We start from the raw sequence: 144179 nt of genomic DNA on the forward strand, positions 1-144179 counted from the left end.
ACCTACCTACCTATCTGCCTAACAGCTGTCTCTGTTGTTATTATCAGTACAAACAATGGTGTTAGAAACTTCTTTATTCACACTTTTTTGTGTGAGTTTCTGTGGTCTAGACTACAAAACGTACAATTACTGGGACAGAGACAGGTGCATTTAAAATTTTGAAAACTATTGTGTTCTGGTATTTTGGAGCCCCAAACTGCATGATTGAGAGTCCTTGTTTCACTTGTCCTTTCCAGCTTTACATATTATTAAAGCAATTCCCTAATTCTGGTGGCAAGACATGGTCTCTTACTATTGTTTTACTTTGCATTGCTTTGCTTCCTAAGTTAGGTTGAACATGTTTACAGCTTTGCTGGGCAATTCCTTTCAGTTGCTTGCTAACTGTCTGTGTGCATCCTTACTCATTTATCTATTGCAAGAGGCCATCTAATTTTAGCCACGGCTGGGTTAGATAACTAATTAGATAACATTTATAACTACAGTTTACTGAGTATTTTTGTGCCAGACACTGTGCTAAGCCCTTTGCATAAAATGTTTTTCATTTAATCGACCTAATGAAGAAAATGTAATTAATTCCACTTTAAAGATAAGGAATTGAAGCTCACGGAACTCAACCTGCTCCACATCACTCACCTGGTAAGTGAAGGAGCCACAATTTGAGCCCAGCACTGTGTGCCCAGCGTTCTAACCACTGAGCTGTTTTGTCGCCAGGGTCTCTTGCAACTTTAATACTTTGTGATTCATTGACCGACTCATTCATTTGACAAGGGGACAGACAAGGGGGCAAACACACATCTACCTGGTATCCAGGCACCGGTGAGGTTGCCAGGCGCTACCTCTAAGGGCAACACCCGTAGTGCTGAGTGAAGGCTGTGCTGTAGGCTGATAAGAGACATGGGAAAGGGCTGTTATGGGAACCTGGATGAGTAGCTGAATGGAACAGGCTACATGACAGGAGCTATGGCCTTTGGTAGAAGAATATCATTAACCTTCTGTGACCCAGCAGGAGTAGAACCAAGAATCAATAACCCGACCTCACGATCCTTCCTCCCGCCCATCTCCTGCCAGTGTTTCCAGTTGGAAGCCAAAGGACAAGGATGCTCTCTGAGGCAGTCTATGTGGGTCAGCCTCTCAGGGCACAAAGTTGGGGGGAAATATGAAAAAAGTGTATCCAAAGAGGCAAACAGAAAATATATTTTTTAAAAAATGGAAAATATCCAGCATCCTGTCTTCTGCATATCAGTAGTGGGTTCCCAGCAATGGCTGGGCATCCATTTGTCTTGCTCACTGAATAGGATACACCTTAGAAGTGGCCAGGAGTGGGGTCTGTTGGTCCAGGGCCCAGCCAAGGCAGGTCACTGATGCATGAGAGGAAACAGGTTCTGATGAGTGTCTGAGGGGTTACTGAGAGTTGTTGGGTTGTTGTTGTTGTTTTTTTTTTTTTTTTTTTTTACAGCAATTGGCTTTTTAATTTATTTATTTATTTTTGCTGTGTTGGGTCTTCGTTTCTGTGTGAGGGCTTTCTCCAGTTGTGGCAAGCGGGGGCCACTCTTCATCGCGGTGCGCGGGCCTCTCACTATCGCGGCCTCTCTTGCTGCAGAGCACAGGCTCCAGACGCGCAGGCTCAGTAGTTGTGGCTCACGGGTCTAGTTGCTCCGCGGCATGTGGGATCCTCCCAGACCAGGGCTCGAACCCGTGTCTCCTGCATTAGCAGGCAGATTCTCAACCACTGCGCCACCAGGGAAGCCCTGGGTTGTTGTTTTTTTTTAATTATTTTAGAATAGTTTTTAGATTTACAGAAAAGTTACGACGATAGTACAGAGCATCCAGTTTCCCCTACTATCAACTATTACTTATGGTACATTTGTCACAATTAACGAACCAATACTGATACATTATTATTAACTGAAGTCATACTTTATTGAGATTTCCTTAGTTTTCACTTAATGTCGTTTATTTGTTACAAGATCCCACCCAGGATAGCACATTGCATTTAGTTGTCATGTGTCCTTCTGCTCTTCTAGACAGTTACGCAGACTAAGATAGGCTAAAAGAAGTAAAATTCTGAAAATACAAATGAGAGGAGCCTAGGGCAGAAGAAACAAAGCCAACATGGAAATCAAACAGTGTGGGGCCTCCATACGGAAGAGACACAGCTCAGAGGTAAATTCACCATCATAAAGGCTTCTGTACAAGAGAGATAATAAGAAAACAGGCACTTTATGATTTTAGGGGAAAGGGAAGTGTCCTATAAAACTATTAGGAAAAAAGTAATTAAGTATTTAAATTAATTAGAAGTTATAAAAAAGAGAATTGATAAATAAGATGGTACATTTTTAGGGCTTCCCTGGTGGTGCAGTGGTTGAGAGTCCGCCTGCCGATGCAGGGGACACGGGTTTGTGCTCCGGTCCGGGAAGATCCCACATGCCGCACAGCGGCTGGGCCCGTGAGCCATGGCCGCTGGGCCTGCGCGTCCAGAGCCTGTGCTCCGCGGAGGGAGAGGCCACGACAGTGAGAGGCCCACACACCGCAGGAAAAAAAAAAAAAGATGGTACATTTTTAAAGTGATGATGAAAAAATGATAATCCTCTGAACTTTAGTCAAGAAGTGGGAGTCATTACAATTAAGAGTGAAGAAAAGGGATCTACAGATAGGTTTAAGATAGTTCTATGTCTAGAGAATGAATGCCTAGCTTGGCCATCCTAATGTTGTTAGGATGCCCTGCCTGGGTGAGGCCTATAGCAGATCCCCTGAGCGGCTTCATGGGGTGGCATTCCCTACCCTCGTGTAGTTACCTCAGGCCCTCAGCCTTGCATCTCAGAACACTGATTTTGTCATCAGATTCATTTCTCATAGAGGGACTCGCATTAGCCAAGTTTGTAAGACTGATACATAAATCCAAGCATCAATTTGCAAATTGAAAAATGAGAAATATAACTGAGGCTAGAAAACAGCCCAATCATATTAACTCCTAACAAAGGAAGTCAGAAATGGAGCACTTAATAATCAAAATAGCCTTGTAGAGAATGGAAACTGGATAAACACATCACCTTACAAGGATGGTCTTGCTAGCTAGACCAGCATATATGAAATCCAGCCGCTGAAACTATGCCCTGGACAGTGCTGAGATGGGCACTGCCAACGATTGCATCTCTGCCTCTCCTTTGTCTCTGCTTCTATGGTGACCGACTCTCCCCCACTTATAATTGACACATGCTTGTTTCAGATAGGTTAGTGCATTGGAAAAGGCTACATTAACAATGGAAGGCCTGGGGCCACTCTCTCTTTAGCTATGAAGTCCATGGACATAGGTCCATGGTCCATAGATAGTTCCTGTAGGAACTCCCTAAAATAATTTTCCTTATACCTAGTTTGCACAGTTTTCTAAGGAGAGAATCCATAGCCTTTATCAGACCCTCAAAGAGGTCCACACACTAAAAACTATGACTACAACCTTTTAACATTTCTACTATAGTCCTAATGAGTTGGGTTTGCAGTTCAATTCTCAGCAGACAATTTTACATCCTAGTGCTTGGAGGCAACCCACACGAGCCCTGGAGTACTCACAGTACAAGCATATACTGGCAAACTTGAAAATCTCAATGAAGTAAACCATTTTCTATAAAAATATATATTGTCAAAATTGCTAAAACGTGGAGTGAAAAACCTGACTCTATCAGTAAGTCAAGCAGAGACTGAGAAGGTTATCGAGAATAATACTGGAGGGCTTCCCTGGAGGCGCAGTGGTTGGGAGTCCGCCTGCCAATGCAGGGGACACAGGTTCGAGCGCTGCTCCGAGAAGATCCCGCATGCCGCAGAGCACCTAGGTCCATGCGCCACAACTACTGAGCCTGTGCTCTAGAGCCCACGAGCCACAACTAATGAGCCTGCGTGCCGCAACTACTGAAGCCCACGCACCTAGAGCCCATGCTCCGCAACAAGAGAAGCCACCACAATGAGAAGCCCGCGCACCACAACGAAGAGTAGCCCCTGCTCGCTGCAACTAGGGAAAGCCCGCACGCGGCAACGAAGACCCAATGCAGCCAATAAATAAATAAATAAATTTATATATTAAAAAACCCCTAACTTTTGGAATTGTCTCTGGGCCCATGGGGCAAGGCAATGGGTATTCCTGCATCTGATCATCTTCACGCAGGTGGAACTTGGGACCTGGAGAGGAGAGGGGAAGGATTCGGTTCAGGGGTAGACTTAAGTCCTCCCAGCTTCCTTGCTGCTGGTAGTAGGCGAGTGTCTGAATACCAGCCCTACCACTGGGCAGAGGAACCACTGCTGGAGAAGAAAGCAAACATGGATAGGACTGCCAGGACGCTGACAGCTGGAGCAACGCAACCAACAGCAAAATGAATAGCAGAGACTCTTCTGCCGATTTGGCTGATGTTCTGGTTTTCTTTCTTTGATGGTAAGTATCCTTTGGCCTGAGTAAGTCCCCTGGAATTATCATGGAAGGGAGGGTAAGGGAGAGGAAACTTTGCCATAGGTAAATTGGGAGTTTAGAATCATTTAATGTAAGCTCATTTGATACTACTGATGAATTGGGCTATATCAAGTAGATATAGATAAAGAAACCTAAAATAGAATAGTAGCAGATGTAATTAAACCACATAATGAAATAAAAACTCACCATAGCTACATGAAGTAATGCAAAAAAAATCCAATATAAGTAAATCTACTAATATACTACTTTACAACTGTGGATCAAATCTGAAAATGATCTCAGAAATGATCTTCAAAGATAGGGAAAAGTCAGTCATACAACTTATAGCCATTTCTAATAAAAACTAAATATAAAAATAGAAGTTACTTACTTAACATCATTTTTTAAAAGGTGTTTATTCCAAATAATTCAGCATTTGTCAGAAACTAGCTCAGAGTGTCACATATTGTCAATATTATTTAATTTCCTTGGAAAATTCTGGCTACAGCAATAAGACATGGAATGTAATAAGTATAAAAACTGGAAAAGAGAGAGAAAATACTATTTCACTAATGACAAAAACAACGAAAAAATTAAAAACTATTTTAAAAGATCAATTAAATGGTCAGGTATAAAAGAAATATACAGAATTAAATAGCATTATAATATTATCAATGACCAGTTTGAAAATATAAAAAATAAATAAAATTTCATCCACAGTATCGACAAAGCATAATAGAAGTGAGTTATTAATGACAAATACTATGATCACGTGCATTTCTCCAGACAATGCCAAGTGTCCCCCGGGGACAAAATCATCCCTAGTTTAGAACCATTGTTCTAGATCAAACTATTCTGAGAATAAGAATCACCTGGAGGCTTACTAAAAATAGATTCCCAGGCTCCTTCCCTAGAGATTCTGATTTATTGTGCCCAGATTATGGACTTGCAATCTGAATTTTTTAAATGTTCCAGGATTTCTTATTGGAGGAGTTTGAGAACTGCTCCATTAGGAATGTTGGCCCAACAGAGGTTTCGTTAAGGGAAACACTGACTGAAACCGCCCACCCTGGCCAGGCACCACAAGAACCATTTGCATGAGTTCTCTTAAACAGAAGCTCCTGGCAAGGAACACGGAACTAGCAAGCCACCACCAACTGGAAGAATTCAGGAAGGGTCAAAAGGAGACACCAGTCTGTATGTCCTCCCAACCTCAGAGAATCTTCCTCGCTGGAATCCATCTTGGCTGAGCGATGTGGGCTCCACCAGGAAGGACCCTGAGTCAGAACGATTGGCCAGAGACGACCCGGAAACTAACCCCATCACCATAAAACCCGAGACTGCGAGCCACGTGGCAGAGCAGTTCTCCTGGGCTCCCTTACCCCACGGCTCTCCGCCTGGGCGCCCCTTCCCCATAAAGTCTCCTGCTTTGTCAGCACGTGTGTCTCCTCGGACAATTCATTTCCAAGTGTTCGACAAGAGCCCGCTCTCGGGCCCTGAAAGGGGTCCCCCTTCCTGCAACAGTTTGACCTGCTCACTTTGTGTTTCAGGAAGATCCTTCTGGAGGCGGCTGGAGGATCAACTGGGTGGGCTGTGGAGGATGTAGAGAAGAGAATAGGAGTTGGAGGCTATTGCTTCCATTCAGGTGAGAAATAATACGGGGGGTGTATGCGGCAGTGGGGGTGGGGTACATTTCAGAGATATCTCTAAGGCAGAATCAGTGAAATTTGTGACTAATTAGATGTTGGGGAGGGGAGGACTTAAGAAAAGGGTGAGTCAACATTTAAAACTTTTAAATTTTGATACCATTAAGCAAGCGAAAGGGCAACACACAAATGGGAGACTATATTTCCAAATTATGTATCTGATAAGGGGCTTGTATTCAGAATATGTAAAGAACACTTACAACCAACAATGAAAAGATAAATAACTCAATTTAAAAATGGGCAAAGGATCTGAGGAGACATTTTTTCAAAGACAATATACAAATGGCCAGCAAGCACATAAGAAGATGCTCAACATCATTAGCCACTAAGAAATGCAAATCAAAACCACAAGATACCACTTCATACTCATAGGGTGGTTATAATCAAGAAGACAGATCAATAATGTGTTGTCAAGGATGTGGAGAAAGTGAAACTCACTCATTGCTGATGGGAGTGTACAATGGTATAGACCCTCTGAAAAACAGTCTAGTACTTTTTCAAATGGTTAAACATAGAGTTACCATAATTCCACTCTTAGGTATATACTCAAGAGAAATGAAAACATACGTCTCCAGAAAAACTCGTATACAAACGCTCAGAGTAGCACTATTCATAGGAGGCAAAAAGTGGAAACAACTCAAATATCCATGAAGTGACGGATAAATAAACGTGGTATATCCATGTAATAAAATATTACTCAGCAACAAAAAGAAATAAAGTATTGACACAACATGGATGAACCACGAAAACATTATGCTAAGTGAAAGATGCCAGTCACAAAAGACCATGTATTGTATGACTCCATATTTATGAAGTGTCTAAAACAGGCAAATCTGTAGAGACACAAAATAAGATTAGTGGTTGCCTAGGGTTGGGTGGAGGGATTGGGGGAAAAAGGGAGTGACTACTAATGGGTAGAGGGTTTCTTTTGGGGTGATAAAATGTTCTAAAAGTGATTATGGGGATATTGGCACAACTGTGAATATGCTAAAAACTACTGAATTGTACCCTTTTTAAAAACTGAATTATAGTTGATTTACAATGTTGTGTTAAGTTCAGGTGTACAGCAAAGTGATTCAGTTATATATATATTTAAAACTTTTCCATTATATGTTATTACAAGATATTGAATAAAGTTCCCTGTGCTATACAGTAAATCTTTGTTGCTTATCTATTTTATACATAGTCATGTTATCTGTTGATCCCATACTCCTAATTTATCCGTCCCGCTGCTTCCCTTTTGGTAACCGTAAATTTGTTTTCTATATCTGAGAGTCTGTTTCTGTTTTGTAAATAAGTTCATTTGTATTATTTTTTAGATTCCGCATCTAAGTGATATCATGTAATATTTGTCTTTCTCTGAATTGTATCCTTTGAATGGGTGAATTCTATGGTATATGTACTAAATCTCAACAAAGTAGTTTTAAAAAAATTTTTTTAAAGAAAGGAAAAGGATGAGGTTCTAGCTCTGATAACTGGAAATGAGGTATCACCATTGGCCAAAATTGGGACCACAGGAGGCAAGAATGTGTTTGGGGGAAGAAAATGAACCTTGGATATATTGAATGCCTCTGAGAACAGACACTGGATACCGTGGTCTGGAGCACAGAAAAGAGGAAGGGCTGGAGATAATAATGCAGATTATCATTTATTGAGCATCTATTAGGTAGGTACCTGTGCTGTAAATGTATTATTTATGTATACACTGCCAGTGAGAAGTGTTATATTAATTTAAACCCGTCAATGAGAGGGGGCCCTTTAGCTCTCTTACTTCCTGCTGTATCCTGGTTGTTACCAACACAGGCTGGCAGAAAGTCAGCATGCAATGTTCGCTGGATGAGTACAAATGTAGTATCTTTTAACCCACATAACAACCGTCTGAGGTAGGTTTTTGTCCCATTTTACAGGATTTGCTTAAGACCACAAAGCTAATTAGTAGCAGCGGTCTGTCTGAATTCCAAATCACTATGCAATACTGTCATCTCTCAGTACAGACTTGGAACTAAAGGGAGCAAAAGAGGCCATGTAAACCTAGTTTCTGCAAATTCATAACAAATATACGTGAATACTCAACTGTGTTAGGTGCCAAGGTTAATACAATGATAAACTGAGCAAGAATCTGAATGAAAAGAAATTTAAGATAAAATCCCTAGGAACTTGCTTATATCCTTGCCAGTTCACAAAGCTCTTTCACACATATTATTGCATTAACAGCCCCCCACCAAATTCCTAATAAGTGAAATACTACTGCCACTCCCATCAGGCTTTTACCCTCCACCTAAACTATATTCTCCAAGGTGATTTCCATGTTGCTAAATGCAACAGTCAATTCTCAGTCCTCTTCACACTTGAACTATCAGCAGCTTTTGATACTTCCTCCTTAACCCATTTTTTCACTTGGCTTCTAGGACACCAAACTCTTTCTGTTTTCCTCCAGCCTCTGTTTCCTCCTTCTTGGTCTCCCCTGTGAATTCCTACACTTCTCCGTGAACTCTCAATGTCAGAACCCCCAGGGCTCAGTCCTTGGTCTTCTTTGTACTCACTTCCTGCTCAGTCTCAAGGCTTTAAGTACCATTTATATGATGGTGACAACCAAACCGATATCTTCCCCTCACCTGAGCCCCAGCTCCAGCGATATACATCCAACTGCCCACCTGACATCTCCACTCGGACGTGTAAACATAATCTTGAATGCAACGTGTGCCAGAAGAATCTCCTGATCTCCATCCTGTTCCCTATTTCAGTTGCACAAGCCAAAAACCTGAATGTTACCTTTGACTCTTCACTGTCCCCCACTACGTCCCATCTATCAGGAAATTCTGTTGGCTCTACTGGTCCAAGTCACCGCTCTCTCTCACGTGGATGCAGACACTATCCTCCTAAAAGTTCCTGCTTCTACCCTGTTTGCCCTGTTAGTCCACTCTCAACATGACGGGAAGAATGATCCTTTAAAATATAAGTCAGATCATGTTACTTTTCTGCTCAAAACCATGCACTGGGGCTTCCCTGGTGGCGCAGTGGTTGACAGTCCACCTGCTGATGCAGGGGACACGGGTTTGTGCCCCGGTCCGGGAAGATCCCGCGTGCCGCAGAACGGCTGGGCCCGTGAGCCATGGCCGCTGAGCCTGGGTGTCCGGAGCCTGTGCTCCGCAACGGGAGAGGCTACAACAGTGAGCCGCGTGCCACAAACAAAACAAAACAAAACAAACCATGCACTGGCTCTACAGTAAAAGCCAATGGCCCCCCCAGGCCCTACGTGAGCAGGTCCCCCCTACCTCCCTAACTTCCTCTCCTATTCTCCCCAGCTCACCTGGCTCTAGGAACACCAATTTCCTGGCTGTTCCTGCCTTGGGGCCCATGTTCTAACAGTTCTCTCAGTCTGGAGTGCTCTTCTCCCAGGTATTCAGGACTACACCCTCATCTCTTACAATTCTATTCAAACCTCACTTTCTCAGTGAAGCCTACCTTGACTGCTCTGTTTAACACTGCAACCCACCCTCCCACATCCTCTACCCTGCTCTACTTTTTCTTCAGTCTATACCACTAACCATCTTCTAACTCACAACCTAAATACTTATTATGTTTTTTGTGTCTCCCCCATTAGAATGAAAAATCTATAAAGGTAAGTGATCTTTGTTTTGTTTGCTAATGTTTCCCAGACTCATAAAAAATTGAGACCCAGAGAGGTTGAGTATTGCTCAATGTCTCTAAGTAACACGTTTGATTAGGGATCTGAACCCTGGCCAAAATCCTAAATTCTTTTCATATAGTTCTTCTACCCAGTGACAAGAGGGCAGTGAACAGCTGAAAGTACCCCAGGTGGCCCAGGCTGCAAAATTATTCCTAGTACCAGAAGAATCCACCAAACTTTTATAGTTCACCGTTTCCTCTCCTTATACTTCTTGTCCTATAATGGCTTCCCATTCCCCACTAAGTAAAGTCAACTACTCAATTTGGCTTCGAGGATCTGTAAAATAATTGACCCTAACACTATCTCTAGTCTCCATTATAACCTAATCTCCAGTCCCCATTATCAGGGATGATGTCCTTGGGCAAAATCCTCTTTTGCTGCATTAGTCCATTGTTTGTAGGTATGTTTTTAAAATGAAACTTGAATGCATTTTACAACCACATTTTGAATACCTTTAGGCCCTGGGCAAGACCCTCCAGTTGACTACTGTCCCCCTTCTTTGGCTTACACTAGGTGTAACTTCACAGGACACTCCTTACCTTGCTCCTGAAGCATCTGTTTGACACCGCATAACATTTCACATTCTGTTCTTCAAACCCCCACACTGCATCTTCCAGCCTCTTTAGGAGAGCAGGAAAATGCTTCTTTTGGTTCCCAGCAGGCTGGGCCGTATGCACTCTTCAGTGCCAAAAACCAATGCCACCTTCTCCTTGAAAACTTCTTTCTGGCCCCTATCTCTCCTCTATAATTAACTGCTTCTTATCCCAAAGCCCTATTTCAAAACACCTTACCTTTACAGTCAGTCACCTCAAAATCTCTCTCCCCCCAGCGACACCCGACTAGGGTGAGGATAGCGAGATACTTCAAGCTTAAAATTTAAAGGGGCACCAAAAAGCTCAGTAATCAAGATAAATAATATTTTAATTACTATATATTTTTTAAATTAAATTCATTCACTTTTTTGGCGGGGCATGTGGGATCTTAGCTCCCCAACCAGGAATCGAACCCTCGCCCCCTGCATTGGAAGCGTGGAATCTTCACCACTGGACCACCAGGGAAGTCCCTAATACTATATATATATTTTTACTATGTTTTTTTAAACATCAAAATTAGTTCCAAAAAAAAAAAGATTCATGAACAAAAACATCAAATATAAAATTAGAGGATCCTCAGGACTCGGTCCGCCTCCTACCTGCCGGCCCCATCCGAACCCCTCTTTCACGGTAGGATTGAATATCCTCGAACTCCGTTCTTGTACTTCTTGAACTGCATGTGAGCCGGAAGGCCGAGAAACTGCGGGGGAGCCATTCTCATCACCCCACGCCCCAGCGCAGTAGCGCGGCCTGCTCCACTCAGCCGGGAAGCGGACACGCGCTTTTGGAAACGCTGGGAGCCGGGTGCCTGTGGGGGCGTGTGTGTCGGTGCATATATATGTGTGTATGTGGCACACGTGTGCACGCGCGCTTCTCTTCTTCCTTCTGTTTCCAAGCCATGGCTCAGGGCGGGGCAGAGTACTGCCTTCGAGTACGCACCCGGACCCTGGACTTTGCGCTTGCAAAGATGGAGTGGGGGGCACGAGGTTGCACGTGGGGAGAGCTCGGAATTCCTCTTGCACAACTGGCAGGTGGAGCGCAACTCTTTCTGGCGCCTCAACCCGGGACAGGAACATGGGACTCCCTTCGAGGTAGCAGAGGGACCTGAACCTACTGCCCCCGACCCATCACATCCCCGCAAAACCCCTCGAAACGTCCTCCCGCCGCCGGGAAGAGGAACCCAAGGAGAGCGGAGGAAAGGACAGTGGAGGCGGAGAGGGCGGAGGAGTGTCTCCCCTCGCTCCGCCCCGCCTCTTCTCTGGGCCCTAGCCAATCGCTGCGCGCTCCGAGCCCTGGCCCCACCCCTCACCACCGGCTCCGGCCTGCGGCTCCGCCCCGGCCGGTGATAATTAGGCTGCGGGCGGGGGGTGCCGCGTCAGCGGTAGGAGCCGGCCAATCCCGGAGCTCTCCCCCGCGGCCGCGTCACAGACTGAACAACCAAACAGAAAAGTTTAATAAACAGCAGGCGGAGGGGCTGGTGGCGGCGGCCGGGCCGGGGTGAGCAGGGCTTCTGTGGCCTCACCTGTCCCCATTCACCGGCGGCGACCGGCGGCGGCGGGCAGCGCGTCAGGCGGAGAGAGCCGCCGCCAGGTGAGGACCGCGGCCCACAGGGCCCTGGCGGCCCGGCGCCACCCCTCCCCCTCTCACTCCCTTCCCCCACTCGGCTGAGGCTGAGGCGAGGCCCTCCCCCGGCTCTTCCCGGCCCGGGGGAGCCGGAAGCAGAGGGCGGCCGGCGGGCGCAGCAGGTGGTAGGCCGGCCGCTCGCTCGCGGGCCCGGGCCGGGCGTTTGCTGAGGCGCGAGGGGATTCCCGGCCCCGGGGGCAGGGGCCGGGGCGCAACGGGCCCCCTCGGGCGCGCGCCCGGCGCTCGCGGTCCGGGGCTTCCCGCCGGGGGCGGGGGCTGGCGCGCAGAGGTCGGATTCCTACTCCGTGCGGGCCTCGGGGGCCGCTGCGCTCGCCGCTCGCACCCGGTGCCAAGCAGTTGGCGGGTGAGGGGTCGGAGGGACCCCGGGCACCCTCGGGCGCGTCCCTGTCACCAACCCCGGTCAAGTTCCCCGCCCCGCGGCTCCGAGCCTGAGTCCTTTTTGGAATGTTTTTCACCTGCCGTGTTTTCAAAAGCCGGCGAGGGGGAAAGTATAGCAAGTCGGACTAGAAAAGGGGATTGGGGTCGGTCTCTTTTTGCTCTGTTTCTCTTTGGTGGACTCAGGATTTCTGAATTTTCCTCTCAAGTAGTATTTTCAAGTTGCCGTCTAGCTACGTAAACAAGTACAGCAGAATATTGTGTTTGAAATAATTTTAACTTTACGTTGAAAGCTTGTGCTAAACCACACGATTAAGGTGCTCTGATGATTTATCTTCACAGCTAGAAGGTCGTTCAACATTGTGAAGAAGTTAAGGGCTTAGGGTTACACACGGACCATTTATGTTGAAAGTTGTTTGGCGGTAAAAACTGGTTAGTTTTTAATGGTTTAATGCTCCGAGAAAGAGTAGTCCTCTTGCAGATCAAATTCGGAATGTGACTTTCTAATGTAAAATCCCGTACACTTTTAAGGTTAGTTATGTAATATTTATATTGCCAATTTTAGGACACTTGCCAAGTTTCCCTTAGTCTAGGGCTTCAGGGGAAAATGTTCTCTTTCTGCAAAATTCCCAAACAGGTTGTCTCTTGACTTTTTTTTTCTTTAACGTATTAAAACACATTTAATGAGACAGGGATCGCAAAGGTGTACAGGAGGAGTATTTAGGGGTTGTTGGATTATTATCTTGATTGTAGTGATAATTTCCTGTGAAATTATCGCAACAGATCACATTTTACACTTTAAAGTATGTGCAGTTTATTGTATGTCATACCTCCATAAAGCCCTTTTTTGAAAAGCCAAGTATTCAAAGTATATTTGATACCACAAAAGTATGAATACACACAATGCGGTATAAAGAGATAAAATATATTAAAACTCCACGATTTGCACCCCCAAACCAATAACTGGAACATTACCAAAACTTGCATATGTTTATGAGTTTCTTACCTGTGTTATACCTCTGCCTCTCCTTACTGAGGTAATCATTTCAGTCTAGTGGATTTTGTTTACCATTCTGTTTCATTTTTTAGAAAGTTTCATCACATAACGTTTGTGTGCTCAGTGTGTTTAGTTTGCTTTTCTTTTGAGCTTTAGAAAAGTGGTATGCGACTGTAGTTCAGTCCTTTCATTGCTGTACGATATTGTGTTAATCTTCTGTAACTCATGGGCCTTCAGATTATGTTTTTGATTTTGTTTTGCTGTCAACAGCTGTGCTTCATGAACATTTCTTGTTTCCTGGCTCCTGGTGCACAAGTGCCAGAGTTTCTTTAGAGTGAATGTAGATTTCATTGGGAAGTTTTAGGTTGTCAGGAGTAGAAGAGATTGAAATACTAGAAATAAAACAAATGAAAAACTTTAGGATTCTCTTTTATGTTTTAATGGAAGATTCATATCCGTAGTGGTTGGTTCATAGTTTTTGAACATTTGCATGAGAAACCAGGATTCCTGTTAGTCTGTATACAATGAATCTTTTCCTTGGAAATCCCGTGGTAAGAAGTCTGGCACTATTTGATACCTCCTTTTTCAGTGCAAAATGTAAACGTAGTAGGAAAAACACTTGATTGGGTATAAAATAAATCACTCTGTGTTCCTCCTTTCCCCTTTGTAGTCTCTGGCAAGTTACTTAAAACTTCTCTTGTGCCTTAGTATACTCATGTAAAAGAAACCTGTCCTAAGTTTATCCTTTCAGTTATGCAGACTTTAGTTAAGGGGAGCACATATGGAATGGCAGAGCCTTTAAGGAAAAGGATTAGGGCCAAAGTGTTATTCTCTGGAATTACATTGAGTGTGTCCTTGGGAACATTTTTGGAAAAGGGTGTGTGGTGAGTATTTACCAGGATATGTTAACCACACATTTAAGTACTTTTTATTTCCTTTGCCTCAGATTTGGGAGTGCTTTTATTTATCATGCAAACAGCAATGCAAAGACAAATTAGGGAGCAGTATTAACTTCCTGATAACGGTGTGTGTGTAAGTAATATGAGCTTATGTATATCTTTGAATAAGCTGTTTTTTATTTAAAGGCATGTGAGATGGGGTGTGTGTGTGTTTTAAACAGTGTATGCAGCCTGCAGACAAATGTCAGGATGCTTTGTTTTGATAGGGCTATTTTATCGTGTTAAAAAAAAACAACTCACTTTTGTATTTGATTATAAGGGCATTTTTTTTCAAACTTTCAGAAAAGTTACAAAAAATAAATAATCATTAACATTTTGGCAGATATACCCCCCGTCTTTCTGTTTTTGTGTATTCTTCATATCCTAAACAACTAAATGTTGAATTGTAAACAATACTAGACTGCTTCTATCTTCAAACTTATCCCAAATAAGATCCGTCTCAACATCTTTGTTGTACAAAAGATGGTGGTAGTAGTCACCTAACTGGTACCTTTGCTTCAACATTCTCTCCCCTACCGTCTACTTGCTTTTCCTGTGCAGAACAATCACTAAAATGTATAAATTAGATTATGTTATTCCCAGACTCAAAACCCTCCACAACTTTTCAGTACACAAAATAAATTCAAACTTTTTTATACCCTGGACCAGCAATGTCCAATGGAAATATAGTAGGAGTTACAAATGCAAGTCACATAAGAAACTTAAAATTTTCTGATAGCCACATTTATAAGAAAAAGGGAGAGAAACAGGTGAAATATTTTTTAACCGAAAAATATTATGATTCAACAAGTAATCAGTATAAGAAATTATTAATGGGGTATTTTACTTACCTTTTTTCAGACTGTCTTCGCAATTCGTTGTGTCTTTTCCACTTCAGGTACTTTTTAGGCTGGCCTTGCTTGTGGCTACAAATTGGACGGTGCTGCTCCAGACTATCAGGCCTGCCAGCTTCATACACTTATCTCCTGCCACTCTCCCCGACTCATGTACCCCCAGTAATACTGGTCTTTTGGGGGGCTCATGAGCATGCCAAGCTTAGTTCTCTTAAAATTGTTGTTCCTTCTGCCTGGAACGCTCAGTCGTGTTTTGCTCAAAAGTCACTCCTTTTCAGATGCCTTCTCAGACCACTTTCCCTGATGACTCTGTTACCCTTCTTCGTTTCCTTTTAGAACCTGATATCTGAAATGATTTATTTGGTTATTGTCTGTATCCCCTGCTTGACTGTAAACTGCTGGGGGGCACAGGATTTCCTCATGTTTATCATTAGGTCCCCATATATTAAAAATATAATTTTTAAAAGGTGCATACCATTTCATCTTATGAAAGTACTGTAATTTAACTAGTCACCTGTTGTGTATAGCGTGTTACTTTATCCCATTTTCACTATTATAATGTGGTGAAGAACATCTTAAGAGCTAAATCTTACTATATATTTCTCATTCCTTTAGGATTCAGCCTGTCTTAAAATTGCTTAAAAGATATGAACATTTTTTATCTTTTCATAAATACTGACAAATCTTGTCTTAAAAGTTTGACTAACAGTATAGTTGACCAAACCTGTGTAAAGTTTGACTGAAAATATGAGAGAATACACATTTCCTCCATATCTTTACCAAGAAATAGTATTTTCTTTCCTTCTTTTCCTTTCCATAAGATTTATTATTTATTTCTTAGAAATTATGATAATGAGTAGAGATATAGGTGTTGGACATCTAGTTTGTCTTTGGCTCATTTGGGGTGGTGTTTTATGTTTGCGATACCCTTTTTAGCCTTTTATATATTTAGGATAGCCACCCTTTGACACGTACTACAAACATTTTCCCTGGCTCTTCATTAGCCTTTCATTTGCTTACGATATATTTTTTTTAATAATGTAGAAGAGTTTTTACCTTTTAGGAAGTTTAGGTTAATACTTTCTTTTTATATTTAGCTTCTACTTTCATATTTAAAGAATTCTCCTACCCAGATAACTGTTTTCTTCTAGTTCTTTTGTGGTTTCATTTTTCACATCCGTCTGTTTTCTGTTCATCCAGGATTTATTTTGACATAACATGTGAAGTGAAATAATTGTCCTTATTTTTCCTTAATAGTCAATCAGTTATTTCAGCCCCATTAAAGAAAACTTTTTTTTTGTCTTCAAATAAAGCTGCTTTTGTCATATACTAAATACATATATGTTTGGTTCTTTTTACCTTTTATTCTTTTTAGCTTTTATTCAATATAAATCAGTGCACATGGTTTTAGTAACTGGGAGTAATAATGTGTTTTTATTTTGTTGTTGTTAAGTCTTACCATCCCCCTTTTCCCCCCAAATTTTTGGTTGTTGCTTTGTTAGTCCTCGAGTTTTTTAGTTGATTCTTTAGGGTCTCTTTAGTTGATTCTTTAGGTTTTTGGATTTGAATTTTTAAATTAAAAAAATACTGTGTTATTTCTACACTTAATGTTTTATGTTGTATAATGAAAAAAAATTTAATGCCATTAAGTTTTCCTTTGAACCTAGTTATAGTTCTGTTCCTTAAAATTTGACAAGTAATATTTTTATTAAAATCCCTGCAGTTGCAGTTTTCATTCATTAAACCATTGCTCCATGCTAGTTGGACGTTGTGCTAAGTGCTGAGGACACAATGATGAAAATGATACAGGGTCTTTGCTCTCATGGAGTTAACAGTCTGTTGGAAAAGCTAGGCTATTAACAAACCAATGAGTAAACAGTTTTCAGATTTTTACAAGTGCTGGGAAGGAAAGAAATAGGGTGTGCTGATAGAGATTAGAAGGTGCTAGTTGGATGTCCTGAGAATATAATGTTTAAAGTTAGTGGTGATACTAAAGTGTGTTTGAGGAGTTTTCTTAGCTTCCCCAGTCTGTCAGAACATTAAAAAAATAATGACACACTGAACTTTTTCTGTAAAAATTTTTTGTAAAAATTGCCTTGCAGACAGCTTCAAACCCCACCCTACCCCCTCCACCCCGTATCTTCCAGTTGGATTACTGCCTTAGCGCTTGTCCTGTATAGAAAATTTGGAACTGTGATTCTGAGTTCTAAGATCAGGAAAATGCTGGGGGAAGTTTCCCAAGTAAAGGGAACTGCTAGCACAAAGGGGACGAAAAGTACCTGGCTTGATTTAGGATTTGACCGAGGTTGGAATGACTGGAGTTTACTGAGTGAAGAGAGTGGGACAGACTTTATTGCAAGACTTATTATTGCCAAGTGGTAAGGCTGCTTCCACTTCGCCGCCACCTTCCTATCCTATTTATATTCCATGATCCAAATCAGTTGCCTCCAAGTAACTTTGTTCTGCTCCTTGATACTTTCCTTCAATATTTCTACTGTATTTTCACTTTTTTCCCATTCAGGATCTTTGCATATGCTGTCCCCGTTTGCTTAATTGTGATTTCCTTGATGAATTAATCCTTAATGCTGGCAAAAGAGGTTAAGTTCTTCTGTTGGCTGTATTTACTATTTTCACATTGGACACATTTGCTTTGTTTTAGCATCTTTTTCTTCTAAAACTGCTTTTCAATCTGGTAGTTACTAGCCATTTGTGGCTATTTATTATTAACTAAAATTAAATAATATAAAAAAAATTCATATCCACAGGCTTACTAGTCACATTTCAGATGCTCAGTAACCACATGTGACTAGTGGCTATTATAATGGACAGCAAAGATAAAGAGTCTTGTACAACGATGAAAATTTATCTTAATTTATAAATAATCTTGTGGCTAATAGCTATGGTATTTTATTTAAGTTTAAGTAGCCACATCTGGCTATTGAAATATGGCAAGTCTGAATTGAGATGTGCTGTAAGTATGAAATAAGAACTTGATTTCTAGCACAAAAAAGGGGAAAGAGCTCACTTTTAAAAATATTGATTACATATTGAAGTAATGCTTCATTACTTTTAAAAATGCTTTTACATGTTTTGCATTAAATAAAATACTACATTTAATTTAACTTTATTGAAATGTTTTAGCGTGGCCACTAGAAAATGGAAAATAGTAGGTGGCTCGCATTGTTTTTTTGCTGGACAGCACTGGTCTAACTCTAGACTGTAAGTTTCTACAATGGAGGCACAGTTCACCATGGCATCCACAGCAGCCAGTGGTGCCCAGCATATAGTAGGTGTTAAGAAAGTTCGATGAATGAATAAACTTTTCAATAGGTAGAGAATGCTCCCTATTCAACTTGTGCTTTTTAAAATTGTTGGTTTTCTTCATGACTAAAATTAAAAATGTTTTCCTGTGACTTGAGAAAAGAAGCTTTTCTTTTGATAGCTATATAAAAATTATCCTTATGAAATAATTGCTATGCATCATTCATCTTTTGGGTTTTTTGGGTTTTTCTGTTTTTCTTTCCCTGGCTTAGGCTGCTAAAGAAAGGGAAATATAAAGTCTGCCAATCTGTTTTCTTTCATTTTTCTATATCTAGCAGTTTACTTAGATGATCTATTGTGTGTTATTTGGCACATGAAAATTTATGACTATTAAATCTAAATAATTGAGGATTATGAATGCTTTTTCCTTTACTTATACTTCAGTCTCAATATTATGATCTCTGTTCCTTTTTAATTTACATTTATTGGTGACCTTGTTTATTCCTTTAGATTTAAAGCAATTTACTGTCTTATAGAAAGACATCTCTTCTATCAACTTGGTTTATGCTTTCTAATCTGTTTATTTTCTTAATGTTTCCTTTGTGTTTAGTATTTTGCTGAATGGGCCATCACCGCCTTCCTTCTCTCCCCATTCTCACCTTGTATTTTTTTCCCTTAACGAGTTAGAAGATAGTCATCAGGAGTTGCAAACTCAAATACATACCTCACTTTTGTAGACACCATGTATTTGTCAGGGAAATATTTCTTAATTTTTTTTTTCCTCCGTTAGTTGGTGTTTTTCAGACTTTATCCTTAGTGACCCTAGTCATGTTTTTGCTAATGTCAGGGTGGTCCTTTCACCTACTACTGCCTTAACTACCTGTATTTATATTTTATATTATACCTGTAATTATATTTATATTTATATAGCACCCAGGGATACTACTGCCAAGGATTAATTTCTGTTGTAGGAAGAATAGTTTGAGCTATTCTCAGTGCTTAAAAATTCTATGGAAGTTTTCGCCCTGCTCTGTATGTACCAAAAGTTGTTCCTAATAGTCTAGGTATTGATTCTTTGTATAGGGTCTTTTTAATCAAAAGTGAAATGAGACCAAGTTGTTCAGTGGCTTGTGCTCTTCTAAATTGTTTTCAGTTGATAGGTTTGGGAAAACCTCTGAACTCCCACAAAGAATATACAATACGTCCTTTGAATACTTGATGTTCAAAAAGTGGTATTGTCACATGCAATCTGGGAGCCTTGAAGCTTTTGCAGCCTCCCTGTTCCTATGAAGCAATATTGTTTTCAAATAATCTCAGTTGTGGTAATGCTTTCTTTTCGTTTATTTTTTTGCTGTTGTTTTCTTCTACTATGGATTTAGAAGAGGAATAAACTATCCTTAATTTTAACCTGTAAGCCACCTAAAATGATATTTATCAACTTGAAGTCCTTTCAAGTAGGTCCTGGAGATCTTTGAACAATCTGGAATAGCTAAGTCTATATTTCTCTTTTCTGTTGGTTATAGATTGAGAGTGGTTTTGGTGTTAAATTAGTGTATGTTCTATGTGTTTGTTTTACACAGATAATTAACTTCGATGTGAAAAATTGGTGTTAGAACAAAGGTTCATTTGGTTCCCATAACTGTCTACTAATTTTATGCTTGGCACATTTTAAGATTAAAATATTTGCCATCTTTTTTTCTATAACCCTGTAAAATTTTGGCCATCTAAAACTTGTTTTATGATTAACTCAAGTTCTATGCTGTAACTCAAATTATGTATTTTTTCTATTGTTTGTTCCTGTACCTCTTCTGCTTCCAGTGTCCTTTTGCAAGTGTTCACACAGTGGGAAGAAAACCTGAACTTGACTCGTGAAGTACTGGGCATTCACAGCCACGAATCCTTGCAAAGGATTTTGGGACTAGACCTCTGTGAATTGGCTCTTTCAATTTGTCCACTTAAAAGGCATAATAGATTATGCAGCTGTTTGGGCTTCTGCAGGGTATTACTCCATATTCATGTCTAGTTGCAATTATGTGAATTTTCAGTTTCTTACAAAGGCTTCTCTTTGTATTCAAAACAAGTTTGTTGGCTTTATGTTGTTCTAATGTATGAATTTTCTTTGAGGAAAAATGCTTGAAAGGTTTTTAACTTAGAAAACTAAAGTCAAATTAAAAATTATATAAACTTACTGAATATATTTTAAGAAGGAGCTACGCTAATTTGCTATAATTTTGAATCTGTTTTTATAAATCAATTTTTCGTAGAGGTTAATATTTAAATGTCATTCAATCAGATAATGATTAATGTCAGAGTAGTAGTTAATGGGTCAAGCTCCTAAAAACATACAGTTCTAATTAAAATAAACATAATAAAATACAGCAAATTTAGTAATGTATAAAGTGACTGTAGGTCTTTTTTGTTGAAAAATCAGAATCTCTGTAGTAAAAATAACATTTAACGTAACTTACTATTTTAAGAGGCATATGTATACCCTTCAGCTGTACCTTAGGGTTTCCATGCCACCCTTAAGTAGGGTGCAAAATAGTGTCTACCCATCTCTTAAAAAAATAATAATGATTTTTTAAAAAAACAACTTAAACCATCTCAAACTTTATATCCGAACATGTTCATTAGAACAAGTTGCCTTCTCCTTTTATAGATATCCGTTTGCAGTGGATAAGCATTATCCTTGCCAAAACTCGCAACGTCAGACCTGTAAATGTGGTAATGTAGAAATAATGTTTCTGCCTCATTTTTCTTCAGTTTCAAATAGAATTATCAGTCTGATGTCACTGAAAATTTCATTCTATTCTTGTGATACTGAGAACATAAGTATCAGTGAATTTGATAGCTTAGAAATGAAATTTTTGCATTCAGTGTTTTAGTGCTATGTATTTTCACTTAAGATGTGGTTTTATGTTTAAGTCTTAGAGAAAAGACTGTTTCGTTCTTATTAGCAAAATTTTGCAATGGATTTTCTGTTGCCGTTTTAAAATTTTCATACAAAATGTGAACTGTACTGAAAAAGGAGTCTTTATAAAGCATAACTTCACCTTCAGGCTCTGTAAAAAATATCAAATGATTTAGCTTAAAAGCATTGTATTTTAAACAGTTGTTCGCTGAACTGCAAATTAATGCTGCTTCTGTGAGATTTTCATTTCTGTTACCTGGTTTATTTATTTTTTACCTAGACAAAAGAGTAAGCAAATAGTATGTGATGGGAAAACTGAAACATTACCTACTGTTCCTTTAAGAAACCAGCTTATCCAGGGGGTTTTAGAGTGTTTACCTAACCTGCTAGCAAGGAAAAGTTCTTTAAAATAATGGATATTAGCCGTATCCAATCACAATTATCAGTTTCACTAACAGGGAGGAGATTTTACTCTTCAGCCACTAAAATTGGAGAAGGTGGAGCTTGGTATTCAGGTTTGGTTGCTTTGGAGTACAGCTTCAAGTGAAGTTAATCTGAGGTGAAGCAAACAGAAAATTGTGGAGGTTTTGTTGGTAGGATTTTTGTTCTAATCTTTTAATGATCCTTTATTTTACACTTTTGCTCCTTTATGCTTCTGTGTATGTTAGGTTTTGTCATTGTTGCTATTTTCTGATGCAAACTGAACATTAAAATTAAGCAGGGAAGCAGAACAAAAGGGCTGTTTGGACAGGAAATAGGTGTTAGAGAATCAAACTTGACTTTCTTTAAATTACTTTTAGTTCAGAATTTAAGTGTCATTAAAAAATACTTGAATAAAAATCATCTCCAGTAACAGGCTATTCTCTTGGATTGGATGTTTGAGGAGTCATTTGTCAGTTTTTGTAAATGACATCTTGAGGAGGTCTATTTGATATGTCATTTTCCTTGAGCTTAAGATGTTATTAAGTTGCTAAAAGACAGATATATGTGGTAGGGTTAAGTTGGTCCCTTTTAAAGAATTGAAATGCCAGCTGTTTAATTTTTTTTTTTATCCCCCAGCATACCTCCCCTTTTTAAAAACTTCAGTATACTTTAAATCTAGCAATATTGTTGGCATTTTTAATATGCTTATAATTTTAGTTTTGTTTTTTAAAAGATCATGGATTCATTTTATATAGAACAAGGTAAAAACTTTCTCCTTCCTTCAAACTTCATTTCTTTCAAAGGTGGACATAAAGTAATTGACACCCTTTTGAAACAGGAAATGGATGGATTTCTATTTTTCAGAGGTATAGGTAGACTACCAAAACTTAAAAAAAAGTATCTATGAATCTATTGACATTTCTTACTTACGAAATAATTGTAGTATGTTTCAGTACCAGAAGTTTCCTTTAGAGGCTCTTGTCTTTATATTGTTGCTCTTTGATCGCATAGAAATTAAGGTATAGAATAATTTGAATAATCAGTATACTTGTATTTGCTATGCTGCTTCTTCCAGATCATGCAAAAGTTTTTAAATTAATGCTTTTCTGCTCTGTCTATTGCATAAGCAATACTATAGTAATAATAAAATCAAGAAAAGTCACCCAGATATCCACAAGAAGATCATTGTGAGGTGGTCTTATTTTTCCCCCTCTTCTATTCTGCACCTTACCATATTCTTATATTTTCCCCATCATTGTAAATAGAGGCAGTTTTATGTTTTTTCATTAAACTATATCATGTATTTTTAAAATTGTTTTCATTTCATTTGCTATATAATTCTCTTAGGTTAATGGGACCTTAATTTATCTAGTCTTTTACCTGTTTTACGTTTAGATTGTTCGTTCCTAATTTTTCACCATTTTAAACGGTATTGCATTGAACAAACCTCTTTGTGTAAATTTTAGAATACTTTCTTCTTTATTTCTTTTGGAAAAATCCCCTGGAGTGGGCTTACCTAGATCAAAGGATATAAACACTTCAGTAGCCAAATTGCCTTTCACAAAGGTTATTCCAATTTATATTGCCACCAGAAGAATGTGCTTCAAAATTTCTGTAATGGGTAGCCCCTTAAGTGTTCTCATTAAAGTGTGCCTCTGAAGCTCTCTGACTTGTTGATTAGTTTTTGCCTAAACGAATAGCCTATTTTAAATTCCATTTTCCAAGATGTAGATGGATCTAAATTCATTTTCTGGACATTAAGATTAGCTGAAGGAAATTGGGAGAATTTTTACCCACTTAAGTGAGCAATTATATCTTTGTTGGTTAATATTGTATGTATTGCTTCATTTAAGTAGAGGGCTTAATGTTTTACATTGGCATTGTTGTTCCCACCAGCTTTCCTCAGTACATGTTTCTTTGGTAAACACATACCAGAAGAAGTATTTTCTTTTAGGAAAGTACATCAGAAACATTTTTTTGAGAGGGGGCGGTAGTATTTGACTTAACTCTGAACAGGTATGAGTAGCACATTTCTGATTTTTTAAGTACAATACAGAAACAATTAGTATGTATAGATCTAGGTTTTAAAATGATATATTACACCTTTCCAGTATTTCACAGGCTTTCAATAGAAGGTAAAATGACTACACACACGTAGTGTGTTACTAGTCCTGTGTTGTTTCCGTTTGTCTGTAAGAGCATTCTCTGTTTGACAATAACTTCTGCATTATGTATGTACTCTTGCCAGCTAGTTTGTTAAATAGAATAGGCTGTAACTGTTCAGGATAGGAACTTGTTAACTAATGCACCAGAATAAACTTAAAAAGTTGTTTTAAAGCAAAATCCTGTAAGACATTTAAAAATTCTAATTTTAATTTATAAATGGGAGCCAGTGTTAAGTCGTGGGTTAAGCTCTAACTCACTGATGGAACCAGTAGTTGAGCATGTATGTATAATCTTGAATTAAATAGTCTAGCTCATTTTGCAGTTTAAGTAATTTATTTTCTGTAAATTTTTGCTGATAAATTTAGTATCTCTAATTTTCAGAGCTAACGTTGGTATGTTGGTCACTGTGTTTGTTTCAGGGGGATTTTTTTTTTTCTTTTAATGCCTATTTTGTTTTTCATGGCTTAAGAGTTTGATTTTTCCAGATACTTTGGTTTTCTTAACATTTGGAATGGAAGAGAAAAAACTTAAAACTCATCACTTTTAATTAATGAAATAATTGTCGCAAAATACATTTTCTCTGCATTTAAATTTGCTAGATGTTTCAGAACTTTATACAGATAATCTAAATACTTTATTCATGAGTAGAACAATTGTTTGAGTTTCACCTGAATATTTAAAATTTATGTTGGTGCTTAAATATTTATATCATATTTCCTTTGTTCTGAATTTGAGAAGATGTATTTAATTTTCTTCTTAAGAGATTCATCTTATTGCTGCCAGATAGAGATGAAGGTACTTGTAAATATAACAATTTTAGTGAAAGTCATTCAAATTTGGCCGTAGATTACATTTTGATGGGTACCCAACATAAAGGTTTACCTACTCCTCTAGTACTCTGGTAACATTAGAACCTTGAGAACAGATAATCTTTAATTGTTTCTCTACTGTACTGGTCTCTGGTTGCAGAACTAGGGAGTATCCTTTTTAGTACACTAGTTTCATTCAGAGTGTAGAAGCCAGTTCTCTAGAGGGAGAAGAATCTCTAAATGACCTAATATTGATGCAAGATAACAGTAGTGATAGCTCTATTTTATTCTTTTAGAATGGAGGAAAAAAGTGATCCAGAGGGGGAATATTAAATGCATTCAAAGTCTCTATTGTTCATCTCCATTCAAGGGGAATACGGTGATTTTTCATTTTCTTAATGACATAAGAAAAAAGGTTAAGGGGCAGCAAGTTGGTAAAACTTGAAAGAGCCTAGAAACCGTGGCTTAGTAATTACAAGGTCTCTTTGTTCTGTGTAATAGGGGGACTTTACAGTTTTGCAATGTTTTTCCTGTATGGCTTCTTTATAAAAGTAGGTAAATGTTTTAGGAGGGTTTTGTTGTTTTTGTTTTTAAATAACTTAGGAATGCTTATTTATTAACTGATGTGTATATTAACCTGTTTGGCTGAATCTGATTTTCTGCATTTGTATGTCATTAGGAAAAAAAAAGAACTCAAAACATTATTGTGGCTAGTAATGTTATGGTAGCAGGGAACAGATCCATCTATCTCTCTATACCTTTTTTATCCCTCCCCAAATAAGCATCTTGGGTACTTCCCCTACTCCCATGTTTTTTTGTTTGTTTGTTTTGTTTTTTGGTCAGTACTTGATTTCTTAGGAAAATTTAGCACTACTGACTACTCTTTACTTCTTGAAACTCCTCCCATAAGTTTAATGATATGCCTGGGCTTCCTTCTGTTTGTGATCTCTGTCCTTGCAAATGTTTCCTCTTTACAACCATTAAGTATTGGAATTTTGTAGGATTCTGACCTTAACACTCTTCTCTCTGTATACTTTTTGGGTAATCTCCAGTCCCATATCTTTAGTTAACATCCTGTATATATTAACAATTCTGAGATTGGTATCATGAAAAGTTTTTTTGTTTGCACTTGAGACCCCTGTTCACCCAGCTCATGAATGTTTCTTCCATACCTGTGTTAAACTCAACAAAGCTAAACTTATCTGCTTATTTTGTCCTCCCCAGCAGTATCCCTCAAGCCCTTTTTTCCCTCCTCTCACAATAAGTGGGTATTACTATCCATGCCAGAACCCAGGTGTCATTCTGATTCTTCCTTTTCTTCATCCCCAGTTAGCCACAACTTCCTATTGATTTTAAACCCATAGTAACTCTAGGATCCATCCTTCTTTTTCTTCACCATCTTAGCACACATCATGCTATGGTTTCTCAGATTACTAAAACAGCATCCTGACTGATCTTCACTTCCAGTTTTGGCTCTCTGTAATACATTCTTCACTATGCATTCACATCTATCTCTCTGCTTAAAATTCTTTAGTGATTTCTTATTGCCCTTTGAACTTTCCTAACTACCAGCTAATTCTGTGCTAAGCATTCTCTGAGGTAGTCACCAAACAATCTTAAGAGGGGAAGTATTGTTACCTTCATTTAACAAGTGAGATGATTTAATGAGAACCTACCGTATAGCACAGGGAACTCAGTGCTCTGTGGTGACCTAAATGTGAAGGAACTCTAAAAAAGAGGGGGTATATGTATATGTATAGCTGATTCACTTTGCTGTTACATAGAAACTAATACAACATTGTAAAGCAACTATACTCAAATAAAAATTAATTAAAAATACAAGTGAGATGATTTAGAAATGCTTGCTGATTTGTCCAGGGTTGCCGTAGCTGGTGAGTGGCTAGCATACTTTGAACTGAAGTTTGCCACATCAAAGTCCTTTTAACCACCCAGCCATGTGCCTTCCTAAGCTAACCCCTACTTACTTTTCCATCTTCTTTTTTCCCCACACCATTCTGAACTATTTGCAGTCCCTTCTTCTAAGACATACTCAAAACTTGTTGCCTGAGGACTTCTCTGGCCATCCAGTGGTTAGGGCTCTGCGCTTCCACTGCAGGGGGACACAGGTTCGATCTCAGTGCGACCTAAAAAACATGCTCAGTGCGACCTAAAAAACAACAACTTGTTGCCTGAGCCTAAAGGTGCTTTAAGGAAAACAAACATTTTCAAAGAAGAATTTCTGACAATTTTTTGGAACACTCCAAAAAGATGTGACATTTTAGCATCCCTAGAATGTAAGAAGATAAAAGAATGAGACATAGGAAAAATAAAAGTAGTTTTCCATATGGGGTTAGTTTTGAATGTCAAAGCTGTTGAATTCCTCACATTTAATAAAAGCTTGAGACCTAGTTGTGTAAGAGGAAGATTAGGGAAAGTGTGAAAGCACTTTATCTGAGCTATTTGAAATGCTAATGACCTCCTTAAATAGCTGTTAGCCAGGACGTTGTGTTCATTTTTTCATCCAGGTGTATAAAGAATCTACCTGTGAACACAAGTCATATGAGGTACTGAGTAACTTATAGGTAGGGAAGTAGGCTCCATATATTTGTTTATATATCAAGTATATCATCAAAAAAGTTAAATATTGCAGCGAATCTTGCCTAGAAAGAAAATTGAGATAAACTGAGAAATAGTTGACTTGGAATCATTTTCATTTCAAGTATTTTATTTCTTTCCTCTCTCTCTCTCTCTCCACCGTCTCCCTCCAACATATTTTAAGGCAAAAGGACCTCCCCTGGACCAAAAAACCCCAAGAACCTTTTAAATCTATAGCTTTTAAAGAAACTTGGTGTTAAAAGAAAAAGAGCAAGTAGATAGACTTTTGTAAATATAGGTAAATATTAGTCTCTTTGAAGGGTTTGATTTCTTAACTATAGTTGGGAATTAATGTAATTATAAATTTTTAATAAAAATCCATGGTTGCCCATTATAAAAGCAGAAGTTTTTGTTTTTACCATTAAAGTATTTTAGAAGTGGAAAATGCCATACTACTCTCAAGTTTTAATTTCGTATATTTTACTATCCAGAGTAATCTTTTGCTTTTTTTAAAATAATAAAATCGTCAACTAACAGCTCATTTAATAGATGTTAAATGTTATAATACATTCGTATAATAATAATAATAAAACAAGAAATTTGAAAATAATGTATTACTTAGCTTTGATAAATAAGAATACACAGTTATTTCTCTTAAATGTTTAGATAATTACTTAAAATATATAATGTACCCCTTCTGAATGAGAACCAAATCTTGTTAGCTATAGAACTGTATAAAATACATTCACTTTTAGTAGGAAAAATAAGTCTTGGCAGATTAAAGTGGAAACCTATACTGAAAAGGTCTCATTAATTGCTTAAAATAATTGTTTCAGTAAGCCAGTTCTTGGTGAGCTGTATGCATAGAGGCTAGTTGGTTGTCAAACCCAGTTGACTAGTCAGGTGAGTTTACAAAGTGCTAAAAGACTGGTCCTTCTCTGAAGGATTCCTATCTTATAAGTCAGTATTGTATATTACTGAGAGCCAAATTGTGGTTTGTTAAAAATGATTGCTGTAGGAGACAGAGTCAAGATGGCATACTAGGAGGATGCAGAATTTGTGTCTCCTCACAACTAGAGCACCTACCAGGCACCGGTGGGGAACCATGGGCACCTAAGGGGACGGGAGGAACCCCCAGTGACCGGCTTGCGGGATCTTGGTTCCCAGGCCGCAGGTTGAGCCCGAGCTCCTGTGGTGGGGGCTCCAAGTCCAAACGGTTGGACTAACAGAGAACCTCAGACCCCAGGGAATATCAGTTGGAGTGAGGCCTCCCAGAGGTCCTCATCTCAGCACCAAGACCCAGCTATATCCAACTGTCTGCAAACTCATGTGCTGGACATCTCAGGCCAAACAACCAATGAGACAGGAATACAGCACCACCTATTTAAAAAAAGAAAAAGAAAAAGAAACGACAAAAAAAATTGTTACACACAATGGAACAAGGTAAAAACCTACAAGACCAAATAAATGAATAAACAGGCAACCTACCTGAAAAAGAATTCAGAGTAATGATAGTAAAAATGATCCAAAATCTCATAATCAGAATGGAGAAAATACAAGAAACATTTAACAAGGATCTGGGAGAACTAAAGAGCAAACAAACAGTGATGAGCAACACAATTACTGAAATTAAAAATACTCTAGAAGGAATCAATAACAGAATAACTGAGGCAAAAGACTGGATAAATGAGCTGGAAGATAAAATGGTGGAAATAACTGCCAGGGAGCAGAATAAAGAAAAATGAATGAAAAGAATTGAGGACAGTCTCAAAGACCCCTGGGACTACATTAAATGCACCAACATTCAAATTATAGGGGTCCCAGAACAAGAAGAGAAAAACAGAGGGTCTGAGAAAATATTTTAAGAGATTATAGTCAAAAACTTCCCTAATATGGGAAAGGAAATAGTCAAGTCCAGGAAGCACAGCGAGTACCATACAGGATAAACCCAAAGAGAAACACGCCGAGACACATATTAAAATATCAAAAATTAAAAACAAAGAAAAAATACTGAAAGCAAGGGAAAAGGAACAAATAACATACAAGTGAATCCCCATAAGGTTAACAGCTGATTTTTCAGCAGAAACTCTGAAAGCCAGAAGGGAATGGCAGGACATATTTAAAGTGATGAAAGGGGAAAACCTACAACCAAGATTACTCTACCCAGCAAGGATCTCATTCTGATTCGACAGAGAAATCAGAAGCTTTACAGACAAGCAAAAGCTAAGAGAGTTCAGCACCACCATACCAGCTTTACAACAAATCCTAAAGGAACTTCTCTAAGCAGGAAACACGAGAAGAAAAATACCCACAAAAACAAACCCAAATCAGTTAAGAAAATGGTAATAGGAGCATACATATCGATAATCACCTTGAATGTAAATGTAAATGTATTAAATGCTCCAACCAAAAGACAGACTGGCTGAATGGATACAAAAACAAGACCCTTATATGCTGTCTACAAGAAACCCACTTCAGGGCTTCCCTGGTGGCGCAGTGGTTGAGAATCTGCCTGCTAATGCAGGGGACACGGGTTCGAGCCCTGGTCTGGGAAGATCCCACGTGCCGTGGAGCAACTAGGCCCGTGAGCCACAACTACTGAGCCTGCACGTCTGGAGCCTGTGCTCCGCAACAAGAGAGGCCACAACAGTGAGAGGCCCGCGTACCGCGATGAAGAGTGGCCCCTGCTTGCCACAACTAGAGAAAGCCCTCGCACAGAAACGAAGACCCAACACAGCCAAAAATAAAAAAATAAATAAAAATTAAAAAGAAGGCTCAACATAAAAAAAAAAAAAAGAAAAAGAAACCCACTTCAGACCTAGGGACACATACAGACTGAAAGTGAGGGGATAGAAATTTCCATGCAAATGGAAATCACAAGAAAGCTGGAGTAGCAATACTCATATCAGATATAATAAACTTTAAAATAAAGACTATTACAACATATAAGGTAGGACAGTACGTAATGATTAAGGGATCAATCCAAGAAGAAAACATAACAATTATAAATATTTCTGCCCCCAACACAGGAGCACCTCAATACATAAGGCAAATGCTAAGAGCCAAAAAAGGAGAAATTGACAGTAACACAATAATAGTAGGGGACTTTAACACCCCACTTACACCAATAAACAGATCATCCAGACAGAATATAAATAAGAAAACACAAGCTTTAAATGACACAATAGACCAGATAGACTTAATTGATGTTTTTAGGACATTCCACCCAAAAGCAGAAGAATACACTTTCTTCTCAAGTGTTCATAGAACGTTCTCCAGGATAGAGACCCATATCTTGGGTCACAAATCAAGCCTTGGTAAGTTTAAGAAAACTGAAATCATATCAAGTATCTTTTCCGACCACAATGCTATGAGACTAGATAATCAGTTACAAGAAAAGAACTATAAAAAATACAGACACATGGAGGCTAAACAATATGCTACTAAATAACCAAGAGCTCACTGAAGAAATCAAAGAGGAAATCAAAAAATACCTAGAAACAAATACAATGAAAACACGACGACCCAAAACCTATGGGATGTAGCAAAAGCAGTTCTAAGAGGGATGTTCATAGCTATACAATCCTACCTCAAGAAACAAGAAACATCTCAAACAACCTAACTTTACACTTAAAGCAATTAGAGGAAGAAGAACAAAAAAATAACCCCAAACTTAGTGGAAGGAAAGAAATTATAAAGATCAGATCAGAAATAAATGAAAAAGAAATGACGGAAACAGTAGCAAAGAACGATAAAACTAAAAGCTGATTCTTTGAGAAGATAAACAAAATTGGTAAATCATTAGCCAGACTCATCAAGAAAAAAAGACTCAAATCAACAGAATTAGAAATGAAAAGTAACAACCGACACTGCAGAAATACAAAGGATCATGAGAGATTACTACCAGCAACTCTATGCCAATAAAATGGACAACCTGGAAGAAATGGACAAATTCTTAGAAAAGCATAACCTTCCGAGACGGAACCAGGAAGAAATAGAAGCTATAAACAGACCAATCACAAGCACTGAAATTGAAACTGATTAAAAATCTTCCAACAAAAGCCCAGGACCAGATGGCTTCACAGGCGAATTCTATCAAACATTTAGAGAAGAGCTAACACCTATCCTTCTCAAACTCTTCCAAAATATAGCAGAGGGAGGAACACTCCCAAACTCATTCTATGAGGCCACCATCACCCTGATACCAAAACCAGACAAAGATGTCACAAAAAAAGAAAACTACAGGCCAGTATCTCTGATGAACATAGGTGAAAAAATCCTCAACAAAATACTAGCAAACAGAATCCAACAGCACATTAAAAGGATCATACACCATTATCAGGTGGGGTGTATCCCAGGAATGCAAGGATTCTTCAATATATGCAAATCAATCAACGTGATACACCATATTAACAAATTGAAGGATAAAAACCATATAATAATCTCAATAGATGCAGAAAAAGCTTTTGACAAAATTCAACACCCATTTATGATAAAAACTCTCCAGAAAGTAGGAGTAGTGGGAACCTACCTCAACATAATAAAGGCCATATATGACAAGCCCACAGACAACATCATTCTCAATGGTGAAAAACTGAAATCATTTCCTCTAAGATCAGGAACAAGACAAGGTTGCCCACTCTCACCACTGTTATTCAACATAGTTTTGGAAGTTTTAGCCACAGCAGTCAGAGAAGAAAAAGAAATAAGGAATCCAATTTGGAAAAGAAGAAGTAAAACTGTCACTGTTTGCAGATGACATGCTGCTATACATAGAGAATCCTAAAGATGCTACCAGAAAACTACTAGAGCTAATCAATGAATTTGGTAGAGTAGTAGGATACAAAATTAATGCACAGAATTCTCTGGCATTCCTATACACTAATGATGAAAAATCTGAAAGGGAAATTAAGGAAACACTCCCATTTACCATTGCAACAAAAAGAATAAAATACCTAGGAATAAACCTACCTAAGGAGAAAAAAGACCTTTATGCAGAATACTGTAAGACGCTGATGAAAGAAATTAAAGATGATACAAACAGATGTTGTTCAATGATGGAGAGGTATATAGATATACTATGTTGTTGGATTGGAAGAATCAACATTGTGAAGATGACTGTACTACCCAGATTCAGTGCAATCCCTATCAAACTACCAGTGGCATTTTTCACAGAACTAGAACAAAAAATTGCACAACTTGTATGAAACACAAAAGACCCTGAATAGCCGACACAATCTCGAGAAAGAAAAACTGAGCTGGAGGAATCAGGCTCCCAGACTTCAGACTATACTACAAAGCTACAGTAATTAAGACAGTATGGTACTGGCACAGAAGCAGAAATATAGATCAATGGAACAGGATAGAAAGCCCAGACATAAACCCACACACAGATGGTCACCTTATCTTTGATCAAGGAGGCAAGAGTATACAATGGAGAAAAGAGAGCCTCTTCAATAAGTGGTGCTGGGAAAATTGGACAGCTACATGTAAAAGAATGAAGCTAGAACACTTCCTAACATCATACACAAAAATAAACTCAAAATGGGTTAAAGACCTAAATGTAAGGCCAGACACTCTAAAACTTAGAGGAAAACATAGGCAGAGCACGCTGACATAAATCACAGCAAGATCCTTTTTGACCCACCTCCTAGAGAAAGGGAAATGAAAACAAAAATAAACAAATGTGACCTAATGAAACTTAAAAGCTTTTGCACAGCCAAGGAAACCATAAAAAAGACAAAAAGACAACCCTCAGAATGGGAGAAAATATTTGCATACAAAGCAACTGACAAAAGATTATCTCCAAAATATACAAGCAGCTCATGCAGCTCAATATCAAAAAGATAGACAACTCAATCCAAAAATGGGCTGAAGACCTAAACAGACATTTCTCCAAAGAAGATTTACAGATTGCCAACACACACATGAAAGGACTCAACATCACTAATCATTAGAGAAATGCAAATTAAAACTGCAATGAGGTATCACCTCACACCAGTCAGAATGCCCATCATCAAAAACGCTACAAACAATAAGTGCTGGAGAGGGTGTGGAGAAAAGGGAAGCCTCTTGCACTGTTGTAAAGTGGTACAGGCACTATGGAGAACAGTATGGAGTTTCCTTAGAAAACTAAAAATAGAACTACCATATGACCCAGCAATTCCACTACTGGACATATACCCTGAGAAAACCATAATTCAAAAAGAGTCATGTACCACAGTGTTCAGTGCAACACTATTTATAATAGCCAGGACAAGGAAGCAACCTAAGTGTCCATTGACAGTTGAATGGATAAGGAAGATGTGGCACATATATACAATGGAATATTATTCAGCCATAAAAAGAAACAAAATTGAGTTATTTTTAGTGAGGTGGATGGACCTACAGTCTGTCATACAGAGTGAAGTAAGTCAGAAAGAGAAAAACGAATACCATATGCGAACACAAATATGTGTAATATAAAAAAAGAAAAATGGCTCTGATGAACCTAGGGGCAGGACAGGAATAAAGACACAGACGTAGAGAATGGACTTCAGGACACGGGGAGGGGGAAAGTGAGAGAGTAGCACTGACCTGTATACACTACCAAATGTAAAATAGCTAGCTAGTGGGAAGCAGCTGCATGGCACAGGAAGATCAGCTCGGTGCTTTACAGCCACCTAGAGGGGTGGGATAGGGAGGGTGGGAGGGAGACGCTAGAGGGAGGGATATGGAGATACACATATGCATATAGCTGATTCATTTTGTTGTACAGCGGAAACTAACAACACCGTAAAGCAATTATACTCCAATAAATGCATTTAAAAAATGATTGTTTTGAGGTTATATATGTTTTAGTCTGCCCAGGTGATGCAGTGCTGCTACCAACTTTTAAATAATTTAATTTAATTTTATTTTGGATATAGAGCAAAAGCTTTAATTCTGTTCACCTGGAAAGGAACCACCCCAAAATGGTAAAGCAGAAAGAGTAATAGCGGGACATGCTCCCATCCACATTTTCCTGGTTCAGCAGGTTCTGTGTAATTTTCCACTTGCCCAGGAAGCTCCAACTTCGTGGGATTCTTCAGGTGATGAAGAGGAATGGAAAATACACTCTGGATGTGAGAATGACGCGACTATGAGCAGTGGTGAACTCTCAAAAGCTTCTATGCAGAGAATTGGTGACAACAATGTTAAAGAGGATTAATTTAATAATTACAACACACATACTGAACACTGTATCAGACAGTTTAACTTTTTTTTAGTTTTAATATTTAAGAGCAGTTTTAGGTTCACAGCAAAATTAAGAGGAAGGTACAGAAATTTCCTGTGTATCACCTGTGTCCCCACACATGCATACCCTACCCCATTATCAACATTCCTCACTGGAATGGTACATTTGTTAAAAATGATGAACCTGCACTGACACATCATTATCACCCGAAGCCCATAGTTTACCTTAGAGTTCACTCGTGGTGTTATATATTCTGTAGATTTGGGCAGACATACAAGGAGATGTATGCATCATTATTGTATCATAAGAGTTTTTTCACTGCCCTAAAAATCCTTTATATTCCTCTTGTTTAACCCTTCCCTCTCCTCCTCTGCCCCTGACAACACTGATCTTTTTACTGTCTCCAAAGTTTTACCTTTTTTAGGATGTCATATAGTTGGAAGCACACCATATGTAGCATTTTCAGTTTGACTTTTTCTCTTAGTAATACGCATTTAAGCTTCCTTCATGTCTTTTCATGGCTTGCTATCTTACTTCTTTTTGGCACTGAATAATATTCCATTGTGTGGTTGTACCACAGTGTATTAATCCATTTCCCTACTGAAAGACATCTTAGTTGCTTCAGATACTTAACTCTTCACAGAATATTCCTTTGTCACCTGCCCTAACTGAAGCTTTCCCAAAGACCGCCACTTTCCTGTGGTCTTCTCAAGCAGTGGCTGTTGATTCTTGTTAAAAGGGGAGTGAGGTCTGTGTTTTCTAACTCCCTTTGTCAAACCATTGCTCTTCCAAGCAGAAATCCTGTGATCCTTCTAATATGACTGCTTTTTCTGTCCATTATCTTATCTATATCATCTTCATGTTTATTGAGGATTTTGGCACCTGGTTTAAGATCTTTTTTCTCCTGTTTAGCCATCCAAGTGACTTTCCACTTCTATGAATTCAGGGATTTTGTTTTTTTTAATGTATTCTTTTATCCTCAGTGCCTACAACAGTGGCTGGCGCATAAATGTACTCACTTAATATTTATTGAATCAATAAACTTTTAATAAATAAATTTTTATAAACTTCCTGACTTCTGTCTCCACAGAGCTTTAGCAATCTATTCCAAAGACCAAGCCTGAGACCTTATCGCTGCTTGAAACAATTCTACCCCAGAAATTTTCTTGAGTATAGAAGTATAATACATGATAATTACTAAAAATTTAGTAAATAGAGAAAAAAAAACAATCGCTCATAATCTAGCCATCTAGAGATGAAAATGAATATTTTGCCTATATCTTTTTTTCTCTACACATATGTTTTAAAGTTTTTGGAATGAGGAGTCATAACGCAAATACTGTTTAAAACACCCAGATGTTTTATGTGTGTGTAATTTTAGGGTTTATTGTGAAATCTTTCCATGTAATTACTCTTTATTCACTCAAAGCATATTAATGCCTGCTCTGTGCTAGGCAGCGTGCCAGTTGCTAAAGATACAGCATTAAAGGAAACAGCCCCTGCACTAAAGATGCTTACATAAATCTCTTAAGTGATGACATCATTGTCAATGGCTCCATAGTGTTCTGTTGTATGAAGTAACATAGTTTAACCAACCCTCTATCCTTTTTGCTTAGGGAGTAAGTTTTTTTACTCTGAGAAACCGTGCCGCCATGAGTATGTCCTTAGGATAAATTCATAGAAGTGGAATCTTCGGTCAAAGTGTACATGCATTTTTAAGTTGTTCTGGGGACAAGTTGTACTACTTTATATTCTCACCAAGAAAGTATGTATTGGGTTGGCCAAAGAGTGCTTTCGGTTTTTAAGTAAAAATAAAAGACACATTTTTCATTTTCACCAAGAACCTCATTGAACAACATATTTACCCTTTTGTTCCACTGCCTTCTGCTGTTTTTCAGGCAACTTCATAATTCCATCTTCCCAAAACTTTTTATCTTTTTGAGCAAACAACTGTTTCAGGTGCCCTTTACAGTCTTCCAGGAAATCGAAATTTTTCCATTAAGAGAATTTTGTAAAGACCTAAATAAATGGAAATCTGAAGGTGCAATGTCTGATGAATATGGCAGATGAATCAGAACTTACCAGCCAAGCTGTAACAGTTTTTGCCTGGTCATCAGAGAAACATGCAGTCTTGGGTTATCTTGATGGAAGATTATACGTTTTTTGTTGACTAATTCTGGACACTTTTTGTTGAGTGCCGCTTTCAGTTGGTCTAATTGGGAGCAGTACTTGTTGGAATTAATCGTTTGGTTTTCCAGAAGGAGCTCATAATAGAGGACTCCTTTCCAATCCCACCATATACACAACATCACCTTCTTTGGATGAAGACCGGCCTTTGGTGTGGTTGGTGGTGGTTCATTTCACTTGTCCCACGATCTCTTCCATTCCACCTTATTGTACAGTATCCACTTTTCTTCTCCTGTCACAATTTAAAAACAGAACGTTTTCATTACATTTAAGTAGAGAATTGCATGCAGAAATATGGTCAAGAAGGTTTTTTTGCTTAATTTATGTGGAACTCAAACATCAAAGCAATCAACATAACCAAGCTGGTGCAAATGATTTTCAACGCTTGATTTGGATATTTTGAGTATGTTGGCTATGGTCCTGCGTGGTATAACATTTATTGTTCTCAATTAATGTCTTGATTTGATCACTATCAACTTCAACTGGTCTATCCGACCATGGAGCATTGTCCAGCGAGAAGTCTCCAGCACAAAACTTCACAAACCACTTTTGACACATTAGATCAGTTAAAGCACCTTCTCCAGACACTGCACAAATCTTTTTTGGCAATTCAGTTGCATTTTTACCTTTCTTGAAATAATAAAGTGTATGCCAAAAATGTTTACACAAAAATTCACCGATTTTGGTAAGTTTTCTTAATGCATGCTGATATGACAGCTGTCACATAAAATCTAACAAAATTGTTTCGAATAAGTTAAGGACAACTAAGTGCTACTAGAACCATCTTAGAGAAAAAACCGAATGAACGTTTTGGCCAACCCAATAAAAGCTAGTTTAACTGCATAATAAACCGGTAGGTATGTTCATTTTTGAGTGATTGCCAATTTGGTGAGTAAAATTTTTTTCTTTATTGAGGTGTAATTTCCATACCATAAAATTCACCCATTTAATAAGTGTTCAATAATTTTTAATAAATTTACAGTGTTGTGTAATTACTACCACACTGCAGTTTTGGAACATTTCCATCACTCCAAAAAGACCCCTTGAGTCTGTTTTTAAACAGGATTCATTTCCATCCCCAGTCCTGGGTATCCAACCAATAGTCTGCTTCTCTATCTCTGTAGATTTGCTCTTTCTCAGCATTTCATATAAATGGGAATCATAAAATACATGGTCTTTTTGAGTTTGGCTTCTTTCACCTAGGATGTTTTTGAGGTATATCCATCTATGATTAGCTTCATCCTTTTCTCTTTTTTCCCTTCCATATCTATAATTAGCTTGGTCCATTTTTTCTTTTCTTTTTTCTTCTTTTTTCCCTCCTTTTTCCTTTAAGTGGAATTAAACAGCATTTATCCTTTTGTGTCTGGCTCATTTCACTTAGCATGATGTCTTCACGATTCATTCATCTTGTAGCATACATGAGAATTTCACTCCTTTTCAAAGCTAAATAATATTCCATTGTATGTATATATGTCACATTTTGTTTATCCATTCATCCATCCATGGACATGGTGTTGTTTCTACCTTTTGGCTATTGTGAGTAATGGTGGTATAAACATTAGTATATAAATATCTGTTCTGGTTCTTGCTTTCAAATCTTTTGGGTATATGCCCAGAAGTGGAATTGCTGGATCATAGCAGTCCTATATTTAGCTTTTTGAGGAACTGCCAAGCTGTTTTCCATAGAGGCTGCACCATTTTACATTCCCACCACCAGTGCACGAAGCTTCCAATTACTCCACATCCTTGCCAAAACGTACTGACTTTTTGAGAATAGCCATCTTAATGATATGAAGTGGTATCTCATTCTGGTTTTGATTTGCATTTCTTAATGATTAGTGATATTGAGCCTCTTTTCATGTGCTTATGGGCCATGCTTGGGTGTTCCTTCTTTGGGGATATGTCTATTCAAGTCCTTTGCCCATTTTTGGATTAGGTTGTTTGGATTAGGTTGTTTGTTGAGTTGTAGGAGTTCTTTATATATTCTAGATATTAATTGCCTATCAGGTAAATCATTTGCAAATATTTTCTCCCATGCTGTGGGTTGTCTTTTTACTCTGTTGATAGTGCCCCTTGATGGACAAAATTTTACAGTTTTGATAATGTCCAAATTATGTTTTTTCTTTTTTTGCTTGTGCTTTCAGTATCATATCCAAGAAGTCATTGCCAAATTCAGTGTTTATATCTTTTGCCATATGTTTTCTCCTAGGAGTTTTGTAGTTTTAGCTCTTATGTTTAGGTCTTTGATCCATTTTCAGTTAATTTTTGCATGTGGTATAAGGTAAAGGGTTCAGCTTCATTCTTTTGCATGGATATCCTATTTTCCTGGCACCGTTTGTTGAAAAGACTGTCCTTTCTCCATTGAATTGTCTTGGCTTAATCATTTTTTATTGCCAAATAGTATTCATTGTGTAGATATATATCATATTGTATTTATCCATTTACCAATTGATGGACATTTGGATTGTTTCCAGTTTTTGGCTAGTCTGAATAATGCTGCTGTGAACATTTACGTATAAGTTTTTGTGTGGCATACATTTTTGTTTCTCTTAGGTAGAAACGTAAAACTGGAATTACTGGGTCATGTGATAACTGCATGTTTATAGGAAATGGCTAAACTGTTTTCCTAAGTTACTGTGTCTTTCACATTCCTACCAGTAATGCATGAGTGTTGCACTTTACCCTCACCAACATTTAGTATATATAGTAAGTCTTTTTAAATTTAACCATTCTAGTAGATGTGGAGTGGCATCTCATTGTGGGGTTAATTTGCATTTCTTAAATGACGAATAACTCTAATGTTGAATGCTAATCTCCTATTTTTCTGGCTGTAGCCTCCTGTCATTCCAATTCTCGCTCTCTTTTTCTCACCACACTTAGTCTTAAGCTTGATTAAGACCTCCACTTTCAACACCTGTTATTTCGTCTTTTCCTTAGCTTCAGTTCCCTCTTCAATTACTTTTCTTCCCAGTATTCTTAGCTTCTAGTCTTGGAGCATTTCTACCGTTTAAATCTGCTTTTAGACCTAAGCTGCTGAATGATGCTACCAGAGAAAGTCACAGAATTTTATGTTTTGATACCATTGTGAATTTTTCCGTAGCTTTTTAAAATTGTTTATTTATTTATTTTATTTTATTTTTGGCTGCGTTGGGTCTTCGTTGCTGCGTGCAGGCTTTTCTCCACTTGCGGCGAGCGGGGGCTACCCCTTGCTGCGGTTTGTGGGCTTCTCGTTGTGGTGGCCTCTCGTTGCGGAGTACAGGCTCTAGACATGCAGGCCTCAGCAGCCACGGCACATGGGCTCAGTTGTTGTGGCACGCGGGCTCCAGAGTGCAGGCTCAGTAGTTGTGGCTCATGGGCTCTAGAGTGCAGGTTCAGTAGTTGTGGCACACGGGCCGAGTTGCTCTGTGGCATGTGGGATCCTCCCAGACAAGGGCGCAAACCCGTGTCCCCTGCATTGGCAGGCGGATTCCTAACCACTGCGCCACCAGGGAAGCTCTTTCTGTAACTTTTTATTTTGATTTAGTTTCATATAGAAGTTGCATAAACATTACAAAGAGCTCCCATTCCCTTTTCCTAGGTTATCAGTTGTTACGCTTTGTTCCATCTGCTTTATTATATTCTCTGTCTTCTGTGTGTGTGTGTATGTGTGTTTGTGTGTGTGTGTGTGTGTGTGTGTACAAGTATAGGCATATTATTTTTTTCTGAATCATTGAGAGTTAAGCTGGAGACTCAGGTTATATAGCTATTAAGTGGTAAAGCAGGGATTTAAATTCAGATCTTTTTTTGGTCTCCCTTGTATCTTGCACATACTTGGTGCTCTGGGAATGCTTCTTGAATTGACCAGTGACTACAACTCACCTGTTAGAATCTATATCGTGTCTCTTCTTGGGGTTTTAGCATGTATAGGTGCGTGGGCTTTGAAGTCAGACTCGCTGGATTCAAATCCTTGCTTTACCACTTACTAGCTGTTTGACCTGAGCAAGTTCCATAATCTCACTAAGCCTCAGTTCCCTCATTTCTAAAATGGAGGTGATAATAGTCCTACTTATTATTGTGAATATTAGAGGAGACAATGCAGGTAAAGAATTTATCATGGACCCTCTCATTTCTATTCTTATCTTGTCCTACTACTCTGATTTAGCTACTAGCTTCTTTTAGTTTGTCCTGCCCCATGATTTTTTAACTGACAGAGTTGATGAGACATCTAAGTGAATTTCTAGGCAGTTAGCAAAAAGAGAACTCTGGAGAAAGTTCTAGGCTAGAGTCCATACTTGGAAGACATTTATTCAGACCTGCTAGTTAGAGCTTTGAAACTTGAACTTTGTAGATAAAAAGACAAATAGCAGGTGATGAGATATTGAGATATAGGTCCAGGAGCCATACATCTTTGGACATTCCAGTTTTCAAGTATTTTTTTATTGGCTTCTAAACTTTTGAAATATTTCAGAAATATCAACTTTTTGGCATCCATAATATACAGTCACATACTTGGAAGCAGTACAGAAATTTGAGGTACCCTGATGTTTCTGCCCCTTTTCTACACCCTCTCCAAAGGTACATTTTTTTAAATAAAATATTCTATCCTGTTAGATCACACGTCCTAGGTTTTGGTTCAGAAGATAATGATCATCATAGGTCATCATAGGTGTGACCCCATTTGACAATTAGAAGGAAAAGAAATCATCAAAGGAATTAATTCCAAAGTAAGATTTCATTAATGTTATATTGTCTTTTTTTTTTTTACTGTGCAGTCATTCTTTATTTTTTTTAACATCTTTATTGGAATATAATTGCTTTATAATGTTTTGTTAGTTTCTGCTGTATAACAAAGTGAATCAGCTGTACGTATACATATATCCCCATATCCCCTCTTGCATCTCCCTCCCACCCTCCCAATCCCACCCCTCTAGGTGGTCACAGAGCACCAAGCTGATCTCCCTGTGCTATGCAGCTGCTTCCCACTAGCTCTCTGTTTCACATTTGGTAGTGTATATATGTCCATGCCACTCTCTCACTTCGTCCCAGCTTACCCTTCCCCCTCCCCATGTTCTCAAGTCCATTCTCTACGTCTGCATATTTATTCCTGTCCTACCCCTAGGTTCTTCAGAACCTTTTTTTTTTTTTTAGATTCCATATATATGTGTTAGCATACGGTATTTGTTTTTCCCTTTCTGACTTACTTCAGTCTGTATGACAGACTTTAGGTCCATCCACCTCACTACAAATAACTCAGTTTCGTTTCTTTTTATGGCTGAGTAATATTCCATTGTACATATATGCCACATCTTCTTTATCCATTCATCTGTCGATGGACACTTAGGTTGCTTCCATGTCCTGGCTATTGTAAACAGAGCTGCAGTGAACATTGTGGTACAGGACTCTTTTTGAATTTATATTGTCTTTTTAGTCAGTAAGATGTCAGTAACTATTCATTAGTTGCTTGATTTATCAGAGGAAATGGGGCAAGGGGGACATGCACATGAAATCAGAGAAAGTGTAAATGATAATCAGAGAAAATGTAAATGATCACAAGAATCCCTGATGAATTTAGATGTTTAATTGCCGGCTTGTATATGATAAAACTCCAAACCATATTTTATTCTTCTAATAATTTTGATAGTTTTCTCAGAATAATTATCCCTTTGAAGGAAATGGGTTACCAGGACCTCTTGTCAGATTCCTTTTACAGAATGAGTTCCATGTAGATAAAAATTTTATAGTTATTTTTTATAGTGCTGTCTTCCCATGAAAATCAGGAGTAAAATATTTTAGAAAAATAGCACAGAGCCTTGCCAATTTGTCATCAATATCTGTGGTTTGGTTGTCTCTAATAAACAGATTCCGGACTTCCTTGGCGGTCCAGTGGTTAAGACACTGCACTTGCACTGCAGGGGGCATGGGTGTGATCCCTGGTTGGGGAGCTAAGATCCCATGTGCCGCACATCGTGGCCAAAAAAATAGAAGAAGAAAAAAAAACAGATCCCAATTTTCAATACATACATATCTTTAATACCTCACTCTGACCGTGAATGTTAACAGGTGATAAAATTCTAGAATTTAAAATTTTACTGTCTGATAATGAGAAAGCTTATTTCTCAAGTTAAGACCAAATCAGTTGCAGTGATTATTCATTTGACATTTTGGGGTAGAAACTTTTATATTTTCAGTACCTTAACTCTTAAAATGAGAATGCTACATAAATTGAGGATGTTTATTAGTAAAGAGAGAACAATATCCGGCTTTGCTGACGTGGCCACTTGATTTCACATTTATGGTATATCTTAAGACAAAACAAAAATATGTTTGAATAACTATAGAAACACAAATATATTTCATACTAACTAGAAATCTTGCGTGTCAAATGAGTCTAAGTGACTGTCAGTTTTTTTAGCAGAGGAAAATGAATCCGAGTGTTTATTAATAGGAAAAGGTAGAATTATTTTGTACTGCAGGTGAAATATTTTATTACCTGTCATTTGTTAGACCTAGCTTCTTAAATAGTTAGAGTAGGAGAGATAAAAAGGTATTAAGTAATGTTCAAAGTACATAGGTAGCAAGATAATTATACCCCAGAGTGTCTATAAGGTGTTAGCCACAGCTGAGCATTTTTAAATGATCATAATCCCAGGAGGTCTAATTATTTCATAGTTTACATTTGCTTAATCAGAATGTATATTGAATAGGCAATCCATCTTTTTGATGGAAACTTTTATTGCTTAGTTGGTTTTAGAAGTTTAGAAAAAGCAAGAAAAGAAACCACATTAACCACACAAGTTATTCTCTGCAAAATTCACCTTGGAATAATACAGACATAATGGATATATTGTAGCTTTGTTATATGAAATCAAACTTTTGTACACCTGACTCATGTGTTACCTTTTTTATTTTAAAAAAAAAACAGGGAAAAGCTCATATAATTCTCAGTTCTTTATGAGCAATAGCCATCTTGGTGAAGAAGGGCTTGTTTTGTCTTTTCTGTTAGTATAGGAGGGTAGCACTGACAGCGTTCCCATGTGGTTAGGTCCTCACCCTCTGGAAATGATTGAGGCAGAGAGCGTGATGCCAGGGTTTTTTTTCCTATTAAATATTTATTCATTTTCTCATTGGGGTGCATGTATCTTTTTGAATTAGTGTTTTGGGATGTTTTACATATATATCTATATATATACACACACACCCAGGAGTGGAATTGCTCGGTCATATGTTAGTTCCGTTTTTAGTTTTTGGAGAAACCACATGTTTTCCACAGTGGCTGCACCAGTTTACACCCCCACCAACAGTGTACGAGGGTTCACGTTTCTCCACATCCTCGCCAACATTTGTTATTTGTGTTCTTTTTGAAGATAGCCATTCTGACAGGTGTAAGGTGATATCTCATTGTGGTTTTGATTTGCGTTTCCCTGGTGATTAGCGATGTTGAGCATCTTTCCATGTGCCTGTTGGCCGTCTGCATTTCCTCTTTGGCAAAATGTCTATTCAGTTCTTCTGCCCATTTTTTAATCAGGTTGTTTGTTTTTTTGATGTTGAGTTGTATGAGCTGTTTATATCATTTACAAATATTTTCTCCCATTCAGTGGATTGGTCTTTTCATTTTGTTGTTAGTTTCCTTTGCTGTGCAAAAGCTTTTAAGTTTAATTAGGTCCCATTTGTATATTTTTGCTTTTATTTCCTTTGTTTTAGGAGATGCATCCAAAACAGTATTGCTCAGATTTATGTCAGAGTGTTCTGCCTTTGAGGAAAACTCAGACTTCTTAAACTTGCTTATCTCTTGAAATTTTGAATCATACTCTCCTTGGTCTTTGGTTCTGTATGACTTAAAGTGAGGTCCTTGGGACTTTAACTTCCTGGCAGTATATTGAGGCTAATGTTAGAGCTAGTTGGACTTCATCCAGCAGATTTAAGACAAATAAATAAGGAGCTATTATAGGGCCCATTGTTGATGAAGTAGAAACAATTTTCAGCTGAATGCTAAATGGCTTCAAAGAGTATGGTGCCTCACAATTTATTTTGTGTTTTTTAACTACGCATAGAAACAGAAGAGAAAAGCCTGATCTTGGAATGACTGAGTTAGGCCTGCCAGACAATTACAGGTATCACTAACATAGGAACTTAAAATTATCGAGGTGATCTCTATGTAATATTGAAACAAGATCAGTGGAGATTCACGTGTTGACTTTTAAGTAGTTTTAAAGCTAATATGCTGCTTTTTTTCTTAATTAAGGGAGACTTGAAAATTACTTAAATTACTGGTGGTTTTTTCAGCATTAGAAGTAGTGAAAATATATAGATAGGATTTTTTGTGAGGGGGCGCTGCATTGGGTCTTCGTTGCTGCGTGCGGGCTTTCTCTAGTTGCGGCAAGTGGGCTTCTCACCGCGGTGGCTTCTCTTGTTGCAGAGCACGGGCTCTAGGCTCACGGGCTCAGTAGTTATGGCACACAGGCTTAGTTGCTCTGTGGCATGTGGGATCTTCCCAGACCAGGGCTCGAATCCGTGTCCCCTGCATTGGCAGGCAGTCTTAACCACTGCGCCATCAGGGAAGACCACACATAGGATGTTGTAATGCTGTGAAAAAGAGACTACTTTGATTGTACTTGTATATAGTTTTTATGTCTTAAATGACCTATGGGTTACATTAAATTCCTGAAGAGAATATAGTACAAATTAGAAAGTTTTAAACACAGACTTGTCATCTGGCACACTAATTTTAGATTGTCGTAGATTAATCTGCTTCACTATTTAATGGCCTGAAGGAGGAAAGGAGCTAATTTAAACTGGATTAGTGTATTCTACACTGTTAAAGCATTCCCAGATTGATCCTAAAAATTAAAGATGGAAAAGACTGGTAATTTGATTTTTACACAGGTGATTGGATTTTCTATAATTGATATATAGGGGTTCAGGGTTTGTTTTCATGATGTGGGTAAATGCAAGTCAAGTGTTAATCCATTATATAAACATTTGAGTGCCTAGAACACCTGTTCTATGCAGGTGTGCCAGATACTAGAGATACAGTGGTGAGCAAGACAGATGGCTCCTAAAATTTCGTGTTATTAAAATGTAGTGGGCTGAATTACATGGTCTAAATTTGACCAGGAAAGTGGCTTGTGTATTAACATGTGCTTTGTTTCTAAGTAGTGGTGTTTTTATATTTAGTTTTCTCCATATATACATATCTTATTTGCAACAGATAATATTTATCTGCAAGATAACTATTAACTGGGATAAATCAAGAGGATTTATAGACAAAAAATGGTTTGATGTTTATTGGAAACTTTTAAAAAAATCAACTATATATTCTCAGTGAACAGAACATGGCATTTAAAACATCACTTATTCAAATTAACATTTTTGTTAGATGGGTAGTAACAGTTTAATTTATTCAAACTTTTAAATGGTAAGTTATGAGAACAAAGGACCACACCTAACTCACTGAGGCTGGATTTGTGTCTTATATTTTTTATATCCCTCACAACTCTGCATATAGTCAGTGATGAGTGAATGGGTTCATTGAATGTGTTTACCCGGGAGTGTTTTATCTTGGCAATTTTAATATAACCATTATACTAATAGAATTGAGAAAAATTGTTTAAATAAAAGGCTACTCTTTTTTTAAAAAAATAGCTGTTGTTTTGAGCATTTCAACTTTGTAGTAAATGAGTAAAAATGTTTCACATAAATTACAGGGGTTTTTAAAAATACTTTTAAGATTCTTTTAAGTTCTCTGAAGAAATCTCTTGGCCTCAAATTACCCAGCTTATTATAAGGTAATCTTTAGGTTTTATATTTGATTACTGGTTACTAAACTTTTCAGGCGAAGGACTTTTGTTTTTAATGAAAGTTCTTATCTGATAAACTCTTCAGGAACACAAATTAGTTTGTAGCATAACTAGTAATTGGACAAAGAAGTGTGGGGAAATTGCTTTTTTTGTATTTTATGAAGAATTAGGAAACATTCGGAAGTGATTCTTGATGAAAGGAATAAGCTATGCTGCCTTTTATTTTTTTAAATTTATTTATTTATCTATTTGTTTATTTTGGGCTGCATTGGGTCTTTGTTGCTGTGTGCAGGCTTTCTCTAGTTGCGGTGAGCGGGGGCTGCTCTTCATTGCAGTGCGTGGGCTTCTCATTGCGGTGGCTTCTCTTGTTGTGGAGCACGGGCTCTAGGCTCGCGGGCTTCAGGAGTTGTGGCTCGCAGGGTCTAGAGTGAAGGCTTAGTAGCTGTGGCGCATGGGCTTGGTTGCTCTGCGGCATGTGGGATGTGGGATCTTCCCGGACCAGGGCTCGAACCCTGGTCCCCTGCACTGGCAGGCAGATTCTTAACCACTGCGCCACCAGGGAAGCCCCAGTAACATGTTATTTTAAAAAGCAGTCCAAGTTGATCTTGTTTAAGGTACCAAATCATTTTCAGGTTTTTGAAATGATATAAGAAGTTGATATGGAGAGAAGGTAAGAAAGGGAAAAGTTTGGTTTTCTGCTTATGTCTAAATGAGGATAATTTTTTAGAAAATTATTTTAAAATGTAAAAAATAAAATAATTACTTAGTGGAAAACTGATGCTTGCAGAAACTTGAACTCATTAGTTATGTGGCTCATCTTGGTGTAACTCATACTTGTAATATTTATCCTTTACCTAGCATAAGTATAAATCTGAGTAATATTTTGAACCAGAATGACTTTCTCTACTCCATTGTCCTTTCTTCTTCTTTTTTTTTTTTTTTTTGCGGTACGCGGGCCTCTCACTGTTGTGGCCTCTCCCGTTGTGGAGCACAGGCTCCGGACGCGCAGGCTCAGCTGCCATGGTTCACGGGCCCAGCCAGCTCTGCGGCATGTGGGATCTTCCCGGACCGGGGCACGAATCCGCGAACCTGCGTCCCCTGCATCGGCAGGCGGACTCTCAACCACTGCGCCACCAGGGAAGCCCTCTTATTATTTTTAAAAAGCAGTTTTATTGAGATAAATCTGCATACAGTAAAATTTACTCATTTAAAATGTGTAGTTTTAGTTATGACAGTTGAAAGTAGTTGTGTAACCATCACTTTGATTGTGATGTGGAGCATTTCTGTCACACTTTGGAGTTAATCTTGTCTCCTACCCCTGGTCCCTGGATCTACTTTCTGTCATAGTTGCTTTTTGTAGCAATTCATATAAATTGAGTCATACATTATATAGTCGTATCTGTCTTTCTTCACTTAGCATAATAATTTGGAGATTCACCCATGTTGTTATGTTCATAAGTAGTTCATTTCTTGTTATTACTGAATAGTATTCCATTGTGTGGATATACTGCAATTTGTTTATCCATTCACATTTGATGGATATTTGGATTGTTTCCAGTTCTTGGCTACTATAAATAAGGCCACTATGAACAATTGAGTACACGTCTTTTTAGGAACGTGTGTGTAAATACCTGTAAATGGGAGCTTTGCTGTAGTTTAAATGTAAGGCCTTGTTTCTTAGTTTTGATGGGGGAGATAGAAAAATTTATATTAAACCAGAAGGTCAAAATTTATCTCAGGGAAAGAGTCGAATTGCCAGCTGTTACTCCTATTCTTATACTTCTGTTTTATTCTTTATCTTCCTTCCCCCCAAAAAAGGCTATTACCTTTTCCCTTAACTAAAATGTCTTATAAAATGGCATTTCTTATTTAAAACTCAAATTTATAAGAATATGCTAATTTCTTTTCAGCACAGTTGTTCTCAAAGGGCTTTTTTTTTTTTTTTTTTTTAAGTATAGTTGATTTACAATGTTGTGTTAAGAATATGCTAAATTTTGAATGGGCTAGTTGAACCATGGCTATTTTATACACTTCCTGTCCCCTACCCCCTAGTATTTCCACCTCATACTAAACTTTATTGTTTTGGAGCCTTTTTTCATTTCTTTCTATAGCAACCCCTTTCTCTTCAGAATAGGGACCTGTATAGTACAGAAGAAGCTACAGATAAAGGTTCATGATTTGTCATGTCATATATTAGAGGTTACTGGAAATTCAGATGCAGACCATGTTGATCTGACTTAATGAAACCTGTGAAGTAAGCTGTATTTGCTGACTCATGTATATATGTTATAATCTGTTTGGCAGTGTAGTTAAGAATTGATTTAGAAGCAGGTGATACCTGAAAACTTGCTCCCTGCCCTCCCAAATATATTCATGTGTATACATACAAATGCCCATATAAACATCCCATATTTCTTAAGTTATTTTGAGTTGGTCAGATTTCACTCACAGTGTGGGTTATTCTAATCCTTTTATTACAACAGCATTTACTGCAGCATTTAGGGAAATGGAGTTTGAATTGAGGTCAGAGGAAAAATTTGGAGAGTTAGCAGGTAGATTGGGTAGGGTAGAGTATTTGACACATGCTACCTGAGAGAAAGGGAGAGAAGGCAGGGAGTGGGATAAAATAATTTTGCCTGTTTTGCAGTTGGGCATTCTACAAGTACTTATTAGAATTAAAATGCCTTTTTTAACAAAGTAATGTTTGGTGCTGTTGAGTTACAAAGATTAATCTGATATAGAGCCTGCCTGAAAGAAGGCCACACGGCTCAGTAACACTGTTCCAGACCTGGAATTAGCTAAAGTACCAGTAAATATTGTACCAGTTAACGTTGCTCATACCTGATAAGAGGGTATATCCAGATTAGTATAGGAGACTAAAATTCAGCCCTTCGTCCCAGGTCAGCTTTGTCCTGACCCTTCAGTTTTGCTGGCTATCTACCCCTCCAATTCCTGCCCCGTCTCTGTTAGACTGTGAGCTAAGTGACGTGTTGTTCTATTCTTCTCCTTTACGAGGTGGATTGTTTGTGAGATTTCCTACTAGAGAGACTGCTGTTCTGGGCCTCCTGACAAGTAAAATAAAAATGGAGTGTGGGCATAGGATGCAAATAATTACAATATAGTCAAAGCTACGCTCTTAACAACTGTCGCAGTCTTACAAAGACTGACTCTCATAGTAGGTAAAAGACAACCCAAAATAAATTAAAATGAAGGAAAATAGGTTAAGCCATTGGAGAGGAAGGAGAACATGAAATTAGTGAGGTGATGGTGAGGATTTTCTCCTTTCTTGCACATTTTATTTTATTCATTTTCTCTCTCTCTTTTTTTCTACCTCTTTCCTCCCTCTCCTTTAATTTATTTTGTGGTTTTATGCCACTGAAATGTTTGTGTTTTATCCATTTGTGTTTTGGCCTCTCAGTGATAAACATTCTGTTATCTTGTCTTTTCCAGGTGCTCTGTAGGTCAGTGTGTGATTTGTTGGCTTCTTACTGGCATTACAGAGTTTGTTTGGGTGGGACGTTTGTTTTAGTATTTTCCTTGTATATTATTGATCACTCATTAACTCTTGCTTTGGTATTGCTTTGCTACCTGGCATAACTAGAAATTAACTTAATTTGGAGTTTTTAACAAGGACACACTTGCTACTGCATATCCAATTGAGGAATAGCCCTGCTTTATTGGAGAAGTTTGTTTCTTTAACTGCAGTAGAATAAGAAGGTTGAGAGGAGGCAGACATTCACTTGACTCATAAGCATTCACATCTGACGTTTTCAATGAGAGCACTATTTCTTACAGTTGATTAAAATGGATAATCACAAATCAGTTTAGACTGCTGTTGAATTAGAGTGTATGGAGATGAGATAGGAAATAATAGTTCGCTTGTTATTGTTAGGTATTTGGTTGAAATCCTTAGAACATCAGGTCCAAATATTTATTTTTCTAAGGTCTTATTTTGAAATAATCTCAAATTTATAGGAAGTTGCATTAATAATACAAATAATTCCCATATACCCCCTGGCAAGATTCACTCATTGTTAACATTTTGCTACATTTGTGCTATCATTCTGTTATATATATATTTTTTTTTCCTAACTGAGAATACGTTGCATGCATCCTGTCCCTTTACCATATAGTACTTAGACATATATTTTCTAAAAACAGCATTCTTATATTTTCAAGGACATTCCAGTTATCATATCAAGGAAATTTAACACTGATATAATACAATTCTCTAATATACAGCCCACATTCAGATTTCCCTAGTTTCCTCAGTATGTTCTTTAATAATTTTTTTCCCAGTCTAGGATCCAACCCACAAACATTCATTGTGTTTAGTTGTCATGTCTCTATTTTCCTTTAATCAGAACCATTTCCTTAACCTTTCTTTGTCTTTTATGACATAGACACTTTAGAAGAGTGACAGACCATTTATTTATAGAATATCCCTCAATTTGGGTTAGTCTCATGTGTCCTTGTGATGAAATTTAGGAAATATAGTAGTTTGGGCAGGAATGCTACATTACTGCTGTGTGCTTCTCAGGGCATCACATCAGGAGGCATATGTCCATTTGTCCTGTTTTCAGTGATACTAACTTTGATCTTTTGATTAATGTAGTATCTGCCAAGTTTTTCCACTTAAAAGTTAGTATTTTCCCTTCTCCAATAAGTAATTTGTGGGGAGATACTTTGGGAGTTAATATATGCTCTTCCTCATCAAACTTTCATCCACAAAGAATTTTAACAAATGGTAATTTTGCCTGAATCCATTATTAGTATGATAGTTGAAGTTCAGATATTTATTTGCACAAACCCAGTAATATAGGAGGGAGACTGTTCCAACTGTTGGATTCTTTAGCTTTAGAAAGTATTTTGTGTTGAACTGGAATTTGTCTCCTGAGACTTTGGCACATTGTTTCAAATTTTGTACTTTTGTGCCACTGATGAGATAAGCCTGCTCTTTGCTTCTCTTTAACAGCCCTTCATAATGCATTCCCTTTTTGTGTTTTCTCTAGGTTATGTACTCCCGTTTCTAACAGTTTCTTGTGAGAGGTAGCTTTCCTGAATTTATAACCATCCTGTTGGTTTCCTGATAACACTCATTTATCAATATCATACTTAACATAGAGTACCAAATCCAGATACCAAGTCCAGATATGGTTTATACCAATTTCAGATATGGTTTGATTGGTGCAGTAGATTGCTATTGCTTATAATCTAGCTTGATACTTAAGAGCACCAGGCTTTGGAGACAAATAAACCTGGATTCTCTGCCACTAATTAGCTGTGTAATCATCAACAAGTTCCTAATATCTTTAAACTTCAGTTCCACAATCTGAAAAGAGTTGGTAATAATTTCACCTTTTAGGGTAGAATGAGGATTAAGTGTGCACGTAAAATTCTGGGGATGGTGTCTATTGCACCGTAATCACTCATTAAATGTTAATTATTATTATATAGAAAGGATGTTTCTGTTTTTACAGCCCATGATTGTGCAATTTATTTTTTAGCTGTTGTAGTTTACTGTAGGCTCATTTAAACCTGTGGTGAAAATCAGAAAGTTTTAATAAGGTATACTGAAGCACAGTTAGACTGTTGAACAAATATTTTAACTTAAGTGAAAATTATTCTGTCAGTTACAACTTTTATAAAGCTTTGAGTTATTTTTTAAATTGTATGTACAGTATAAGTAGATTATAAAGAAACATTTGAGTTATTTTGAATGAATCCTAAAACCTTTAGTCATCTTTTATGGCATAGCAAATACACAGTCAATTTTCAGCATTAAGTAAAACTTTAAAAATTAGCCAGTGAATTTTGAGTGTTTGGATGCTGTCTATTTCTCATGATGTTTTAAAACCATGTTGTTAATATAAATAGTAAATTTACTCTGTAAAATCCTAAAACTTTTCCTAAAATTTACTATAGAAATTGGGGTTAATAATATGCCTTTATGGGGGGAAAATAGTTATCTAGCTATTTTAGGACATATTGATTGAACGCAGTTTTATTTTCCAGACAAGCTTTCTATAACACTTGAGTAACCTGTCACAATAATAATACTATAGAAATTTTAATCTGTGGGGAAATGTGGTGTAACCCTTCATTGTAAATGTTAGAAATATGGCTCCTCTTTCTGTCACAACGGGACCAAGAGTCTCTTTCTCCCCAGTCAGGAGGGTCCCAAAGGATACTCTTGGGACACTGAGGGCACCCCGCTATCTCCTTGTAAAAGTTTTTCTTTAATTGGTGGCTCTTTATGCTAAAGAAATTAGCTAAACTTTAGAAAAAAAGAAAAATACCTAGTTTTGCTTACTTTGAAGTAATTCTTCCTTACCTAGCCTGTGGCCAGGTGAAGAAAAATCTATATGTTAAAGTTACACGTTGTTAAATTATACATTGATGTCAGATACCAAATGAAATGTTTTTCTTAATTTTACATAGCAGCCCTTTTTATATAGCTATAATAGTGAAAGCACTCCTTAAAAGTTTAGACAATTAAAATGTACATAGTCAATTTGAACTGTCTCAACTGTTTCATGTTAAATGTGTTACAGGAATGAATCTGAAGTCTACTGCTGTAAAACACTGAAGGCTTTAAAATGTTTTCTTGCATAAAACTCAAAGTTTAGCTGCTTATGAGGATAGGGAAAGCAGGAAGCTAATGTCTATCTCAAGATACAGGACAGCTGTTTGCTCATCAACCTCAACTCTGTGAATAGACTTAAGCCTGTAACCCTATGTAATTAGGCATAATAATTAAAAATTTTTTAAATCTAAAGTGCTTAAAGATAACACATCAGTGTGATGATATTTTTTAGGGTCTGTTTTTTTTCTGGTGGGTGCTATGTTGAGGGTGGAGTGGGTGGTAGATTTTTATAAAATATTTTTGAGAATATCACTTAATAACCATGCATCTTTTTTCATCATTATTCCATTACTGTGAAGCAAAAGAATATAATTCTTTAGATCCCTCTTTATTTTGCAGTTGATTTCAGCCTTTTATAATTAATACTTTAACCAAACAGTCATGAAAATGTATTTTGGGAATATCATGTTAGATATTAATATAGAAAATTGCTCTTGGAAATAACTTAAATTATAATTAACAATTTTTTTAAATTTATTTATTTGGCTGTGTTGGGTCTTTGTTTTAGTTCACGGGCTTCTCACTGCGCTGGATTCTCTTGTTGTGGAGCACGGGCTGTAGGCACACAGGCTCAGTAGTGGTGGCATGCGGGCTCAGTAGTTGCGGCACACAGACTTAGTTGCTCCACGGCATGTGGGATCTTCCTGGACCAGGGATCGAGCCAATGTCCCCTGCATTGGCAGGCGGATTCTTAACCGCTGCACCACCAGGGAAGTCCCTAAACATGACATTTCTTGAGGACACACAACTGTATTTGTCTGGAACATGAAAGATTGCTCTTGCATCAGATGTAACTCCACAAAAGAGGAGGAAAGGAAGCAAAAATATGTCTTAAAGGATGTTGGTGATAGTTAGGTATATTTTCTCTGGGTTTTAGGTAAAGTGATTTTTAGCAAATTCAGCAAAGTCATTATAATGTCATTTTAAAACAAAGGCATGGATGGGTGAATTAAGTGGTGTTGCAAGTTTTGAGTTCTGCCAGTCGTGACTGCTGCTTGGATTAGGTGAGCCGTTTTTTACGTTTAATGCGGGTAGAGTGCTTTCTCATCTAGAAGCACTGGTAGTGTTACGGATGGTGCATTAAGTCTTGCAGGAAGGATTAGGTATCAGTGGTTTTATTGTACGAGATTCTCTTGTGTTGGGGATGATTCTACTAAAGCCTAAAAGTAGTCTGGGTTTCAGCACTGACCATCACTGTCACTGTGTGTTTAGAAACATGGTAGTGTTGTGGGGGGAGGTTGTAGCAAGAAGTAGAAACATGGTTTTATGTTCTGTGAGAACTTGCTGTTTACTGGAATCTAATCAGGGGCCGGAACACATCTGAACCGATACCCATTCTAACTGAAAATGGGAAAGGGGGAGATTATTTTAAAAGATATGTGAAAATCTTGTGGAATTGGCAAGAAGTTTACAGCTTCGGTACCTTTCTATGTGTTTGGTGTTCTTCCTTTTCTCCACCCCAACCTTTTCAGATTGGTTCATTGGGTCAGGTTTTCACCCATGTCTACTTAACTTTTCTGGAGATATTATCCCATGGTACCAATGGAGCAACAAGAGTTAAGACCTGTAGGTAGTACAGGTTGTATTAAAAGGGAATGTTAACAAGGAGTCAGTAGTTGGCAAGTCTAACTGCAATTTCTTTAACTGATTAGGAAGCAGGGAGGGGGCTGATAATATTACCTTCCTCATATAGATATGGTGAAACTAAATGAGACAGTTCCTCTAAAGTGCTTAGCACAGGGTCTAGTACATAACAGCTAATGTTTTCAGTGAGTACTTACTAATGCATATCGAAGTATGTACTTTTCTGATCTGATTTTTTAATTTAGGGAGAAGGTTTGGAGAACTTAAGATTAAATGATGACCTATGGATACCCCACTCAGAGCATTTAATTCAGAGGTGGAGTGGCTGTCTAACTGGGCTGGTAGTTATGCCCTAAACTGTTCATGATATTCTGTTAACCTTAGATTGGCTTACTGTTGAGCACTGTATGTTTTTAATCAGGAGCTTAGAATAGTTTTTCCGTATTTGTTTTAGCCATTTGAACCCTTTGTTCTAATGAAATCTTTTACAAAAACCTGGTATTTAAAAATACTAAAAAGGAACTGTTCTGCTTGAAGCAGAAATGTTCAACCCAATCTACCATCTCAGTTTTCTCCTCACCTGTGCCCTCTGCCTCAGCAGTCATTGATAGAATGCATAGTTATAAGAACTAAAAGCACACTTATGAGAAATTAATTTAGTGAATGATTGCCTGGATGGATAAGCATGAATAAGCCCATGCACACCCTTAGATGTTTTAAGATTTTATTTTTGACTCTGGCTGCTTGTAGACTGGCTGTTAACTGAAGTTGGCCGTGATACTGCTTTATCTTGAAAGGTGGTACTAATGAACAACCCCAGAAACTTGTATTTTACTTTACAGATATTGTTGACCATACCACATATCACATTGTGTTCTCCTTATAAACTATATGTGAAATACTCACTCTTATGTTATCTGAGTCAAGGTTAATTGTATTTCTGAGTAATTGATTTCATTTTTCTTTTGAATATTGTACCTCTTAACTAGTCATGTCCTTTGCATTGGCTGCTAGGAAAAGTAGAGTCAGCTGAATGGCTTCTAATTAGCAAAAAAGCCCTATGGGCATGCGTTTTGTTTTGACAATATACCTGACCCCTCATTTTTTCTACCACCTTGTCTTGGATTGACCATTTTTGCTTCTGTCTAATGTTGTCATATAGCATGCATTTTTAAAGTCACCTTAAATCCTTTTCAGCACACCATGAAGTATATAAAAAATCATAGTGTTGTGTTTAGTGAACAGCACTTGTTAAACCCTCCTTCCCGTTATAGGGTGATGGGATTCTCCATTGCTTATAGGTTTAAATTCAGACACCTTAGTGTGGATACAAAGCCTTCACTATATGGCCTTACTGTTTCTAGGATTAGTCCATCCTGTATTCCAGACACACAGGATTCTCTTGCTTTATCCTGCCCCATAATTATAAGTAGTAGGTATATAAGCACTTACTAATCAATGCATCCTTTTATAAACTTTGGTAGAAGGATGTTAGAAACCTTTCCCTCACACTTGTAATCAAGAAATCATCTCAGTAGGAAGTAAGATTAAGAGATCTCCTAACAGGTGATCACTGTCTGTGAGACAAAGGACACCTTTTATGTACCTGCCCTTTGTGACCTGTGGGTAAAGAAGGAGTCTTGGATTTATGACTGTAAGATGTTATGGAAAAACCCAAACGAACTTTTTGGCCAATGCAATATTTGTGGCTTCTTTCTCACTACCAAAGTGGAGTTGAGTAGTTACCACAGGCTATATGGCACACAAAGCCTAAATTATTTACTTATCAGGCCCTTTAGAGAAAAAGTTTACCAACTCGTAATATACAGTGTTGGGGATACAACCTTGAAAAAACTAAATAATCATTTTGTGTATTTAATTTGGTTTTTATTTTTTATATTAGTCTTTACAGACTATATTATTTGTTCAACGTTCATATTTCAATTCATATTGAAATTCGATGTTGATTACTATAAATAGCTCTCATAACTCTGAGTTTGTGGGGTATGTGTCCTTAGTAGGCCTTTCCCTGAAATGAGAAGCTAAGAGCTGTATGCCCAGATTCTGTCCAAGGGTAGACTTCAATTTGGGTATGTGGGTAGGAAACTAGAATGAGGAAGACTTTACTGTGCAGTACCAGTATCCCAGAATAGGTCAAAGAGGAAGAATACAATGAAGTATAATTAGTTTCAAGATTTAATAAAATTAGTAATTTTATTGTTTAATCAAGAACATTCATAAGTGGTGCTTTTTGGGGGGGAAGAAGGTAAGAGTATGGTGATGAAGAATACAGTGGCTGCTGACTGCTAGTACAGTTTGGTGCATGAAGCCAAGGCTCCAGCTTGTTTTACCTTCCATTGCTTTTACGCTGCCAGTCGACACAGTGAAAAGGCAAATAACAAGTTCTTGTTTTTATGAAAATAGTTTTGACCCCCTGGGCCTCTGAGAGGATCTCAGGGATCGGATCCCCAGGGGATCCACAGATAAGCTTTGAGAATTACTGACCTAGGGCATGGACTCCAGCCAGACTGCTAAGGTTGACTATTAGTTCCATCACTTACTACTAGCTGTATGACTTTAAGCAATTTACTTTAACCTCCCCATGCTTGTCTGTGATATGGTGATAATACCTATTGCCTAGGTTTGTTATGAGGATAAAGGAGTTGAGGTTTATAAATGTGCTTAGAACAGTGCTTGGCACATAAAGCACTATATAAATATTATTAAATAAAACCAAATGGTAAAGCCAGTTATTTGTATCAAAAGTGTTATACAAAGTTTCAGAAGAACAGGAGAGATTTAAATTTAGAGATTGACCATACAATGGAAGAAATCAGGGAGAAACATTCATTTACAAGTATTGGAAACTAAGTTGGAGATTTGCCTTAGGAGAAGAGATTTCTTAAAGGGGCTGGGGACAGGGAGGTGAAGCACAAAGTCCTGCATGTTGAATTATGAGGTTTAAGGTTAAAGAAGAAGAAATAAAAAGAAGGTTCATACATGTGGATCTTGCATACATAGAGCTTATTTTGTTAGTCTTTTGGAGAAGAAAAGTGAATTGAAAGCCCATGAATGTGGAAACCAATGGGAAAATTTGAGTGGGTTCCCCATTTTGCAAAAAAAGGTATTGGGTTACCTTGTGCAGATAGTAACTAATTCTTTAAGATATGCAATATGGAACCTAGGTCGGTTTGAGAACATAAAATCGACTACAACTTTAATTATAAAATTACTATGTTTGGTATGCCAACTTAAGCAAATTGCTAAATGAACCTCTGAGTGAAATGAATTAGAAAAGATACCCCAAAACTTAGAGTGTGAGGCTAAGCATCTTTGTTCAGTGCACAAACTATATAACATATGTAGTGGGCCCTGCTGGCAAACCTAGATCTTTTCTCAAACAGCAAATTCAGTTTCTTTAAAAAGAGCCTATTGCAGCCTGTTCGCCTTGTGGTAAATACTTGGTTACTACAGGTTGTAGTACAAGGCTGCTGCTACCTTGCCAGCGCAGTTTCATTCATGCATTCAACAAATATTGAATGTGTACCATGTGCCAGGCATTATTTTAAGCATCAGTGAACAAAATGGACAGAATCTCTGCTGTTACAGAGGTGACATTTTAGTAGAGGGAAGAGAGATGAGATAAGTGTAATTTAATAGGAAATTAAGATTAAAGGCATTGAAGAAAAATAAAACTGGAAAGGGTAATAAAGGATGCTGGTTGCAATTTTAAATGAGGTAAAGGAAGCCCTCTCTCAGAAGATGACATTTGAGCAAAGGTCCTGAAGGAGATGAGGGAACCTAGTTGTAGTGACTTCTGGAGGGTAGAAGTTACAGCAGTTACAAAGGCCTTATGAAAGGAGCATACCTGGCATATCTGTATATGATCAGGGAGGAGTGGGAGAGGAGGTCAGGTAATGGGGGAACAGATTATAAAAGAGCCTTTAAGTCATGGTAAGGAGTTTGGCTTTTACTTGGTGAATTGAAGGATTTTGAGTAAGCAAGCAGTGTGATCTGCTTTAGATTTTAACATAATCACTGGCTGCTGTATTGAAACTACACCATAGGAAGATAAGAACAGAAGCAAGGAGACCTATATACCAGTAACTATATTAGTTATCAATTGCTATATAGCAAATTATTCCAAAAACTTCATGGTTTAAAACAACAAACACTTATTGTCTCGCACAGTTTCTGTCAGGATTATAGATGTAGCTTAGCTGTATATATATATATATATATATATATATATATATATATATATATATATATATATATTTTTTTTTTTTTTTTTTTTTTTTTTTTTTTTTGCGGTACGCGGGCCTCTCACTGTTGTGGCCTCTCCCGTTGCGGAGCACAGGCTCCAGACGCGCAGGCTCAGCAGCCATGGCTCACGGGTGCAGCCGCTCCGTAGCATGTGGGATCTTCCCGGACTGGGACACGAACCCGTGTCCCCTGCATCGGCAGGCGGACTCTCAACCACTGCGCCACCAGGGAAGCCCTAGCTGTATAATTTTGGCTCAGAGTCTCTCATGAGGTTGCAGCCCAGATGTTAGCCAAGGTTGCAATCATCCGAAGACTTAACCAGGGCTGAAGGATTTGCTTCCAAGTTCACTCATACACCTTTTGGCCAGAGACCTCAGTTACTCAGCAAGTGGGGCTGTCCTTATGACAGTGGTAGCCACCTTCCCCGGAGTTAGTGATCCACAAGAGAGAGAGAGAGCAAGGCAGTAGCCATAATGTACAGTGTCTTTTATGACTAGACTCAGAAATGACAAACCAACACTTCCACAGTATTCTGTTGGTTATCCAAACCAACACTGATAAAATGTGGGAGGGGACTACAAAGGGCCAGAATATCAGGAGGCATGGGGATCATTGGGGGCCACCTTGGAGGCTGGCAACAAATAGAAAATGAAATTTTAAAAAGATACCATGTATTGCCTTTTAACAAATTAAATACCTAGGAATATCTAACAAGAAATATGCAAGACCTGCGTGAACACTGTCAAAACATTACTGGAAACTTAAAGAAGACCTAAATAAATTCAGGAGTCTGCTGTGTTTGTGTATCTGTAGATTCAACACAACCCTAACAGGTCCCCCCCCACCCCCCCATAGAAATTGACAAACTGAATCTAAAATTTGTATGGAAATGGAAAGTGCCAAGAATAAGCAACACAATCTTGAGGAAGAATAAAACTGATACCAGCTATCCAAAATCTATAATAACTTGAAACAGGATAGACAAATAGACCAGTGGGATAGAATTGAGAGTCTAGGAAAAGACCCGCATTACATGTATGATAACCTATGTATGGACAAGAGTGAGACTGCAGTGCAGAAGGGAGAGGACAGTCTTTTCAATAAATGGATTTGGGTTAATTAGATAACCATATGGAGAAAAACATGAATCGTAATCCCTACCTTATTCCGTACAAAAAATCAACTCCAGATAGATTACAGATCTAAATGTGAAAGGTAAAATAATAAAATTAGAAGGAAAATAGCATCTTCGTGACCTCGGAGTAGGCAAAGATTCTTAAAATAACTAACTATAAAAGATAATTGTTAACAAAATCATATTAAGGTGAATTTTGGTTTCAAGACACCATTAAAAATGGAAAGACAAACCATCGTGGAAGATAAAGTAAGCAAAAGGCAATCCAACAGAAAAAAATGCACAAAAAACTTAGACACTTAACAAAAGAGGATTTTAAGAATATTTAAAATAGAAAGGCAGATGTATTAATTTCTTAGGGCTGCAATTACAAATTAATACAAACTAGGACGCTTTAAAACAACAAAAATTTATTCTCTCACAGTTCTGGAGGCCAGAAGTTCAAAATCAAGGGGTTGGCAGTGCCATGCTCTGTAGAAGCTCTAGGAGAGAATACATTTCTTGCTGCCAGATTCTAGTGGCTGCATGCATTCTTTGGCTTGTGGCCACATCACTCCAGTCTCTGCCTTTGTCTTCACATCACCTTCTCCTCTGTGTCTCTCAAAACTCTCTCTGCCTTTCTCTTGTAAGTATACATGTGATTGCATCTTAAGCCCAACCAAACAATCCAGGCTAGCTCCTCTTCTTAAGATCCTTAACTTAATCATCTTTTGCCTTAAGATCCTTAACTTAATCATCTTTTGCCATATAAGATAGTATTCAGAGGTTGCAGAGATTAGCACATAGACATGTCTTTGGGGCTGCCATTTAGCCCAGTATAGCAGGCAGTACTAAGTATTGGTGAGGTATGGAGTAACCGGAATGCTCATACATTGCCAGGGACTCTAACGTTGCCAGGAGTGTGTAAATTTGTATAACCACTTTGGGAACTGGTAGTATCTGCTTAAAGGTGAACATACATATACCCTATGACCCAACATGTCCCCTCCTAGGTATATACTGAGCAGAAATGCGTATGTATGTTAGTCAAAAAACATATACAATAATGTTCATAACAGCAATATTTGTCATAGTCATAAGCTGGAAAGTTCCCAAATCCCTATCATCACTAGAATAGATAGTGGTTTATTCATACAGTGTAATATACTAGATAGCAAAGAGAAGGAATGGACTGTGGTTAGACACATTAGCATGGTTGAATCTCAAAAACAATTTGAGAGAAGCCAGACACAATGTGTGTACACCGTATAATTCCATTTATTAAAAGTACAAGAATAGGAAAAGCTAATCTAGAGTATTAGAAGTCAGCATAATGATTATCCTTGGGGAAAGGATAATATTTGGAAAAGAGCATGAGGAAGCTTTTGAGGGGTACTGATGATAATCTGTTTCTTGATTGGGGTGCTTAGTTACCCAGTTGTGTTCAATTTGTGAAAATTTAAGCTTTACCCTTGGGACCTGTATATGTTTAAAGAAGAAAAGAATGGGAGTTGTTGGTTACTTTTGTAGGTTTCTTTACTATAGGACATCTCAGTTGAACTAATGGAGTATCTTTCATTTTGATATGCATTGATTATTCTGTTCTGTTTGAAAGTTTTAGTAGAGCAACTTGATTATAACATTTGTAAGGACTTTGAATTGCAAGTGACAGAAGCCCAAAGCAAACTAAAGCAAAATGAGAATTTGTTCACATAACTGGGAAATCTGAGGGGTGGAGCTGTCCTCAGTAAGCCTTTGTCTTGGCTGTCTCCTTCCTACCCATTTTGGCTTTGCTTACCTTATTTTAATTAATTATGTGGACTCTTTCTCTATTGTAGCAGAGGCGGCCACCAGCAGCACCAGGTTTACATTGTATTGTCTTCAATGTAATCTCAGAGCAAAGTCTGCCTCTTTCCCAGTAGCACCAGTAAAATCCAGGGAGGAATGAATGATTGGCTCAGATTGAGTCATAATGCCCAGGCTTGGATCATGTGCCCACCACTGAGACAGGTCTGGCCCTGAGGAGGAGGGGTTAAGCCTACCCAAAGCAAATGAAATGGTCTTCCCACAGGAAAGAGAGGTTCTGTTAATCTGAAAGAGGAAGGAAACATACCAGGCTGACAGAAACTATCAGTGTCAGGAATATGGATGTCTTCCCAGTCCAGTTATTGAATGATTTTATAATTATTAAGATACCACGGATTTTATTTAGCCTTGGCGAATAGAAAACTGTGTGCTAAAATAGAGGACAGTTTGTACCAAGAACATTACTGTCATTTTTCACATCATAGCTACAACTCTCTGTATAAACTATACCTAGTGATACAGATTTGGATGAAATATTGCCTTTCATAGTTCTTTCCCCTTATTGGGTGATGAACATATACTTAAATAAGAGATGAGGCTTAGCAAGAACAAATAATACTTTAAATTTACATTGTTTGGATTAGAGAATCCCACAGTTAATAGTACCTGTGCTTGAGTCCCATGTCTACCTAGCTTCCCCACATCTTCTTCAGTGATGATTGCATTAAAGTCATTTGCTTATTTAGTCCAGAGGTTGGCAGATTTTTGGTTCATCACCTGTTTTTTTGTTTGTTTGTTTGTTTTGTTTTTTCTTTGGTTTTTTTTTGTGTGTGTGGTACGCGGGCCTCTCACTGTTGTGGCCTCTCCCGTTGCGGAGCACAGGCTCCGGACGCGCTGGCTCAGCGGCCATGGCTCATGGGCCCAGCCGCTCCGTGGCATGTGGGATCCTCCCGGACCGGGGCACGAACCCGTGTCCCCTGCATCGGCAGGCGGACCCTTAACCACTGCGCCACCAGGGAAGCCCTATAGTGGCTTCTTAACCACTGCGCCAGCAGGGAAGCCCTATAGTGGTTTATTAACCACAGCGCCACCAGGGAAGCCCTATAGTGGCTTCTTTTTGTGAGATTTATCATGCCAGTCAATGAAAACTTTCCTTATATCAATAACTGGGAGGTTTGTATATATTAGAATTAGCTTTGGAGTCTCTTATCCTTACATAACCTAGTATGTTGAAATTGATGAATTATTTGCTGGGAAGGAATATGTAGTATCCTCAAAGATGTTATTCTCATGTTAGCTGGACTCGCACCTTTTTGTCTTTCAGCCCAAGAAGCAGCAGGAAAGACAACCTGACATAGGGAACTGGGGACTGCTGTACAGAGAGAGAACTACAAAACACCCTCAGTGCAGTAGGAACCCTAATCCAAAGTCCCTATACTTTTATCAGAGTGAGTAGCATTCGTCCCAACTGTTCTATATTGAGTCATACTTTCTGATCTATTTGCTTTATGAACTTTCCTAGATATTTTGTAATCTCTGCAAAGGTTCTTGACCTCCAAAACATATGTATGTTGCCCATATGATAGGTATCATCATAGGTTAAGATTAGATAACTGAAAGTGAAGGTAGCCTTGAATTGGAGAGTATAAGCTCTATCTGAGAGCTCTATCTAAGGGTCCTAGCTGATTGGTTTTAATTTTGGGAACATCAGTCCACTGTTGTCAGGTCTTGCTGTTTTTCAAGAGAAGCTGGAAACCTGGGATTTTTATTTGACATTCCCCAATTTCTGAATGCTAACAATTAATTTTTAAAAATTAATATGTGCTGGCTTACTAAACATGCCTGTGGGTCAGATTTAACTTGTTTGCCAGTTAACAACTTCTGTATTTAAGTTATCATTATAAATTATATATCCTCCCTATTTATATCAGGAGGAGGGAGAAGAACAATGAAATGAAAAATTATATATGCCTTTTGTAACTGGCTTGGGTTACTGATCGTTCTTGCTGAATGACTGTTTCAGTATATAAATTATGAGTACTGTGATTGAAACATTTTTCATCAATCTGTTTTCACCCCTTTTCAATGGAAAATAACCATTTTTTGCTTGACGTGAATACTTCTAACAATAATGAAATGTGTTTATTCAACAAAATATTTTGTAATATTCATATTAGGCATAAAGGGGATTGAAGAAGAAACTGTTTAACTGGGAATTGATTTGTATACCTGTAAAGCACTTGAGTAATGGTAAGTTTAAGTGCCCCAAAAGGGTGGTGTACAGACAGCTTCTGTAGGAATACAGAGCAGAGGAGGATCGAGGTGGACAGAAATGAACCCAGAAGAAGTAGAATTTAAGTTGATTCCTGAGTAAGATTGTTATAGGCAGAGTGAAGAAGCGGACAACATTTACGAAGGAAAGAGCAGTATGAGCTAGAAGCTTGTTTCCAGTAACGAGGATGGTTTGTTTCAAACAGATAGGCACAAAAGGACCCTCTGCTTTTAGGCAGAGTGGAGTTAGAGCAGTTACTGAGTTTCTGCTAGGTGCCAGGCACTATATGGAAGCTTTCTATATACATTGTCGTAAATAAATATGAGCACACTTTTTAAAATAACTAATTAATTTAGTTTTGGCTGCATTGGGCCTTTGTTGCTGCATACAGCTTTCTCTAGTAGCGGTGAGCGGGGGCTACTCTTCGTTGCGGTGCACCGGCTTCTCATTGCGGTTGCTTCTCTTGTTGCAGAGCACGGGCTTCAATAGTTGTGGCTCGTGGGCTCTAGAGCGCAGGCTCAGTAGTTGTGGCACATGTGTTTAGTTGCTCTGGGGCATGTGGGATCCTCCAGGACCAGGGTTCGAACCCATGTCCCCTGCACTGGCAGGCGGATTCTTTTTTTTTTTTTTTTCAGTACGCGGGCCTCTCACTGTTGTGGCCTCTCCCGTTGCAGAGCACAGGCTCCGGACGCGCAGGCTCAGTGGCCATGGCTCACGGGCCCAGCCACTCCGCGGCATGTGGAATCTTCCCGGACCGGGGCACGAACCCATGTCCCCTGCAATGGCAGGTGGACTCTCAACCACTGCGCCACCAGGGAAGCCCTGGCAGGCGGATTCTTAACCACTGTTCCACCAGGGAAGTTCTGAGCACACCTTTTTTTTTTTTTAACATCTTTATTGGAGTATAATTGCTTTACAATGGTGTGTTAGTTTCTGCTGTATAACAAAGTGAATTAGCTATATGTATACATATATACCCATATCCTCTCCCTCTTGCGTCTCCCTCCCACCCTCCCTATCCCACCCCTCTAGGTGGTCACAAAGCACCGAGCTGGTTTCCCTCCCTCTGCTATGTGGTTGCTTCCCACTAGCTGTTTTACATTTGGTAGTGTATATATGTCAATGCCACTCTCTCACTTCATCCCAGTTTACCCTTCCCCCTCCCCGTGTCCTCAAGTCTATTTTCTACGTCTGCATCTTTATTCCTGTCCTGCCCCTAGGTTTTTCAGAACCATTTTTTTTTCTTTTTTAGATTCCATACATATGTGTTAGCATATGGTATTTGTTTTTCTCTTTCTGACTTCACTCTGTATGACAGACTCTAGGTCCATCCACCTCACTACAAATAGCTCAATTTCGTTTCTTTTTATGGCTAAAAAAATATGGAACGCTTCACGAATTTGCGTGTCATCCTTGTGTAGGGGCCATGCTAATCTTCTTTGTATCGTTCCAATTTTAGTATATGTGCTGCTGAAGCAAGCACCTGAGCACACTTTTAAGGAGTTGAACTTAGGGAAGTTTAGTAACACGTCCAAGCTCTTATAGGTAATTGAAACAGCAAAACTGGGATCTGACCCCAGTCCTGTTCACTTTTCACTCAGCATACTTTCCAGGAAAATTGGGCTGGTTAGGGTAAATTATGTAGAGCATGAATGCCAGGTCTAGTACTCCTTTCTGGGGAAATTATTTAGTAACTAGAAAAGAAGTAATATGAGAACTGGGTGTTTTAGGAGAATTTAAATAAGTGGCTTGTGAGGAGAGGCACTAAAACAGAAGAAAAAAACTGTTAAAATAACCCAGGTGTGAAGTGATAAGAGTCAGAATTGGGATGCAGAAGAAAAGAGCATGAGATATTTCAAAATGAAAATTATTGGAACTTAGTGACTTAAAATTCTAGGGGATGAAGCAGAGGGAAATAAGTTTAATTGACATGTATTTGCAGTTATAATTGAGTCTGTGTTGCATTCATTCATTGCTGTTCTTTTGTCAGAATTCTAATAATTGGTAATGAATTTTCTTTGCAATCTTAAAATATTTGATCTTGAATTTTTATGCTGAGAATTTTTAGGTTAAAAGACTTAAAGGAAAAACAAATTTTCTCAAGAACTTGGTTAAGCTAATTAAAGCTGCATAATATCTTAAGGTTGAATAAATGAATGAAAGTTTAAATTATCTTTAAATGAAAAGAATAAGAATTCATGAATGCTCATGAATTTATGTTTGGCAGGGACAGGATGGACTTTGAAAGTCATTCTCTTTGTTTTTTTAGATCAAAGGAAAAAAAAAAGGACATTGACCTAATTGCTTACTAGATATGTGACCTTGGGCAAGTTATTCAGTCTCTGAATATCAGTTTCCTCATTTAACAATGGGGATATCAGTAATACCAACATCATAGGGTTCTGGAGAGAAGTAAATGAGATAATATAAATAAAACAATAAAGACAGTTTTTGAGCCATAGTAAGCTCTGAATAACTATCCGAGTGGGGTAGAGAGGACAGTCAGTTGTAGGTTTGATTATGAATGTTAAGAGTCAGAAATCACATTTTCTGAATTCTCTTTAATTTGTAATTTTTTTTTAATTACACCATGCTAATCCATTTTTCTCTGTATGTCTGGTAATCTCATTCTTTACCTCCTTGGATTTGTAGTTTTATAATCCCATAATACATAGAGCAATTAAGGAATTGTTCTGCCTTCTCATGCTCTTTCTTCTTTTCCTTCCTGAATACCAGGCTAATGGGCCCTCCAAATTGTTTACCTACCAGAAAGGTACAATAGCAAGGGGATGCAAGATTTCCAGTTTCTCCGTAGCTACCCCATCTTTGCCACTACACATAAAGATAAACTAAGATACCCTTTTATGACTTTTGGTCTTTTCCTGAATCTTCATGGAAAGGTACATTTTGTGGCCTAAAAATGAATAACTAACGCTGATTCTTTTCCTTTTCTCTTTCTCTCTCTTTTTTTCTTTTCTTTTTAAGTAAACTGTGAAATCTTTTGTGCTTTTTATCTGCCAGGATAATAGCTTTTTGTAAGAAAGCTCTTGACTTATGAAAATAATTGCTAGTTTGCTACTGTGCAGGGCAGTTTGGCTTGGGGAAATTGCTAGTGTTACATGTTTTAAATTTTAGTCTTACTATTCAGAAGCAGGGATTGTGATATAAAAAATTTGGTGGTCATATTGTACTTTTAATCTGTGAATATTTACTTGAGTTTTTATAGAAATAAGATATTTATCTTCTCTGGATGCTTGCACATTGCCAGCATATACTGAAAGATTTATCAGTACCGGTGGGGAAGGTTCTTTAATTCTTATAACATATCATTTTAATGTCATTAATGGGTAGCATAGAATAGTTGGTGATTTAGAACAGTGTTTCTCGAGAACTCCCTGGCAGTCCAATGGTTAGGACTCGGCGCTTTCACTGCCCGGGTTCCATCCCTGGTAAGGGAGCTAAGATCCCACAAGCTACACGGCGCAGCCAAAAAAAAAAGTGTTTCTCAATCTTTTTCCCTTTATTGCCCTCCCCCCCATCCCCAGGAGCCTTTTAAAAGTTTTTTCCTAATTGGCTTCCTACCTCCATAAAATTTTAAGTCCACATATATATAATAGTTACCTATTTATGTATTATATGTATAGCTGTGTTTTATACATAAATAGTAAGGGTTTTGTTTTTTGTTTTTTTTGTACTCCCATTCCCCAAAGAATCAGTGTTTGCGTTCTTGAGGTGATTCTGCCTGCATTGATGGTTTACAGCAGTGGATTCTCAAAATTTTTGGTTTCAGGACCTTTGTATTCTCTAAAATTATTGAACACGTTGAAGAGCTTTTGTTTATGTCATATCTAGCTAAAATTTTATCATGTTACAAATTAAAGTGAGAAAAATCACAAAATATTTATTAATTTATTTTAAAATATTTTATGAAAAATAACCATTTCTCCCTCCCCCCTGCCCAAATGGTTTGGTGAGAAATGTTGCATTGTTACACATTTTTGCAAATCTCTTTAAGGTCTGGCTTAATAGCAAACAGCAGGATTCTTATAGTTGCCTCTGCATTCATTCTGTTACAATGTTAAAAAGAAAAGCTGGTGTCATACAGATATGTAGTTGGAAAAGGAAGGAGTATTTTAATAACCTGTTCAGATAATAGAGGTTTCTCTTCTTCGATATTACACCAAAATGTAACAATTTGTAGTTTCTTAGAGGGATAGTTGCAGTGTAGGATCTCATACTATATAAAAACCTTTTGTCTGTTACTCTAAAATCCAGTGTTCTTTCACTTTGAATAAATCTTTTGTTCATGAATAATTTTGTACTATCATACATTGGTCACTTAGGAAATATTGGTTTACTGACTTATGCAGACCTTCCAAATGTTGATAATAGTACCAACTACTCACATGTCATTAATATAACCACTGACCTTATCAAAGACTCTCTAAAAATTGGAGATACTTGTCAAGCTTTTTTTCATTTGAATGTTGTCCTCGGCAATAAATAGTATTATTTTTCTTGAAGTGACAGGCTTATTACTTCATTCATTTTTGAGAAAATATCTGCCACATACTCAAGTCTGAATAACCAGAGTTTGTCAGTCGTTCCTTGAAATAAAAAACTTGTTCTGTGAAAAAGGTGACTCAATTAGGTTGTAACTCAGACAATTGCACAAATGCTTTTTCTTCAGTCATCATACTTTCTATATGCAGCAGGAATGCTTTATGTGTACTTCCCAGTTTGTCACAAAAAAATATTAGCAAGACGTGTGTTCAGGCTCAAGATTTAATAAAACTAATAATTTTATTGTGACAGTGTGGTGATGAAAATTACAAGGTAGTTTACTCCAGTGCCACTGTTATGGTTTGGCTCCTTGATGAAGCTCCAGGTTTTTACCCACCATTGCTTTTGCACCGCAAATGCCCATGTCAACATGGTGGAAAAGGCAAATAACTAGTTAGCATTAGTATGAAAACAGTTTTGACCTCCCCAGGGGTCCAAGGAGCAAACATTGAGAACCACTGATTTAGAGCTTGGACTTCTACTGAATCTCAGCTCCATCACTTATTAGCTACATCCATGACCTTGAGCAATTACCCCGATTCCAAACCAGACAAACACACTATCCCTGATGAATATAGGCCCCCAAAATCAACAAAATGTTTGACACTTGCTTTTCTATCCTAACATTGTTAATGGTTTTTTTTAGTTTGATACACTGTATATGTATTTACAGAACTACAGGAAAGGGAGGGTTTTTAAAAGTAGCATATATATAAAGCAGAGCAGCCAGGATTAGATTCTGAAATGACTTGCCATCATGAAGTAAAAAAGATGTTTGTCAAAATCCCAAATTACATTCCTAGACCTAAAGATCTTTTATTTATATTCCTAGGCCTAAAGGTCTAAAGATTCTCAACAGTTCTAGGTTTTTCTTTTTAAAGTCAAATGCTAAACCTGCTTTGTTTTGTAGAGTCAAATGCATTATTGCTCTTGGTTCTGAAATTTGCATTAAATACCCGCCCCCCATTCTACAACTGTCTTTTCAAATAATTTAGGTGAAGAAAAAAAATCTGTTAATGGTAAACAGTGAATGTTTATCAATTCAGGGAAACTTCAGTGGCAGAACAGTGTCCTTTGTTTAGTCTTATCCTGTATGATCTTTGAACATACACTCATCTGTAAATACACATACACGCATTTTGGAGGAACCTTCATTTCATTTGGGAGGCTTTTGTTTTGTTTTTTAATAAAGTGAGATAGAACCTCTTATTACCTTCTCATGTTATTTATGCCAAAGAACCACTTGCTATATGGGAGAAATGGCACATGGGGTTCTTCCATCTGCTGTAATTGATTATTGCCTGTGTGTCCCAAACAGTTCCTCTGCCTGTTAGTTTTTGAATTTTAAATACTCTAAAAATAAATAAATATTTTGTTCCCAATTACATAAGTAGTATCTTCATTTAAGAGGATTTTAAGAGTACAGAGAAGGTACAAATCAGAAAAAAAAATCACAGTTAACTTTGCCATCCTTGGATATATTCTTTCTTATCCTTATTGATGGTTAATAGATGCTTTTTTTGGTCCTAATTGGGAACATATTGTATATACATTTCATATTGTGCTTTTTCATTCATTATCAGCAATTTCCTCCTTCAAAAAGAATTCTAAAGTATTTTTAATGACTGCTTAACTTTCGAAAAAAATCCATTCTCCTAATGTTAGATATTTAAGTTATTTTAAGTTTGTCAGCATTATAAATATGCTGTAAAACACATCCCTTGTGTGTGTGTGTGTATATACATATGTATATATAATTTTCTCCTGATTATATCCTAGTTATTCTATTGAACGAGAATGATTGGTTCAAAAGGGCAATCTTTTACAAGGCTCTTGAGGTGAGTTGCCACGTAGCTTTCCAAAAAGATTGACCCAGCTTCTCATTTAACAGTGTTCTGCCAATTTCTCCACATCTCCACCAGCATTGATATTATGTTCAGTGCTTTTTAAACAGAAAACATTATGCAAGTTAAAACATGAACTTATAGCAAAAGTTTAAATGCTTAAGAGTTAATAATACAACACATAGCAAACTGTATTTCTCATTACCAGGAGTCCAAGCTGAACCTAGACTTAAAGGATTTTCCTTAACATTCTGATGGTGCGGAGTCTTTAGTACAGATTCCCTTCTCTAGTTCATAACATTTTTTGAACCAGTACAGACCTACTTGTATACAGTGGGTCGGAGATAAAAGTTCAGTTTGTATCCTTTTGATCTTTATTTTTTTTCTGTCTCTACCTCAGCCTATGTGTTGAGACAGCTGCACAGAGTGGTTTAGGGTAGCGTATAAGTGCATTTTCCTTTATTATATAAAGCAAATTTGGATAATGTATGATTGTAGTGTGTGAGTTCTTTGCTAATTCTGTGTAAATTTCAGGTGTGCAACAGAGGAACATGGCTCAAGAAACTAATCACAGCCAAGTGCCTATGCTTTGTTCCACTGGCTGCGGATTTTATGGAAACCCTCGTACAAATGGCATGTGTTCAGTATGTTATAAAGAACATCTTCAAAGACAGAATAGTAGTAATGGTAGAATAAGCCCACCTGGTAAGTAATTCTTACCTGGTAAGTAAAACACAGCACTATTCATAATTGAGATACACCTGAATAGCACAGGGTACCCAGTACCTTTTTCTGCTTTCACATTTTACTTCTATTACTACACTTACATCAGGAAAATGTCTCATTACATAATGTGATTATCAGTGGTAGGGAAACAGGAATAGTATCTTTACCCATTGAAAAGAACTACTTCTTACTTGCTGTGTTAGAGAATTCTATTATCTTATTAAAATAGAGGCACACTTCATTCAAGTATATATAGCTGTCTTGGAAAATAAGGTGTAAGGGAGTGAGGGCTGTACGAGGACCTTGCTGCTTTTATCTAGGATGACTTTTGAAGCCAAGACAGTTGTAGAAGGAAAGAGTGAGTTATATATAGCCACAGCTGACAGTAGAAAAAGCCTTTCTCCATTAGGAAGGAGAGGTGTAACAGTTTGACTCAGAGAAAGGGATGTTCATCCCCAGTTCATGTGAGTTCTTTATGCATTTTTATGTCAAAGGATTTTCCTGGAATTGAAGTGGCTTTTGTTTCAGTAGTTGTGTAAGAAGGATCATGAGGATTTTGAGTATAAGCTTTGCAAAAGTAAAGTGTTAGTGGTACTCATCTAGGATAGTTCTCATGTAGGTTAATGCCTAAATGTATAGGTTTTTGTGGTGAATGAAAGTGCAGGCTGTTACTTAGTTCATTTAAAATTGTGTGTAGAGTCTTTCTCATCATTGCTTCGTGTTGAAGCCAAAAGCTAGAATCATTTAATCAAAACTTCTTTACTTAAGGCTAAGATAAAATGAATATAATATTGTTTTTTTAAGTCATCATCTATATTTCTGCCTTATAAAGAACAGGTAAAGTAACATAACCTGAGCACAGATTTTAATTTTGAACTTATGTTTGCCTTACTGCAAAATTCTTTTTTACGTGAAATATTTGTGCGCTAGTACTTGGAAGATATTTGTGAATTAAAGGGTTTGGGTAATAATCAGTCCTAAGAAATAGTAGTTTAATTTTGTATATGGTTTCCTTGGTTAAAATCAGCATTCTTTTCATAGGAAAACTATTGAAAAAATTTTAACTAAAGTAATGAACCGGCATATTATCTAGTAAAACAAAATCCATATACTATATTTCGTGGAAAACTGATCTTGATTTTTGTAGATGAGGTGTTGGCCTGCCCAGGGTACAGAGTCACTAACCTGAGATGTGGTCCTGTTACAGCACCTTCTGTCAGTAGTCTGTCTGAGTCTTTACCAGTTCAGTGCACAGATGGCAGTGTCCCAGAGGCTCCATCGGCGCTAGACTCTACATCGTCATCTATGCAGCCAAGGTAAGATGTAGCCTCTGAAGTATGATTGGAAAGCTATTGAAAAATAAAGCATATATTCCATGTGATCAGTTCCGTTAAGAAGGAAAACTATGTAGTCACTTTAGGATTAACTGGCATAAAATTGTATCTGTCTCATTATTATTAGTGACTAGTCAGAAAAATCTTTTTATTGGTTTTAAATTGGGGTGGGAGTAGGGAGTTGTCTTTTAGTCTCAGATTTCCTTTCAGACAGGTTTTTCTTTATTTCTCTTCATAATATATCCTGACCAACCCTTGAAGTCCTTCTGAAGCATGTTCAGTTCTTCTAGTCATAGGCTTATTATGCAAGTACTAGTGCTTTGTATTAAAAAGTACAGTCTTGGGCTTCCCTGGTGGCGCAGTGGTTGAGAGTCTGCCTGCCAATGCAGAGGACACGGGTTCGTGCCCCAGTCCGGGAAGATCCCACATGCCATGGAGCGGCTGGGCCCGTGAGCCGTGGCCGCTGAGCCTGCACGTCTGGAGCCTGTGCTCCGCAACGGGAGAGGCCACAACAGTGAGAGGCCCACGTACCGCAAAAAAACCAAACAAACAAACAAACAAACAAAAAGTACAGTCTTGTCACAGGTTCCCTTCGTTTAATATCATGATGTGGTACTGATACCTATTTGTATTGTAGTATATTTTTTCTTTTTAACTTTGAGGTCACATCATTTAGAAGCCTGAAAACAGAAATATTTGTTTTATTCTTATTCTACTGTTAGGAAACAGATATTAAGTTTCTACTCTGAAGTTCCTTTTTCCAGTTTATAATGGGAGATATTCAGTTCTGCTATGCCAGTGTGTCATATACAACTTGTATTAGGGTTCCTGAATTATGTCTTTATCATACTAGTTTTCATTTAGTGAATTCATACACAGTGGACATACACTGCTGCTTTATTTTCAAAGCAATAAACTTCTGGTCCAAATTGGTCTCAGGTTTCAAAGCTCTATAGTTATGTTTAAGTTATAAAAAAAATGTATCTCTGATTAATTCTTGTCTTAATGATCTACTTACATATGTGAACTCTTATTAATCACTTTAGTTACTATTCATGCATAGAGATCATCTTTTAAAATCTAAATATTTTTGCTTTTCTAGCCCTGTATCAAATCAGTCACTTTTATCAGAATCTGTAGCATCTTCCCAAGCGGACAGTACATCTGTGGATAAAGCAATACCTGAAACAGAAGACCTGCAAGGTTTGCACATGAACTAGCATATATTTTGTCATTTATTTAACATTTGAATATTACAAGCCAGGCACTGTCTTAGATGTGTATGTTTTTTAAATGACCTGCCTAAGATAACATATTTTTACATTTGTTTTCTTTATGAGCAGAATATTTTATATCCTCAGGTATTTAATTGACTGAAATGTTGGGAGCCATTTCCCACTTATATGTAATTAGGTCATCAGCATGAACATAGAAAATTAAAAATCTGTTTTGTTTAAGAAATATAATTAAATGAATGAGTGGTGGTATTATACTGTTCTCTTTTACTGTTTTGCCCAATTTAACCTAAATACTATTTCCTCTCCCAGCAAACTGGGGCTGCTGGTTGGAGAGGAATCTCTTGCTTTTGACTCAGGTTATCTAAGTGACTGATTATTTTGACTGGCAGTGACCTCCTCTTTCCCTGTGTGTGACTAGCAGCACAACAGTCACATTCAGTTACTCTTATTTACAGCATGGTGTCTCTTGTTCTTGCCCATGCTCTTTATATCCACATTATGTGGATTAAAGTGAAGTGGATCTAGGAAGACTTGAAAATGTGTTTGAAGGCTTTCTTAGTGGGCAGAGATGGTGGAGGAGGCATTTAGGATGCTGTTAAAAATCTGTGCTTAATTATATTCTGTTAGTGTGTGGAAACAATGTGAAAGTTGAGAAGGATACTCTGGAAAGACAAGTCCAAAGATGAGCTGTGTGTCATTTTACCTATGGCGAGATTTAAAGGGAGGAGATGCCATGCCCAGTGAAACCTTCCATTGTACATGGTGTTCACAGGGTGGTGACAGATATATCTGGCAATCTTAGCTGAAGTTTAAATTCAGTTAAGCTAGCTAATTTCCCTTCCTCTGATTTCATGCCCAACAAATGATTGGCATAATTTGCCTCTTTGTAGATTTTGCTATAGAAAAATGTACTGTCTGGCCAACATAAGTATTCCAGTATAATATTCCCATATGGGAATAATTTTTTAGTTAAATAGGAAAATATAAGGACAGGCAGAGATAAGGAATATTTTAAAAACAGAAATAGAAGAATTCCCCAAATCTAGTTATCCATTAGACATGGGAAATAAGACAGGGGTGGTATTAAAGCTTTCAGTTGTATGACAGTTGAAATGGCAATGGTGTGGTTGTTTGCAACAGGGACGTTGAAAGAAGTAATGGTTAGACAAGATTTTAGATAGAGTAAATTGGAATTGGTCAAATTTCAAAACTTAAAATCTCAATTGGAGGTTGTAGATAGTTAATAGGTATTTAAATGTATGATCAGTATTATGTCTGAGATTTGGAAGTCCTTGACACAGGTTGAAAATGAGAGGCAAAATCAAGAAGAGCAAGTAGGATAATGAGTCAGCAAAGGGGAGAGGAAGAAGTCATCTAGATCCTGGTTAGTTTTAGGCCACAGATGTCAACAGAATTTTCAAGAAGCAAGGGTTGCTTAGCAATTTTGAGAGAGAGCTAAGTAAGGAAGAATGAAAATAGGCTGCCAACCATGAAGGTGTTATTTATGTTTTACAATCGAACAAATTTTAGAATGTTGGTAGTGGGAAAATATATGCTGCTTAAGAATAAAATAGCAGGCATTTCCCTGGTGGTGCAGTGGTTAAGAATCCGCCTGCCAAGGCAGGGGACACGGGTTCAATCCCTGGTCCAAGAAGATCCCACATGCGGCAGAGCAACTAAGCCCGTGTACCACAACTATTGAGCCTTCACTGTAGAGCCCGTGAGCCACAACTACTGAGCCCATGTACTGCAACTACAGAAGCCTGCACACCCTAGAGCCCGTGCTCCTCAAGAGAAGCCACTGCAATGAGAAGCCCACGCACCACAACTAGAGAAAGCCCACACACAGCAACGAAGACCCAAAGCAGCCAAAAATAAAATAAATAAATAAATAAATTTTTTAAGAAAAAGAATAAAATAGCAGTTGTTTTGCAAGTTTGACAAAAAATGAAGATTGTAAGTTGGTGAACTAATGTAATATGAAGTGACATTTATGGTGTATGGAGAACAATATAGTTTTCTCCACATAGCCATAGATACATTAATGCAAACGGTGGTCTTGATGCCATTTTAGGAGAAATTGTAGAGGGGTTTTAAATTGTATAGACTCCTTTTTTCACTGTAATTTCAATGACTTTTAAGTTAAACCAGTATTAACTTTTAAGTACCTTTTAAAAACTTAGCATTCATAATTTCAGCATAGCGGAATCTTTGAACAATCAGATGTAAGTTTCATGTGAGTTTGAGAGGATTAGTTTTCAATGGGTAAAATCTCTTAACAGCCTAGTTTTTTAAAAATATCTTATACTGTTGAATTTAAAACGTCTTATTATAAACATGCACACGAATATATGTATATATATACATATATATACACATACACTGATAACACATAATGAACTTGTGAGTTCCCTATTTGATAGGAACAAATGCAGAGAATATTTTTTCCATCTACTTAATAGATGGACGAAAAGAGAAGAAGCCTTTGACTTAAGTCCTGTGGTCATTTGAGCTGTAACTGGAACCTAGGCACCTGACTCTAGGCCATTATTCTTTCCACTAGACAGTTGTGCTTCCTGGACTAGGATGTCCTTGTGTGTGTTTCTGTTGCCATATCCAGCCCTCCCTCAGTTCCCAGGGTAGGATCAACTGGTTTGGTGACCTACCCAGGTATCTGTTTTCTTCCTTATTATTGCACTTGTATTCCTCAAGGGAAATTTTTTTAGATAGGAAGATCATCCCAGGTGGAAGAGGGTACAAGAGTAGCATCTGTGTGCCTAAGCCAGAATTTCCTAACATTGTTGGAGTTTTCAGAATAGTGTCCTTGAAACAGCTTTTTTTCTCTGTAGGTATTCTGCTTATAATTAGGTAAGTTGCCACCAGGTGGGTGGTACTGCTTCCATTTTGTCCTCACGGCTCTGAATAATTTTTCTACTTTTTAACGGAGAAGCTCTGAAGAATTTTTTTCATGTTTACCTGAGAATTTACCATATTACTGCATCTTTCTCGTTTAATTATGCCTTTTAACTTAATAAACAACAGTACCTCACTTACACAGTATCAGTTAGGAATGACAGATTTCCAGTTTATGAAAGCTTAGCTTTGTATTAAAAAAAAATTTTTTTAAGGTTTTTTTTTTTTTTTTGGCTGCGTTAGGTCTTTGTTGCTGCACACGGGCTTTCTCTAGTTGCCGTGAGTGGGGCTACTCTTCGTTGTGGTGCGCGGGCTTCTCATTGCGGTGGCTTCTCTTGCGGAGCACGGGCTCTAGGTGCACAGGCTTTAGTAGTTGTGGCATGCAGGCCCTAGAGCACACAGGCTTCGGTAGTTGTGGTGTGTGGGCTCAGTAGTTGTGGCTTGCAGGCTGTAAAGCGTGGGCTCAGTAGTTTTGGAGCACGGGCTTAGTTGCTCCTCGGCATGTGGGATCTTCCCAGACCAGGGCTCGAACCCATGTCCCCTACATTGGCAGGCGGATTCTTAACCACTGGACCACCAGGGAAGTCCCAGCTTAGCTTTTTAAAAACAAAAACTTTTAAGTGTCTTTGTGCACTCTAAACTATCATACTTCATTTCTATTAGAACAATATGCTTAACTTCAGTTAACCTCTCAGTCCCTCAGATACTGGAGCAGAGTAAAAAGAATATGGAATTTGGATTCAGAAGTTCTGTTCTCATGTCTTGACACCTCCTCTTCTCTGAACCTTATTTTAATTACTTTGAAGGAGAATAATAACCATGTCCACCTTAGAAGTTATTAGAAGTCAGTGAAATAAGATGAAATGTGATTTGTTAATAACTACAGAGGGCATTCTTATTCTGTATAATACCAGTGTTTTGGGAGGCTTAGCATAAGAGAATATTGAAGCTTTCCAGCAGTAGAATGTAATCATGACTAAGGTGGTGAGCTCTCCATCACAGAAGTGTTTTCAGAGAGCTGACTTACTGTCAGGAACAAAGTAGAGGGGATCTCTGCACTGAGTGGCAGAGTAAATTAGAATTCTCATAGTCTTTTCAGCTCTGAGGGTTCCTTTCTTCATACCAAGTTGAATTGTCAGATCAGTGGTTCAGAACAATCAGAGGGGAATAGTCCCTTTCAACTAAAAATCAGAAATTTGTATGGATTAAAAGTCAGAGATGGATTTTTAAAGAGTGGGTGATAATAGCCAGTACAATCTGGACAAAGTTGGAGGACTAACAATTCCCAATTTAAAAACTTAATACAGGCTACAATAATCAAGACTACATGGTACTAGTATGAGGATAGTCATATAGATCAATGGAATAGAATTGAGAGTCCAGAAATAGCATTCTCACATTTACAGGCAATTGATTTTCCAACAAGGTGGTGCCAAGATCATTCCATAGGGAAAAAACATATGATGCTGGGCCATTTAAACAAAGTTGGATTCCTGCCTCACACCATACACAAAAATTTACACAAAATACATCAAAGACCAATATTTAAGAGCTAGAACTATAAAACTTGTAAGAGAAAACAGGCATAAATCTTCATGACCTTGGATTAGGTTTCTTTAGACATGACACCTACAGCACAAGCAAAGAAAAAATAGACACATTGAACTACATCAAAATTAAAAACGTTTTTGCTTCAAAGGACTATAAAGAGTGAAAAGACAACACAGGGAAAAACTTTGCAGATTGTATATCTGATTAGAACATATAAAGAAATATAATTCTACAATAAAGACAACCCAATTTTTAAAAGGGCACAGGGTTTGAATAGGCATTTCTCCAAAGAAGATACAAAAATGCCCAAAGTGTTAAGGATGTGGAGAGATTGGAACCCTCATTCATTACTGTTGGGAATGTAAAATGGTGCAGCCACTTTGGGAAACAGTTTGACAGTTAAAAAAGTTAACTCAAAGTTAAATAGAATTAACTATATGACCGAGAAATTCCATTCCTAATTCCCAAGAGATTGAAAAAATTGTTCACACAAAAACTTATATAAGAATATTCATAGCAGCATTATTCATAATTAACAAAACACGGAAAGAACCCATATGGCTGTCAACAGATGACTGGATAAACAAGAAGTGGTATATTCATACACTGGAATAGTATTCGGCCATAAAAAGGAATGACGTTCTGATACGTGCTGCAACGTGGATGAACTTTGAAAATATACTAAATAAAAGAAGCCAGGTACAACAGGCCAGCGTATTGTATGACTGCATTTTTGTGAAAGATAGGCACCATGAAGAGGGCTTTTTTGCTGGAGAAGAGTTTGTAAAAGCAAAAGCATACTGGTAGGAAAACACGAAATTTGGGAGGTAGAACAACAGTTGCTAGAGTGGCCAGTTCCGACAAGTATGTGTTGGAACTAAAGTTGGAAAGATTGTCTAGAATCAGGTCATGGAAAATCTCTAAGGTATTGGGTTCTAATCCATGATAAGGGAAGAGAGCCATTTTGAAGGTTGGTTGCTTCTTTTTGTTTGTTATAAGATGACACAAAGTTGTATTTTAAGGATTAATTTAACAGTATTTTGCCTCCAAATAGCTGCTATTAGAAACTGATCTCATTTACAGGGCTGCTCTCTTCAGGATGGTGGCCACCAGCCTCATGTGATCACTTGAAATGTGGCTAGTCCGAAGTTAGATATTTGGTGCATATTTATTTGCTAGTTACACTCTAGTGGTAACATATACAGTGCTTTTGAAGACTTAGTAGCAAAAAAGACAGTGAAATATTCTATTAATACTTTTCATATTGATTTCGTATTTAAATGATAACATAAATTAGTTTTATCTGTTTCTACTTTTTAACATACCTGCTAGAAAATATAAAATTAAATATATGATTCTCATTATTTTTTTTGGACCCTATTTTTTTTGGATCCTATTAGCCCGCTATGCAGGCTAATTTTTCTCTTGACTATTAAAAAATTTTTTCATTTTGTAATGGATTTTTTTTTTCTGTGTTGGTCTTCGTTGCTGTGCGAGGGCTTCCTCTAGTTGCGGTGAGCGGGGGCTACTCTTTGTTGCAGTGCGCGGGCTTCTCATTGCAGTGGCTTCCCTTGTCGCAGAGCATGGGCTCTAGGCGCACGGGCTTCAGTAGTTGTGGCACATGGGCTCAGTAGTTGTGGCTCACGGGCTCTAGAGCACAGGCTCAATAGTTGTGGCGCAGGGGCTTAGTTGCTCCACGGCATACGGGATCTTCCCGGACCAGGGCTCGAACCCGTGTCCCCTGCATTGGCAGGCGGATTCTTAATCACTGCGCTGCCAGGGAAGTCTTGTAATGGATTTTTGAGCTAAGAATAACATAAAGATCATTTTGTCCTCCCCCTTATTTTGCAGGTAAGGAAGTGAAGTCCAGAGAAGGGAAATGAACTTTATCCTAATGGGTCATTGTAAAAGTGTACATTTATTCACTAAATATCTGTTGAGCAACCGCTCTGTGTAAGCACTGGGTATACAGTGGTGAATAGAAATAGTCCCCACCCTCAGAATGCTTAGTGTAATCCTTGAATGAGACTTGTCATGACAAGTTATATATATGGATATATGTTATATATATATAACATGTCCATATATGTAAGGGATATATGTTATATTACATAGATATTGTATCTACTGTAAGATAATGTTCGGGGATTATGTATTAATGTCATCTTACGTTCAGTTTTATTTTTCACCATGTGTCTTGACTATGCCCCCAAACAGGTAGTGCTAAATAGTTTTATGTACTCATTGTTATATTTGTGTACTTTTTTCTTTCTTTTCTTTCTTTTCTTCCCTCCCTCCCTCCCTCCCTTCCTTCCTTCCTTCCCTCCTTCCACAGGACGCAGAGCAGGGGACCTTGTTCCTCTTGAATGTGGTCCTCCATGTGGGTCGTTAAACTAATTTTACCTGCCTGGTGCTTTTTGAAGTATCTTTAAAGTAGTGGCCAGAAGGCTTTGTCTAGTTGAGGTTACCATTAAAAATTATTAGCAAGTGCTGTACAGTTTATCTCTCAGCCTTTATGCCATTGCATAGGCCTCCCAAATAGCCCTTTAGGACCAGTGGATGCAACACAGGCAGCCACCTATTCTTAATCATTAAAAAGTGGGTATTCTCTGTTTACAATTCTCAATTCAGAATATGAAAAACTGCCTAGTTCTGGGGAAACTGTCCTTATTTTGGCTTCAGGTTCAATAAGAGTATGGCCCTTTGGCCCTTAGTCTACTGTATGGCTTGTTTGCTTGCTTACTTGCTTGCTTATTTATTTATTTATTTATTTAGTATGGCCGTTTTAAAAGATTGTTTCCTTTTATGTAACTTAGAGTTTGATAATTATGGTTTGCCTTGATCTTAAATCTCACATGAAAATTGGGGAAACAGGAGTAATTTCTAAGAATCTTAGACTTTTACAGAATACTGTTATCATCTTGCCCATGAATTCATTTGGTAAATGTTTAAATTCAGGTACCAGCCAATAACTGCAGGTAAGCTAAGGTTACCTTAGTCTGATGAGGATATAGTGGACATTGGTCAGCCTCAAATTTGAACCCTAGTTTATAAGCTTTTAGCGTGCCCCCTGATCCTTCACTTCAAAGGTTATGCAGTTACCTCAGTTAAAGAGAAACCATTTGCTTTGACAGATCTTTAGGGTTAATACTGCGAAATGTCTCTGTTGAGGTATGCAGTAGCGTTTGTATCCATAGCAGATAAATGTATTTTCACTATTCTCCATTTCCAGATACCAAAGTTTGTGTCTCAGTAGTTAAATTGGTTTTGTTAAATATGTAATCTTGTGGGATAGTGGTGTTGTTTCTGCCAGTAAAGCATTATTTATATTAGTATATTTGAATATCAGACTTGCTTGGGAGAATAGGTATGCCTTATAGATTTCAAAGGTAATAAATAGAATAGATTCTTTTCTGATTGCAAGTTAACTATTTTTGAGCTCTTTACACACAGCCAAACCTTATCTGATACTGTTCTAGGAGCTGGGGATAAAGCAGCAAGTGAGACATTCAGCCCCTGCCCTCATGGAGCTTATATTCTAGGGGCATATACTTATTAAAAATAAAAGGCTTTATGTATCCACATTTTGTTTCAAAAAAAAATGTAGATATTGGTAGCACTGTCTCCCATCTAGCTTTAGAATGTCCAGGTGGAATAATCATGTTATAGAGTTCTTCATTCATGCATATTTATTTGTTAGTTTGTGGTGTTTTGCCTTTTGTCATATTTTGTTAAAATATGAGATAATGTGTTAACATAAGCAGGTTAGAATCCATTACCTCAAATGTTTGAGCATCTACTGTGTAGTTCACTGTGATAGGTGCTGGAAATTCAAAGAGGGAATAGGATGCTATCCTTCTCAGCAGGCTTACAGTGTAGTTGGGGAAATGGAGCACATAAATACCATAGGTAAATAACTCAATACTAATTCAGTTCAACAGATATTTATTGAATGCCTGCTGTGTAGTAGAGGCACTGGTAACAGGGATGAAAATGACAGGTTCCTGCCCTGAAAGGTTAAGGGCAGGTTAAAGTCAAATAGGCATTTATAATGTAATAGTACAGAAAGTGCTACCGGGCATAGTAGGGTTTCCTAGTCTAAGTTGTGGGAGAGGGAATGGAGTAAGAGCTGATAATATAAGCTTAAACAAAAAAGACACATTGGAGTTAGCCAGGTAAGGAGGAGAGGGACAAGAGGGGCATAGGAAAAGTGTTCCACATAGAAAAGGCAACTTTTACAAAAAGCCCAGAGGTAAGAGAGAATTTAGTATGTTTAGGGAAACTGCAAATACTTCAGTATGCCTGAAGCATGGCGTATTGTTGAGGAATGGGGAGAGACAAGGCTAGAAAAGAAGGATGAGAAAAATCCTGAAGGACCTCTGGGCTTTATTTATCCCGGGGGTTTGTGGGGAGTCGTCAAAGAATTTTAAACATTGGAGGGCACATCATTAGATTCTCATGTAAGGCAGATGATTTGGATGCAATGTGTGAAGCATGGATGGAAGAGGGGGCTCATGTGAAGTGCCCAGAATTTGGTAGAGAGTACTTAAGGGAATTAAGGGTAATCAGAATGAAACATTGCAAGAGAACTGAGACAGGGTTTCCTGGAGGCTTTAAAGGGCAATTGACCTAGGTGAAATGAGAGAAAGGAAGTCCTTTTGAATTGGTTGTACACAGCAAAGGTACCTGGCATAGTCCCATAGATTGGTTAAGTGGTAGATTACTGAAGAAGGAGGACTGGTTGGTGATAAAATTGGAGAGATTAAATCCTTGATCCCTGGCAAGTCACTGACTGTTTTATAACAAGATACCATGTCTGCTAGGTCACCTGATAGATTCTAACTCTAGTAACAGCATTTGGGAGGGCCAGGGTAGTTAGTGAGAGGGAGTGGCGGGGGTCACATTAGTTAGGATTTAGGGGGCAATAATTAGACCTGAATTTTGGTGCAGCTGGCCTTGGCTTCAACACTTAAATCAATTTATTATCTTAATTATAACATTTTAATCAATTTATCTTATTCTCAATATTTTAAAGGTTTTATATGAAACATTCTGAGAATTTTGAACATACTTAGTATTCCACTAAATCTTGGTTTCAGGCTTTTTCCCCTTATTCTCTTTGAAATCTACATAGTTCTGAGCTCAACAATATTTAGAAGTTTGCATGTGACCATTTTCTTACACACTCCCTTAGAATACCCAAGTAGTATTTGTGTGTTGTATGTCTTTTATTGGTCAAATACATAATTATTAGAAATTTTAGAAAATAAAGTGCTTTTAGAGTCACTTGTTAACATGCCAGTGTATAGTCTAGATTTTCTCCATGTGTGTATACATACATGCATACTTAACATACATAGATGCATTTCACCAAAAGGGGGTCATATTATATAAACTACTTTGTAACTTAATGTGAGCATCTTTCCATGCTAGTAAATAAATAAATTACTCAGTTATCCTCTGAATAAACAGATCAGTGGGGGTGGGGTGAGGGGTAACCACCACCCAAATTTCAAAATCTCATTGAATAATTAAATTTTACCACCTTCCTATTTTTATCAGCTTCAGTATCAGAAACGGCACAGCAACCATCTGAAGAGCAAAGCAAGTCTCTTGAAAAACCAAAACAAAAAAAGAATCGCTGTTTCATGTGCAGGAAGAAAGTGGGACTTACTGGTAAGGGCCTAAATCACATGGTTTAAAATTAAGATTTTATTTATGATGATGCATGACTTACTATTAATGGCTTCAATTAAGATTGTTTCTGTTCCCATATGAGTTAATAATGGATATGCTTCACCTTCTGAATTTTCTTAAATAAAAGTAGCTTTAATTACATACCTAATAGTGAAATGAATAACTTTTCTTTTAAAAATTCGTTTCAGCTGAGTTTGAGAATATTAGACAGGTAAGGTCAGTGCGCCAGGTGCTGTGAAAGGGCAAAGATGTGGCTCCTGCCTTCAGAGAGCCGAATTTGTTGTGTGAGAGGGAATATTTAAGTCCTTGGTGAGCTGTGAAGTACTTTCTCTATGTAAAGTGGCTAGTCACAGGTTGTCATGAGGTTTCAGAGAGCTCATATATGTAAGATGATAGCCACGTGCTGCCACACAGTAAGTAATCAGTACATGTTGACTACTGTAACAGAGCTCTGTTAGCTGGGATTGTTATTAAGAGAGGGAGAAGAAAATGTTTGAAATATTACTTGGATATTTGGCAAAGAGAGTACATTTAAGTGCAGTCAAGTAGATTTCTTTGGGAATTCAGGGATGGGTGTGAGTAATTTATATAAAAGAAGAGGAGTAGAGGCCCATCAAAGTCCTGAAGGTAGACTGTTTCAGCTGGGTCTGGAAAGATGAGTGGGAGTTAATAACTGATGGAAATGGGGGCATTTCAGGCAAAAAAAAAAAAAAAAAATACCTTGAACGAAAGCTCACAGAAAGGATAGGGCATGTTTAGGGGACCATAAAAGGGGATTGTAGCGCAAAATATGTGAAGAAGGGGGTTAGATACCACCATAGAGAGAAGGCTAATGATGTGTACTGTGGTTAATTGATGGGGAACAGTTGCAGCTATAAATAGTTACCATTTATTGTTTACTATGTGCCAGGCATTGTGCTGAATACTCTGCCTAAGAAATTGGCTTAAGAGGAGATAAGTTTTGTTTTGTTTTGTTTTGTTTTTAATTTATTTTTGGCTGCGTTGGGTCTTTGTTGCTGTGCGTGGGCTTTCTCTAGTAACAGCGAGCCGGGGCTACTCTTCATTGCAGTGCATGAGCTTCTCATTGTGGTGGCTTCTCTTTTGCAGAGCACGGGCTCTAGGTGCGCGAACTTCAGTAGTTGTGGCACATGGACTCAGTAGTTGTGGTGCATGGGCTTAGTTGCTCTGCAGCGTGTGGGATCTTCCTGGACCAGGGCGCGAACCCATGTCCCCTGCATTGACAGGCGGATTCTTAACCACTGTGCCACCAGGGAAGCCCGAGATAAGATTTTGAGTAAATTATGCTTTAGGAAGGTTTATCTGGCTAAGGTGTAGATAAAGAGGAAAGGAGATTTACAGTCTGATATCAGAGATGTTTAAGACTGGCCCATGCCTTGGCAAATGTATTTATTTAAAGAGTACAGACGTGAACAAGTAAGGCCTTTTAAAGTGTACATATTTAGCATCAAATACTGTCTTTCTAAACCTCAGAAACTTGGACTTCATGATTAGAAAGAAGGCTGCGACTTAGTAATTTCTGTCTTGTCAGTCTAGTATTATTCTTGGCTCCATTTTTCATTCATTATTATGAAATTATAGGGGAATTCCTTGGCGGTCCAGTCGTTAAGACTCCACGCTTTCACTGTTGAGGGCCCAGGTTCAGTCCCTTGTCGGGGAACTAAGATCCCACAAGCCATGTGGTGCAGCCAAAAAAATAATAATAAAATTTTAAAAATAAAAGAAAATTATGAAGTTACAGAGTATCTTTTTGAAGTTTAAAAAATTTGGTAAAGGAAGTTTACATCAAATGTCAATGTTTAAAATATTGATTCCTATCTTCCATTTCCAGTAATTCCATCATACCATAAAATCCTAATTTGGGGGTGCAGGACTGGTTTTATTTTAAAGACTATCCACACTGCTTATTTCTCCATTTTGGCTTCAATTCTTGGGGCATTTCCCTAAAATCAGTAGCATTTATTGCATGTTTACTATATGTTAGGCACTTAATACTTCCTCATTCAATTCTTACTGTAAGTGATTCCAAAGTTAGAGATGCAGAAGATAAGGTTCAGAGAGGCTAAGTAATTTGCCTGTGTTAGTAAATAGATTCAGTAGGCAACCGTAACTACATCTCATGCTCTAAATCACTCAGCCAGATTACAGTTCACCTCGCCATTGGAGGTTAGCCAAGGAAAGCTAATACAATGCTATTTGTTAACAGTTCTGTCAAAAGTTTCATTTCATCTTCCTTAATTAAATCTTAAGATTGCCTTCTGACAGTATGCTTATTTTTTCACATTGTAGTATTTGAGGAGTGTTTCACATTTTCAATTTAGCAACCCTGTTTTTGATAGGAAGCAGTTGTGTCACAGGTGAAAACTTGAGCTCAGAGAAGTGGTTATGACTTGGTCTGCTGATACAAACCTGTATTTGTATTTGTAGGTAGGAAAAAGAAATGAAGCTATCAGCTATGGATTTTGAGAATGTTACTAGGTTGTGAAACTGCTTGTTTGGAATGATTCTTCAGATTGCTGCCCTAAATATATGATCTTTTTAACATGAATTATGCTAGAGAGTTTAATATTTTTAGACCTTCCATTCAACTCACGTATGTGTATTAATCCATTTTCAGGGTTTGAATGTCGGTGTGGAAATGTTTACTGTGGTGTACACCGTTACTCAGATGTACACAATTGCTCTTACAATTACAAAGCTGATGCTGCTGAGAAAATCAGAAAAGAAAATCCAGTAGTTGTTGGTGAAAAGATCCAGAAGATTTGAACTCCTGGAATAAAAAATCCTTCGACCATCTGCAAACTAAAAATTGACTTGAGTTTTTTTTTCCTAGTCATTGGGAATGTAGAGCAATGTATCTTGCATAGACCTTTTAATCATGCATGTCATCAGAAGAATAGATTTTTGTTTTTGTTTTGAAAATGACTCCGAACATTTATTTACATTGCAGTTTCTGTGGCTGAAAAGACTTAAGTAAACTTTACAAGTATTATCCTTTTAAGATCATTTTAATTTTAGTTGAGTGCAGAGGGCTTTTATAACAAACGTGGAGAAATGTTGGAGGGCTGTGATTTTTCCAGTATTAAACATGCATGCGTTAATCTTGCAGTTTATTTTCTCATTGTGTATGTATATATAGCTTTTCTCTGCAGCACGATTTCTCTTTTGATAAATGCCCTTTAGGGCACAACTAGTTATCAGTAACTGAATGTATCTTAATCATTATGGCTGCTTCTGTTTTTCATTAACAAAGGTTATACATATGTTAGCATATAGTTTCTTTGCACCCACTATTTATGTCTGAATCATTTGTCACAGGAGAGTGTGTGCTGATGAGATTCTAAGTTTGTGTGTTTTTAAATTTTTTTGAGCAAGGGAAGGAAAAGCTGTATGCATTTCATTGCTGACTGCAGGTTTCTTTCAGATTACGTTCATTGGTCTGTGTGTATACAATATGAAGAATGATCTGAAGTAATTGTGCTGTATTTATGTTTATCTACCAGTCTTTGATTAAATAAAAAGGAAAACCATAATGTTCCCTTGTATTACTTTTTCTCTTATTCTTTCTGGTAGTTCATTTTGGCTTCTGGTCCTTCAGTTTTCTACTTCACTTAATTTTGTGAGATGAACTCACATCTGTTTGTGAGTAATCTTAGGATGACAAACTGTGATCTTACATTCCTGTGAGTCGAACATGTCATATTTTCTAGCTCTTGTCTGATTCTCTGTTCTGAACTCTGTCACACTGAATTAGCATCCAGTAGAAGCTTCGTTTTGGTAGGATTAGAGAAACAGAAACAGCATAACTCAAACACGGCAGTTGGAGAATTGTGAAGTAGAAAGACCATTTGTCCTGTGGTTTCAAACTTACCTGGCCGCCAACCTTTTTAAAACTTGAAATATTATGTAAAACAGATTAAAATAGTATTTTACAATACAAATGTCTATGTTTACATTTGTTTGCTTACTACTTGTATACTCTATCATAGTATGTATATTCTACCTTCATATGTCATATGTAATGATGGCTTAGCATTGAAATCTGTAAATGAGAGAAAACCATTATGACTATCTCAATAGATCCAGTTAAAGTATTTATTAGAATTTAATACCCATTCATGATAAAAACCCTTGATAAATTAGGACTAAAAAGGAATTTCCTTAAGGTGATAGTTTCTATGTAAAACCAAATAAACAAAAGACAAGCATCTTCCAAAAAGAGGAAAATTCATTTCCCTTTAAAGTCAGAAACAAAGGGCTGGTTTTCCACTATCAGTGCTTATATTCAAAATTGTGTCAGAAATCCTAGCCAATTTTATAAGAAATAGAAAGTAGTAAACTCATTATTTGTACATTACATGTTTGTTTTTTTAGAAAGCCCAAATAAATCTAAAGAGAAAGTACCAGAAATACAGGGTTTTGTTAGGTGGTAGGTGTAACATTAATTTTCAGAAGGCAGTTGCATCTCTTTATAGCAGAAACAACTAGAAAACTGGAGGACATCTTTTACAATACCAAGTACCTAGGAAATTAACAATGTTATGTTGGAGGCCTCTTTAAGAAAAAATTCTTGGGCTTCCCTGGTGGCGCAGTGGTTGAAAGTCCGCCTGCTGGTGCAGGGGACACGGGTTCGTGCCCCGATCCGGGAAGATCCCACATGCCGCGGAGCGGCTGGACCCGTGAGCCATGGCCGCTGAGCCTGCGCGTCCGGAGCCTGTGCTCCACAACGGGAGAGGCCACAACAGTGAGAGGCCCGCGTACCGCAAAAGAAATTTAAAAAATAAATAAACATTATTAAGAGATAACTAAGACCTCAAAAAATAGACATGTTCATAGCTAGGCAGACAATATCATGAAGATGTCATTTGTACCCAAATAGACCTATAGATTCAAAGCAATTCCTATCAAAAATCCCACCAAGTTTTCTCCTGGAACTTATTAAAGTGATTCTAAAGTAAAAGATAAAGAGCAAAAGGCCTAGGACATTTCAGAAAGGAAAGAGCAGGGAGGTGGGCGTTTTTCCTGCTGATGTTAAGACTCACTGTGAAGCCATGTTAATTAAAATAGTGTGGTATTAGCTAAGGCCTGTACAGAATCCCAGTAGATTAGACCAAAATGCCCAGAAAAAGCCATGCATGAGCTGAACTTGGTATAAGAGAGATGGGACACCACACTGGGGAAAGGAGGCTATTAGATACTGAGAGCACAACTGGTTATCAGTGTGGAAAAAGGTGAAAATTGATCCCTATGTCATACCATAGGGGAAAGAAATTAAGATCTTAAATGTAAAACAAAATTTTTAAACTTTGAAAAAAAATGATTACTGCTTAGACGTTGGGATACAGAAGGACTGTTTTAAGACACAAAGCATTAACTGAAAGTATTATTGATGAATTTGTCTATTAAAATGAGGCATTTTAAACCAAAAATACCTTAAGGTATCTTCAAAGAAAGGGAAAAGCCAAGTTACAAACCAGGAGAAGTTACAGTGCAAATCAAGACCATAGTAAGATACTATTTTACACTCATTCAATTGGCAAAAATTTAAAAGTCTGGCAGTATCTAGTGTTGGAGGGATTCCACATAATCTCTTAAAGGTTCCTGTTATTAACCAAAAGTGGTTCAATCCTTCAAATGCTTTGGTAATTAATACCTTTTAAAGTTGGACTTTCAAACATCCTGTAATCCAGAAATTTTACTCCTAAGTGTATACCCAAGACAAACTTGCACATAGGTGTAACAGGAGACATACAGGAATTTTCATAGCATTGTTTACAGAAAGCAAAAATCCAGAAACCACTCAAGTCCCCATTGAAGAATGATGGGTAAATAAAATGTGATATATTCTTACAGTGGAATAGAAATATAGTGATCAGAACTAGAGATCCCTAGAGACAACAAAATAGAAGTACCAGATAGCCAAAATACACCTTTTTGCAAGTCACATAGATGGAATTTATATGAAGAGAAAGCAGGGTAGTGATAACAAAATTCAGTATGATATCCTTAGATGGGAATAGGCCAGGCATGTGGTACCACATGATCAAGGCCTTGACTTTTTTAGACATAATTAAAGCAGGCTATGTGTGAGCCAATGCTGAGAGTCTTATGAACCAAAAATTATGATTAATCCAATTTCCTGTACCTGAAGTCCAAAGTCACAATTATGAACCTTTTTTATGACCACATGTTAAAATCGGGAGTTTTGGCAATGATTTGTTATTTCTTTTTTTTTTCTCCATGCAAATGGTTTATTCTTAAAAACTTTTATTGAATATTTAGGAAAAAGTCCAAAATACAAGTAAATAAGTCAAAAGAGGTAATCCTTTTTAAAGATAATTATACAAATTGCTTAATTGCAACTTTAGTTCTAAGTAACTCAGCTTACTAGTATGGCTGACCATTTCTAATGTAGATGGTTAGTTGTTCGATGGTGTTTCTAGATAAAACACCAAAGCCATGATTCATGAAAAAAAATTTTAAGTTGGACTTTTTTACAATTAAAAATTGTTCTGCAAAAGACATTGTTAAGAGAACAAAAAGACAAGCCACAGACTGGGAGAAAATAGTAGCAAAACACATAAAAGACTTCTAAATATAAAGATAACTCTTAACTGTATGGAAACAACCCAATTAAAAAGTGGTCAAAATATCAAGACACCTCATCAAAGAAGATATACAGATGGCAAATAAGCAAATGAAAAGATGGTCAACATAATATGTCATTGGAGAATTGCAAATTAAAATGAGATAGCACTACATAACTATTAGAATAGCTAAAATCCAAAACAACACCAAATGCCGTTGAGGATGTGGAGCAACAGGAACTCTCATTCGTTGGTGATGGGAATGCAACATGGGACAGAAGAAAGTTTGGCAGTTTCTTAAAGCTAATCATAGTCTTACAACCTAGCAATTGCACTCCTAGGTATTTGTCAAATGAGTTAAAAACTATGTCCACTCAGAAATCTGTACCCAAATGTTTTTAGGAGTTTTATCCATAATTGTCAAAAATTGGAAGCAACGAAGATGTCCTTCAGATGTACCAAAAAACTGTGGTATATCTATATAATGGAACAGTATTCAGCAATAAAAAGAAATGGGCCATCAAGGCACAAAAGAACATGGAGGAACTTTAAATATATTGCTCAGTGAAATAAGCTGTCTGAAAAGGCTTGCTACTATATGACATTCTGGAAAACGCAAAACTATAGAGACAGTAGAGTGGTGGCTATGGGTTCAGGTAGAGGAAAAAAGGAATAAATAGGTGAAGCACAGGGGATTTTAAGGCAGTGAAACAGCCTACATGACACTGTAATGGTGTATACATAACAGTATGCATTTGTCCAAACTCATAGAACTGTACAACACAAAAAGCAGAACCCTGGGAATTCCCTGGTGGTCCAGTGGTTAGGACTGGGCGCTTTCACAGCCAGGGGCCCAGGTTCGATCCCTGATTGGGGAACTCAGATCCCACAAGCCACGAGGCACAGACCAAAAAAAAAAACCCTAAGGTAGACCTTGGACTTTAGTTAATAATATTGTATCAATACTTGTTTATCAGTGATGGCAAATGTACCATACAAATCCAAGATGTTAATAATAGAGGAAACTCTGTCAGGGCAGGGGTGTATATGAGAACTCTTTGTACTTTCTGCTTAATTTTTCTGTGAACCCAACACTGCTGTAAAAAAGTCTATTAGTTAAAAGGACAAGGAAAGTGGCTGTCCTCTGTTGGTAGGTTCAGATAACTCTGTAGAGACCCCTGCAGAAGATGCTTGGGACGTGCTGCTTCTGGCTCTCTGGTTTGGTCTACTTTTAGGTAGCATAGCAAACCTTTCACCTCAAAAAAAAAAAGTCACGTTAAATTTCAGGGCCATGGGACACCACTGCATACAGCAGAGTCTATAGGTGTACTGTCTAGTAGAGTAACCACTAGTTTATATGTGGCTTTTTAAATTTAAGGGACTTCCCTGGTGGCACAGTGGTTAAGAATCTGCCTGCCAATACAGGGGACACGGGTTCAAGCCCTGGTCCGGGAAGATCCCACATGCCGCGGAGCAACTAAGCCCGTGCGCCACAACTACTGAGCCTGCGCTCTAGAGCCCATGAGGCACAACTACAGAAGCCCGCGCGCCTAGAGCCCATGCTCCACAACAAGAGGAGCCACTGCAATGAGAAGACCGTGCACCGCAACGAAGAGTAGCCCCCGCTCACGGCAACTAGAGAAAACCTGCACGCAGTAAGGCCCAAGGCAGCCAAAAATAAAATAATTAAATAAATTTATTTAAAATTTTTTAATTTAAATTTTTTAAATTTATTCTTTATTTTTAAATAAATAAATTTATTAAAATTTTTAAATTTATTTTTAATTTTTACTTTTGGCTGCGTTGGGTCTCCGTTGCTGTGCACGGGCTTTCTCTAGTTGTGGTGAGCAGGGGCTGCTCTTCATTGTGGTGCCCGGGCTTCTCATTGTGGTGGCTTCTCTTGTTGAAGAGCGTGGGCTCTAGGCGTGTGGGCTTCAGTAGTTGTGGCACACGGGCTCTAGAGCGCAGGCTCAGTAGTTGTGGCTTGTGGGCTCTAGAGCGCAGGCTCAATTGTTGTGGCTCACGGGCTCTAGAGCACAGGCTCAGTAGTTGTAGCGCACGGGCTTAGTTGCTCTGCAGCATGTGGGAGCTTCCCAGGCCAGGGCTCAAACCCGTGTACCCTGCATTGGCAGGTGGATTCTTAACCACTGCGCCACCAGGGAAGCCCCTTAAATTGAAATTTAAATCTGTTAAAAATAAAATGAAGACTTTGATTCCTCATTCACTGGTCACATTTCAAATGCTCCAGTAGCTCCATCTTGGTTAGCACAGATACAGAACAACTTCATCACCTCAGAACAATCTATTAGCGGTGGTCTAGCCCAGTGTGTTGTGTCCAGGGGAGCTGTGCTGATTTCCCTCAATGCGCAAGCAGGAGTCCCAAGATCTGACGCAGGAAAGAGCAGATTTGGACCACCCCCTCCAAAGAGAATGTGGGCAAGGTAGACGCTGAAGATTCAGGACTCCCCTGGTCTGTCCAGCAAGGGGGATGCAGTAGGGGGGTTTGGAATAGTAAGCAGAGAAGGCAGATGGCAGACTAGGAGTAGAGCTTTTGGTCTGGAAGCCTTAAGTAAGAGAGAAGCAGGTCTAAACTTAGTGCTATATTGCTGGGGTTTCTTAGAAAGGAAGGAGAAGGGATGCTTATGAGAGATGTATTTCAGTGGGCAGTTATTGTTGACAGGAAAGCAATGTTTGGGGAGAGACGCACTGAGAATTGTCTCTGCAACTATGCCAAACAGGTTGGATACAGAGTACATGTTAAATGTTGAAATTTCTCTGCACTTCTGGGTACAGGATGTGACCCACAGCTAAAGCTCAAAAAGACCCTGAAATTCAGATGGGAAAAGGAAAAATTGGGATGGGAAAACTCTTAAAGTATTCATACAAAAAAGCAAAACAAAGTTATAAGTATCTTGTTGAAATCACAGAGGAGGATCTGAAAAGTTGCATGTGCTTTGATAACAATAAACGAAAGCTCCTTGTATGGTACACATTATTATCAAGTCAATTGTCAGTGATATTCTCTCTACTTAACATGCTGCTTATTTATGGGTCTTTCAGATCCTGCTTAAATCCAAAATGGCTTTGAGGTAGTATTCCATCAAAACATGGATACAATAGTACCTGAAACAATTAAAGCAGACTAAAGACAGAATAAAAGAGGGCGGGAAGAAGAAAATTTGTCTTGCAAAAAACCCAGCCCTGGTTGAGCTGGTTCATTTGGCTCTGCTTCAGAATTATCAAGAAAAAGAGGAAAAAACAAAACAAAAAAAAAAAAAAAGAGAGAGGGAGCTATGATAGAGACCGAGCTCTGCAATGAAGCAAATGTCTTCTCTCCTTAAGGCTCAGGCTCAGAAATGCTTATTGTACACATTTTAGAGGGGACACCATGTGTTTGGCATGTATACCATACACTTTAGCATCAGAGGGATGTGTATCATGTGCAAACATGAGTGACATTCTGTTCTCTCCAAGGAGTTCAGCCTTTAGAGGACCTTGCAACTGGACTCAAGTAATTCAAGTGCAAGTGAAATTTGTAGGGTGGGGAGAAGGGAATGGATGGATTCCTTAGGGTTGCCCAAAAAGGCCACCCTCCTTCTCCCAGTGCAGGCAGAGTCCACTTCCTGCTTATCTGAATGGCAGTTGCCAGCCTCTCGGAGCCCTTGCAAGACATCTGCACCCTGGATTCAGAAAGCCCTTTCCAGTTCTCTTGTAAGGGAGTCAGGGGCATGCTTGTGTGAACGAGGCCAGCAGTGCAGCTCTTGGAGCCTCTTGTGGGCTACATTTTAGCATCCGAGGGAGGTACTGAATTTGGTGCTACAGAGGCTCAAACCAGCCCTTCATGATGCAGGTGCCAAAACTCACTTCCGGTCCTGAAAGCACCCATACCCTTCGACCCAGGAATTTACCCTCCAGCAAAAGTGTAGGAAAAGGACAACATTTTGTGCATGCAGAACTCATGGCTCCATTATTATTACAATCCCAAACATTGCAATTTCTTCAGCTGATGAAAATGATAATAATGAAGCCTATTTGGCCACAAGGAAAAATGTTCAGGAGAAAAATGTAAGGAAAGACTGAAAAATTGCCTCTCTGTAAAGTTCACAAAGATGGAAAAATCATGTGCATAACAAAAGGAACGAGCAAATAACATGAAAATGTGAAAACTGTAGGATGGTGGGATTACAGGCAATATTTTTTCCTTAAAACTCTTTTTTATAATTGTTGTAATGTACATGCTCAACACACTCCCTCCCAAAAGAGAAGAAAGAAAAAATATAGTGTATTTGCAAGTTACTTCAAATGTTTTTTTCCAAATAGACAACAGCTTTGGTGTCTTCAGACACTATATATAATTAGTGGGTTGGCAAGTCTATTTTAAAACTACGAAATGTTCCTCCCCCTTCAACTATCTCATGTCCACACCCCTTCCCATACACGCATCAGCCCCACACCCTTCCCCCCAAAAGTTTTCTCTTTACATGGTTTTTATCATCTAGGCTTTCATTAGCTTGTGAGTATTCAGGGGAAGCTCCTGGCCCATTGCTCACACAGCCCATGCTACGAAAATAAGGAAGCTGCTGTGCAGTATGCCCAGGGCCTGGATGGGGTGGAGGGCAGGGGAGGAGGCTCACTGGTTATTGATTAATTGCCTTTAGTCAGCAGTTTCTTATTATTTATTTAAGTATTTATGGAGTACCTATTCTGTGCCAGGTGTTTTGCTGGGCGTTGACAAAGCTACACAAAGAATAAGAAAGATAGTTCCTGTCTCTAAGGGGAGGGGCAGGGCCAGTACAGGACAAGTAAATAGTTCATTGCCCTGCAGCTAAAGAGTCACTAGAATTCTGTAGGTATTAGATGCTGCCTGGAAGAGTAACCAAAAGTGGGGTCCAGCTGCTGGCTGCTCAAAAGCCAATAAAGAGGCAAGGTTGGTGGAAAGGAAAGCTTGCTTTATTTTGGATGCTGGCAACTGGGGGGCAGGGGGGAGGGTGGTCTCCTGTCCGAAGGCTGACTCCCCTCTCTGACAATCGGGGGCAAGAGCTTTTATAGACAGAGGCAGGGGGCTACATGCAGAAACAGCACAGTCAGCTCCGACAGTCATCTTGAACTTGGTCATTGGTGGTCTGATCAGCGTCATCTTGATTGTTTTAGGTACAGTTAATCTTCAGTTCCATGGTTGGTTTCCATTTCTTTGAGGCCAGTTCTCTGCATTGTGGCAGCTTATGTCATGGCTACAGTCTGGTCATCATGTGGTTAACTTCTTCCACCCTGGTGTGGGTTTCGGTACCTACAAGACAGATCACAGGATATGGCTCAGAATATTATCTGTAGCCCTTGAGGAGAAACTAAAGGTCCTTGACTTTGCTTACTGTCTACACTATTATTGTTTAGTCCCGTTTGCTTTTCTTTGCTTCTGCATTTTCTCACTTCTCTGATTAAACTTATCTTTTGGCTAAAGTATTTCCACAGACAAAAGGCAGGCGGAGGACATGGTGGGCATAGACCATAGGGTCCTGCTCCGTTTCAGAAGGCTTCTTATTATTATAAGGCCACAGAACAAGAGTTGGGACCCTGTCCTGTTTCTTTTCCCCTTTCTGGAACCTGCCAGAATGAGTCAGAACATCTACCACTGCCAGAGACCGCCCTTCATCCCCCCTCCCCCCACCCAGGGCACACTTAACCAAAACTGAGGTCTACCCTTGGCACAGACACTCGGGGCAGGAGATGAGAGCCGAGAACAGGTTGAGCAAGAGGGAGCCCCTTGCAGGGTGACCACTGGTCAGCTCCAACCATCCGGGCCTAGGGAGGGGGTTCAGCAGCACCCCTACTTGTAATACCCCCTCATCTCAGGCATTCTGGTTTCAGGCCCTCTTATCTCACATGATGCCACCAACCCAGCCTCTCCTCCCTCCAAGCCAAACTGCAGGGCAGCCTCCCTAACTCTGCAGGGTTGTGTGTGTGTATTTTTTTTTTAATTAAAAAATTTTTTTATTAATTTTTTGGCTGCATTGGGTCTTCGTTGTGGTGCACTGTCTTATCATTGCAGTGGCTTCTCGTTGCGGAGCACCGGCTCTAGGCGCTTGGGCTTTAGTAGTTGCAGCACATAGGCTCAGTAGTTGTGGCACACGGGCTTAGTTGCTCCATGGCATGTGGGATCTTCCCAGACCAGGGCTCGAACCCATGTCCCCTGCATTGGCAGGTGGATTCTTAACCCCTGTGCCACAAGGGAAGTCCCAGTCACCCACAGTTTTAATACTTGATTCTAACTACAAGCTCTTTGGTACACACTTTACTGCTGATCTTGTTGAAAAGGCAGCATTGTTTTAGAGGTGAGGTCAGAGAAAGGAAGACAGGGAGGAACAGCTGGGAGACTTGGGACTGGCTGTTGACAAATGTGTTTGAAGAATGAAGATGACTGAACCTGATTTAGGGAGCAGGATAGTGGATGAGAGGAGATATGGGCAAGACATTGCAGGCAAAGGAGGTGCAACTTCTCATTTACTTTTAGGTCTTTCCATCTATCATTATTATTCATTATGAAATGTTTTTGAAGGGAAACAGTTTGTTATATTTACAAACCTTAGGATGATTCTGCCACCTTTAAAATGTTGTTTAAAAATAATTTCTAGGATTTTGACTTAAATTGGTTTTCAAATTTATTTTCAGACATCTCTGCTTGCGTATCCATTAATTCTTTAACTTTGGACTCTGTCGTAAGAATTCCCAAGCAAATTAATCAGAAGTCAGTGTTGCAAATACTGGTTTGTGTATTGATGAGTAATGTGCAGCCTATACTTTAATTTTAACCCACTTAAAGAAATAATTTTGTTAGGTTTCTAAGAAATTGCATTTCTGGGGCTTCCCTGGTGGCGCAGTGGTTGAGAGTGCATCTGCCGATGCAGGGGACACGGGTTCGTGCCCCGGTCTGGGAAGATGCCACATGCTGCGGAGCGGCTGGGCCCGTGAGCCATGGCCGCTGAGCCTGCGTGTCCGGAGCCTGTGCTCCACAGCGGGAGAGGCCACAACAGTGAGAGGCCCGTGTACCGCCAAAAAAAAAAAAATTGCATTTCTATTATAAATGTATTTTCAGTCAGTGCTGACCACTTTATCTTTATAGCTGTGTTCTCTCCTTTTCTGATTGTCCTCTTCAAAAAGAAAAGCAAAACCCAGACACAAAGAAATGGCTAACTTTCTGGTTGGATGTCCCTGGGGGTAAAAAAGTAGTTAATTGATAACTAACTCTGTGCCAGGCATTATTTGACCATCACAGAAGTCCTGGAGTAGGTATTGTCATTATGTCTGTTTTACAGATGAGGAAACGGATGATTGGAGAGTTTAACTTGCCTAAAGCTACACACTTTTGGTGCTGTCAGAGGTGGATCTCAAATCTTCATCCTTTTTGCTGTTAGTCACCAGCATTGCAAAGAGGATTAAGGTGTAAATTTGTTCTTCTTCTCTCCCTCCCTTCTTTTTTTTCTCCCTCACTCCCTTTCCCTCTCTTTCTTTTCTCTCTGTATTTTTTTTCTCAGTCTCCCCTTTCAATCTTTACACACAAACAAATAGTTTCTGTATGCCAGGCACAAATGCTCCACAATTAATTCAATTCTCCTATCAACTTTGTGAAGCAGGAACCATGATCATCAACGTCATACAGAGAAGAAAGCTGAGGCAGAAAGGGGTTAGTTAAGTAACTTGTCCAAGGTCAAACATCTTGTCAGTGTCACTTTAGCACGAGAATATGAAATAAACAGGTGAGTTATATTTTCTAGAATGTTAATCTCATTAATGTAAGCCTTCCAAACAGGCACGACTGTTCCTTTCCCCGATAAAGTGGAAATGCTATAGCTGACAGATTAGCATGGTTTATGAAGGCAGAAAGGACGAGACTGGAAGCATTGTACCAGCCCAGGAGGCAGCGTCTGGCGTCAAAGGGTCGGCTGTGTCCCGGAAACCCAACAAGACTTCTGTTGAGCAGAAGAGCGGGCCACGCAGCCAGGGGAAAACGAGGCTGAAGTCACCAGGGGCAGAGCCTTAAACGCCAAGCTGGGGATTGCTCTCGGTAGGACCAGGGCCCCTGGGCCTGGCAGCTGGACCGAGGTCTCCCGGGAGGTGGACTCCGGGACGAGGACATTCAAAGAGGAGGCGGGGCTGCTTGCGAAGGGTCAAAACTGTAGTGGGAGAGCCCGGAAGGACTGTGCGGGGGTGGAGCTTGCGAAGCTGGAGTGACAGGGAGAGGAGGGATTGTGCAGGGGTGGAGTTTGCGGAGGAACAGGCCTCGTGGAGGGGCGGTCTCTTGGTGGGCGGGGGCTCCAGGAGGGGCGGAGCCCTCGGAGGGGGCGGGCCGGGTCCTACCGTGTCACAGTGTCCACTCCGGAGGGACGGGCCTGAAGAGGCGGAGCCCGCAGGAGGCGTGACCCTGCCTGACCACCTCTGCGAATCCAGTCCTGCTGGCCGCGCGCAGCCCGCAGCCCGCCACCCTGCTCCGTGCCCACCAGCATGTCTTTCGTCCCAGTGGCCGAGGATTCCGACTTCCCCATCCACAACCTGCCCTACGGCGTCTTCTCCACCAAAGGCAACGTGAGCTGCAGCGCTCGGCTTCCGGGCGCGGGGAGGGAGGGCTTCCCCTCCGCCCGGGACCCCCACGCCACCTTCCTGCTCCGCCCCGGGCCTCAGCCCAGCCCTGCCACCTCCGCCAGCACCCGACGGAGCAGGACGTCGGGCCCGTCGTTTCCCTGCTGGACGCCTCTCGCGAAGACCCCCGGTGTCATTTGGGGCCTAACGAGCGGTGCCTCGCATTCTCCTCCCTGGGGAGTGCGATGGGAGGTGGGGTGGAGGCAAGGGCCTTTTTTCTTTGGAGGGGCCGATCATGGAGAGTACTTGTGGGTTCACATCCCTCCTGGTAACTTTCTAGATGTGCAAGGTATTGAAATTCTCAGCCTCGGTTTCTGCAGGTTTGTGTGAGAATTAAACGCAAAATGAAACGATACATATGAGTCTCCCTTTCAGGTAGGCAGAGCAAGTTCTCTTATTACAGAGGAGTTGAAGCACAGTCATGCTGCCTACTCCGAAGTCATTTGGCTTTGTTGTCTTCCCCCAAGGCACCACGTTGTGACCGGTTGTTTTCTCCCAGGTTAGCCTCTAACCCTAGAACTCGGGAAATATTAACTGACCCGGTATTTTAAGTAGCTCGGAGGGATGAGCGCCTTTGCTGGCAGTAGAGGCCTGGGATCTAAGAGGTTACGTTTCTTTACCTCCAGCTGGCCTTCTTTCAGCTCCCTGGGCTCCCTGGCATTCCCTTGCTGATCAGAAGAAGCCCTTTTGGGCAGAGAAATGAAATTTCACTTAGTAAGTGTAGTCTGATTGGCAGAAAGAAATCTTTGAAAACTGGGGGTTTATCAACAAATACATAAGAAGGTCCTTGGGTGGGGAAAGCAGATTCCCTTGGATTTATTCATGGTATTTTGGGCTTAGCTTTCTGCTCCCAACTTTAAAGGTAAACTCCTGATTCATAGAAACCCAGAATCTGCTTGCGCCCAAGTGTTCGGGAACCGTTTGCTAAATGGAGTTCCTGGCAGTTAGCCCCTTCCTGGAAACTGGGTTTCCTGACCCCATGGCAAAAAATGCCTAGGTCTAGAAGATTCAACATGTGGTTTCACAACTGCCTGGCCTGGCCAGTTGTTGCAAGGATGCAAAAAGGTAGCACTCAGTCCCCTGGAGGGCCGCAAATACAAATAAGAGGCATGTTAAACCTTAACCTGTGTTAGCCAAGTGCACTCTGCTGGCAAGCCCTCCCCTGCACTCCTCTGACACTTTGTCCTCAGCTGTGTGTCCTCAACCTTCACTCTACAAATCCATTAGGCAGAAGCCTTTGGTGGTGGTGGGGGGGGGTGCTCTGACTTGCTCTCCCAGAAGACTCTGGAATGAATGCCCCTTAGGGTATGGCTAGTGGCTTTCAGACTCCATGCCCCAGCAGTTCCACATTAGAATGTGCAAGGACAGCCACTAGGGAGGTTCACTGCCCTCTGACAAGAGTGCTGGGGGTTGGTAGTGGGCCCCCTGGGCATTGCAGAAGGCTGAGGGCCTTCAAGTGGAACAGGCTGTGTCTGAAGCTATGGCTGCAGGCACTGGGCATTCCAAAGGTAATGGCTGCCTCTCCAGGCTGACCTAGTCGCCGGGGCACAGCCTCTCTCTCCATGCCAGTGGCCAGCCATGCACAATTTGGGTGGAACAATAGTGAATTAATCCGGCTTTCATTTTAGTCATTCTTTTATTCAGTGAATGCTTATGAACCCCAACTCTGGGCCAGATTCTGGGCTGGGAGTTGGGGATCAAAGGCACACGGGACACCCTCCCTCCATCTTGGGTTGTTCATGGACTAGTAGAGCAGACCCTGGCGCTCTCTGTGAAGACAGGGACCGTGGCTTCTGAGAAACAGACGCTGCAGTAATCTGGAGCTGACGGCCAAGGTGCTCAAGTCCCCGTGGTTCTGGCCCTGCCTCTGCCTCCAGACCCTCTGCTCTCTCCAGCCAGACTGGCTGCCTTTCAGTTTCTGAAACATTTTTTTTTAATATTTATTTATTTACTTTGGCTGTGCTGGGTCTTAGATGCAGCACTGGGGATCTTTTAGTTGCAGCAAACTCTTAGTTGCAACATGTGGAATCTAGTTCCTCAACCAGGGATCGAACCCAGGCCCCCTGCATTGGGGGCGCAGAGTCTTAACTGCTGGACCACCACGGAAGTCCCAGTTTCTGGAACTTTCTAAGAGCAGTTTCCTGCCTCAGGACCTTCGCACGTATTGTTCTTTCTATCTGGAATACTCTTTTTTCCTACTCTATGTATGCCTGATTTCTTCTCACTCTTCTGGGCCCACTTAAATGTCACCTCCTCAGAGCTGTCCCCTAAGCACCCTCACTGAACGAGCTCACCACTGAACTCCAGCCACAGTTATCGTCTGTCACCTCACCATGTGCTTCCTTTTGCTTCTGGAGGGTGGGAACCATGTCTCTCCTCTATCGTCAGTGCTTCTGCAGCCTTAGTATACTGCTGGGATGAAGTGGATGCTCCATAAATTTTTTTGTCTGGGTGAATGTCTGCCCTGTGTCTGGTCTAGTGATAAGAGATTTACAGATGTTAATTAATTGAATTCTTACTACAAACTTGCTGTTGTGCTACTGTCCCCATTTTACAGATGAGGAAACTGAGGCTCAGAGAGGCTAAGAGTTCTGTTCCAGGTCTCACAGCCAGTAAGAGGCAGATTTGGGGTTCCACCCCACAGCTGTGAGCTCCCAAACCCCATCCTTTTCCCTCTGTCAAGCTGGGAGGTGGGTAAAGCTTTCCTTTGGACAACATTCTATCGGATATGACCAAATGTTATAAAGCAGAGGCAATGCACACGCATTCTCTTAAAGTTAAACATAGGATATCTCTTACTAATTGTCTCCCTCAGGTTATACATGGGAACCTGAGGCCCTCAGAGGACCAAGGACTTGTCCAAAATGATAAGATGGTGAATGACAGAGTAGGCAGGACCCCAGGGATCGGAAGTCTAACACTGAAGAAAATAACTCCCAACAGTTAAAGTAGAGGGACTCACCCTCTCAGCTCCTCATGTCTAGGTCTAGAAGATTCAACATATGGTTTCACAATTGCCAGGGTTTGAAACACAAGGGCAGCTTCTCGCCATTGCTTGCAGCCGAGGAGGCAGGCAGCCACACTTTTGATTAGGTCTCTGATGTTGCTCAGTGGCCTTGGCTCCTTCCTGCAGCTTGGTGTGGGGGCCAGGGTCAGAGAAGTGGCCCAGGGGTCTGCCTGCATATCCCTTAAGTGGGCAGCCGCTGGGGTCCAGGTGGCCCAGCTCATTGCCCAGGGAGATGAGGCCCAGGGAGCTGGGAATGAGGACCAGCCTCTCCAGGCAGCTTCCCGGGTCTGCCCGGGGCCTCAGGGCCAGGTGAGGGTGTGGCTCCGGTCTACCCCTGTGCACGGAGGGATAGCCATCCTCTCTCAGCCCCCTGAAATGAGCAGCCACCGGAGATAAGGCCAGCCAGTAGCCCCACCTCTAAACTCCCTGGAACTGAAATGGCAAAGCTGGTGGTTCAGGAGAGCTAGAAGCTCAGCTCAGGACAGAGCTTTAGGAGGTCCGAGTCTGCAGACATGCTCTCAAGTTCCTTGTTGATGAGCAGATTTCAGGGCCATGTGGACAAAGGTCAGGCTTTGCCAAATATTTGCGACATTGTCACACTCAGGGCTGAAGCTGGGATTTGATGGTGCAGAAAGGAACTTTTCCTGCATGCTCTGAGCAGTCTGGCTTCATGCTCCCTGGTGACCCGAGCTCTGCTCTGTTTGAGCCATAACAGAGCTCATTAGCCCAAGCCCCTGACCCTCAGCACTGTGCCTGGGACATGCTCTGCTGTGCAGAGGAATTGCCCCCAAGGGAAGGCCTAGGTTAAACCTGAGAAATAATCCAGTTGCCTGGTGAGGTGGTGAGCTCTTCATCACCAGAGGCTTTTAAGCAACACCTGAGAAACTTTGCTGGGGACTTTGCCTGGATAAGGGGCTTGGACTAGGCCTCTTTCAACTTACCCACTCCAAGAGGTGTTTGATTTATTTTCCATTCAGGAAACACAGATTCTTTTCCCTTCTTGTCCTAGAGGCAGACATGGCACCAGGTTCTTCCCGGACAGAGATCACAGGGTCAATTTCTGCCCTTTGAGAGGCAAAGGGAGCTGGGGTACGGTGCTAAGGATCCAGTTCCTCAGTCCCTCTCCGTAGAGGGCCATGTAAAGACAAGAGCCATGGGCTCGTAAATAGACAGACTTGCTGTGTAAGTGAGCCAAGCCTGGCTGAGGCTTTGCCCAGTGCTGACCATGCCCCCTTCCTCCCAGCCAAGACCAAGAATCGGCGTGGCGATTGGTGACCAGATCCTAGACCTCAGTGTCATTAAGCACCTCTTCACTGGGCCTGTCCTCTCCCAACACCAGGATGTCTTTGATCAGGTAGGACATTGTGACATGGCTTGTCCTGGATCTCAGTGGCCTTTGTTGCAAATGCCACTAAGAAAATGCCCTTTGCCTTCCGTTTCTGATAGAGGTAGTACCTTGAGGGCTCAGAGATTTTACTCGGGTAAGGTTGGGGGGTGGCTGTGAGACAGACAGGCTGGCAGGAGGCAGCCTTGGGACAGCGCAGGGTGGGTTCCTGGGTGAGAAGAGTGTCAGTCCCTCCGCAGTCCTAGGCCCTCCCCAGTTGTCTCTGAGATGATGTTCTCCAATAACTGGTTCATTTCCTCATCTTAAGCTGGTTGAGTCTCTGCTTGTTCCAGGCCGGTGCTGGGCCCTCCGAGGGAGGGAGCCATGAGCCCTGCCCTCCAGGTTTGATTCCAGCCTGGGAAGAATGGACAGCTTGCCCCAAGTGCCCTCTGTGTTGCCCCCACTTTAGGAGTCAGCCTGAAGGATACGTACATGAGTGATGGACGTGAATTTACTTCCCTGTAGACGGTCCAGTGCTTTGGTGTGCATCCTCCCTCCCGTTCCATGGAAGGAAGATGATATGTATTGAGTACCTCCTATGTGTCAGGAGTTTTACACATGTCTCTTGTTCAATTCTCACGACGACCCTCTGGCGTAGGAATGGAATCCTCATTAGAGGGATGAGGGTCTAATCTGAAACGGGACACAATTCTCCCAGGTCACATGGCTACAAGGATTGGAGCTGGGGTTGGAACTCTGGCCTTGAGAATCCACAAGTGCTTTTTCTGCTACACTTCACTGGCTCAGAAACCTCTTCTTAACTTATGTGAAGGGGATTGGTGTAGACTTCAGTACCCCTGCAGACCGGAGGTCCCCCCTGGAGGAACACAGCCATCTTCACTGCAGGCGGGGCCAAGCTTAACCAGGCAGCTGTCCCAGATAGGAGCTCCCAGGCTTTGCCAATTGCAAGTCCATGAGGGGATGAAGCCCCATCAGGAAAGATGACACATCTCCCCAGCTCGATGAACAGATGACAGAACTAAGAACCAAAGTCCTGAGAGTTTGAATGAACTGGGATAAGTGACAGGGGACCCAGAAAGCTGGCCAGGCTCGCTCCTGTCAGTAGGAGGGGTAGCACAAGGGGCTTTCCCATGTGTGATCTTCTTTCTTCCTCCGCATCTTGGTCCTAGCCAACTCTCAACAGCTTCATGGGCCTGGGTCAGGCTGCCTGGAAGGAGGCAAGAGGATTGTTGCAGAACCTGCTGTCCGCCAGCCAAGCCAGGCTCAGAGATGACACGGAGCTTCGGAAGCGGTGAGGGGCCCGTGGACCATGGTGGGTGGGGAGGAGGGGACCTGGCTTGTCGGAAGAGGACGGTGTGGTCGTCGGGGACATTCTGAGTCATGGGTTGGCTGCCTTGGCCTCATCCAGCCCCGACCTGGACTGCATTTTGGTGAGAGGGCTCTGGGCCAACTGGGATTACGTCTCTGCCTGGACTGGGGTGTCCAGGCCATGCCTGGCCCACTGGCCCACTCCCTTGTTCACTCAGCCATTCCTCTTCAGCATCATTTGTGTCCTTGTCTGGTTTCCAAACAAAGGGTAATTTAGCCCATTGCCTAGAGTGGAACATAGAAGCAAGGGAGAGGCAACTTGTCTTTAGTGGGTGGATGCCCATCCTGGGGTGGCCCCAGGCCAGTCTGGAAGTGCTCGCTGGAGATTGTGAGCAGGACTTGGACCATGATCTAGGCTGCGCCTGTGAATGACCAAAGCTTGACCTGGAAGCCCCTTGTTCTGTGTTTCAGTGCATTCACTTCCCAGGCTTCCGCCACAATGCATCTTCCGGCCACCATAGGTGAGTCCAGTCTCTTTACCAGGATGCACACAGAGCAGCTGGCTGCTCAGGCAGGCAAAGGCCTGGCGAGCGGAGCCCGTGGGTGGGAGGGGTGTGGGCCACTCTTTTGCAAATTCCATTGTCTGTTTCAGGAAGTCTTGGCTCCTTGTTTCTTTTTCGTTTCTCAATTGGGAGTTCTCAAAACGAATTTTTTTTTTATTATTATTTTTTTATTTTTTTGCGGTACGCGGGCCTGTCACTGTTGTGGCCTCTCCCATTGTGGAGCACAGGCTCCGGACGCCCAGGCTTAGCGGCCATGGCGCACGGGCCCAGCCGCTCCGCGGCATGTGGGATCTTCCCAGACCGGGGCACGAACCCGTGTCCCCTGCATCGGCAGGCGGACTCTCAACCACTGAGCCACCAGGGGAGCCCAAAACGAATTTTTAGTGAGGCGAATTTGTGTCGCATGTCAGGCGTGCATGTCGGGCGTGCTCTCCCGGCCCCTTCCGCTCACCCCTCCTTGTTCTCCCGCTCCGACCCCCGCTTGGAACTGGCCCTTCTCTGACCTGCGGAATCCAGGTCACTGACAGCATCTCCCGACCTTTCCCCCGCAGGCGACTACACGGACTTCTATTCCTCTCGGCACCACGCCACCAACGTCGGAGTCATGTTCAGGGGCACGGAGAACCCATTGATGCCCAATTGGTATGTTCTGGACCAGTGTGTGGCTAAGTTCCAAGTCTGTCTTTACGTGCCCGGCAGCGTGTTGTCCCAGGAGCTGCCAAGTCCTCTCAGGTTAAGGAAACCTGGGAGGAAAGCTAACAATGACCATGATGTCACCACTTCTGGAAACAGTGGCCTCAGACTCTGGTCCTCCTCTCCCCTTAGCCCTGGACCCACTGTGGGATCATGAGGACTTCCCTTAAGCCCTTTGATCTAGAGAACACGGGTTGGAATTAGATCCTGACTCACTAACATCCTTCCAGATCCTTTTGTTTGTAAGCTGTGAATTATGGTTCTATTGACAAGTCTTCCATGCCAGCATTCTCCATACTTAGACTCTTCTGATGGATTGAGAATCCTCAAGTGTGCCCAGTGCTGCATTTTCTCAAAGTGTGGTCAGCTCGAAACAGGGGCTGCATGTATTTATTTGATCCTCATTGGGGTTCTTTGGGGTCGCCAAGGCTATGACTGCCAACCCCATTTCACAGGAAGGGAAACAGACTTAAAGAAGGAGCAACTTGCCTGAGGACAAACAGGGCCAAAGGCTGTCTCCTAACTCCCAGGTCAAAGCCATTGCCGGAGCCTAGAACTCAGAGCCAAGATCCTTGCCCTTTGCTGTGTGTTGTCCTCTAGATGTGAGGGTTATTCAGAGCACAGTGGCAGGCACACGCCCCAGGCCAAGTGCCCTGGGCCACACACAGTCACTGGGGTGGACAGAGACTTTCCCCTCTTTTAGTGGGTGTTTCAGATAAGCTGTGCCAGAAGGGGCTGCGTCTGTCAGAGCCAAGAGGAAGAAGGGGGAAGAGAGTGGATTACGACCCAGAGAAGTTAAGCAACCAGGCCAAGGTTGCAGAACAAGGCCAGGGTGCATCTAGGACTGCAGGAGGCCAATGAGTCAAGATTCTGGCTCTATGCATGGTCCAGGCCAAGTGGGGGAGTCTCAGCCCATTTCCTTCTGCAGGGTAAGAGCAGACAGGCTTTCTCTCTCAATGTTTGATGCAAAGCGGTCGGCGGCTGTGCCTTTTTTACTTTATGCATATATCCTTTATTATAGAGGTAATATATGCTTGTTGTGATTAACCGAAACAGAAAATACATAAAATACATAAAGTAAAACACTAGAAATTTAAAATGTGCATACCATTGGACCCACAGTCTTACTTTCATGCATCTATCCTACAGAAATAATGTTTGTATTCAAGGGCAAAGATGTTTACCAGCAATCTTTCTAAGGACCCAAAGCTGGAAGCAATCTGAATGGTTATTGGTGGAGGACTAGTTGAAAAATAATGGTCTGTTCACAATATGAAATGTTTTATAGCTGTTGAAAGAAAGATTTAGGATCAAAAGTCATGTGCATGATATATATATTTTTTTAATAGATTTTATTTATTTATTTATTTATTTTTGGCTGCATTGGGTCTTTGTTGCTGTGCATGGGCTTTTCTCTGGTTGTGGCGAGAGGGGGCTACTCTTTGTTGCAGTGCGCGGGCTTCTCACTGCAGTGGCTTCTCTTGTTGCAGAGCACGGGCTCTAGGTGCGCAGGCTTCAGTAGTTGTGGCATGCGGGCTCAGTAGTTGTGGCTCGCGGGCTCTAGAGCACAGGCTCAGTAGTTGTGGCTCGCAGGCTTAGTAGTTGTGGTTCGCGGGCTCTAGAGCACAGGCTCAGTAGTTGTAGCTCACGGGCTTAGTTGCTCTGCTGCATGTGGGATCTTCCCGGACCAGGGCTGAAACCCGTGTCCCCTGCATTGGCAGGTGGATTCTTAACCACTGCGCCACCAGGGAAGCCCCACTTTCATGATATATGAAGTGAAGGTATTGTGTAAAGTGAGTTCTCATTTTTATAAAAAGACAAAGAAAAATATATGTACATTCATACTGTATTTGTTTCTTGTGGTGGCTATAACCAATTACCACAAACTTGGTAGCTTAAAGCAACACAGGTATATTCTCTCACAGTTCTGGAAGTCAGAAGTTTGAAATCAGCCTCACTAGGCCAAAGTTAAGGTGTTGGCAGGGCTGGTTCCTCTGGGAGGCTCTAGGGGAAGAATCCATTTCCTTGTCTTTTTCAGCTTCCAGAGGCTGCCCACGTTCCTTGGCTTGGGACCCCTGCCTCAATAACTCCAGCCTCTTGGTTCTGTTACCCCGCAGGGTTCTTGGCCTTCCCCAAGCAATAGAAATTGACTAGAGGCCAGACAAGTAATTCAGGCAAGGCTTTACTGGGGCCCCTGCTGCAGTGGGGGGAGCAAGAACAAACAAGAGGTTCACTTGCTTGCTCGCTCCCCGAGGGGGCCAAGCTTGTTCCTTATATGGGGTGAGGGTAGGGGTGTGTCCAGGGGTCGGGCCAGGGGGGTGGCTTAGGTGTTTTGCCCACCCCTTAGGTGGTGTTGTGTGTAGGGGGCATGCGCAGTACCCTGCTTTTGCTCCCGACACCCTGTTTTTGCCCCAGGCTCTTCAGAAGTGGCAGTTGGGGTTTTTTTGGTCTCTTTGTATCTTTTGGGTCCAGAATTTACCCCAACTACACATGCACGCAGTTATTTTTAGTCCCATACAGTTTCTTTGTATTTTGTTGCTCATGGGGAGGTGTGTCCATGTGCAAGGATTGCGGCACTGCAGCAAAGGGTCCCAGGTCCCAGCCTGTCTCAGTTCCATCTGCAATTGTCCTAATTCCTTCTTTGACCTTCTTGCCTCCCCTTTATAAGGACCCTTATGATTACATTTAGGGACCACCTGGATGATTCAGAATAATCTCTACCATCTCAAGATCATTGACTTAATCACATCTGCAAGTCTCCTTTGCTATAGAAAGTAACATCTACAGGTTCCAGGGAATAGGACCTGAATATCTTTTTTGTTTTTTGGGCCGTGCCTCATGACTTGTGGGAGCTTAGTTCCCCGACCGGGGATCAAACCCGCTCCCCCTGCATTGGAAGCACAGAGTCTTAATCACTGGACCATGAGGGAAGTCCCAGGACCTTGGTATCTTTTGAGAGGCTATTATTGAGCCTCACACACACACATGCACACTCATACATGTACACACACATATACCTACACACATACCTACACATATACACACACTCGTACATACACATACACACACACACGCGCACACATTTGCATAGACTGCTATGAGCGTAGAGAAAGGCCCAGAATAATAGATTCCAGACCAACTTTACTTCCTTCAGAGGAGTGGGTGGATGGGGAGAGCTGACTAACTTCTGTGCTGTTTGAATCATTACATGTAATGTAATTGCACGCAGTTGTATTTTATAACTTAAGCCAATAAGGGGAGCAAAGGGGGAGAAGAGGGAAACCCCCAGCCCACTCCCCAGAGGAGGCCATTACTCTGAATGGTGGCTGGCCCATCGCCTTCACCTCTCCAGGTTACGGGTGTGCACACACACACACACGCACACGCACGGCCACATACACATTTCATTTCTTTAGTTAACAAAACGAGACCATGCTGACTGACATTTGCGTTTTTCACTTTACTATGTCATTGACATTGCTCCCTGTAAATAAACTTAAATCTACCTCAGTCTTTACGAAAATAGATTTTTTTTGATTAGGTAATATAAGGCAAATGCATGGTAAATTGCCGTTTATCTAACAAGATGCGAAAAACACTAGACAGTGGTAAAAGTGTATAGAAATATCAAGGGACAGTAAATTCCAGGTGGTGGCCCCCTCTGGGGTGGGGTCAGGAGGGGTGGGAAGCAGAGGGCAGGGACCGGGAGAGCTACGAAGGGGGCGTTATTATTATTTTTTGGTGTTTTTGGCCACGCGGCACATGGGATCTTAGTTACCAGACCAGGGATCTAACCCATGCCCCCTGCAGTGGAAGCGCGGAGTCTTAACCACTGAACCGCCAGGGAGGTCCTTATGAAGGGGGCGTTTTTAATTGGCTTAGAAAGCCTGTTGGTGCTGTGTGGTTATTTGTCTTATTATATCTTTTTGTATATCATAAATATTGCAAAATACATTTTCAAATGTTTAAAAAACTAAAAGCTACAAAAAATCATCAATGCATGTACATAGTCCGGAATTCCAAAGGAATTTATGGGTAAACAGTGGGAACAAAGCAAGGTTCTCCCACCCTGTCCTTCATCCTCCTTCCTTTCTCTGAAGGCAAAACCGTTATCAGCTGCTTAGAGATTCTTTCACAGATATTCTTCTACACAGTGCTCTCTTATTAATGCGAAAGACTGTTTTGTGCTGAATAGAAATTAACCCTTTGTTGTAATGCAGTGCAACTCTTTTCTCCCAATGTGGCATCTTTTTACTTTATTTGCTGTCTTTCTTGATGCAGAAATTTTACCTTTCTATAAAGTCAAACATGTCAATCATTTCCTTCATGGCATTTACTTTTATGTTGTGCTCAGGCTTTCTCCACCCCAGGAATTTGAAGATTTGGGAGGTATTTTTTCCTAGTACTTCTTAGAGCCTTACTCTGCATAAATTCTGATCTGTAATCCACTGGGGATTTCCTTTTGTGTGTGATGTGAGGTGTGGGTCTGTATTCGTTTCCTGGGCTGCCGTAACAAACTGCCATACGCTGGGTGGCTTAAAACCACAGAAATGTATTATCTCGCAGTTCTGAAGGCCGCAGGTCTGGAATCTAGGTTTTGGCAGGGCCTCACTCCCTCTGGAGGCTCCAGGGGACAAGCCATCTCCCTGCTTGTCCAGCTCTGGTGGCTGCAGGCCATCCTTCCTGGGCAGCATCACTGCAGACTCTGCCTCTGTCTACACAGAGCCTTCGCCTCTTCTCTGTGTTTCCTCTTGTGTCTCTTATAAGGACACTTGTCACTGGATCTAGGGCCCACCTGGCTAATCCAGGATGACCTCATCTCAAGATCCTTAACTTAAACCCTTTTTCCAAATAAGGTCGAGTTCGCATTTTCTAGGGGTCAGGACGTAGACATACTTCCAGGGAACCATATTCTACCCATTACAGGATCTAACTTATCTTGTTATGCAAAAACGTTTTTCACCTTTTATGTATTATGTTCTTTGTTTTAACCAGCTTGTTCAATTGGTCTGTTCCTAGCAGTACAGTACCGTACCGTAAATCACCTTATGATGGTGTTTCGATACCTGGGAGTTGTTTCCTCTTTCATTTCCTCTCCCATATTTCTGTCTTATAAACAGAGCTCTTGACAGTGTTCCTGTGCTCTGGGTGGCTCTCCCGCTCCAAGCTTTATGATCTAGTCCCGGGGTCCCGTTGTAGTAGGTAGGGAGGGGCTACAGGGGAAGCAGCGGAACTTTGTGGTCGGAGAGACCCAGGTTTGAATTCCAATGCCAGCACTTCACACGGGGTCACCTCGGCCAAGCCTTGGATGCTCCTGAGCCTGAGTTTGCTCAGCGCTGTCCCATTATGCCTACCGTGCAGGGCTATTGTGAGGAGGGCATGAAAAGGGAAACAACAGGAAAGCACCCCATGTGATGCTGCGTATTCTAAGTGCAGAGTATGTACACAGTAACCATTTCAGTTATTCTGCGTGTATTTGCATCAGCACCATATTGATGCTGGAGACAAGGATGGGAGGAAATCATACTTTTTCCCACTGCTTAAGTACCTTTTGCTTTTTAAAAAAATGTAAATTGCACATAACATAAAATTTACCATCTTAAGCATTTTTAAGTGCACAGTTCAGTGGCATTAGTACATTCATATTGCTGTGCAGCCATCACCACCATGCATCTCCACAAGCTTTTCATCTTTTCAAACTGAATCTCTGGACCCACTCAAGAATAACTCCCCGTTTCCACCCCCCGCCCCCCCACCACCTTCTACTTTCTGTCTCTATGAATTTGACTCCTCTAAGTACCTCACGTAAGTGGAATCAGGCAGTATTTGTCCTTTGGTGTCTGGCTCATTTCACTAGCACAGTGTCCTTAAGCTTCACCCGTGGTGTAGCCTGTGTCATTATTTCCATTTTTAATGCTGAGCAGTATTCCATTGTATGTATAGACCTCATTCTTGCTTATCTATTTATCTATTGCTGGACACTTGGGAGTACCTTTCGATATTTGAACCATGTATATATGTTGACTCCCTTTCTTTTTTTTTTAACTTTTTATTTTATATTGGAGTATAGCTGATTAACAGTGTTGTGATAGTTTCAGGTGCACAGCAAAGCGACTCAGCCATACATATACATGTATCCATTCTCCCCCAGACTCCCCTCCCATCCAGGCTGCCACTTAACATTGAGCAGAGTTCCCTGTGCTATACAGTAGGTCCTTGTTGGTTATCCATTTTAAAGCTCTCTTTTTCTCATCCACTTTTTTTTTTTAATATTTATGTATTTATTTGGTTGCGCTGGGTCTTAGTTGCTGCAAGTGGGCTCCTTAGTTGCGGCACGTGGGCTCCTTGGTTGCAGCACGTGGGCTCCTTGGTTGCAGCACGTGGACTCCTTCGTTGTGGCATGTAACTCTTAGTTGCAGCATGCATGTGGGATCTAGGTCCCTGACCAGGGACCAAGCCTGGGCCCCCTGCATTGGGAGTGTGGAGTCTTAACCACTGCTTCACTAGGGAAGCCCCTGGTTATCCATTTTAAATATGGCAGTGTATACATGTTGATTCCAAACTCCCTGACTATTCCTTCTCCCTTTCATTTTTAATTTGAAAACATTTTGAAATTTACTTTGCACGTGGAACAGTGTTGATGCTTTCTCTCTCCTTCCTTCCTCAGGCTGCACTTACCAGTGGGCTACCATGGCCGTGCTTCCTCCGTCGTGGTATCTGGCACCCCAATCCGCAGGCCCATGGGACAGATGAGACCCGATGACTGTAAGTACCCTGCTGCACTCCGCTCTGTGTCCCCGCACCCTGAGTTCCATGCCCGGCACTCACTAGCCTCTCTTCCTGGTATGATTCCAGGTAAGCCTCCTGTGTATGGTTCCTGCAAACTCTTGGACTTCGAGTTGGAAATGGTAAGCCATGTCTTGGTGTTTTATTGGCGTAGGGTCTGTATAAACACTAGGGCAGGAGAGCTCCCTGGGATGGCCGCCCTGGACGACAGGCCGTTCCCCCATCTCAGCCACGTTAATGGCAGTCCTGGGTCCCCACTTGGCCATCCTCATTATTCACTGATTCCATATTTGAAAATTCACCTACTCACTAACAGTTCGTTCGTAACCTCCAAATCAATACTAGTGGGAGCTTTTGGGGGTCACCTGAGGGCATGCACAGGGTGGCAAAAAATTTGAGTCTCCCGATGTGCATGTCCCCATCTGAGGTTGAACAAGGCCCTGCTCTGCCGTTGTGTCTCAGCTCTCATACTGCAAACAAGTGTCCTTTTTACTGTCTATTCAGTGCCACGTTATTTTTCCATTTTTGCGCTTTTCATTGAGGTGCTAGCTAGTGTTCCCAAGCACAAGAAAGTTGTGATGTGCACCCTGTAGAAAACGTGTGTGCTAGATAAGCTGCCCTGGGGCCTGATAGTGCCTGTGCCTTGAGTTCATGTTCATGAATCAACCACATACAGGCAGACCTTGTCTTACTGCACTTTGCTACATTGCACTTCACAGATATTGCGTTTTTACAAATTGAAGGTTCGTGGCAACCCTGCATCGAGCAAAGTCTGCCGGTGCCATTTTTCCAACAGGGCTTGCTCACTTTGTGCCTCTGTGTCACATTTTGGTAATTCTCATAATATTTCTTTTCTTGTTTTTTTTAAAATAAATTTATTTTATTTATTTATTTTTGGCTGCGTTGGGTCTTCGTTGCTGTGCGCGGGCTTTCTCTAGTTGTGGTGAGCGGGGGCTACTCTTCGTTGTGGTGCGCAGCCTTCTCATTGCGGTGGCTTCTCTTGTTGCAGAGCACGGGCTCTAGGCGCGTGGCTTCAGTAGTTGTGGCACATGGGCTCAGTAGTTGTGGCTCTCCGGCTCTAGAGCGCAGGCCCAGTAGTTGTGGCGCATGGGCTTAGTTGCTCCGCGGCATGTGGGATCTTCCCGGACCAGGGCTCGAACCCATGTCCCCTGCATTGGCAGGCGGATTCTTAACCACTGCACCACCAGGGAAGTCCCCTCTCCTAATATTTCAAACTTTTTTGGGTTTTTTTGGCCATGCCACGCAGCATGTGGGATCTCAGTTCCCCAACCAGGGATCAAACCCACGCCCCCCTGCAGTGGAAACACAGAGTCTTAACCACTGGACTGCCAGGGAAGTCCCAATATTTCGAACTTTTTCATCATTATTGTATTCGTTATGGTGATCTGTGATTGGTGATCATTGATGTCACTACTATGACTTGCTGAAGGCTCAGATGACGGTTAGCATTTTTTAGCCATAAATTATTTTTTAATTCAGGTATGTATATTGATGGTTAAACCTAATGCTAGTGCACACTTAATAGACTATACTATAGTGTAAACATAACTGGGGTTTTTTTTTGGAGTTTCAGTTGATTTTTGAATTTTTTTTCTAAAGTTCTTTAAGTTTTTATTTTATATTGGAGTATAGTTGATTAACAATGTTGTGATAGTTTCAGGTGTACAGCAAAGGGATTCAGTTATACGTATACATGTATCTATTCTTTTTCAAATTCTTTTCCCATTTAGGTTGTTCCATAATATCAAGCAGAGTTCCCTGTGCTATACAGTAGGTCGTTGTTGGTTATCCATTTTACATATAGCAGTGTGTACATGTCAATCCCAAACTCCCTGACTATCCCTCCCCCCAACCCCCAACCTTCTCTCCTGGTAACCATAAGTTCGTTCTCTGAGTCTGTGAGTCTGTTTCTGTTTTGTAAATAAGTTCATTTGTATCATTTCCTTTTAGATTGCGCATATAAGCGATTTTATACGATATTTCTCTCTCTCTCTGACTTCACTCAGTATGACAATCTCTAGGTCCATCCATGTTGCTGCAAATGGCATTATTTCATAAACATAACTAACTTTTATAAACACTGGGAAACCAAAAAAATTTAGTGTGACTCGCTTTACTGAGATCTTCGCTTAATTGCGGTGGTCTGGCACCAAACCTGAAATATGACCAAGGTAGGCCTGTATATGAAACCAGGGGTCCTTAAACAGAAGCACACACAAAGCAAGGTTATATGCTGATTTGTTGATGTGAATGTTGTGACTAGAGGCTGGCAGGAACTTAACCCCGTATTTCCCCTAGAAGCGATATACCTGTATTTGCTAACTCGGTGTTTCTAATGACTTTATAGAATATAATTATTACCAATAACAAGAATCAACTACATCAGCCTCATTGCACTTGTGGCTGGACCTGCACAACCTCAGAACTGTGGTTATTTCAGGGCTGTGCATTTTTTTAAATTAAACTTATTTTAAGATCATTGTAGACTCACATGCAGGTGTAAGAAACAGTACCGAGAGCTCCAGAATCCTTCACACACTCTCCCCCAGTTTACGTAACATCCTGCACAGCAAGATTGCCATCTCACAGCCAGATGTTGACATCAATCCAGTTGGTTCCCTCACCCCAAGGACCCCTCATGCTGCAGGGCTGTGCATTCTGAGAGGGACACTGAATTCCAGGAAGCTCCCAAGGTCAAGGGACCAGGAAAGAGATGGGAAGGAAGAGCTGAACTGGAGGGGAAGATCTCAGGACACCGGCAGTGTCTTCAGTCTCTGCCGGGTCATCGGATGCTGGGTAGCGGAGCCAGGCCGGGGCAGGGAGGTGCGGGCAGGCCACGGAGGGGGCTTCTCAAAGTCAGCACTCAGGGCTTCAGGTGATGCTCACAGAGTGTCTCCTCGTGCAGGTGGAGGGAAGCGGCTGTGGAGTCCGCTGGTAGGGCTGGGGGCGTGGGAATCTAGGTTGATTGGAGGCAGGCTGGACCTCCCTGTAGTTCCAGCCCTGCCTTGTGATTTCTTTGGATTCTGTCCAGAGGAGGGGAACAAGTGGGCACTAGTCCCCTCGTCCCAGCAGGGCATTACCGGCCAGCCCTCTGCGCCCTGATGCCTTTGTGAGGCTGCCCCGTGAACCCTAAGAGGAGGTCTCCCAACCCCGATCCCCCAGAGCAGGGCCCCCTGGTTGGGGGCCAGGGTCTTCTCTCTTGGGGAACAGAGGACTCTGCAGAGAGATGCTTCACCTGTGTTGGTTCCTGTTTCGGGGTGGGGCAGGGTGGTGGTGGAAGGGATGGGCATGATATGGCCCAGGGTTTTTGGCCTCCTTAATTAATAGAAATTGACTAGAGGCAGACAAATTAAGGCAAGGCTTTATTGGGGCCCCTGCTGCTGCAGAAGGGGACAGCGAGAACAAACAACAGTTTCCCTTGCTCCCTGAGCCGGGGCGGTGGGGTGGGGGGGGCGGGGCGAGCTTGTTCCTTATCTGGGGTGAGGGTAGGGGTGTGTCCAGGGGTTGGGCCGGAGGGTTGTCTTAGGTGGTCTGCCCACCCTTTAGGTGGTGGTGTGTGCAGGGGGCATGCGCAGTACCCTGCTTTCGTTCCCAACATCGGTTTTGCTCCCAGCTCTTCAGAAACGGCACTTGGGTTTTTTGGTCTTTTGTATCTTTTTGTCCATAATTTGCCCCACCTGTGCATGCACGCAGTCATTTTTAGTCCCTTATAGTTTCTTTGCGTTTTGTTGCTCAAGGAGAGGTTTGTCCAGGTGCAAGCGCTACAGCACAGGGTCCCAGGTCCCATATGGTCTCAGGCAGAGGAAAAATAGAAAGTCATAGTATGGAGAAACAGTAATGGGTAGGGAGCACAGATAATCTTGATGATGGTGGTAAGATTCTCTATAAGATGGCATCTTTTTTTTTTTTTTTTTAGAATCTTGACAAAAATTTGCAACATTTAAACACTGTCACAGAATGAATATAACTGCAGCCTAGGTCGTGCAAATGTCATAGCTGATTTTGTGTGCTTTTGACAGTTATCTTCTCAATTTTTCCCCCCAATGATGTCTATATATTCTCTTGTTTCCTGGACGTTGTGCTGATGATGCTTTCCTCTGAGACGGTGGGTGATGGGTTGGGGTGTGGGGTACACCCTGGCAGGCTCTCTTTGCTGCATCACAGAGGCCTTCTGATTTTTTGTGACACTAATACAAACCCTGATATTTTCATTTTTCACAAGCCTGGTGTAGCTGTCAAATCTTAAAATGCAGAGCACGGTATTGGGTGAAGGGAAAAGGGCAGAGGCGTGGAGTGGGCTGAAGGAGGGAAAGGGGGTGCCTTGGTGATCGGGGCCATGAGTGGGGGCCCTGGGTGGGCACTGGCACGCAGCTGCTCACCATGTCCCCGGGGTAGCCGTCTGTCTGCTCGGGTGCCGGTCATGGCATAGAAACAGTGGATTCGTACACAACGGTCCAGCTCCCTAGCCGGGGTTTGGAAATGCCTGGCCTTTACCCTCCAGGCAAGTGACCTGGGGCAGCCAGATTCTCATCAACCTTTCCCCTTGTCAGGCTTTCTTTGTAGGCCCTGGGAACAAACTTGGAGAGCCGATCCCCATTTCTAAGGCCCATGAGCACATTTTCGGAATGGTCCTTATGAACGACTGGAGTGGTAATTACGGGATGTCGGACGTCCTGGTGTTGAGTTTCCTGCGTGCACTCTGCTCTGGGTGAAGGCTGGGTATTGGGGAAGCCGTGGATGGTCTCCTGGGTCTGGTGCTGGTCAAAGTGGCTGAGAGCACAGGCTTGGGTATCAAACAGACTTCTCAGCTCTGAGCTCTTGGCCAGTGACTTCACCTCTCTGAGCTCCAGTTTTCTTGTAAGTTGAACAGGGACAAGGCTGATGTCACAGCTCGGATGTTTGAGCAATTTTGTGCCAGGCCCAGGGCTGAATATGTCACATGGACTCTCCTGCCAGATCCCTACGAGACACTGATTATATCACTATTCCTATTTTACACGGGTGAGGAATGAGGCACAGGGACCACTTCAGCTCGTTGCTGAGCTAAGATTTCAAACAGAGCCGCCCCGTTTCTGAGCCCATCTCAACCCCTCTGCCATTTGTAGAAGGACAGTGGTGCCGTGAATCTCAGCAAGTGTTGCCTCCCAGTGTGAGGATGAGCTTCCAACCCCTTCATGGGGAAGTATCCTGCCTGCCCTTTGGTCATCCTTCTCTTTGCTGCAGCCTGGCACAGTGACCTCAGAGGACCTCTGTCCTTGGTCCTGGGGCAGCCAGCCTGGTTGGGGCCAGAGCACGGGGGTGGGGGAGGGCTGTGCTGAGTGTCTCTGTGCTCCTTGGTCAAGGGGAAGGCGGGGGAGCCTTGCCGCGGGGCCCGGTCAGCCTTTGTAAGCCCTGCTCGGCCCTTCTTCTGTAGCTCGAGACATTCAGAAGTGGGAGTACGTCCCTCTTGGGCCTTTCCTCGGGAAGAGTTTTGGAACCACCATCTCTCCGTGGGTGGTGCCCATGGATGCCCTCATGCCCTTTGCTGTGCCCAACCCGGAGCAGGTAAGCACGCCCTCTGCAAGAAGTCCAGGCCTCTCTGCCTCCAAGCTGTTTGCCCAGCAGGCATGGAGAGGGTCTGGAGGATGCCCATGTGCTGGGGGTCCTGGTTGTGGGCACCTCCAGGCAGGCATGGCACTAATCATTCTGCCTTGTGCTTTCCCTGCCCCCCTGCACAGTTCTTGAGGAGAACATGGAATTTTGTAACCTTTAGAATCCTCTAAGGCCGGGAACTGGCCAGTTGGCAGGAAAAGGGGTCCCTTCCAGTATCACCACATTGTACAACTTTCCAGGTCAACAAGTTGTGTTCTGTGTGATGGCGCCCCCTGGAGCCCAACTGATAGAATGCAGCATAGAGTCAGACAGCAAGGCGTCTGTCCTGGTCCTGAGCCTCGTGTTCCCCGAGCCTCCTGTCCCTGCACCACTGTCCAGGCCCGTCTCACAATCCTAGCCCTTATTCCTCAGCCTGTCGCAGTCTGGCCGCTGCTCCCACCCCATCAGCACCGGTGGTCTCACCAAAGTGCCCAGTGACCTTGGTCAGTGCCGGGGCCTTGTGCCCTCTTCAATGTGGACCCGTTGGTGGCCCCCTACTCTTCCTAGGCACTCTCTCCCCCTGGCTTCTGGCATGTGACCTGTCCTGGTTCTCCTGTATCTCCTAGAGTCCTGCAATGCTCCAGCCGACTCCGTCCTCCACATGGGGGCAGCCCTAGCTGAGCTCTGAGCCTTGCCCTTCCCCCGGTCCCGTTCCCCCTCGCCTGAACATCTCGCCTTGCTCACACGTGGCTCCTGGACACCTCTCAGCCTTCCTGTCATCCCGTGGAGCTGTGCTCCAACACTTGGAGCCTTTCCCCACAGGCCGGTGCCTCGTGAAGCCCCTGTGCGGCTCTCACCCTGTCCCCTTGCTCCCTCCTCTACCGCTCCTGCCACAGCATCTCCCTCCCCATCATTTTCAGTCTCGGGGACTTGTCTCTTCGGTCTTTGGTGAGGCCCGCCCTCCCGGGACCGCCTGGCCTGCCGTCACACCCCCTGGTCATCTCCTCCAGGCTCCACCCCTGGTCCAGATCTCTGTTCACAGGCACTGCTGCTCCCTTGCTGGAGACCTCTGGGCTCTGTCTACCTTCATGCCAGCCCTTCCCAAATACCCTTTACGTGCAACCTTCACGATCCTTGCCACTTCTGAACGATTATTTAGTAAATGCTTTTCTTTAAAACAGCTTCCATCTGAAAACTCTCATAATGTATTTAGAAAAGGAACTTTATGTCCCTATCCGCATTACTAGCCACCAAATTAATCATAAAGAGAAACACATAACTATTAGAATAAAATCACCCCGCATTGTCCCATGGCCCACTAGTGATGCAGGTACATGTTGCTCTTTGGGAAAACACTGCTTTTGGCCAAAGTGCAGACCTTCTGGCCTGGCTACCAAAGCTGCCTACACACTGAGTCCAGCACTAGAAGGGCTGAGCGCCTCTGCCGGCCGCCCCTGCCTTCTGCCTTCCCTTTCTGTTGGCCTGGCCTCTCCCTGCAGGCCTGGCTTTGTTCCCGCATCTCTGGCCTTCCCACTGTCCGCTTCCCACGGTCCCCCTTCCCCAGCGCTCCCCTCCCTGGCTTTCTGCGTCCTCTCTCTACCTTTGACCTGCCGATGCCCCTCCCTCGGCTGCTTTTCCCAGAGTCCAGCACACATGACCACCCTCGTCCCCCAGTGTCCAGGGACACAGTGCTGGGCCCTGGAGAGGGGACACCCCTTCTCCCTCAGGTTCTCTCTGCCAGCTGCTCTGCTGGGCTGTGGGGCTCAGCCTGGGCCAGCTCGGCCCGCTGGCCCAGCCCCTCTGTGCTGTGCTCTGCCCTCACAGGACCCCAAGCCCCTGCCATATCTCCGCCACGACCAGCCCTACACGTTCGACATCAACCTCTCTGTCACCCTGAAAGGTACTGTCGTGGGGTCGAAGGGTGTGTCCAGCAGCTGGGTGGACCCTGTGCCCACGTGCCATTGCCCAGGTGGCTGCTGAAGCTTCTGAAGGGGGGAGGTGATGGGGTGCCACCTGCTGCAGACTGGGAGACACGTGGGGCTCTTGTAAAGAACAGGAAGGGACATCCTTATGCTCATTGCGAGCCGCACGGGGCCCATGTGGCCTTAGCCCCATAGCACCGGGCCCTCAGCTGTTAGGGCCAGAAACCGTGGAGTCTGGGACCTCCACCCTCCACTTGAATCCCCTCTCCAGCCTCTCCAACCAAAGTCTGCCGAGCCTCTGCTCACACGCCACTGCCAACCCCTCACCCTTGGGTGGCATGTTTTGTCCAGTGCCCGTTTGAAAGCCTGTCCTCGTGGGCCTGGCTCTGTCCTCTGGGACCACACGGAGCCAGCACACCTAGCCCCCGGGTCCTGCTCTCCGTCAGCCCTGAGAGCCTCGCAGCAGGGCCCACGTCCCCCTGAGGCTGCCCGGCTGGGCTGAGGTAACAGGCCAGTGGAGCAGTAGTAAGAGAGAGCCGGGCTCTGCAGGCCACGGCTGGGGTTCGAGTCTCCGTTCCGCCCCCGCCCAGCGGTGGGACTTTGGACAAGTTACTGAATCCGTCTGTGCCAGTTTGTCGTCTGGAAAGTGGGATAATGGTGGTATCGACTTCAAGGTGTAATTGTGAGCGGTAAGCAAGTCGATTCACATCAGGGTCTAGAACAGCACCTGCACCTGGCTAGAATCAGGTGTCACTTTCCGATCCTGATGGGGGCCCTTGGCGCTGGGAGAGGGCTAGTCTGGGGGATGCACACAGACCTCCTGGGCCACACTCTGGCCAATCTCTTTTCTTCCTAGATCTCTCTCCTCTTTTTGTCCTGTTTATATACCCCAGGCTCTGCTGTGGCTCTCTCACTGCAGCTTCCAGGGTCTCCATCCTTCACGGAGGTGATTCTGGCAGCAGGCTGTGTCCGCCAGGAAGAGGAAGGAGCTGTCTCCCTCGGGAGGAGGATGCTCCACGCAAGAAAGGGCTCCTAGGAAGAGCCTCATAGCCACCAGAGCGCCCCTGGAAAACTGTGCTGGTCCCACACTTTCACGTTATCAATTGGGAAAGTGAGGCTCAGAGAGGAAAAGGGATTCACCCCGAGTCATTTAACCAGCCGATGAAAAGGCTGAGACTACAGCCAAATGTCATAAGCTCTAGGCTGGTGTCCTCCTACCCACAGATGCCTCTTTGGAGCTCATTTCTGTCTTGTTTTCATCCTGACCATCTGGAAACATCCAGGGGAGTGCACTGTCGGAGAAAGGGACAAGATTATCAAGAAGCTGCAGTGCCCAGAGATGTAGAAAGACCTGGAAGAGGGAGGACCGAGTGCAGGGATGGCTTCCAAGACCCTTCCCCACACCAGTCCTGAATGTGCAGTTCTGATGTTCTGAGTTGGGGTCTGGGTGAAGCAGGCCTGGGGGACCCTGACCTTCCATGGGGCCGATAAGCACACCTGTTCTGTGCAACCTCAGAAAGGAAGACAGGGCCAGGGGAGGAAGGCCAGTCCTTGGGCAGTAGAAGAGCTTTCTGATTATTAGCACTCTTCAGAAATGGTACAGCAATGGCCTGGTACCTTGTGTGTAGTAGGTGTGTAATTGTTTAATAAGTATTGTTGAAATAGTAGCACATTATCCATCACGGGAGGAGTTGGGCAGGGGACAGATGGCCTCAGCTGTCCAAAGGGCTCTGGGGGGCATGGCAAGTCAGTTTCAACTTGTACACTGTCTCCAGTTGATCAGCTTCCAGGAGCATCGTGTTAAGGGGGGTTCTGAGGCTACCTCTGATCTCGGAGGATACCAGTACTGTGATCAATTTGTGCTGTTTGCCGTGGGTGTGGGAGGAGGAAGTGGTGTCTTGTGTGCATCTCTTTGCCATCCGTGGACTAGATCCTTTCTGTGGACGGCTCCCAGCTCTGATATCCTATGAGCTCATTGGTTCATGGACTTTTTAGGTAGAATCACATTAGACAATGGGAAGCTTAAACCACAAAACAGTTTCCCCAACAAGGTGGGTTCCTCCCTCCTTGATGAATAGAATTAGTTCTCTTTGTCAATGTTACTTGTCTTGTCTACCCAACAGGAGAAGGAATGAACCAAGCAGCTACCATATGCAGGTCCAATTTTAAGGTAAGCTTTGAAGTTAGGCAAACTGCTTTTTGGAAGTGAGGCAGACCTTTCTTCCTGGGAGGACCAGGGGAATAGCATCCATTTTGGGCTATGATGATGGGTCAGCATGTGGACCTAGAGCTTCCATGGCCCTGTTTCTTTCCAAAGAGGCCAGGAGGTCACAGAGACCCCTCCAGATGGAGGCTGCATGGACACGGCCAGTGCTTTTCCTGGCGAATAATAGATATTCCTCTAAGGGGCTAGTCCCTGACATCTCCTGTCTTGCCAGGGGCTGGGTTGATCAGAGTGACTTATTTTTAAGTGAACTTTTAATTGAAGCATAACACATAAATATGAAAATGCACACATTATAAGTGTACAGCTCAATGAATTCTCACAAAACAACATCCCTGTGCAACCAGCACCCAGATCAAGAAATGGGAAACCTCCAGGACCTCAGCTGTCCCCTGGGGCCCCTTCCAGGCACATCACCACTCTACCCGTCAGGTGTAAACTTTCTCCTGACTTCTGTTACCCTACATTCATTTTGTCTGTTTTTTAAATTTTATAAAAACAGAGTCATATGGTATATACTCTTTTCTTTCTGGCTTCTTTTGTTTTAACATTATGTTTCTGAGATTCAACCATGTTGCAGTTTGCAGTGACAGTTCATGATTCTTGGCTTTTGTATCGTGTTCACAGTATAAATGTTCCACAATGGATTTTTCCATTCTACTCTTGATGGACATTTGGGTTGTTTCCATTTTTTTTTTTTTTTTTTTCGGTACGCTGGCCTCTCACTGTTGTGGCCTCTCCCATTGTGGAGCACAGGCTCCGGACACGCAGGCTCAGCGGCCATGGCTCACGGGCCCAGCCGCTCCGCGGCATGTGGGATCTTCCCGGACCGGGGCACGAACACGTGTCCCCTGCATCAGCAGGTGGACTCCCAACCACTGCGCCACCAGGGAAGCCCCTGTTTCCATTTTTTGGGGCGGGGAGAGTTACTGTGAACATTCTAGTCCAAGTCTTTTGGTGCATGTATGTGCGCATGTCTGTTGGGTGGATATCCAGGAAGAGAATTGCTGGGTCATAGAGGATATATATCCATACTCAGCTGAGGGGTACTTCCAAACACTTTTCCAAAGGGCTTGTTCCAATTTATACTCACACGAGCAACATGTAAGCGTTTTGGCTGCTCCACATCCAAGTCAACACGTGATGTCTCCGGCCTTTTCATTTCCGCCTTTCTGGGGGATTGTGATTTCCGTTTGCATCTCCCTAAAGACTGATGCAGGGCTTCCCTAGTGGCGCAGTGGTTGAGAGTCTGCCTGCCGATGCAGGGGACACGGGTTCGTGCCCTGGTCCGGGAAGATCCCACATGCCGTGGAGCGGCTGGGCCCGTGAGCCATGGCCGCTGAGCCTGCACGTCTGGAGCCTGTGCTCCGCAACGGGAGAGGCCACGACAGTGAGAGGCCTGCGTACCGCAAAAAAAAAAAAAAAAAGACTGATGCAGCTGGGCACCTTGTCATATGCTTGTTGACCATTTGAGCATCCTCTGATTCAATGTATTCCTTTCTCCTCCCGTCTCCCTTCTAATTTAACTTTATTCTGGGCTCCTTAGGCTACTAAGAAGGAATAAGGGGGCCTCCTTGAAGGGGTCTCTTGGGTAAGAATCCATTACTAAGATTTCCTCTGCCTGGATGTGTAGCTCCAGGAGTGGCAGATCTGAGAAGCTGTGACCTTGGAGAGGCGCAGGCGTGCCGCCTCTGAGCTGCTCGGGGGCGTGTGGTCCTTGGCCTGCTCCCACCAAGCCTGACCTCCTTCAGTGCTCCTTCATTCCTCAGTCTGCTCTGAGGTCCTGTTTGAGTCGTTCAGCTCTGTTGCCCAGTGTCTGTTCCAAAGCCCAGAGTGGGAGAATAAAAAGGAGGTCTTTGCTCATGAGAAGCTTCTGCTATGACGAGGACCTAGACCTTGTCAACTTAGGACTCGGGTAATCACAGGACAGGGTGGAATTATGGACAGATGAGCACATTGCAGATTGAGGGTCTGAGCAGTGAGTTCGGCTCCTCACGGAGCGCTTCGTGGAGAAGGTGGGTTAGGGGAGGGCTGGAAGGGGCAGGGGAGCGGAGGCTGTAGCTCGTGAAGGGGCGGGGAGAGAGGCGGGGAGGGTCACAGGGTAGCTGCAGGAGGACAGCTCGTCCTTGCTCTGAGGGCCGGGAGAGAGCCCAGGGAAGGCCTCGGTGAGTGGCGCAGGCTGGCGGACTGCTCCAGGAGGCTGGGAGAAGCCCGCCCTGCCCGTCCCCACCTCTGTGTCCCTCGCCCGCAGTATATGTACTGGACGATGCTGCAGCAGCTCACTCACCACTCTGTCAATGGCTGCAACCTGCGGCCGGGGGACCTCTTGGCTTCTGGAACCATCAGCGGGCCGGTGAGTATCTGCTTGCCTTGGGGGCTGCCCACCTGGAGCACCCCTATACCCCCTACAGACTGGAGGGCCCTCAGCTCTCCCTTGAGAAGGGATTCCAGCCCGAAGCAGGTGTATCTTTCAACTCTGTCCTGCTCAGAGCTTCATCCATCTCTGGGTGCAGGAGGGGCTTCTTTATCAAATTCAGAAGAGGCTGGTGTAGGGATGAGAGGCTGTGTCCTGTGTACTGGGGGAGAGTGAGAGTGACACGGGGGCAGACGCAGGAAACCACTACAGTGTCTGGTTGTCACCACCTCACAGTGCCCCCACCCAGGATGAGTGGCCCACTGATTCCCCCAGCCCCCCTCCATGAGCCCTTGGTGATGACTTTTGGGTGGTGCATGTACCAGTCACTTCCAGCAAGGTCGAGACTGCAGGCTCTTTGACGGAGAATCTCTTCCCAGTGGGTGGGGTCAGGCACCACAGTGTCTGGGTAAGCCGCAGCCTCTGGAGTGGGCAGGGGCCTGGCAGGAGGGGCCTGGGCACGCTCGTCCAGCATCCCGCACCTCCGCGTCCTGGATGGAGTGAGCAGGGCAGGTAGGGTGCCCGGCCTCGAGGACACTTCTGCAGTGGTCCCACCGAGGCAGGGTCTCTGAGGACCGCAGGATCCCCCGCCCCTTCCCAACGCCCCCCGGCCCCCGCCTTGCTAACCACTGCCCACGCCAGATCCACCACGCTCACCGTGATGTAAATACCTATCACACCTTCTTCCCTTTCCCGTTATGAAGGAGCCAGAGAGCTTTGGCTGCATGCTGGAGCTGTCGTGGAAGGGAACGAGGGCCATAGAGCTGGGGGCTGGACAGACCAGGAAGTTTCTGCTGGACGGGGATGAAGTCATCATCACAGGTGAGGGGGCCGGGGCCCGTGGGCATCCTCTCCTCCTCGCCCGCGGGCGCTGTCCTACCCATCAGCCCAGGAAGCCATCTGTCCCAACTCGTCCCCACTCTGGCAGTCCCAGGTGTGTGTCTGCTTGTACTGGCCTTCGCCCCAACCCTGGCTGCCGGGGACTTTATTTTTGTTTAAATTAAAAAACTTTTTTTATCTTTTGGCTGCACCACGCGGCATGTGGGATCTTAGTTCCCCGACCAGGGATCGAACCCACGCCCCCTGCATCGGAAGCGCAGAGTCTTAACCACTAGACCGCCAGGGAAGTCCCTGCCAGGGACTTTAAATCGGAGCCTCCCCGAACCAAAAAGACTGCAGAAGTCCCGCTTTGTCTCCTTCCTCCCTGAGCGAAGTTCTAAAATAATGGCAGGTTCCCATTGTTCTGGACTCTGCAGTGCAAAGACCCTGTGTCCTATGACCTTGTGCCCTATGACCCTGTGCCTTATGACCTGGCTGAGTTAGTGACGAGATTTCCCAGCAGCCCATTCCGAGGAGGTCAGGGCACCCCTTACATCTTGGGGGGTCATTCTGTCGACCACATATCATTGCTGGAGAGGAAGATGCCGCCGTGGTCAGCAGCCCGCTGCTCAGGGTCAGGCGCAGGTTAGACTCCCACATCCCCACAGGCCCTGTGACCTTCCTCAAGTTATTGAACCTTTCTGGACTCAGTTTCCTCATCTTTAAAATGGAGTTAATGATAGATACAGTAGTTACCCTCACAGCATGGTTGTAAGGATGAGACGAACCAGTTTATTCCTTCAGGGGACGTTTCTGGAGCAGCTGCTGTGACTCCCATGCTGGGGTTCCAGTGGTGAACAAGGCAAGTGCAGGATCTGCCCCCTGGGGTCATGTTCCACTGTCACTGCTGCATTTGCATTTTACAGGTGGGAAAATGAAGGCCTAGCAGGGGGAAAATAACTTGCCCAGGATCTTGTAACCAGTAAGTCATGCATAATCAGATTGCGCATCCAGGCAGCTTATCTTCAGAACCCCAATTCTTAAGCCCTTTGATAATATCTAAAGAGCCTAACAAGGTGCATGATACCTTGTGAGTGCTTAAAATTGGTGACGGTCTTCACCGTTGTCCTCATTGTCATTGCTGTTTTTTCCAGAACCCAGTTTTGAGAATGCCCAGCATCCTGACCCCTCCTTAATAGGAGTCCCTACCTGAAGCGTGGGAATCAGCCACGCCCATCTGCCCTACAGGCAGGTTAAGGGGGCACCCGTTCTCTGCACTCGCTCTCCACATCCTGGTCTCTGCCTGCCGACCACACATTTCCCTTCCCGTGTCCTATTGTCACCCCTACTTCCTGCCCCTGTCTTGGTACTGCTGACTCTCTGCTCTGTGGGCTGGGACCTTGGACCCATTTCATCTGCACATCCTGTCGGCCATCCCTTTGAGGTGTCCTGCCATCTCTGTGCAGCTGGCTTGCTCCAAGCACCATCCTTCCGTGTCTGGATTGCTTGCACAGCTTCGCTCCAGCCCCCTGCAATCCATCCTGTTCATGGTGCCTGGAAGATCATCTTCAGGTCTGCTTTCCCCCTGTTACTCTTCTGTTTCTGATTTTCTCATGGCACCGTGTCGCCTGTTTCATTAAATTCATACCCTTCCCTCATCTGATTCTGTACCCCACAATTGAGCCTCATTCTAATCATAACCCTGCTTTCCCTACTGCCTGCAGACCTTTGAGCTTAAATCTGGCTCAGTTCACATGATGCCTTCTCTGGTTGCTCAGGGACAATCAGTCTGTCCTCTCCACAAGCAACTCACTGAATTCTGGTTAATTGTACGCATGTCTGTTTCCATGCTTGGCTAAGAGCTTGTATTAGTTTCCCAGGGCTGCTGGAACAAATGACCACAAACTTGCTGGCTTAAAACAAAAATGTATTCTCTCATGGCTCTAGAGGGCAGAAGTCTGAAGTCCTGGTGTTGTCAGGGCCACACTTGTTCCAGAGATTCAAGGGGAGGACCCATTTCCTGCCTCTTCCAGCTGCTGGTGGCTGCTGGCATTCCTTGGCTTGAGGCCACATCACTCCAGTCTCTACCTCCGTCTTCCCATTGCCTCCTCTGCTTGTCTGTCAAATGTCCCTCTGCTTCCCTCTTATGACACACTTGTGATGGCATTTAGGGTCCACCCAGATAAGCGCCTCGTCTTAAGGTCCCTAACTTAATCACACCTGCAAAAACATTACCATATAAGGTAACATTCACAGGTTGCATGGTTTAGTATTTGATACCTTTGGGGGGCATTAGTCAGCCTACTACAGAGTTCTTAGAGGACAAGGTCCAGACCTTACCTCTCTCTACAGTCTGACTGTGTGCCAGCCACATAGTGGGTGTTCAGTGTGGTTGTTGGTTGGTTGAATAAATGAAGTGGATTTGGTAGAGAAGATGTAGGCAGAGCTCAAGACAGCAGCAAATGATGCCCAGAATTAACCAGTAAGTACCCATTTTGCCCCTACTGTTCCTACAGCCCTATCATACCCTTTCTTATACCAGTTTTAACTAACGGTTCCTGAATATCTGTGGGGGCCAACCATGTTACAGCCACGTCCATTTCCATGATTCTGTTTCATACTCACAGAAGCCCTTGGGGAAAGTCATTGCCCTGATTTCACAGAGTAGAAAACTTAGGTTGATTGGAGGTAGGTTATTGGCGGAAATTCACACACTGAGGGAGCAGGATACAGTTCGGGTCTTCTGATTCCCTTGCCAGCTTTGATCAAGAGGTCCTACAGTGCTTGCCAGAGCTACTGCAGGCCCTCAGTCGTGGTTCTATGGATCGAGTGAAAGCGTTTTCTGAAGTTTTGGTTTGAGGAAAGGAAGGAAGGAGATGGGATGGGAGAGGAGGAAGTGACGGCTTCAGCTCTCTCTCTTGTCACTATTGTATAAGCCCCCAGCTAAGCCGCTGTGGACCTGGCGGCTGCCCAGGGCCTGGAAGAAAGGAGATGAGTACTCAGGCAGATGGGATTCACATGTGTTCTTGGCATTTGAGCCAAGGAAGGGGTGAGGAAGGAGCCACAATGCTGCGAGGGCCACTTGTTTGTCTGTGTACAGTGCCTTGTTCCAGAAAGATTTACGGAGGCCAGGCAGAGAAATTCAGAGAAAGGCAATTCCTTGGATCTGAAGATGCACATGTTGGCAAGAAAATAGAGAAACAGGAATAGATTGGTGGAATTCCCTGGAACAAGAATAAAAATTACCATTTGGCAATAGAAGAGGTATAAGTTATATATTAATCAAACAAAAAAAAAAAACAAACAAGAAGAAGAGATTTCACACTGAAGGAGATGCCTGACAAATTCTAGGGAGTGAATGTGGCTGAGACTTGAGCCCTGTGCTTGCATGTGGGGAGGTGGACCGGGGGCATGGGCGTGTCAGCTGTGTTGCCTTTGCTGAGGTCACCACAGTGGGCAGAGTGCTGTGCCCTCACCTGCCATGACCCCTCTGGCACCTGATCCGGGTGAGCCACCCTCTTGCTGGAAGCCACGCTGGGTTTCTGTGGCTCTTTTCCAGCCTTCTTCCTACTCCTCTGGCTGTACCCTCTCAGATGCCACCTTGTCATCTCCCTGCTCTCTCATCATGGGCGACTATTCCCCAGATCCGTTTCTAACCACTGGAATGATAAAGTGTAGAAACCAGGATCTGAACCCAGGCAGTTGGGTTCTAGGGTCTGTGCTCTTAAACCAAAATGTCATGTTGCCTATGGTGCCATGTGGTTCTCATTTCTGGGAGACCAAAAGCCCCAGCCCAACCAATGGTATCCACTCCTGTGCTCCAGCCTTGGCCAACCTTTTGGGCAAGGAGGCCTCCTCTGTCTACAGAACAGAGCACCCACTGCCAACCCCAGGCATTTTGGGCTGTTCCTGCTGCTGGGATGCCCTCCACCCCCTCCCACCATCCTTAATCCTCCATGTCTTCTAACGCCCAACACAAGTTCCATCTTTTTTAGTATTTCCATTCTTGTTTCTAGTGTTGCCACAGACTTTTCCCTTATATCTATATTGCTTTGACCATTTCCATAGGAATATAAGAGAAGGAAAATGTTAATGTATAGAATCATGCCCTATCTCGAGCCAGAAGTCTAGCCTAAAGCTATTTATCATTAACTAAAACACAAAATCATTAACTAAAACACAGTCTTTAACTGAAACACAAGAAAACCACGATGAAGACAACAGTAACACAACAGCAATTTATTGTGCACTTACTGTGTGCTAGGTACCGTGCATGTCACTTTACCTGCATTATCACATTTAATTCCCATGGTGCTATTACTCTGATTTATAGATGAACCATTGGAGGTCTAGAGAGATGAATCAGCTGGACCAGAATCACACAGTTGGCAGGTGACAGCCCTGGAATGCAACCAACTCCCTTGGAATGCAAAGCTCACCACCTTCACTTCCCCACAGTTGCAAGCCCTTCCCATTTGCTTTCCCAGATCATTTCCTTTAGTTTCATTCAGTGACATAATACAGTTGGGACTCCCCTGAAGCTCTGGTGGCAGAGAAAACGCTGGTTTCAGGCCTGGCTCTGCCAGTAACTCAGCTGGGTCTGGCTCCCGTCTCTGGGCCTTGGGATCTCCTCCCTCTGGGAAGTGACGGGTGCACCCTAGTGTGCTTGCAGGCGTAGCATTCCAGGAAGCTGGAAAACTGGGCTGTAGCTATGGATTCTCATTCCCATTGGTGGGATGGAGTGGGGACTAGGCGGAGGCTCAGTTTTCAGGAAAGGGCCAGTGAGGTCAGACAACATTCCAGAGGAGATGAGTATACTTTTCTCTTCCATTTCCATGGTTGATGGAGTCCAACCCAGGGAGGCAGGGAGCTGCTTTTCCCCTCTGCCCAGGGCTCGGTGACACGCTCTGACTTGGGTGCAGACTTTCCTCATGCTCTGGCCTCTCGGGGCCCTCCGTCCCTGCCTGAACGCACCTACCCCCAGCTCCTCTGTGCACTGGAGAGTAGCAGCTTGGGAGTCTGGAAAGACCTTCCTCAGCTGGGTGCAGAGCCTCACTTTTCATCCTTTGGGCCAGTGGTCTCAACCAGAGTGGCTTTGCCCCGTGGGGGACATTTGGTGACGTCTGGAGACAGTTCCGGCTGTCTCCGAATGGCAGCCAGGGATGCTGCTAAACATCCTAAGTGGACAGGACAGCTTCTCATGAGAAAGAGTCATCTGACTCAAAAGGTCGTCTCTGACGTTAAGAAACCCCATCTAGACCATCTGCCTGCCAGCTGTAAAATGGGGAGGAAGTGGCCAGCTTTCCTACCAGGATGTAATCGCTTTGATAGATGATTGATGAATTTCTGCCAGGTTTTGCTTTAATAGGCTTTCCCCTCCCCCCCCCAGGGACACGAATATTTCTGAGCATTGAGATTCTAAAGTGACTGATGGAAAAATAATGAAAGAGAATAGGCAAGGATGTTGCTCTGGACAAAAGGTGACACTGAGTGTTAAGGGTCAGCGCTGGGGTGGCAAGGATGTGCCTTGGTGATGCCGGGGAGGGCGAGGGGCTGGTTTGGGGATGTTGCTGGTGTCCAAGCTGCCACCTCCCCAGAGAAGGCCAGCAGTCAGAGCAGCCCTCACAGGGAGGACCGGTAGGATGACTGGGCAGGTGGGGGGAAGTGGGAGGAGACAGGCTGGGTAGGCTGTACTGAGCTACAAGTGGCCGTGAGAACTGTCCCTGGGCTCACTGGAAGGGCTCATTGGGACGTCCCTGACCCCGCCGCCCAAAGCTGTCTTTGGTCTCAGTGTTCAGTTGGCTGGGAGTCCTCTCAGCAGTGAGCTTCGATTTGTTTCTCTCGGTTGTGGGAATATTGCAACTCCTTGCTTTCCCTTCTTCACATTGGGTAGCAGAAGGCCTAACTCCAGATATGGGGGTCGTCTTCAGCAGGTGAGGGGGTCTGGTGGTGTTTTGTGTAACTCAAGGTCACGGGCATCCCCTGCAGTGGCCCTCGTGTTCGTCATGGGCCAGGTGGCCGTCACCTCAACACTGCCCTAGCTCATGGTGCTTGAGAAGCATCTCAATCTGAGGAGCCTGGGAGCCTCTGTATAGGCCTGACACTCATAAATCTATGTGTTTCCATCTGTCTTCTCTCTAGGGGCCACTGGAGAGGGCGCTGTTTAAAACGTAGCTGTAAAACACAGCTTTCACTGTCTTGCTGAAAACTCCTGAGTCACCTCAGTGCCCTCAGGAAAAGGTTCAAACTCCTTAACATGGCTTCTAAGAACACTCTGTAATCTGGCTTCTCAGGGGACCCCACACAACAGCTTCACTGAATAAATGCACCTTGTGCATCTCTCGCCTGGGTCTCCGTGCCTTTGCACACGCTGTTCCCTCTGTCCGGCACACCCTTTTCATTGTGTCCCCCCTGGTGAACTCATATCCACCTGTCAAGTCCCAGCTCTGATGTTCCCTCCTTTCTGCTCCTGTCTCCTCCATGCTGCTCTCCCAGCTCCTCATAGACTTTTCTGCTCTGACTCAGACAGCTGCTCCTACTCAATGGACCCTTCTCAGGTCCAGGGACAAGGGCCTCCTCCTCTCTGCCTTTCTGTTGAAATGGAATTGAGAGAATTTTGTTTAACATCTGCTCTGGGAGAGATGTCATGCTAGGGCTTCAGCCACGTGTTTCATCGAATCCTCACAACCCTGAGAGGTAAGGATTGCTATTCCTATTTGCAGACAAGGGGGCTGAGCTCAGAGGTTAAACAAGTTGCCCCTGATCCCCCAGCATAGAATCATCATAATGGCTGACACTGAGCATTTCCCCTGGGCAAGGCACTCTTTTGGAGTTCTCTGTGTAATAACTCATATCATCTTTGCAACAGCCCTGTGCAGTGAGTACTATCATTAGATCCATTTCACAGATGAGAAAACTGAGTTCCAGAGACTTCCCTCGTGGTCCAGTGGTAAAGACTCCACACTCCCAATGCAGGGGACCCAGGTTTGATCCCTGGTCAGGAAACTAGATCCCGCATGCTGCAACTAGGCTAAAGGAGCCTGCATGCCACAACGAAGATCCCACGTGCCACAACTAAGACCCGATGCAGCCAAATAAATAAATAAATATTAAAAATAAAAAAAACAAAAATGAAAAGAAAAGAAACTGAGTTCCAAGGGGGCTCAAGGTCATGGAGCCAGTAGGTGGAGGAGCCAGGCTTTGAACCCAGTCAGTCTAGCCTCAGGCTAATTAGCAAGCCTAGGATTTGAACTCAGACTTACTTACGGAGAGTTGACCTATACCTATTCCTTTACCTCTCAGGAAAGCCATTGTGCCATCCTTGCACCGCTTGTGAGGGTCCCTGACAGTAGGGAGGGCCTGGAGTTCCATCCTGGTGCTCCTGCAGCTCTGCCCAGCTTCTGGAGAAGGTGGTTTTTCTGTCGAAAATACCTGTTTGTCATTCTGATGGCGCCTTCCTGCCTTGGGCCCAGCTGTGTGCTGACCGGCACTGTGGCCACTTGGGCGTTGGTTCCCCTGAGCCCAGCAGCTTTGTGGCTGACCCCTGTCCTCCTCTGTTGCAGGACAGTGCCAGGGGGACGGGTACCGCATTGGCTTTGGCCAGTGTGCAGGAAAAGTGCTGCCTGCCCTCTCAGCGGCCTGAGGTTCTCTCTGCTTTCCTGGAAACACAAGCCTTGAGCACTGCCCTCTCCACCTCCCTGCGGGGGACCAGGGGCCCCCACTGAGGCCACAGGCCTGGTTCTTCATTCAGTAATAAATAAACCCATCGTGCTCCCTCTCCATCTGAGCCTGGCATGGCTCTGAGTGTGCAGCGTCTCTTCGTGTTCTTGGTTTGACCCAGTGGGTCAAGGTGTGTACTGCTTCCTTGAGAGACATTCATTAATTTGTTTTCTAGTTTTTATTAGTGAGGCTGAGGGTCTGATGTTTCTCCTCAGACATTCCAGAGCTCCCAGTATTCTCTGGAACATGGAAAAAAGAATGGCACTTGTATTAGCTTAGAGTCCTCCAGAGAAATACAACCAAGTAGATGTGTATATAGAGAGAGACATTTATTTTAAGGAACTGGCTTATGTGATTGTAGAGGCTGGCAAGTCCAAAATCTGCAGGGTGGGCCACAGGCTCGAGACCCAGGGAAGAGCTGCAGTTTGAGTCTGAAGGTGGTCTGCTGGAGAATCCCCTCTTCCAGGGAGATCAGGTTTTTTCTCTTAAGGCCTTCAGCGGACTAGATGAAGCCCACCCATATTATGGAGGATAATCTGCTTTACTCAAAGTCCACTGACTTAGATGTTAATCTCATCTGAAAACTACCTTCACAGCCACACCTAGACGGATGTTTGAACAAATATCTGAGTACCGTGGTTCAGCCAAGTTGACACATAAATTTACGCATCACAGTACCCCTCACGTTCAGTATTTCTTGGGGCCGACTGATGGACGTACGTGGGGTGCAGACTTGGTTCAAGGGCCCTGTAGCCATATCAGCACATTATGAACCTTTGGCTGAGCCCCCAAGTCAAGGGTTCACACACCTGAACTGTGAAAGGGCAGGAAAAGGGCCAGGGGCTTGCCTTTCTCCCCTTGCAAGCCCACCAGAGTCAGGAGAGTGAGTCTTGCCCCGTCTCCTCTGCCCTGACCACTGCAGACAGGCAGCCTGGTTCCTGGTGACCACAGGGGAAGAGGATGCCTGGTGACACATCTTGGGCCTAATGGACCCCACACCAGGGCCTGGGAGGATGACTGAGCCTGCGGAGCCTGCCCATTAGATCACGCTACTCATTCATTCATTTATTCACCGAATCGTTACTGAGTGTGTGTGCCAGGCACTGTACTAGGCACAAGAGGTGCAGCGGTCACAGAATAGCTGTGACTTACAATGCCCTTGTGCCCTGTGATGATTACTTCCTAGTGGAGGGAGACAGACAGGAAACAAATGGACAAGGAAAAGATACATACTATTGAAATGGAGCGGACCCCATGGTCTATGCCCCCCATGTCCTCCGCCTGCCTTCTGTCTGTGTAAAAACTTTAGCCAAAGGATAAGTTTAATCAGAGAAGTGAGAAAATGCAGAAGCAAAAGAAAACAGTCAAAGGAGACCAAATAATAATAGTTTAGTCATTAAGCATAGTCAAGGACCTTTAGTTCCTTCTCAAGGGCTATAGATAATTTTCTGAGCCATATCCTGTGAGCTGTCTTATAGATACTGAAACCCACACCAGGTGGAGAAGTTAACTACCTGATGACCAGACTGTAGCCATGACGTAAACTGCCACAATCCCGAGAATTGGCCTCAAAGAAATGGAAACAAACCAACCCTGGAACTGAAGATTAACTGTACTTAAAACCATCAAGATGATGGTGGTCAGACCACCTATGACCAGTTTCAAGATGACTGTCAGAGCTGTTTCTGCATGTAGCCCCCTCCCTCTGTCTATAAAAGCTCTTGCCCCCTGATTGTTGGTTGGGGGGGGAGTCAGCCTTAGGACAGGAGTCCGCCCTCCACCCCCACCCCCAACATCCAAAGTAAAGCAAACTTTCCTTTCCACCAGCCTTGCCCCTTCATTGGCTTTGAGTGGCTAGCAGCCGGACCCCACTTTCGGTTACGCTATGACAGATGGGGATAGGTTCTATGGAACAATGGGTGCCGTTGTAAACAGGGTGGTCAGAGAAGGCCTTAGTGCCTCTGGTTCTTGGTGCTTTTTTGCTAGAAAGCTGGAGGAAGTGAGGGATCAAGGCAGATGGACATCTGGGGCAGAGTGCTCCAGGCAGAGGGTCCAGCCAGTGCAAAGACCTGAGAGTGGAGCATGTTTATCAATTCGAAGGAACATTAAGGTGTTTCTCACCTAAAAGCATTTTGGATCCAGGAAGTCTGGAGTTTGTATGGCAACTCCACAGTGTCATTAGGGCCCCAGGGTCCTCATCCTCAGCACATGGGGTTCAACCTCAAGGTCACCGCATGGTGCAAAAAGCTGCTGGAGCTCCAGCCAATACACCCAAGTTCCAGGCTTGCAGAAAGAAAAAGAGGTGAGGGTTGGGGGGATGAAGGGCTGAAGGGCCCTCCTCCTAGATGAGTTAGGTACCCTTTGAGCAGCCTTCCTGAGAACCCCATACTACACTTTTCTTGCGTTTTATTGCCAAGAACATAGTCACAAGACCACACCTCATTGCAAGGAAGGCTGGGAATATAGTCTTTTAACTGAACACATTGCTTCCTCAGCTTAAAATCAGAGCTCGACTGCTAAAGAAGAAGGGGAGAATGGAATCCTCAGGGGTGGGGTGCAGCTCATAGTCTCTGCCACACACAGGCTGGGAAGCATCGTGCTCTGAGGCTGAACTGGTCTTGCACAGCTGATTTTATTCCACGAAGTTGTGCACTGGGGCCATGGTCTTCAATGCTTTGCTGATTTCAGTGGAAATCCTGTACAGTAAGTTCCCCGCATACGAATGAGTTCCGTACCAAGGGTGCGTTCGTAAGTCCAATTTGTTCGAAAGTCCAACAAAGTTAGCCTGGGTGCCCAACTAACACAGTCGGCTGTATACTGCTGCTTTTCACTTGCTTCCAGACATCCTGGGCTTGAAATAAAGATACTGTACTACTGTCCTCTATACAGTACCGTACAGTAAAGTGCACAAAAGCACAACCACTTGTAGAGGATGCGTGCATGTGACAATATACTCAGGACACGTGAACTAACAGCGTGATTGGACATGCAAACGCACGTTCACATCTTTGAAAGTTCACAACTTGAAGCTTCGTATGTAGGGGACTTACTGTAGAGTCACCAGGGTCTCCCAGAGCCCTACTATCTAGATAAGATTGATCCAAACATGTATTCTCTGAATTTGGAAGACCAAAGTCATCCTTGGGTTTGTTCTTAATTCCTGTGGGCTGTGTTCCCAGGGCCACCTCTGCTCCTGCTTGCTTCACTGAAATCTCTGTTCTCCACCTTGTGTTTGGAATTGTTCCCTTAGCTCTATCTCCTGGCATCAGCATGCATGAGTGACCCATCTTGTTTTCCTCATCTAAATACACCTAAAGAGCTATTGCACATGGCAGATCTTCACCAGAGGTCCCTGGGTCGTGGGCAAAAGTCATCTAAAATCATTATCAATCCACTTGCCCGCTGGCACCAGAGAGTGCTGATGCCAGCTATGGAGATCACATACTTATCCCCTCACTGTGCATTTAATGGGCTTAGGGGCTGGTGATGCTGGATGAACCCGCTGGATCTGGCCCTGGAGTCTGAGAAACACACAGGGTGGATGTTAATAGGGGGTCTGGCGTGGGATTTCTCCAACGATTACTTTCCCTTAACCTTCAGCAACATGAGCCTCTTTGTTTTCCAGCCTCAATCTCGAAATTCCCATTGCCAGGTTCACATGAGAAGTGAATTTAATAGTCTTTAGTTCGGGAACCGAGCTCACTGAAACCTACCTGTGTATAATGGTAATGAAATAGACAAAAATGCTTTTCATGGTCAAATCTTCTCTTTTTAACAATGGTATGTTAAGAACTAGAGACGTTTGATCAAATAGATGGAGCTGACAGATCCGGTGATGAACATCCCAAGGCAAATTGGCTGTAATTATCACTGTATCTTCCTTATTAATTCATACTTTGTTCACACTTCGTGTTTTAACCAGTGGCCCATGATGAATCTAAATGGATGACTATGCAACTGAGAATAGAATCCTTTTTTTTTTTTTGTGGTACGCGGGCCTCTCACTATTGTGGCCTCTCCCGTTGCGGAGCACAGGCTCCGGATGCGCAGGCTCAGCGGCCGTGGCTCACGGGCCCAGCCACTCCACGGCATGTGGGATCTTCCCGGACTGGGGCACGAACCCGTGTCCCCTGCATCGGCAGGCAGACTCTCAACCAATGAGCCACCAGGGAAGCCCTAGAATCCATTTTAAACTTCACTTGAGGAGGAGGAGCAAGCCCAGCGATGTTTCTGCCAGGATGCAGCCTGCTGGAGTTTCTGCTGGAGGGTGTCAGAGGGAGCCGGCTGGACTCACGGGCGTGCCACTATCCTGAGCATGGCAGGCACTGGGTACCAGGGCCCAGAAGCCCCTGCCCTGGGCGGGTGGGGAGCAAGGAAAGAGGAGCCTTGTTGCTTTCACCATGGGACTTCCCTGCCCTGCGCCTGCTCACTCACACTGGTTTACCTTAAAATGCCATTTAGAGGGCTTCCCTGGTGGCGCAGTGGTTGAGAATACGCCTGCCAACGCAGGGGACACGGGTTTGAGCCCTGGTCTGGGAGGATCCAACATGCCGCGGAGCAACTAGGCCCGTAAGCCACAACTACTGAGCCTGCACGTCTGGAGCCCGTGCTCCGCAACAAGAGAGGCCGCGATAGTGAGAGGCCCGCGCACCGCGATGAAGAGTGGTCCCCGCTCTCCGCAACTAGAGAAAGCCCTCGCACAGAAATGAAGACCCAACACAGCCAAAAATAAATAAATAAATTTTTTTAAAATGCCATTTAGAGCTATTCTGAGGATGAGGGTAGATTTGGGCCAAGATAATGTTTTGAAGACAAGGGAACTTTAGGATTTCTTTTTTTTGGCTCCACCCCTCAGCATGTGAGATCCTAGTTCCCCGACCAGGGATCGAACCCACGCCCCCTGCATTGGAAGCACAGGGTCTTAGCCACTGGGCCACCAGGGAAGTCTGGGAGCTTTAGGATTTTAAGTGTCATAATTAATAATTATCTCAAAGAGTCTCGATACAAAAATGGACCTCCAAAGTGTTTACATTTAAAATTTTCTTTTCTTTCTTTAGTTTGGGAGCGTGTTCCTTTTAGCAACCCCAGAAAAATTAATGTGGCAGGGTTGCATTCCACAGTAAGAGTTTGTTTTCTGTGTATCTCTCTCTCTCTGTCCTCTCTGATACCCCAGGGCTGAGGGAGAGGCAGAAAGTTACTCAAAGAACTACCGATCTATGGGAGATGGTTACAAATGATGGTTGCTTGAAGGGTCTGTTTTGTCTGTTTGGCTTTGGTTTTTTTCTGCTCTTAGAGAGAAACTAAATAAGACTGGGGCCAGTCTTATTTTGAGGCTGTCTGCCAACAGCACACAAAACCTGGAACAATAAGACCTTTCTTGAAGCGGGATCTGGATGGAACATCTCTGTGTCTACAGAGGACTTGATCCCAGAGATGAATACACTATTGCTGTCTGTGATTTTTGAGCAATGTCTGTCTTCATTAGATTTTAAGCTCTTGGGGGCAGAGTCAGCTTTTGCTCATGGAAAGTTCTTCATTACCTAGCACAGAGTAGGCACTCAATATATACTTGTTAAATAAATGAATGAATATCTGGGAGATTATTGGGGACAGGGATTATGTTGTATTCATAAGTCCACCCCTGCTTGGCCAAGAATACACATGGAGACCCACTTATGTCTCAATATTTAAGAGCTACAAGTGAAGCTACAAACTGTTAAATACTCTCTATTCTCCTACCTTGGCATACACATTTTCATAATTACAAAACAAAAATATTTGCAAAGTTATGGTTTTTATATGGTTGAAAACTGGCAAAATATCAAATATAAATGAATATAATTATCATTGCACTTGAAGAGTGTTGATGGGCTGGTGATGTTGGAATGAGCATTAAAGATGTACAAATTCATGAATTGCTATATCAATATTTTTAAAATAAAATTTTATTTTTTAAAAATTTTAGCTTTTCTTGCCTTAATTTCATTAGAATCACTAATTATCCTATCTTAATCAAGCTTTTCACATAATTTGGGTTTTACTGACAGACTAATGTAAATGATTACAAAGTGAATTGAGTTATACTCAAAGTATATGAAGTGTAAATATTTTCATCAACACCTTAAATGTTAAAAATTGAAAAATGTACTTTATATTCATTTCCAGTTATTTTTCTTTGACATTCAAAATTATCTATTAAAATGTAAAGGCAAGATACAAATTAAAGAACATCAGCATTTCATATCAAGCTTATTTAAATCAAGTTGAAATGTCTAAATTTATTTTTTTTAATTTGATTAAATCCTATTAAGTGCTTTTTATAAAAATAAAACTATTCATAATCCTAGTGTTCAGTGTCCATCTGGTTGCCAAAGTAAAGAATTAGTATCACGCTCCATTTATGTTATGTCGAGACTTATGTACATATAAATTAATATGAATTAGTTAACATTGCAAAATGTTCCCTAATTGCCATGTGCAGCTGTTGTGAATCCCGTGCCAGAACCACAAGTTGGAAAACAATCAAGAAAATGAATTTTGGGTAGGACCGAAAAATGACACAGGTTGGGGCAAGAATCAGTTGTATCCGTGCTAGGAGGAAGTACTGAGTGACCTAATCCATCTCTTCTCTTACCAAAGTGCTTTCACTCCCCCGCACCCCCGCAGGAGGGAGGACGCCCCCATCGCCAGCGCTAGCAGTGACCCAACACACGGCTGTGTGGCATTCACGTGGGCACTTTTATTTTGAGGACGCAGCCCAGAGGTGTGAAGAGGCGTTCCCCTGGGGTCTGGGCAGTATTACTCTTGAGAGGTTACATAGGATACAGGTGGGGCCGCATCAGGATGAGTCCCAAGGGGAGAGGGGCCCGCGTGCTCTTGAATATATTCATTTGTGTGTGTATGTTTGTGATATGTTGAGCCCTCCGGGGCATGGATCCCAGGGAAAGCCTGCCTATTCCCCAAGCCTAAGGGCACTATTGCTTCTTTACCTCCATCTCTGGACCCACCACTGTCTCTGATAGTTTTTTATAAACGAAGAGACTTGTTCATTTCACATAGCTAGTGAGTGGCAGAGCTGAGACTGGATTCCTCATCTTTGAACTTCTAGGGCAACACTTTTCTCAGCCTGGCAAATTGCGGTGTTTTGTGGGGGTTTTTTGAGAAATGGTAACATTTTATTACCATTAAAACAAATCTTTTTATTTGGAAATAATTTCAAACTTACAGAAAACTTGCAAGAATTAGGATAGTATAAAGAACACCATATAAAGACCACACCAGAAGTCTCTGGCCATATTTAACTAGTGTTAACATTTTACCCCATTTGCTGTGTTATTTGTGCTCTCTCTCTTTACATGTACATATGTTTATACTCTCCAATATGATATATGTAAATGTATATACTCAGACTAGTTTTTCTGTACCATTTAAGGGTAATTTACATATATTATGGTCCTTTATCCTTAAATACTTCCGAGTGTATTCTTAGCACAGGAATATTTTCTTTTTTTTTAATGTTTATTTTATTTATTTATCTGTTTATTATTTATTTATTTGTTTATTTATTAACATCTTTATTGGAGTATAATTGCTTTACAAAACTGTGTTAGTTTCTACTGTATAACATAGTGAATCAGCTATATGTATACATATATCCCCATATATCCTCTCTCTTGCATCTCCCTCCCAGCCTCCCTATCCCACCCCTCCAGGTGGACACAAAGCACCGAGTTGATCTCCCTGTGCTATGCGGCTGCTTCCCACTAGCTATCTACTTGACATTTGGTAGCGTATATATGTCAATGCTACTCTCTCACTTTGTGCACAGGGATATTTTCTTACATAACCGCAGTACCACTATCAACCTCATGAAATTTAACATTGAGGCTGTCAAATTGTGGAACAGTGGCTGGAACTTTGATTTTGACCCATGGAAGTAGCTTCCTAAGAGCAGGGCTGTGCTTGACTCATCTTTGTGTTCAAACCCCCCATTAAACAGTAGCTGCTCATAAATGTGTGTGGCATTGTATCAAGGAGTTCCCTGTTTCACAGCTATGAGCTCAACACAAAGCTCTTCTTTCAAATTATCTTAGAGCTGTATTTGGTAATCTAAGAGAAGGAAACAGTCATGTGCATAAGAATGGTCATTGGAGCACTGCTTATGTAACCCAAATTTCAGCCTGCTGGGTGTCATCCCATCTTTTAGCCCTCTGGGGTCATTCTTTCCTTAGTATATATTCATAGGAAGCCAGAGCCCCCATTCTACCTTCAGGGTGAAACCCAACATTTCCCCATTTGATGGGCTGTTATGAAATGGGGCTGGCTGATACTACAGAGTATAATTATGGGGGGGAGGCATGTATCAACCAGCTGCTTCTCTGTGTAGTTAGGCTGAAGGCTTCTGAGTTCTGTGGTTCCTCTTAATTATTGTATCAGGACCAGAGGGCACTCCTTTTCTTGGAGAAGGGAGTACAACAGAACTTAGCAAGGTCACCCTGTCCTTGGTGCAGAAGGGAGGAGAGATAGTGAGCCAGACTTTGTAAGAAGCCCAAGGGGCATCAGTGACAGACACTCTGATCCCCTTTCTGAAGTATTCAAAGTTAGAGAGTTGGTTTTGGAGCACTCGGCGGGCCATGCCTAAGATCTGTTGGCAGGGAAGAGCATCCAGGGCTCAGTGTAGGTTATTCTCTCTCAAGCTTTCCAGGTGATTCTGATGCACGCTAAAGTTTGAGAACCGCTGTACCAGAAAATACTTTCTACTGCATTCCAATTAATAAAGATAATAGGTTCTGCATCTGGGGATGCTCGCAGCGCACTGCACCCGGCCCAGCTTCTTTCAAAATGTCTACCGTTCATGAAATTCTCTGCAAGCTCAGCTTGGAGGGTGATCACTCCACACCTCCAAGTGCATATGGGTCAGTCAAAGCGTACACCAACTTTGATGCTGAGTGGGATGCTCTGAACACTGAAACGGCCATCAAGACTAAAAATGTGGATGAGGTAACCATCATTAACATTTTGACCAACCGCAGCAATGAACAGAGACAGAATATTGCCTTCGCCTACCAGAGAAGGACCAAAAAGGAACTTGCATCAGTACTGAAGTCAGCCTTGTCCAGCCACCTGGAGACAGTGATTTGGGGCCTATTGAAAACACCTGCTCGGTATGATGCTTCCGATCTGAAAGCCTCCATGAAGGGGCTGGGGACCGATGAGGACTCCCTCATTGAGATCATCTGCTCAAGGACCAACCAGGAGCTACAGGAAATCAACAGAGTCTACAAGGAAATGTACAAGACCGATCTGGAGAAGGATATCATTTCCGACACATCTGGTGACTTCCGCAAGCTGATGATTGCCCTCACGAAGGGTCAAAGAGCAGAGGATGGCTCTGTCATTGATTATGAACTGATTGACCAAGATGCCTGGGATCTCTATGATGCTGGCATGAAGAGGAGAGGAACTAATGTTCCCAAGTGGATCAGCATCGTGACCGAGCAGAGCATGTGCCACCTCCAGAAAGTATTTGAAAGGTACAAGAGCTGCAGCCCTTATGACATGCTGGAGAGCATCAAGAAGGAGGTCAGAGGAGACCTGGAAAATGCCTTCCTGAACGGAGTCCAGTGCATTCAGACAAAGCCTCTGTATTTTGCTGACAGACTGTACAACTCCATGAAGGGCAAGGGCACTCACGATAAGGTCCTGATTAGAATCATGATCTCCCACAGTGAAGTGGTCATGTTGAAAAGTAGATCTGAATTCAAGAAAAAGTATGGCAAGTCCCTATACTATTACATTCAGCAAGACACCAAAGGCGACTACCAGGAAGCGCTGCTGTACCTGCGTGGTAGGGATGACTGAAGCCCGCAATGGCCCAAGGGTCCAGGATGGCTGCTCCATGCTCCCAGCTACCAGTTCTACACAATCAGCTTGTGGCTCTCAGTCCCCTTGTGCCCATCCCTGGGAAGATGACGTTAGCACTGCCCACCCCACCCGCTCCATCCTTAGTTTAGTTGCCTCAGCATTACCTGGCTTTCCGATCTAGTCTCTCTTTATAGTCAAAGAAATGAACATTCCAAGGAGTTGGAAGTGAAATCTATGATGTGAAACACTTTGCCTTCTGAGTACTGTGTCATAAACAGATGAATAAACTGAATTTTTACTTTAGGAAAAAAAAATTAAAGGTAATAAAAAAGAGTTCACCTTCATCGGGCAGGGGACAGTGGTACCCCTTAATTGCATTACCTCAGGGATTTGCCATTTTCCTTCTCTCTGTTGTATTGTAGGGGCCCTGATCATCTTAACGACCCACAGAACTTCATGAGTGTCTATTATATAGATGACATTATGCTAACCGGCTCTGGTGAAGTAGCAAGCAACACACATGGCACATGCTTGCGAGAGGGTGAGAGAAAACCCTT

General features: G+C 41.9%; 3 protein-coding genes across 13 annotated transcripts; all 3 read left to right on the forward strand.

Moving 5' to 3' along the window:
- Positions 1-11874: 11874 nt before the first annotated feature.
- ZFAND6 (zinc finger AN1-type containing 6) lies at positions 11875-88090 on the forward strand. 3 transcript variants are annotated; one of them, XM_082619584.1, is made up of 7 exons: positions 11888-12015; positions 63318-63441; positions 71207-71377; positions 72606-72714; positions 73835-73935; positions 83997-84110; positions 86767-88090. In XM_082619584.1, the coding sequence occupies exons 3-7, from the start codon at positions 71224-71226 to the stop codon at positions 86913-86915; spliced, it is 627 nt and encodes a 208-aa protein (XP_082475710.1). In that variant the 5' UTR covers positions 11888-12015; positions 63318-63441; positions 71207-71223; the 3' UTR covers positions 86916-88090. The 3 variants fall into 3 exon arrangements, with proteins under 3 accessions (XP_082475709.1, XP_082475710.1, XP_082475708.1); XM_082619582.1 differs by lacking the exon at positions 11888-12015 and adding an exon at positions 21910-21998; XM_082619583.1 differs by lacking the exon at positions 63318-63441 and having other exon boundaries at positions 11875-12015.
- An 11037-nt stretch (positions 88091-99127) lies between these two features.
- Positions 99128-136538, forward strand: FAH (fumarylacetoacetate hydrolase). Of its 9 annotated transcripts, none has more exons than XR_014293942.1 (15): positions 99128-99313; positions 103618-103728; positions 104889-105010; positions 105499-105548; positions 106142-106232; positions 112951-113048; positions 113139-113191; positions 117641-117740; positions 118504-118634; positions 120486-120561; positions 122707-122753; positions 125059-125160; positions 125925-126042; positions 133342-133448; positions 133602-133674. XR_014293942.1 is itself a non-coding variant. In XM_082619603.1 (15 exons), the coding sequence occupies exons 4-15, from the start codon at positions 104907-104909 to the stop codon at positions 133679-133681; spliced, it is 1050 nt and encodes a 349-aa protein (XP_082475729.1). In that variant the 5' UTR covers positions 99231-99313; positions 99743-99866; positions 103618-103728; positions 104889-104906; the 3' UTR covers positions 133682-133820. The 9 variants fall into 9 exon arrangements, 8 of the variants coding, with proteins under 8 accessions (XP_082475725.1, XP_082475723.1, XP_082475726.1 ...); XM_082619603.1 differs by lacking the exon at positions 133342-133448 and adding an exon at positions 99743-99866 and having other exon boundaries at positions 99231-99313; positions 133602-133820; XM_082619604.1 differs by lacking the exon at positions 133342-133448 and adding an exon at positions 99747-99866 and having other exon boundaries at positions 99243-99313; positions 133602-133820.
- A 6014-nt stretch (positions 136539-142552) lies between these two features.
- Positions 142553-143709, forward strand: LOC309803102 (annexin A2-like). The gene has a single exon (XM_082619013.1). The coding sequence runs from the start codon at positions 142600-142602 to the stop codon at positions 143617-143619; it is 1020 nt and encodes a 339-aa protein (XP_082475139.1). The 5' UTR covers positions 142553-142599; the 3' UTR covers positions 143620-143709.
- Positions 143710-144179: the final 470 nt, after the last annotated feature.

The sequence above is a fragment of the Mesoplodon mirus genome (genome assembly GCF_964341445.2).
Source record: "Mesoplodon mirus genome assembly, chromosome: 4".
NCBI lineage: Eukaryota > Metazoa > Chordata > Mammalia > Artiodactyla > Ziphiidae > Mesoplodon > Mesoplodon mirus.

What these genes read in the sequence shown, in the direction of transcription:
- LOC309803102 (XM_082619013.1), top strand. Translation starts at nt 142,600, where the DNA reads ATGTCTACCGTTCATGAAATTCTCTGCAAGCTCAGCTTGGAGGGTGAT.
- FAH (XM_082619597.1), top strand. Translation starts at nt 99,233, where the DNA reads ATGTCTTTCGTCCCAGTGGCCGAGGATTCCGACTTCCCCATCCACAAC. An exon ending in AACCCATTGATGCCCAATTG is followed by an intron (nt 106,233 to 112,950) that starts GTATGTTCTGGA and finishes TTCCTTCCTCAG; the next exon opens with GCTGCACTTACCAGTGGGCT. An exon ending in CTGTGCCCAACCCGGAGCAG is followed by an intron (nt 118,635 to 120,485) that starts GTAAGCACGCCC and finishes CTGCCCTCACAG; the next exon opens with GACCCCAAGCCCCTGCCATA.
- ZFAND6 (XM_082619583.1), top strand. Translation starts at nt 71,224, where the DNA reads ATGGCTCAAGAAACTAATCACAGCCAAGTGCCTATGCTTTGTTCCACT. An exon ending in TGGTAGAATAAGCCCACCTG is followed by an intron (nt 71,378 to 72,605) that starts GTAAGTAATTCT and finishes GTCCTGTTACAG; the next exon opens with CACCTTCTGTCAGTAGTCTG. An exon ending in TCGTCATCTATGCAGCCAAG is followed by an intron (nt 72,715 to 73,834) that starts GTAAGATGTAGC and finishes TTGCTTTTCTAG; the next exon opens with CCCTGTATCAAATCAGTCAC.